At 50.5% G+C, this 139,270-nt stretch overlaps 5 protein-coding genes across 6 annotated transcripts; 3 read left to right on the top strand and 2 right to left on the bottom strand.

Annotated features, from left to right (window-relative positions):
- Positions 1-626: 626 nt before the first annotated feature.
- On the top strand, positions 627-36,585 carry MYO1H (myosin IH). Its single transcript, XM_056859115.1, has 32 exons — positions 627-779; positions 1,887-2,002; positions 2,495-2,693; positions 4,167-4,247; positions 4,547-4,726; positions 5,546-5,644; positions 6,969-7,082; positions 7,603-7,674; positions 7,773-7,892; positions 9,772-9,839; positions 10,786-10,891; positions 11,041-11,121; positions 12,892-12,983; positions 13,160-13,254; positions 13,656-13,702; positions 14,292-14,372; positions 14,563-14,668; positions 16,460-16,577; positions 16,798-16,911; positions 17,664-17,740; positions 17,886-17,954; positions 19,021-19,105; positions 19,769-19,928; positions 20,487-20,570; positions 21,307-21,400; positions 22,037-22,092; positions 22,251-22,386; positions 23,748-23,818; positions 30,712-30,806; positions 32,617-32,720; positions 35,229-35,327; positions 36,434-36,585. The coding sequence occupies exons 1-32, from the start codon at positions 654-656 to the stop codon at positions 36,583-36,585; spliced, it is 3,297 nt and encodes a 1,098-aa protein (XP_056715093.1). The 5' UTR covers positions 627-653.
- Positions 36,586-39,261: 2,676 nt separating this feature from the next.
- Positions 39,262-50,844, bottom strand: KCTD10 (potassium channel tetramerization domain containing 10). Of its 2 annotated transcripts, none has more exons than XM_056859182.1 (7): positions 50,823-50,844; positions 46,068-46,281; positions 43,004-43,173; positions 42,342-42,431; positions 42,041-42,093; positions 40,282-40,477; positions 39,262-39,634 (listed from the first exon to the last, which is right to left on the bottom strand). In XM_056859182.1, the coding sequence occupies exons 1-7, from the start codon at positions 50,823-50,825 to the stop codon at positions 39,416-39,418; spliced, it is 945 nt and encodes a 314-aa protein (XP_056715160.1). In that variant the 5' UTR covers positions 50,826-50,844; the 3' UTR covers positions 39,262-39,415. The 2 variants fall into 2 exon arrangements, with proteins under 2 accessions (XP_056715160.1, XP_056715161.1); XM_056859183.1 differs by having other exon boundaries at positions 39,264-39,634; positions 42,342-42,428.
- Positions 50,845-53,739: 2,895 nt separating this feature from the next.
- On the top strand, positions 53,740-77,042 carry UBE3B (ubiquitin protein ligase E3B). The gene is made up of 26 exons (XM_056859179.1): positions 53,740-53,906; positions 54,308-54,428; positions 55,385-55,444; positions 56,248-56,352; positions 56,447-56,543; positions 57,297-57,382; positions 58,797-58,879; positions 59,747-59,852; positions 60,645-60,765; positions 62,125-62,302; positions 64,666-64,835; positions 65,258-65,425; positions 67,198-67,369; positions 67,849-67,967; positions 68,537-68,651; positions 69,463-69,562; positions 70,283-70,402; positions 71,614-71,790; positions 71,897-72,007; positions 72,188-72,325; positions 72,991-73,056; positions 73,633-73,691; positions 74,127-74,309; positions 74,678-74,789; positions 75,356-75,448; positions 76,820-77,042. The coding sequence occupies exons 1-26, from the start codon at positions 53,746-53,748 to the stop codon at positions 77,009-77,011; spliced, it is 3,213 nt and encodes a 1,070-aa protein (XP_056715157.1). The 5' UTR covers positions 53,740-53,745; the 3' UTR covers positions 77,012-77,042.
- Positions 77,043-81,868: 4,826 nt separating this feature from the next.
- On the bottom strand, positions 81,869-86,579 carry MMAB (metabolism of cobalamin associated B). Its single transcript, XM_056859116.1, has 9 exons — positions 86,470-86,579; positions 85,842-85,906; positions 84,460-84,553; positions 84,182-84,239; positions 83,406-83,478; positions 83,090-83,187; positions 82,759-82,823; positions 82,248-82,307; positions 81,869-81,956 (listed from the first exon to the last, which is right to left on the bottom strand). The coding sequence occupies exons 1-9, from the start codon at positions 86,577-86,579 to the stop codon at positions 81,869-81,871; spliced, it is 711 nt and encodes a 236-aa protein (XP_056715094.1).
- A 1,993-nt stretch (positions 86,580-88,572) lies between these two features.
- MVK (mevalonate kinase) lies at positions 88,573-100,920 on the top strand. The gene is made up of 10 exons (XM_056859612.1): positions 88,573-88,650; positions 91,055-91,202; positions 92,390-92,537; positions 94,358-94,513; positions 94,651-94,754; positions 96,306-96,351; positions 97,036-97,126; positions 97,942-98,058; positions 99,566-99,719; positions 100,769-100,920. The coding sequence occupies exons 1-10, from the start codon at positions 88,573-88,575 to the stop codon at positions 100,918-100,920; spliced, it is 1,194 nt and encodes a 397-aa protein (XP_056715590.1).
- The last annotated feature ends 38,350 nt before the right edge of the window (positions 100,921-139,270 follow it).

The raw sequence follows: 139,270 nt of genomic DNA on the forward strand, positions 1-139,270 counted from the left end.
TTGCTGTTTGGTTTTCTTTGGGGCACAGCTGGTTCATGGTGTTTTGTCACCTCTGGCAAAGTATAGTTTACCCATTCCATCCTGTGCCTGCACTGTTGCCAACTGGGTTCAGGCCCTTTGGGCATTTCTTGGACTCTTCCGGCAGCGGCAGATGCCATAGAGGGGATGCCACTGTCCCTTGTGCTGCTTATGGGTGGGACTAGCCAAACCCCTACAGTGCAGTGTTGCTGTCTTCACTGGGCCACCCTCACTAGTCACTGGGGAGCTTTGGCCGGAGAAACAGGCTTGTTGCAAGTGGGGGGGGGAGAGAAGCTGCTCTTCGATCAATCTTGTTGGCAGGGAGCTGTTCCTGTTGGCAGCAGAGGATAGGACTCGCAGTGGTGGGTTTGAATTGCTGACGGAAAGGTACCGGCTGGATATTAGGAAAAAGTTTTTTACAGTAAGAGTTGTTTGACAGTGGAATCGGCTACCCAGGAAAGTGGTGAGCTCCCCCTCACTTGGCAGTCTTTAAGCAGAGGCTGGATGCTGTAAGCTGATCCAGCACTGATCCTGTATGGCCCCTTCCAACTCTGTGGTTCTATGATTAACCTGAAGCGGTTGATTTTTATGCCATGTAGAAGCAGGCGTCGTGGACGAAGCCGAACCAGTTGAACATGGAAGGGGCTCTGATAGCCCGGGACCGAGTTGGGGTTCAGGACTTTGTCCTTCTGGATTCCCACACGAGTGAGTCTGCATTCCTGGACAACCTTCGCAAGAGATACCGGGAGAACCTCATCTATGTAAGTGCAGATTGCAGTGCTTTTCTGTATTAGTGAGGGTACTGCTTGGGGTGTTTGGTTCTGGGGAAAGGGGGCTGGCAGGTGATAAACCATGAGAACAGCCATTAGGTTGGATTGGGACTCCTTGCGGGATAGGAGGAAAGCTGGAGCTAAAACTGGGGTGCTGGAAATGCTGCAGCATTCATGTGAACAGTCGCTTTGGAGCCCAGCAGACCTTGACATCCTCTGAGTAAGACCTTCTTTTCTGGTCTCCTATCTACTGCTTTTAGTGACAAGGTCATCTAATTTTTGCTATTCTTGTCATGGCTGTAGTTATTGCTCTTTAAATATTCTGTACAGCAAGTATTTTAAATAAATAATCCAGCTCCTGTTCTCACTGAACACATATCCTATAAACTTACATCAGTATCATATCAGTTTAAGCATTTCCCAAAAGAGGTATGGGAATTGTAGTTTTTATAGTGAGAATGCTGAGACTCCTGGCCCTCCTTCTCCCAGAGCTAAAATTCCTACTGAGGGTTGCCAACCTCCAGGTACTAGCTGGAGATCTCCAGCTAATACCAACTGATCTCCAGCTGATAGAGGTCAGTTCCCCTGGAGAAAATGGCTGCTTTGCCAATTGGACTCTATAGCATTGAGGTCCCTCCCCTCCCTAAACCCCACCCTCCTCAGGCTCCGCCCCAAAAGCCTCCCACTGGTTGTGAAGGGGGACCTGGCAACTCTAGTCCGACTACATTGCTTATTGAAGGTCCTTTCTGTAATGGCAAGAGGACAGCTGCTTCCTGTCTAGACAGCCTTGCAGATGAGAATTGTGGGACAACATTGTTCTCCATTGTAACCTATATGAGGGGGGAAAGGGAGAATGGACTCATGGCCTTATGCAGGTGTGAATGACGCAGAAATAAAGTACATCCTCCTTAATGTACCCCACTAGGAATATTTAACACTGTGTTTGGTGTGAATGCTGTTTCTGTGGGGGGTTTTCTCCTCCAAAAATGCCTATATTTGTTTTCATCACAAATTCTCATCTAGTGATATCTCCTATGAGCCCCTCCGGTTAGCCTGATTCTTAGTCTGGATGTTTTAACGGTTCTTGTTTTCCTCTAGACGTACATTGGCACCCTCTTAGTGTCTGTGAATCCGTACAAAGAACTGGACATCTACACGGTTAAGCAGATGGAACAATATAAAGGGGTCAACTTCTTTGAACTGCCACCACACATGTAAGTAGAACCTCCAACTTCCTTTCTATATTTTGTTGTCCTGCTGAGGGATCAGGCTGGGGGGACGTAGGTTTTTTCCCCCCTGAAGGAGGTTTAAAATAGAGGATCATTATGCATCCATGCTAAGTATTCTGCAGCTTGTTTGTAGCACAGAAGGTGCTCTCCATGTTGAAAATCAACTTCCCCAAACACATATTAAAAAAAAAGATGTAAACACAGCAATTAAAACTTTGGTCAGAAAGGAGGGATCACTGAGGGAATGCCAAGCAAAACAAAAAAGTCTTCACCTACTAGCAGAAGATGGCAACAGAAGAGGATAGGCAAATCTCCCTGGGGAGAGAGTTCTGGAGCTAGGTGGCATGACTGAGAAGGCCATGGGAAAAAATTGTAGCATGTGGTTTTCACCCCCAGGCAGATCATGTTAGTTCTGTCAGGTTATGAAGTTTTGGCATGGCTAAAATAATCTGTATGTTCCCATTGACTCTTCTGCAGTTATGCCATAGCTGACAATGCCTACCGGGTCATGTGCACTGAAAATAACAACCACTTCATTTTGATCTCTGGCGAGAGCGGAGCTGGGAAGACAGAGGCCTCCAAGAAGATTCTGCAGTATTTTGCGGTGACCTGCCCAACTACAGAGCAGCTGCAGATTGTCCGTGACCGTCTGCTTCTCTCTAATCCTGTGCTGGAGGTAAAGAAAAGAGCAACATGTAAAATGAGCGATGTTACAAAGGATTGCCAGTATTTTAATGTACTCAGGCTGCATCCACATGGGAGCATCATGCGCCCCATCATGACAGCAGCAGCAAGTGGTTTCAGAATGTGCATGAATGTTACACCCCCCCTCTACCTGTTACTGAGCTGCTAACTGCTGCTGCTATCTCACCCCTTGCTCTGTGGTTTGGCAGATGCTTTTTGACCCTTTGGGGGGCCCATGCTCAGTGGTAGAGCATCTGCTTGGCATGCAGAAGGTCCCAGGGTCAATGCCCAGCATCTCCAGAAAGAATCTGGCATAGGTGATGTGAAAAACCTCAGCCTGTGACCCTGGACAGCTGCTGCCAGTCTCAGTAGACAATACTGACCATGATAGTGAAAAGGAATCTTCTTCTTGTTCAAAGGTGCAGCAGCAGCTCTTCTAATGGAATTAGGGCTGTCGATTCGGTTAATCCCGAACTGGGAAAATCCTGAATCAACGCTGATCCGGCTTTCCCCAGTTCGGCATTAACTGAAGCAAAAAAAGGCGGGAGATTCTCGAAGCCGAACTTAGCCACTTCAGGGGAAAGCCGATTTAATTTGGCTTTCCCGGCTTTGGGAATCCCCCGCCTTCCTTTAAGGCACAGATCCATGCTGCCAAGCCTGGCAGTGTGGATCTAAACTAAGCCCCCCTCCCGCCCACCTCCCTGGGAGTCCCAGGGAGGTGGGCGGGGGGGGGGGTTGGTTTAGATCAACGCTGCCAGGCTTGGCAGCGTGGATCTGTGCTGAATTTTTTCGGTATTATTCGGCTCCGGGTTTATTGACCCGAATATTTTCAGAAAATCCAGGTTTTCCAGATTTCCTGAAAATTTTCTGGTTCAGTGAACCCGAAAAATACGGGTGGGGGGGATCGACAGCCCTAAATGGAATGGCTTTTCCATCTGTGGTGGGGAGGGGGGTTCCTCTCTTGCTACAGTCTCCCAATTTGTTCCCCATTCTGTTGCTTTGGGTACAATGACCCACGGGAGTACAATAAGGGGGGCACAGAGGGCTGCAGCATGTTTAGTGTGATCGCCCCTCTCAGGCTTCATAGGATCCAAGTTATGTGTATAGGTGGGGGGTTTATGTACCAACATGGGGAGGCTTTGGTTTCTGACCTCCTCTTAAAGGCCTGGACAGTGTCTGACTGGACACTGGGAAGCAGGGTACTGGACTGTATAATGGAGAGAGGGGTCAAAGGGCACAGGAAGCGAAGGAGCAGCCAGAGAGAAGCTCCCAGGTTAAGACAAAGAGAGTCATCTCATTCACTGAGAAGATCTTATATCTAGGGCAATGTAGCCCCCCCCCACCCCCCAGTGTCCAGGCATGCTGAGTTGCCTTACTCTAACAAATTCAACAAGACAAAAAACAACAACATAATTTCAAAAGGTAACCATGACGAAGATGAATGACGTTCATTTATTTTCCCCAGGCTTTTGGAAATGCGAAAACTCTGTGCAACGACAACTCAAGCAGGTTTGGAAAGTACATGGATATCCAGTTTGATTATAAGGTAAAAGAAATGTGGTGGTGGTGGTCTCTTGATAGTAAAAAAGTGCCACTTGGGAATACATGTCAAGTATTCCTTTATGTGAAGTTGCCTCTTTAGCCATTTGATACCTCTCCTGCTGCCCATTGCACTGGCAAAAGCAGGGTGGGCGGGAAACTGGAAGCTCCTTTCTCCTCCTTGCCGCCAGCCCTCACAGGGAAGAGTGAACGAGTGCCCAGACTGCTAGTCCCTCTGACTGTGAGTCCAGCTGTGATCCCACATGTGTTGAACATCCTCTTCTTTCAATTTTGCTCTGTTCTCAGGGAGCTCCGGTAGGAGGGCATATCCTCAGCTACCTGATTGAGAAATCCCGCGTAGTTCACCAAAATCCTGGAGAACGGAACTTCCATGTCTTCTACCAGTTGCTGGAAGGCGGGGAGGAGGATCTACTTCGTGGGCTTGGGTTGGAGCGTGATCCCCAGAAGTACCTTTACCTAATACAGGTTGTGCTGACCTTTCTGTACCTCTCGGTCTGTAGAGCTCTGGTCTGCAAGCCATGGCCCAGACTTCTGACGTTCCTGAGGCGCACGGTCTGTGCACGTAGCAAAATGAGGTGGTAAAGGTGCCTGACCCAGTACAGAGTGCAGCTAGGTGCATTACGTACATGAACGCTGCTCCCTTATGTGGAAAAGCCCTCCCTTATGTGTGTGGAAAAGCCCTGCAAATAAAATAGCACCAAACAAAGGAAAACAAGCCCAGCTTTTCCCTGTTGTACTAAATTTGCAGGAAGTTCTTAATGTAGTGGAGTATTTTAAAAAATGCAGTTCTGAAGGTAGTAGTGATACAGTCTGTTTTACCATCTCATTTTGTGACGTGTAGAACAGGTCACACTTTGCTGAATTAAAAAGTGAAGAGCTGCATCACCTGTCTAATCACAGCATTTAGAGTGGGAAAGAGACAACATTCCCTACCGTCAGACGAACACCCTTGTTCCTTCAAGAGTCACTTAGGGTTGCCAACTCTGGCCTGGGAAATGCCAAGAGATTTGAGGGTGGGGCCTGTAGGGGTGAGATTTGGGGAGGGGTTTCACCTAGAATACATGGTATGCCATAGAGTCCACCCTCCAAAATAGCCATTTCCTTCAGGGCAACTATTCTCTGTAGTAATTCTGAGAGAATTCCAGGCTCTACGTAAAGGTTGGCAATAATAGGTTTGGGCCTAAGGGGGGGTTGAATGCAGGGTTCCATGGACTCCCCATTCTGTAAACTCTACAGCAGTGGCTCAGTAAAAGATGCTTCCACCATCCCCACTTTGTCCTGCAGGGAACCTGTGCCAAAGTGTCATCCATCAACGACAGGAGCGACTGGCGAACTGTCCGCAAAGCTTTCACCGTCATTGATTTTGCGGAGAGAGATATCCAGGTACAAAGGAAACCAAACAGTGAAGGGGCAGAGAAAGGATTGTGCCTGTTGAGAGCCAGCGTGGTGTAGTGGTTAAGAGTGGGGGTTTGGAGCAATGGACCAGGTGTGATTCCCCACTCCTCCACAGGAGCGGCGGAGGCTGATCTGGTGAACTGGATTTGTTTCTCTTCTCCTACACACAAAGCCAGCTTGGGCAAGTTACAGCTCTGTTAGAGCTCTCTCAGCCCCACCTACCTCACAGGGTGTCTGTTTACAGCTCTGTTAGAGCTCTCTCAGCCCCACCTACCTCACAGGGTGTCTGTTGTAGGGAGGGGAGGGGAAGGGAAGGTGATTGTAAGCAGGTTTGAGTCTCCCTTAAGTGGTAGAGAAAGTTGGCATATAAAAACCAACTCATTATTATTACTATTATTTCGCTGTTTGCTGTTTTAATTATCCTAGATAGATAATTAACAGTGATGTCAAGACTGGGCTATTGTGATGCGCTGTACATTGGTCTCTCCTCAAAATCCACTTGAACTCCAGCTGGCCCAGAATGCCACGGCTCGGCTATTATCAGGAGCTCAGCAGAGCATGCTGTGACTCCCATGCTGCGGTCACTCCACTGACTGCCCATCAGTTACTGGGCTCAGTTTACAGTATTGGCTATCATGGCCTTGGTCCCTCATATCTGTCACATGCTGTCAGCTTAACCTACATTACAGGGCTGTTGTAAGGATAAAATGGAGGAGAGAATTATGTAATCCACCTTGAATCCCCATTGGGGAGAAAGGTGGGGTAGATATGAAGTAAATAAAACAAAATAAATAATTGGGCGTATGGAATGGTGTAATGTGCATTTTTAGGTTCTACTAAAGTTTTAATTGAGCTGTTATATATTAGTATTGCTATTACTATGTTATTGTTTTAAATGGATTGAATGTAGTGTAATTATTGTGATGTGAGCTAGGTTGTGCTCAGAGCAATAACTATAGCCATGACCAGATTTAAATCAAATAAATAAATAGAATAAATAAAATAAAGTTACAGGGCAAGTCTGCCCCTGCCTGAACTTGTCCCGATGCTTCCTCTCCTTCTCCCTTGAAGGGAGTTTTAGCAATTGGAATGTTTCCTTGCCTGGCCTCTTCTGTGGCTGGCAAGAGAAAAGTAAATGCTGTACGTTAAATCAAGGTGGAAAATATAGTCTTTTTCCCCCCGTGCACAATCTGCAGTCTTGTGGACTGTCTCGTATGCACAGAGTGGAGTGATACTTTTGGGCATCCGATGTGACCCGTTTCTTTCCTCAGCAACCACTGGTTTTACAGCTGTTGTGTCTCTTTGGCAACAGAACCTCTTTGGAATCATTGCAAGCGTCCTCCATCTGGGCAACATCCAGTTTGAGGAGGACAGCAATGGCCATGCCATCATCACCAACGGCGCTCAGATCAAGTGGATCTCCAAGGTGCCTCACCTTGAGGGGAGGTTGCTTTTGAGCTAATTTGGGGATGGGGTTAGTGCAACCCTCTGTGTTAGTCATTATGTTCAGCCTCTGTTCCATCCAATAGGTTGCATGAAAGCAGCTTTCCCACTCGATCTCTCACTGTATCCCCTGTCCGATGTGGCCTTTGCCCCTACAGGTCCCACAATCCCCAACATAGCCTTTTCCCTTCTTCCACCAGTGATATAGTTGGTAGGATCCAGCCCTGTGACTGTATTCCATGTGGAAGTGGTTGTCACACACAGAAATTATAAGGAAATGGGAATGGCTACTGTCACTGGAACAGATATATGGGATACAATCCATTGGCTGTGCTTGACCTTGGAGATCTTAATAGATGGAAGGGTGGGATAAGAATATTTAAGTTTACTGGGAACACATTACAGAATGTCCCATGTAATCCATGAAAACTTTCAACCTTGAGGAGACTTCTCTGCCATTCCTTGTTGCATTGTGACTGAAGGTATCTCTTCTCTCATTCTAGCTCTTGGGTGTCCACCTGTCCATTCTGCAAGAAGCTCTCACGAACAGAAAAATTGAGGCTCGCTTTGAGGAGGTACAACATGCTCTTTCCCGCTCAGCTGTAAAGACAGGACATTTCAAATTCAGAAATGTGTTTACATGTTGTGTTTTTTCTCTCCACCCTCCCTGGAGGTTTTGAGCCCACTGAATGTGGATCTGGCTTATTATGCTCGAGATGCCGTGGCAAAGGCGATATATGGACGGATGTTTACTTGGCTGGTTAACAAAATCAATGGATCTCTAGCAAATAAGGTTGGTTCTTGGTGTTTCCAGGACTGGCTGCATGCTGTTTGTTCCATTCTGTGCTGTTTCTGTAGTAGTTCGTTGTGTCGGAGGTTCTCTTCTGCATCGTCTAAGAATCCCCTGTAAATTTCCATTAACTTTGTGTGGATTAACATACAATACAGATATACTCCATATGTACTGTAACTTTCTTCTATAATAATTATCTAAATATAGATCCATATTAACATACCACACCCTCATTAGCACATTATCTTGATACTTACAGGACAATGATTAGCCCATTACCTTTGATACTTTTTGCAGGACAATGATTCAGCTCAAACCCACCCCTTTCTGACTATATATTACTCTTCCTACACACTTGACACTGAGAGACACTGTCCTTCAGTGTTACTCCTCTGAAGATGCCTGCCACAGCTGCTGGCGAAACATCAGGAAAGAAAATACCAAGACCATGGTCACACAGCCCGGATAACCTACAAGAACCAATGAACTCTAACCGTGAAAGCCTTCGACAAAATTTAGATCCAATGAAGTTACCACACTGCAAAATCGAGGGCTACTTCCACACCAGGGAGATTTTTTTAAAAATATTTTTTTTAATTTTTATTTAAATATGGGGTACAAAAAGGGGGAAAAAAGGAAAGGGGTAAGGTCAGTCCATCTGATGTAGACAAACACACAAAAATTCAAAAGCATTTTACATTTTCAGGGAGATTTTTTGTGGTAATTTGGTTGGTGATACTTTTCTGTGGGAAATCACTCTTGCAATGGAGATTTCAGACACCCAGGGTAATCAGTTTTCTCTAAATTTTAAGCGGGGTTTCCCTTTCACACTTGATGTGCATTGAAGCTCCCCCCCACCCCGTGTTCTCACATATGACTCTCAGGATTCTCTGCCAACTTTATTTTTAAATAATGCAATTCTTTAAAAAACTTTTTAAAAAAACCCTCCATGAGTTTGCAGACTCTCCCCTCCCCCTTCCCTAAAAGGCAGGATGAGCTGTGGGTGATTCTGTTCTTTCAAAAAAGAAAAGAAAAAGAGAACATGAGTAACAGTTGATAGGAATAACCTTTTAAAATACCTTTTAAAAACTTTCTCCTATTTGCAGAGCTTCCAACAATCCCCTTCCCCTCTGTCTAAAAGGCAGGTAATTCTCTTTTATTATGCTGATTGTTGCCAGGGACTGAACCCCTTTTAGTCATCAATAAATGAAAAGAGTAATTGACTCACTCTTCACCAAAGTTTTGCAATAACTCTGTTTCCTAGGCAGGCACAAGAAACTACTCCTGCCTTATATCATCCTGTTCAGGAAATAAAAATGTTAACAGGTTTGAAATAAAGCAGGGGGGTGGGGTGGAGGGATTGTGTGTGTGGAAAGAGTCCAGTAGCACCTTAAAGACTAACAAAATTTCTGGTATGAGCTTTTGTGAGTCACAGTTCACTTCTTCAGATACCTGTGACTCTTCAGAGCTGTGACTCGCGAAAGCTCATACCCAACAAAAATTTTGTTAGTCTTTAAGGTGCTTCTGGACTCTTAGTCTGTTCATAGCAGTAGAAATGAGCAACATGGCTACCCATCATGATCTATCTGTGGAAAGAACAGGCTATTAATGATCTATGTCTGAATAATGACATCCTGTGGAAAAATGGAAAAACCCACACCAGTTGGGCGCTGAAACCTGGGAAGTCCTTGGTGTGGAAGCCTTTCCAAAAGGAAATGGGTGCAGTTCTGTTCCACTTCTTCGTTGTGGGCTTGTCGGTATGCAGAATGACTGGCTTCTGCTTGGGGGGCCTGAAATTGACAACTTGTTTACCACCAGCAGAAGGATTGTAAAGAGTTGCTAGTAGACAGCCCAGTGCTGATTGTGCTTTGCTTGGCAGGATCCCACCAGGAAAACAGTGATTGGGCTGCTTGACATCTATGGCTTTGAAGTCTTTGAGACAAACAGGTGAGTAGTGTTAGAAACTAAACTTGTGCTGCAGTGGAGACTGTTTACTGGCCTGGGGCTGGCTGTTGGGTTGTCGTTGGCTTGGATTTAGTGTGATTTACGATGTGAAGGATTTTGTAGGGTCGGGAGGGTTAACACTTCATCCAAAATGGAGCCACTTCTGCAAAAGTGAAGAGACAGCAACACTTTGAAAAGTAGTTTGTACAAATGTTGGCTTCCTTCTCGCCTAGGGATGCCAGCAGCCTCCAGGTGGGACCTGGGGATCCCCTGGAATTACAGCTTATCTCCAGACTACCGAGATCAGTTCCCCTGGAGAAAATGGCTGCTTTGGATGGTGGACTCTATGGCATTATACCCTGCTAAGGCCCCTTGCCTCCCTAGGCTCCATCCCCAAATCCTTAGGCGTTTCCCAACCTTGGTCCAGCAACCCTACCCCCCCATCCCCTGCCGGTGACCGGGAGGGGGAGAGCCAGATGGGATGGACCTGGCAGCCCTATTCTTGCCATTTCTTCAGCTCTTCTGAAAAGAGAAATGGCTGATGGGATAGTCTGTGCTTTCTTTTTCTGCAAAATGAATATTGGATAAGGATTTGACTTCAGTTTTTGCAATACTGATTAGAGTGTATTTATTCTCACAGGAAGGTGGTTGACCTGTCGGGGCTGAAGCACCTCAGACAGCAAGTGGAGGCTGTGGAGCCTTCTTACAATCCCCACCCCCTGCGCTACGTAGAACATTAGTGTGCTAAAGAGGAGGCTGTGCTAAAACCTTTCACCCAGAAGTCCAGTTTCCTATATGCAGGGGCTTTTTTTATCTGTACAGAAGGGCCTCCATCGATATGAGCCTCCACCTGCCGTCTGAAATGGTACAGTCCAGACCTGCAGGGCAGCTGTTTTGGAGAATTTTCCCTGTCTTTCCACTGACTTTCTCCTGTTGACATTTTCACAAGCTTTGAGCAGTTCTGCATCAACTACTGCAACGAGAAGCTCCAGCAGCTGCTACTAGAGATGACTCTGAAGGCGGAGCAAGAGGAGTACAAACTGGAGGGCATAGAGGTAAACCCCCCCCCAAGTCAGGTTGATGGTCTTAGCCACCTTCATAAGAGAAGTCTTGTTGTGCTCAGATCAAAGGGGTGTCTGATTTTGCAATGAGTTCTATCTGTGTGCACTTTTTAAAATCCTCCATCTTGTGCTTCTAATTCCAGTGGGAGCCAATTCCGTATTTCAACAACAAGATAATTTGTGATCTAGTTGAAGAGAAACATAAAGGAATTATTTCCATACTGGTAAGAAATATATTAGATTAGTGTAATTCCGGGGGCCGTGGTTTTGGGTTGCCAACTCTGGGTTGGGGAGGCTCCTGCACAGTTAGCAGAATATGATCCTGTGATCCACCACATGATGGGGGCCGTGGCTGCTGATTATTAGAGAGATTTTTGAATGATGATTCTTGCCATTTCGAGCCAGAAATCCCCATTTTGCTTTTGCTGCTTGTGTGACTCAGACCTGTGAAACATAAAAGTTCACAATGACAATGTATGAAAATGAAAGAAAAATGGCAACTTCATACATCCCCTACTGCCAGTAATTCCTAATGACAGTAGCCTTGTGAGGTGACTGTTGAACTCCACATTTGAAGTGGTGGAGGGAGAAGGAAACATCAGGCATCCAGACGGATCGCGTTGAGTTACCAGGGAGATGCAGATTGGCAGCTGCCAGTCCCATATGGGTCCTGATTTGGGACTCAGCAAAGATGTTCTTAGAACAAAGACAGAGCTGTGGGGTATACCGTTGGGTAATGCTTAAACCTGTTCTAGGGTTGCACTCCACAATGGCAGAAACTGGTATTGGGCGCTGTGCGCACTGACCTGCTCAAGAAAGTGTTCCACACTAGACCTCCTTAACAGTCTGACTGTGAAAAGTCACTCGGGGAGAGCCAACAGGGGTTCTTCCATGAGCTGATAGTTAAGACATGCCTGTTCAGGTGAGTAACTCAAGAATGAACCCTGGAGTTGTGTGTGCCGCTGCCGAAACCCTCATCACCTGCTGACAGAGGACTGGCTCCAAATGATTAATACATGGGCAACCCGAGGCCGGAGTATCATGACCTGAAGTTATGTCAGGTTTTGCAGTGCAACCGTGTGCAGTTTCAAGCAAACTCACCTGTTGTGATTGTGGGATTTCTGTTTCATGCGTGTCTAAAGAGGATAATTTAACCAATGTGCTGTACTGTGCTGGCCTCTCTAGGCTTTAAAAGGAGATCGGTACTAGAATACAGCTTGAATTGTGTTATCTGTAAATTTTTGCTAATTTGCAGTAGGTTTTGCTTGCTTTATATAATTTATTCTGCCTCTGCTGGTTATGGGGGGTGGACGCATAGCACTGAAACCCAGACCCACCCCCTCCCAGCACAAGGAAATCCATGGCATGGCGGGAGGAGTATCTTCCTCCCCCCTCTTGCCATTTTGCCAAGCCACAACAGCCCTGAGGGAGTTATTTGCAGCCCTTTGGAGCAGGACATGCAGTATTCTGTGCATGCCCAGCCTCAAAATGGAGCAAATAACTCCCCACATCATATCATTTTGGTCCTTTAATTTATTATTGTCCTTTCCTGAGATTGTTAGCTTTATTGTGCCACCTGGTAAGAGATACATTTTAAAACATCCACAACTTCTAAACCCTCTTTGAAAGTCTGTGAACTTTCTTTAAAAACAAAACAAAAGCAAACTAAAATTCTCAGGATGATCAGTTCTTTGCCCGATACCAAATTCTGCCCTTGAGCAGCATGTTTGCTGAAATCCCAGAGCCACACAGCTACAATCATGGACCGTAACATTGAGAGAGCATTTAAGAAAGAAAATGGAGATCTTTCTTTCATGACTTACGGGATTGTGTGTGTGGCTGAATCACAGGTACTCATGGCCCTATGTCGTGCCTCTGAACCAGGGCATGATAAAAATGCTTGGGTCTTGGATGCCACCCATCAATCACTCTCTCAGGGGCAAAGCTTCAGTTGGATGACCAATTAATTGCCTTGTCCTTTTCCTCCTTTTAAGGATGAAGAATGCTTGCGGCCTGGGGAAGCAACTGACCTGAGTTTCCTGGAAAAGTTAGAGGAGAAAGTAGGACACCATGCCCACTTCCTGACGTATGCACCTGTGCTCTGTAACCTTTCCCAAGCCTCCTTGAAGACCCTGTCTTCCAAGCCCCAAGAGCCCCCCCCCCACTTGAACCATTTATGTTTTGACGTCATCTTAGATGCAAAGCTCCCCCAGCCACGGCAGCTGGATGAAAAGGTTCAGCTGTCTGCTTTTCTGTTTCTAGCCGAAAGCTTGCAAAGCAGAAGAGCCGAAAATCCATTGGCTGGGTTGATTTCCGCCTCCTTCACTACGCTGGAGAGGTGACCTACTGCACAGTAGGTGAGAGGAAGCCCCTTCTTCTGAGTGCTTGGGGAGGCTCCACACACACAGTCTCAGCATGAACATAAGAACTGAGTACTGAGGAATTGTTTTGGGACAGGTTGGAGGGGATGAGTCAGTACATAGTGTGAAATATGCCATGAGTCTTTATGGGGTTAGCCTGCTATTGTCCGTGTGTTGATCGGGTCTTCTGCAGAGAGCTAGACAAGACCCCATTAAGACAGGGAGCATGGGAAGTGTGCGCAGTCCATGTGTTAATTACCCTGATTTTCGGTGATCTGCACAGGGCTTAGAGGTCTAAACTCAATGTTCACAGCTTCATAAATAAGTTTGGCTTCTGTTTGGAAGAGTTCCCTTTTTTCTTTTTCAATGTGTTCTTTTGACTTCTATTCCCCTCTCAGGATTTCTGGAGAAAAATAATGATCTTCTCTACCGAAACCTTAAAGAGGTAAAAACCGCAGGGTGTTGATTTACTTGGGTTTAAACCCATTTTAGTTGGGAGCTGCTTTTTGCAATTTTTTCAGACACTTTACATGACAGTTGATGTTGTGCAGTGACCTGGGGGGACCTTGGCTCAGGTTGTACCGCTGCTAGATGCTCACTCGGTGGCCTTGGGCACGCCACTCTCTCAGCTGCACGCCGCCCCCCCCCCCCCCGGATATCACATTTGTTTTATTTAACATTATTTCCTTTGTGCCTTTATAATAATAATTAGAACAGCTTCAAATTTGGCAGCAAACGTATTTAGAAATCAAACTTGCTGTGTTCATTTGTGCCAAACGGAGGTCAACCAATCACTGAATTTGGGTTTGGCACCAAATTTTCCCAGCCAGACCCTGGACATCTCTAGCATCACAACACTGAGGGAAACCTCTTCTTGTGTTGTAATGACCCTGCCGTTGGAAAAAGCAGGAGTGGAGGTGGAAAGGGTGAAATGGGGGAACATTCTTGAAGGGGAGTTGAGGAAGGCAGGACATGCTTAATGTGATCTGTTGAATAGTCTCTGTTGGGGCTTTTTGCGTGTGATTTGTTCCAAGGTGCTGTGCAAATCCAAAAACGGTATTGTCCGGGAATGTTTCCACCTGTCAGAACTGGATAGCCGGAGGAGGCCTGAGACCGTGAGTTCTGCCCCCCAAAGTCTGAACCTCAGTGGAGGGCTGTTGCAAAGTACAGTGTGTCCAAATGAAACCTTTACAGCTTTGAATTAGAAGGGGAAGTTGCAAAAAAAGGGAAGAGAGATGCCTCTCCAGCCAGCTACACTTCTCAAGCATTGCTCGCTGGCTTCATCAAGGTCTTTTGTCTCTGCAGGTTGCAACTCAGTTCAAAAACAGCCTGGCGAGTCTGATAGAAATCCTCATGTCCAAAGAACCTTCCTATATCAGGTGCATTAAACCCAATGGCAACAAGGAGCCTGGTAAGGGTGCCACACAGGGCACTATGTGCAGGATTGCGAGTGGCTTCTCCTTGGCACTACGTGGGTTTTGAGGCAGCCTCTATAATCCTCAATCTCCAGGCTTGCTTTTATTAACCCCCCTAAATTTCCAGCCCTTGTGGAATAGCTAGAAACATGGGACGAAAATGTTTCCCCCCCCCAGGAATATGGTTTCTTTTCAAGTCTACTGAGCACAACTACATATTTGTGGACTTCCAGATCCATTTATTATTTGGTGGGAATCCAGTTAAGATGTTTTTCATGTGGTGGCTTTTTTCTGCTATGCTTTGCAATCCTGCATATGAGATTTTTGTCTTTTATTAAGATTAGACTGGTTTTGTATCTACAGTGCTGTGCAAATTCAAAATACTTCATTCCCCTGATATCTCTGGTGCCTTTCCCCCTTTGGGGCTGCAGTTCTTCTGAGATCCCCCTTTGACCCCCCCCAATTTGTTATGTCAGTACCTGCTTAGAGTTGTGGGGTTTCTGGGGAGCTACAGGACTACTTGAGGCTCCCCAGTCCTGACTTCCAAGGTATTCAGTTGCTCTTGCTGTATTGATTTTGCAGCCCCTAGCTGAATATGGGAGGCTGTTGGGACAAATGCCAAGGGGATTGGTCAGATCCTCTTAGCTGGAATTGAATCTGGGACATTCTCAATACCAAACTGTGGGGTTCAGACAGGGTCTCACCCCATGGCTGCTCGCCCCCCCCCAACTTACTCTTCCTTGTTCTTCCTGCTTTGCCATCCCGTTCCAAAAATTGCTCAGTCTAAATTAGTCAGATATAGTGGATACAGTTCATTTGTGGGATAATTCTGAATGCTTAACTGAGATTCGTCTCTGAAAAAAATAGATCCCTGAAAATAATATACAGGTTTTTTTTAGGCAGAAAGGTACAGGTGAGTGGGAAAAAAAGGGCTTCCTTAGTGTTAGGAGGGGCTGAGGCTCAGCAATAGAGCCCCCATGTCACATGCCAGGAATGGAACCTGGGGCCTTCTGCTTCATCATCTGGAGGCCCTCGGGTCATAGGTGTTGGAAAAGAGCTTTCTCTGCCCCATCACCCTGGAGAGGTGCTGCCATTATTGAGGCAGGTGGGAGCGGTGGCCTGACTCAGGCGGCTTCATGTGCTTTAGGTCAGGGTTTGCTTGCAAAAGATCCCCGGTTCCTTTCCTAGCACAGAAAGGTTTAGGATTCCAGGTATTAATCAAGGCCATTCTCTGTCTGAGGCCATGGAGAGCCACTGCCAGTTGGAAGAGACAAAGTTGAATTAAAGGGAGCAATCACCTGACTATGTGTAGCGTAGTTTCATTATGTACACCCTTGAGGGTAGAGCCCCTGCTTTGTATGTAGCCCCCAGAATCTCCAGTGAAGGGTCTCAGGTAGCAATTGATAGAAAAGGCCTTTCTCTGCTGGAGCCAGTTGGGATAGGTGATCCTGAGTCAGGTGGACCCGTGGCTGACTTGATTTAAGAGAGTTTTATCTGTCCCTAATGATATCCAGCCCCTTCTAAACTGCCTGCCCATGCCTTGAGACCATTGTCCATCTTCCTCCCAGGCTCCTATCTGGCTCTGAGCATGCAACCCTAGAATCATAGAGTTGGAAGGGACCACACGGGTCATCTAGTCCAACCCCCTGCATAATGCAGGAAAGTCACAACTACCTCCCCCCAAACCCCCAGTGACCCCTACTACATGCCCAGAAGATGGCCAAGATGAACCCTAACCTTGTTCAGTCAGTAGCAATCTTCAGAATGTGTGGCTTGTTTTTCTGCAGACAAATTCGATGACTCCTTGATCAGACACCAGGTGAAGTACTTGGGCCTGATGGAGCATCTGCGGGTCAGGCGAGCCGGCTTTGCTTACCGTCGGAAGTACGAGCACTTTCTACAAAGGTAAACTCATGGGAGGCTCTTCAGATGCTTCCGTGGCTCTGATGTCTCCATCTGGGGACCTGCAGAGAAAATCTGACTGGGAGACTTGGAAACCTGGCCTTTCGCAACCAGCTGGGGAAGCAGTTTGAGAACTTAGTCCTCCAAACATGTTTCAGTTGCAACTGTTGTGGGTCCCATTTGTTCTGGCCCCCTTTCTCTTGTTCCTCTGAATGTTTTTTAGGTACAAATCTCTGTGCCCAGAAACTTGGCCTCACTGGCGGGGTTCGGCAGCGAGTGGAGTGGAGAAGTTGGTCCAGCACCTCGGGTACAAGCCTGATGAGTATAAAATGGGGAAGTGAGTACCAGTGGTTAGGATATGGTGCCTGGTTATTTCACACCTCACATTTTCCTGCATTTATGGCCCTCCAGGTGGTTTGCAAACACCCAAATTACAAAGATTAATAAAACGAGGAATTGTAAAACACCAAAACGAAGAACTGGAAAACTTAAAGCCAGCAAAATCCTTTAACAGTGTGTGTGGGTGTTTGTGTTTGTGTGTGTATATACACATTTTAAAACTATGGATTAAAAGCAGCAAAAAATGCAAATGAGGGAGGTCACAGAAGTAACTTCTTCAACAGTGGCAGGGCAGAGTTAAAATCTCTGATAGCAAAGGGGGGAAGAAAGACCCACATGCTCATAAGCAGGGCACATAATGGGGGCATTCCATGGGGGGTGCCACAATTGAAAAGGCCTTTCTGTTGGTGCCTGCCTTGACGCAGGTGGTGATGTGGATCATCTGCATCTTCCCTTTGTGCTGTGTCAGAAAGATTCTGCGTGACATAATGAAGCATGGTCTGCACGTGCCCTGAAACAAGTCACTTTACTCCATCCACTTCAAAACAGTTTGGTTCCATTATCCTCCTTACTACTCTCCCACTCCCCAGCAAAAAACCTTGTGGATCATTGTTTTCTGGTGCACTTGAAAATGGACCTTTATCCTTTAGCAGCGGGGAGGGAAGGGCCTTAATTGATGGTAAATATTTTCTGCCTTAAATTCTACAGCATGCAGTATACTTGTTTCATAATACATTTTCTTCCCTTCAGGACCAAAATATTCATTCGTTTCCCAAGAACTCTGTTTGCCACTGAAGACGCCTTTGAGTACAGAAAACACCTACTAAGTAAGTACTCAGTTGCTTTTGCTCTTTCAAACTCTGGAATCCCAGCAAGTGGCTGGGATTAACACAGCCACTGGGTAGAATTGCTGCAGACCTGCGCTCCCACCAGAGACAATACATGGGGGTAATGCCCTTTTCCCCCTTTCAGTTTCCAGAGTGCAAGCTAAATACAAAGGCTGCTTGGGGAGGCGCGAGTACCAGAAGATGAAACAAGCTGGTGGGTTCTTCTTTGGGGCTATGGTGGGTTTTGCTTAGAGCTTAGCAACTCTGCTAAAAGCCAGAACTGTTTGGGGATCGGTAGGTGGGGCCTGGAGATCTCCCGGAATTACAACTGATCTCCAGGTGATAGAGATCAGTTCCCCTGGAGAAAATGGCTGCTATGGAGGGTGGACTCCATGCCATTACTACCTACCCTCCCCATGCCCAGATCTCTAGAAATTTCCCAACCCAGAGTTGCCGCTTTACTCAGGTTGGCAGCAGCTCTCCAAGGTCTCAGGCTGAGGTCCTTCACACCACCTTCTGCCTGATCCTTTCAACTGGAGATGCTATGGGTTGAGTGTGAGATCTCCTGTGTGCCAAGAAGATGCTTTACCACTGAGCCATGGCCCCTCCATAGAACCATAGAGTTGGAAGGGACCACCAGGGTCATCTAGTCCAACCCCCTGCACAATGCAGGAAATTCACAACTATCTCCCCCCACACCCCCACTGACCCCTACTCCATGCCCAGAAGATGGCCCAGATGCCCTCCCTCTCATGATCTGCCTTAGGTCATAGAATAAGCATTGCTGACAGATGGCCATCTAACCTCTTCTTAAAAACCTCCAGGGAAGGAGCACTTAACGCCTTCCGAGGAAGCCTGTTCCACTGAGGAACCCCTCTGTTAGAAAATTCTTCCTAATGTCTAGGTGGAAACTCTTTTGATTTAATTTCAACCTGTTGGTTTTGGTCCGACCTCCTGGGACCACAGAAAACAACTCGGCACCCTCCTCTATATGGCAGCCCTTTGAGTACTTCACATCCCCTCTCAGTCTTCTCTTCCCTATGAAGCTGGACTGGGCTTGTGTTTTGTGAGCGGGTTGGGTTTGGTCTGGACTGTGGAAGGTGGGGGCAGAGGCCGTCTTTGGCTGGGGGCCTCTGTTGGGCTGCCCTAGCTCCCTTTCTGTTGCTTAAGATAAGCATCCAGCCCAGGGAGTGTTGGTGCCTCCTCCATCTGGGTTGAGCCCTTAGCCCAGGGGTTGTCACATATATGTGTGTATGTGGCATCGGAATTCTCTCTTGCAGCCATCAAGCTGGAGGCCCGCTGGAGGGGAGTTCTGGCACGCAAAGAGGCCCAGAGGAGGGCGTGGGCAGCCCAGACCATCCGGAAGTGAGTGCGCCTCTTGCTTGGCCCTCCCGTACCGCTGACCCCTTGGCACAGCACTGGGGAGAGGACGGGACAGCTGCACTGGCGAGCAGGAGGACTGGGGGCTGGGCTCCTCTTGGACACTGGTGGTCTCATCCCTGTTCGTTCAGACTTGAGACGGTAGTAAAGAGAACAAAGTGGCTTGAAAGCCCTGCCTTCCACTGGCGTACACACGTCATTCCTTTGGCTCCCCACTGGCCAAGCGAGTGTTGCAGTCTTTTGAAACAATAACAAATCTGGCAAGTCATTCTGGCGGGGGGACAAAAATCAACTCATGGAGCTGCCTTATACTTAAGGCTGCCAGCCCCACTCCAATGGGGAAAGGGACCCCCCCCCATATTCCTGCCAGCTCAGCTGGCTGGTGGGGTGAAAATGGGGGGGGCGGCATCGGCAGCATCCCAAGGTGCTGGTGTCACTCCCCGTACACCCGGAAATGATGTCAGCATGATGTTGGGGAGGCTCTGGCATTTGTGCATAACTTACAGTTAAACCATAGAGTTTTGCTAAAATACAAGAGTGTCCCTGCATCACCAGCAATGTGCTGATGTCACTTCCAGTGCATGCCAAAAGTGATGTCACCGCTTGTGGGTAAGCCAGTCCTGAGTTGGGACACTTCCCTTTCTGCAGGTACATAAAAGGCTTTATGAACCGGAACCAACCCCTGAACCCTGAGAACGTGGACTACGTGAAGCTCACACGGTACACCTACATTATGAAGCTCAGGGACCATCTTCCAAAGACAGTCTTGGACCAAACCTGGCTTCAATCACCTGCGCTCTTGCAAGAGGTAAGAACTGAGGACCCTAATGAAGGGCTGGTGGGCTGTTGCTGTATCACACTGGCAATAGCGACATTACTTCAATCATGTGAACGTATCAATAAACCATCATATTTTTACAAGCTTTGGGTGAGGTGCCATGGCTCAGTGGTGGCTCTACTTTGCTTGCAGAAGGTTTTAGGAGAGATCTTGGCTGCCAGTCAGAAGAGATGGTGCTGAGCTAATGGAACAGTGGCTGCCCTGGTATAAGGCACCTTCACGTATTTAGGGAAAGGGCCATACCTGAGCAGCAGAGTGGCAGATTTGCATGCCAAAGGTCTTGAGTTCAGTTCCAGCATCTCCAGCTAAAAGGAGCCTGGAGCGCGGATGCCAGCCGGAGCCTGGAGAGCGCTGAACTTGGTGGGCCCAGAATCAGTTTCTGCAGAAGGCAGCTTTGTATGTTCACTCCATTTGGGGAAAGCTTTTTAATGGGAGTTGCCAGGGATTGAACTTGGGCCCGTCTGTATGCAAAGCCTTGGCCTCTGGCTGTTCTCATGTCAATTGACCACATTTCCCCCTTCTACAAAGACTTCTGAGCTTCTGAAGAAGCTCTGCAGGAGGACCCTCGTGCGGAAATACTGCCGCAGCATCACAGCAGAGAGGAAAGCACAAGTAAGTTCTGGGTTTGCAAATGCTCTGGGGGTTGAGGTGCATGCCTGCTCGGACTTCGTGCTACCTGGGACTGAGCCCGCTGCTTGGCCCAGAAGCCCATCAGGCATGCAGGAGCTGTTGGTGGCGTTACCAGTTGTGGTCTGGGAAATGCCTGGAGATTTGGGGGTGGAGCATGGGCAGGGTTTGGGGGGAATGGGAGCTCAACAGGGCACAATGCCATATAGGTCACCCTCCAAAGCAGCAATTTTCTCCAGGGGGACCAATCTCTGTTTGGGGATCAGTTGTCATTCCAGGCAATCTCTAAGCCCCACCTGCTTCAAGGAGGGACAATACGGGCCAGCACCAGGGCCACGGAACAGTTTTTTCTCTCTTCCCTCCCACCTGAGCCACATTGCCAATAGAAAATACTCCCATGGCCTGCTTTAAGCTGCCTGAAGAGAAAAAGCAGACACAGTACACATCTCTCCCCCCCACATTTAAGCAGACCAGGGTTGGGGGTGGGGGTTTCCCACTGGGGAAGCATCACCTGGTGTGTGTGTAAATATTAACCCCACCCCCCTGTTCCCCCAGTGCTGCATCCCCAATCCTCATTGGGTCCTTGTGGCTGTTTTTTGTAGCTGAAATGCTCATCTAGGGATTGAGTGACAGATCGCCAGGGTCACTTGTGGCTTTGGTCCCCAATTTTCCTGTGACAGAATATCAGACAGCATCCTGTCTCCTTTGATTCCCCAAACAGATGCAGCAGAAGGTGGTTGCGAGCAACATTTTCCGTGGGAAGAAAGAGGGCTACGCCAATAGCGTGCCCGAGCCGTTCCCTGACACCAGGATGAGTAAGTAACTGAGGGACAAAGAACAGCACTTGTGTAGAGTTTAGTCTCGGCAGAAGGGGTCTTTCGGGTGCCCTTGCTGGGATGCAAGATGCATGGAAAGGGGTTCTTGGGCACTCTGAGCGTGGGTGTGCCCCTGTATGTTTAGCCTGAAGAGGAGAAGACTGAGCGGTGATATGAGAACCATCTTTAAGTATTTGAAGGGCTATCATATAGAGGATGGTGCCGAGTTGTTTTCTGTTGCCCCAGAAGGTCGGACCAGAACCAACAGGTTGAAAGTAAATCAAAAGAGTTTCCGTCTAGACATTAGGAAGAAATTTCTAATAGTCAGAGTGGTTCCTCAGTGGAACAGGCTTCCTCGGGAGATGGTGAGCTTTCCTTCCTCGGAGGTTTTGAAGTAGAGGCTAGATGGCCTTTTGTCAGCAATGCAGATCCTATGCAGATCATGAGAGGGAGGGCACCTTGGTCATCTTCTGGGCATGGAGTAGGGGTCACTGGGTGTGGGGGGGGAGGTAGTTATGAATTTCCTGCATTGTGCAGGGGCTTGGATTAGATGACCCTGGTGGTCCCTTCCAACTCTATGATTTTATTATTCCCTTGTATGGGGACCTGTGATGCTCAATCTCATTTCTCTTTTAGAGGAGGATGAGCTACACTCCAAAGTCTTGCAGCTGATCCGCCATGAGAAGATTAAGGTGTGCATGGAAGACCGTGTGCGCATGGGGAGGGTGAGAGATGCTGACCCCTGGCTCTCTCTCTCGGGGGGTGCCAGGCTGCCGTGGGCTGCCTCGTTTGGTGGTGTCGGGAAGCATCTTCCATGGTTGCCAAGGGGTCTGCCTGTGGTGGTTTTCAGTACGTGGCCCCCGTGGTGAAGTTTGACCAAAAAGGCTTCAAACCCAGAGATCGGCTGCTTGTCCTGACCAGGGTTTCCTCTTACTTGGTGGAGGCGGCCAAGATCAAGGAGAAGGTGGAGTACCCAATGATCAAAGGTAAAACGGGCAGGGGTCATCAACCATCCTGTGGCTTTTGGTGGAGTGGTTCCTCAACTTGTTACGTGGTCAGTGCCAGGCTGGTGTCAGCCTACCCTCAAGTGGGGCAGATGCCAGGGTCCAGGGTTTCTGGCAGGGCGCACTGTTGCTGGCACCCCCTGCCCACTCACTTTCTGGCCCTGCTCCACTACCCATGCTGCCTGTGGCACACACTGCCCAGTGCCATTGGGGAGAGGGCTGGCGGCAGCTGTGGGCCTGGGCACTGGGAGGGCTAGTGAGCAGACAAGGGAAGAAGAGTGGGAGTGCCTGGTGGTGGGTGCATGAGGGGGAGGGACCCAGGGGACAGTCTGCCCGAGGCCCACAGAAACCTGGAACCAGCCATGGGTGAGGGACTGTGCCTCGGAGCACATTAATTGCTTGCAGAGGTCCCCTCATCTTGTCCCTGGTGTTCCTGGGTAGCAGGTGCTGGGAAATAGCTTTCAGCATAGACTGTAGTGAGCTGGGGATGGGATGGGGGTAATAAGTGGTCTGCCTTGGCACAAACAAGCTTTGCTTGTCCAAACTTTGTGGGGAGGTGCAGAGGTCCCATGGAAGTTTATCTTGGGTTCTTCAATGAGAAGTTCGACAATGACACACACAACCCCTTCAAAGGCAGCCACGCCTTCCTCAAAGTGTTTGCTTAGGGTCTCCTTTCATGGGGCAACTGGGAGACCCCACCACCCAGCAGGTGTCTCTGTGAACTGTACAGGCCCTAAAAAGCTCCCCAGAACCCTCTGTAATGTGCTTAAGCTCTGTGCCAGACTACTTGATATTAAGATTGTTTGGAAAACTGCCAGGGGTGTGCCTGTGTCAAGAATTAATCAGAGGCACCTGGATTCTTTCTCCTGCCCCGCATGTTGTGTGTGTGTATATTTTAATTACTACTTGCTGTTAAATTTCTGCAAACGTCTTAGACCATAAAAGAGTACACAACTCAAACAACAAAACCATAATGAAAATTACCCATAATTAAAACTGATAATGACTTAAATATGTACAACCATTTGAAAATCTGAAACAACCCAGCTAAAAATTCCATGCAGGGTAAGAAAGGTTATCTTGTATACCTGAATGAGCCAAAAACCTGGGTCTGAAGAATGTTGTGGGGGGGTGGGGTCCAAATCCATGCAGCCACTACAAATCTGGTGAGTCATGGGGGAGGGGCTGATCTCACTCAAAACACTGTGTGGGGAGGGAGAGACTTTGGCAAATCTCTCCCACCAGCATGATCTCTTGGTGGTATCCCAAAACAAAAAGACACTTTGCATTTGAGTAATAAGGACCTCATTTTGCCCTGAGAACTTTTGTGTCCCTCTTCCGAGGTTTTTCTGTCAGCGGCCTGAGTGACGGAATCTTAGTCGTCCACGTTTCGGAAGAATGTAAGCAGCAAAAGGTAACCAAATCCTGCCGAAGTTGCCTGTGGGTGTAGGAAATGCCAAGCCAAAAGTCAATATGCTGTTTGCGCTGAAACAGACAAGAACTCCTGTTTCTTGTCAGTTTACTTTGAATACTAACCTGTCCGCCAGGCTCGGCTTTGTAAGCTGTCTCTGTGCCAGGGCTCAGAATACATGATAAGCACCTCTCAGTGTGCGCGGAGTGCATTCCTCACTGTTGCATTACAGCCAGTTCTCCAGGATGGGGGCCAAAGGTAGCGATGTACAGTGGCAGCAAATTCTCTTGTTCAAATCTCCCTTCAGCCATGAATTGAAGCAACCTTTACTGCTAGCTTTGGCTCCATTGTGTGTGTAAAGTGCCGTCAAGTCGCAGTAGACTTATGGCGACCCCTTTTGGGGGGTTTTCATGGCAAGAGACTAACAGAGGTGGTTTGCCAGTGCCTTCCTCTGCACAGCAACCCTGGTATTCTTTGGTGGTCTCCATCCAAATACTAACCAGGGCCGACCCTGCTTAGCGTCTGAGATCTCACAAGATCAAGCTAGCCTGGGCCATCCAGGTCAGGGCAGCTCCTCCATTTGAATGTTGAAAATAATAGCAATGACCTACCCTACAGGGTGGTTTATGGATCACTTCAGTCATAATTTCATAAAAAGGTAAAGGTCCCCTGTGCAAGCACCGGGTCATTCCTGACCCATGGGGTGATGTCACATCCTGACGTTTACTAGGCAGACTTTGTTTACGGGCTGGTTTGCCAGTGCCTTCCCCAGTCATCTTCCCTTTACCCCCAGCAAGTTGGGTACTCGTTTTACTGACCTCGGAAGGGTGGAAGGCTGAGCCAACCTTGAGCCGGCTACCTGAAACCGACTTCCGTCGGGTTTGAACTCAGATTGTGAGCAGAACTTGGACTGCAGTACTGCAGCTTACTGCGCCACGGGGCTCTTCATACTTTCATAACTGACTATAAAAATGCTGGATAGCATTGTGTAGTTTCCTCACAATCTTGACCCATGGGCTCTCTGTTCTGATCAGATTCATTTTAACGTAGTGGTAAAGGGGGGGGGGGCACATCCCTGGAATGGTAAGTTCTCGCTCTGTGAGAGAAGGCCATCTTCAGCTCGGGTTCTTGTGTGTGCTTATCCGGGAGGCAGGAAACAAAACTGCAGATCTTCCCCTATCCTGCAGGAAGTAGCCTCTCCCATCTGTTGCAGCTCCAGTTTTGTTTCCTGCCTTGACGGGAGAGCAGCGTTCGTTTTTGTCTCCCTGCTTCAGATAAGGAAATATATCTAGTCTTGTGTCTCAACTGTCTCCTCCTGTCTTGTTGGTGTCCTTTTTTGTTCCCTATCGTGTCTGCGTGCAAAAAAAAAAAAAAAATTGGAATTGGTTTTCTACGCCTCAAGCTTCGGCTAGGCAATAAATTTTTCCCGCCCAAACAAGATGGCGGAGGCCCGGGGTGACGACTTCATTTCACCTCAGGATCTTGTACCGGGTTTACTTACCGCAGCTACTGGCAGCCTGGACGAGCCGTCCTGCAGCGGAGCTTCGCTTTCCCCTTCAGGGAAGAAGCGCAAAGCCTTAGATAAATCAGATAAGGTTTTAAAAAACAAAAAGGACACCACAGGCGCGGCTTCTAGCCAGGCGCACAAAAGGAGTAAGAGGCTTCAAAGCGAGGCTCCTAGCCTGACGCAGACAAAGACAAGAGGCGCTGCTTCTAGCCTTCTCATCAAAGCGCCCCAGGCTAGTGCATCGGCTTCGGCCGTTCAGCCCGCCCCGCCCCGCCAGGAGCCTTCAGTCTTAACTGCACCCCACAGCGTGCTTGAAATGCCGGCTAGCACTACAGCCCTCGATCAGGGGCTAATGGCGGCCGAGGTCCCAGAACGATTAGCGCTGTCGCCAGCAACAGCACATCGCGGGACGGAGACTGTAACAGGCGGAGACTGGACGGCGCCCGGTGAGGTACAGACTGGCGAGGCGGGTGGGGGCGAAAGTGGTCTTTTAGCCCTAAAAGCGGAGTTGGTTCAGCTGGTGAGGAGTGTTTTTGTTGAAGGGCTGCAGGCCCTGCAATCCCCTACTCCATCTTTGCAAAGGGACGGGGCTCCGGCCCTTACTCGCGAGGAGGCCCCAGTCCTTATTCGCGAGGAGGCCTTTTCTACTGAGGTTCAAGCTAACCCTCGGCACACCAGCAGGGAATTAACTCCCAGTACCACCAAAGCCGCCAGAAAAGCTCCGGCACCCCCCAACAATAATGTTTCTATGTCCCCTGACTCTTCTGATGTAGAATTAGAGGAGGGCGCGTTCTCTTCAGGTGAAGAAACCCCTCCGGTTGAAGAAAAACAACTCAGGCTCTTCCCCCAGGAAGAATTTCAATCTCTCCTCTCAAAATCCCTGGCAGCTCTGGATCTGGCGGAAGTTTCAGAACCTCTAGAGTCAGACAAACTCAGAGGAGCAAAAGAGTTCTTCCACAGACATAATGTCCCAGCAAAAACCATTCCTGTGCCAGATTATTTTTCCACTCTTATTAAGGCAGAGTGGGAGAAACCGCTGGCCTCCAAGCAGGCTACAGCAATTTCAAAAAAGTTTTATACTTTAGCTAAGCCCTCGACACAGTTACTCCAGATCCCCCTAGTGGAGGCTCCTGTAGTGGCACTTCACTCCTATGATGTGGTAGCCAGGGACAGTATGGGACCTATTAAAGATCCCTTGGATAGAAAAGCGGAATTGGCCATTAAGAGAGCGCATGAGGCATCTGCCATGGCCATTAGTGCCTCGGTCACCTCCGCCCTGATTTCTCGGGCCGCTATAGTCTGGACTAGAAAGCTCAACCAACTGATTCCTGAAAACAATAGAAAAGCTCTGGAAGGAGTATCCAGAGTACTCAAGGCGGTGACCTTTCTAGCAGACTATTCTCTGGACACTCTGTCCTTTTCTGCCAGGGCAATAGCCACTCAGACAGCCGCTAGGAGGGCTCTATGGCTCCGACCTTGGCAGGCGGATACCCATTCCAAAGCGGAACTGATGGGGTTCCCATACCAAGGGGACAAACTCTTTGGTGATCAGCTCGACACCATTCTTATAGAGACAAAGGATAAAAAGAAGGCCCTGCCCAAAAGTTTTCGCAGGGACAACAAAGGCTCCTCTGGTTTTTTCAGGTCCTCCCACACACTCCATAGATTTCGCACTGACCAAAGAAAGGGACAGTGGTCACAAGGTCGGGGCTTCTTTCGAAGGGGGGGGGCGTTATTCGCGGCCCACATTTTCACAGCCAAATTCTGATAGACAATCCTTCAATTCCCGCCAGGGAACTAAACAGTGACGCCAACTCTCTCCCAGTGGGGGGACGTCTCATGGAGTTTGCTACCCTTTGGTCGGACGTCCAATCGGACACATGGGTGATGCAGGTCATCAACCAGGGGTACCAAATAGAGTTTGCACGTTCTCCTCCAGACCGCGTAACATACCTTCATCGATCTCTTTCCAGGACAAAACGCCTGCGCACTGCGGAGGCGGTAAAGCATCTATTAGACATCCGGGCCATAGAGCCCGTAGGGCCATCAGAGCGCTCTTGCGGAATTTACTCTCACTTCTTCACAGTCCCCAAAAGGAACGGGGACTGGAGGGCCATCCTGGACCTCAAGTTTCTCAACAGGTATGTCATCAAGAGGCGGTTCAGTATGGAGACCCTAACTTCCATCAAAGAGGCCCTACGCCCCCGCTCTTTCCTTACATCCATAGATCTCACCGAAGCCTACTTACACATTCCGGTGCATCCATCCCACAGAAAATTTTTAAGGTTCTCCTTCCAGAACCTTTCTTTCCAGTTTCGGGCCATGCCATTCGGGCTTTCGTCCGCCCCAAGGGTGTTTTCCAAGGTATTAGTCACCCTGATAGCACTGGTGAGGGCTCAAGGGGTCCAGGTACACCCGTACCTGGACGACATTCTCATATGTGCTCCATCCAGAGATCTGAGCCTAAGACATACGACCTTGGTCTTACAGACGCTACAAGATCATGGGTTCCTGGTCAATCTGAAAGAGTCACCTGGAACCCACTCAGAGACTTTTACACCTAGGGGTATTGATAGACACTGCCCAGAATTCTCTATTCCTCCCCCTGGACAAGGCTCTCAAGATTGCAGCCATTGCCAAAAAGGTAATCAGGTCTCCCTCCTCCAAACTAATGACCCTCGCCAAACTGCAGGGACACATGGTCTCCTGCATTCCAGCAGTTCCCTGGGCGCGCTTCCACGCCAGGCCGCTTCAGTGGTTTCTTCTGCAGTTCCAACAAGACATTATGAGGAAGAGGGACAGGAACCTCATTATTCCCAATGCCACTCGTCTGACTCTAAATTGGTGGACTGTCACCAACAACCTGTGCAAGGGTCTTCCTTACATTCACGACCCTCCCGAACAGCTATTTACAGATGCCAGCCTGTCGGGATGGGGAGCCACATTCCGAGGCCAGCCGACTCAGGGCCTTTGGAATCAATCAGAACAGGGTCTGAGTATCAATCCCCTCGAACTAAAAGCAGTCTGGAGGGCACTTCTACATTTTGCCCCTCAGATAGAGATGACACATCTACTAATAAGAACAGACAATGTGGCCACGAAGGCCCACCTCAACAAACAGGGGGGGTCTCGTTCATCCACCCTTCACAAACAAGCCTCGCTGATTCTTACCTGGGCAGAACATCATCTACGGTCATTGACAGCGGAACACATTCGGGGTGTCTTAAACGTGCAGGCCGATTGGCTCAGTCGTCAAAAAATCAACGAAGCGGAGTGGGAGCTCAACCCGACTGTGTTCCTCCAACTTACCCAGAAGTTTGGAGATCCATTAGTGGATCTCTTTGCATCCAACACGAATCGCAAAATCCCAAGATTTTTCACACAGTACAAACACCCAGCAGCAGAAGCGACGGATGCCCTGTTGGCACCATGGCCATCGGGACTCCTCTACGCCTTCCCCCCCGCCCCTAATCCCGAGAGTAATACGCCGCATACGTCTTCTGAAGGCTACAGTACTGTTGGTAGCTCCGGATTGGCCGAGACGCCCTTGGTATCCGGCTCTCCGGGAAATGTCCTTCAGGGAACCATGGAGGCTACCAGTCCAACACGACCTCCTTCTACAGGGCCCAGTATGTCATCCGGATCCTCAGTGGTTCAGAATGACCGTATGGCCATTGAAAGGAGGAGGCTCTTAGCCTTGGGTTACACTCCAGACATCGTAAATACTATTCTGGCATCGCGGCGCCCATCCACTGTTCGCATTTATAACGCCACATGGAAGGTCTTCCATTCTTGGTGTAAGAAAAGTTCCGTGGATCCACTTAAACCTAAGATCTCAGGGATCCTAGCCTTTCTTGAGGAAGGCCGCAAGATCAGTCTAAAGTGTGCCACCTTGAGAAGGCAACTGGCGGCTATAGCTACTCTGGTACCTCAGGTATCCGGATACCCGCTTCTCAACCATCCTCACATAAAAGCCTTTCTTAAGGGGGTTAAATCTACCTCCCCTCCAGTGGCTCACAGATTTCCGACCTGGAAGATACATACGGTACTTACGGCTCTTACTAAACCACCATTCGAGCCTCTCAGGACAGTGGACCTGATGTGGCTTAGATTCAAAGTACTTTTCTTAACAGCCATAACATCGGCCCGCAGGGTGTCTGAGCTGGGGGCATTGTCCATTGCCCCTCATCTTTGCATCTTCCATAATAACAGGGTGGTTCTTCGTCCTGATCCTTCCTTCATCCCGAAGGTAAACACCAGGTTCCACAGAGAACAAGATATTGTCCTCCCTACCTTCCATCCAGATCCGTCCTCTCCTAGGGAAAAATCTTGGCACTCCCTAGATCTCAGGAGGGCGTTACGAATTTACATTAAACGTACCCATCACATTAGACTCACGGATTCTTTATTTGTCACTCTAACGGCTCCAAATAAGGGAAGGGCGATGTCCAGGGCTGCCATCAGCAGCAATATTAGGCAGTGCATTGTTCACGCCTACAAGGCCTCTGGCTTACCGGTACCAGTGAACATCACAGCTCATTCTGTCAGGAGTGCGGCTACCTCGGCCGCCTTTGCCAGAAATGTCTCAGTAGAGGAAATTTGTAGAGCGGCCACATGGTCGTCTACTTCTACTTTTATTCGGCACTACAAATTGGATTTGATTTCCTCCGCTGAGGCTACCTTTGGGAAAAAGGTGTTACAGGGTGTGGAGGAGTCTTAATTACACCCACCCAGATTCCTAAGCTCTTGTACGTCCCGAACTGAAGATGGCCTTCTCTCACAGAGCGAGAACGAGCCTTGGGTACTTACCAGTGAAGGCTCCTTCTGCTCTGGGAGATGAAGGCCATCTTCCCCTCCCAATTAAGATCATTAAGACTCTTCCACCTTCATATTTTCCTTACCCTTTTTCCAGTACCTGTTCACAAGCAAACAAATGATAATATTTATAAATTATTGAGACGCAGAGATCGTAGACGTTCTACCGTTTGGTATATTTCGTTGTACAGTTGGCGTTTTTCTGCCTTGTTATTTGTTGTTTGCTCCTCCTGGCATTTTTGTACAATTTTCATGTTTGTTTAAAAAAAGAAAAAAGAAAGAAGGAATTTATTGCAGGGAGATTACAGTCAAGCTCTAAAAATACTGGAGCTGCAGCAGATGGGAGGGGCTACTTCCTGCAGGATAGGGGAAGATCTGCAGTTTTGTTTCCTGCCTCCCGGATAAGCACACACAAGAACCCAAGCTGAAGATGGCCTTCGTCTCCCAGAGCAGAAGGAGCCTTCACTGGTAAGTACCCAAGGCTCGTTCTGCCAGAGCCCCTTTCTGTAGCTGCAGCTTTTTCATCTTTTGACTGTGCTGAGCCTAATGGGGGGGACTCTCCTCTTGCTTCCAGGGAGATATAATTCTGAAGTGTGAAAAGCTGTTTGAGACGGCCACTAAAATCTGCATGATGGCCAACAAGGAGGACATTGCGATTGCCCAGGGGAGGTGAGCATCCCCACTGCTGTTCTGCACTGGCCAGGCAACACACCTCTTGTGTGTAGGGGTGGGGTTTTTTTTTGCCGTCAAGTAGCAGCCAACTTATGGTTGACCCCTCGGGGGGTTTTCAAGGCAAGAGATGTTCACAGGTGGCTTGCCATTGCCTGCCTCTGCATAGCGACCCTGGACTTCCTGGATGGTCTCCCATCCAATACTAACCTGGGCTGACCCTTCTTAGCTTCCGAGATCTGATGAGGCCGGGCTAGCCTGGGCCCTCCTGGTCAGGGCATTTTTCCCCCTCCAGTATAAATCTGTTGTCCAAAGAAACAGAACTGCTTAGCCGGCTTGAGGGTTGAATTTCATGCCCAGTGATTCACATGTTACAATGTCCATGAAGACTTTCAGTTAGAGATGTTCTGGGATTTCCACACTTCCCAGGTGTGCATAGGCCTGATCCAGCTCAGGACCATTACACATGGGGAGAACGGGTGTCAGCCTCCCTCCCTGCACCGTCTTATTCCCAGCCCTGGGAGCTGCTGGGTAAATCTGCATGTAGCCAGCAGCACTTGTAAGACTCTGCCGTGGAGCAAATAGCAGTGCAGGCGGACGTCTGAAGCCCCTTCTCCTTGTATGTCGTGGTCCTGATCCAAATCAGGCCTTTGTATGCCTGGGAAGCATGGAATTCCCAACGCATGTCTGATCAAAAGCCTTATGGTGGCTGCAATAAGGACTTTATAACATGTGAAACAGTTGAAGGTTTATGAAACCAGTAAGCCGGTATTAAAACCCAGGCACCTACTTTCCATTAAGTCTAATTTCTATTCTCCCCCCACCCTCTCCCGGCTGCCTCCTAGGCTTGTGAGTCCTTCCCAGATCTCGCTTTACTCAAATCCCTCCCAAAAGCCATTTCTGCCACAAATAGTTTCTGTTAACTCCCTAATTCCATTCAGGGAGCACTTGAAAGGAAGCACTTGTGATTTTCCCCCCCTTTCAAAGCTTTTGTGAATTTAAAGCATGCAAACCCCGTTTACAAGAGAGCAGTGCCTCTGGATCTCCCAACTTAAAAAAAAAAGCCAAAACTGAAATGGGGTGGGGCTTTGTATGAGGCAGTGGCTGGGGGAAGAGGTGTTGACCTCCCCACCCCCCGTTGTTGTCTCCATTTTCCCAGTGACAAAATGCAGTGGGGCAGGTTAGGTTAAAAGTTATTGGCTCCATCTGCCCATCTTGTTGATAGCTCCCTCTCCTCCGTATTAGCTTACCTCTGTTAAAACGCAAACATGTCAGGCGATCCAACCTTGATCTCCCATTAAACATGAAGCTTGGTCCTTGGGAGCAGCCTAACACTGAAACACAGCACTGGAAGCTTTTCCAGGCATGGTAACGATCCTGCTAAATGTCCTGCTACCAGGCCAGTGGGAAAGGGGCAGCAGCCATACCAGAGGAAAAGCTGAGTGAAGGGTTTGGGCCTGTCCTCCATCCCTTGTTCCCTTTCCCTCTGCCTAGCTTTAGGGTAGTATCTTCCTTGGGGCAGGGGCCCTTCTCTTCTGCTTGTTTTCTTTCACCCTACTGACTCCCAGCAGGCCTGGAGTGCATGTTTGGCATTCTGGGCATGTGGGTACAGGGGGTACCGTACCGGTCAGGGCTATGGCTGCTCCATGCTTGCACTGCACAAGTGCCCAGTGATGGGTAGAAGCAACCCGAGAATTTTAGCTTTAGTTCATAAACAAGCAAGTTCTATGGCCTTAAGAGGCCATGTTAGGTTTGACGCTGCACTGCGGAAAGCCTGACGCGGTCTCTGGGGTATGTGTCTATTTTGTAGCCTCCTGTACAGTTTGGGGTCTGGGAAAGAATCCACCATCATTTTCACCACTGCACACGAGTCTCGGATCTACAAGGCCAAAAGTGGACAACTGACTGTGGTGAGTCCTTCAGTTTCTCTCCAATGGAGACTCAGAGGGGCTTACACCTCCTCTCTTCCATTTTCTCCTTACAACAACCCTGACAGGCCCAAGGTCACCCAGCGAGCTTCCATGGTAGAGTGGGGATTCAAAACTGGGTCTCCCAGATCCTAGTCCGACACTCTAACCACTATACCACGCTGGCTCTCTCAAGTCCCCATGCCTTCTGCCAGATGTGGATGGGAAGGGAACTGATCTACCAGTAAAAAGTGGGTTTTGGGGGAAGAATTTCTGCTTGGGGGCTGCTGAAGTCAGCCAGTCTTGCCTGTAACTAGCTTCAGGGGAAAGTTTTTCTCAGCTTCGTAAGCCAGTGGTGATGTCCAGCCTGTGGGCAGGGTGGTGGCGGCGGCAGCCGAAGCAGACTTTGCTGTTTTGAAGAAAGTATCTTGTCAAAGAAGATGACCCGAAGCTGCCTTCTCCTGGGTCCTGCTGTAGGTCTGGGCAAGCAGGGAGGGGCCTTTCCTAGCCCTGCTCTCGGAGATTCAGCTTCTATTGGAGATTCTGCCCAGGACCTCCAGCACTGAACCTTCAGTCTCTCCCACTTGAAAAGGATTGGAGTTTTTATTGATCCAGCGTCTGGAGGGGAGGGGCTGTGGCTCAGTAGCGGAGCATCTGCCTGGCATGCAGAAGGTCCCAGCATCTCCAGTTCAAAGGACCAGGCAGTAGGTGATGCAAAAGACCCCTGCCTGAGACCCTGGAGAGCCGCTGCTGGTCTGAGTAGACAGTACTGACTTTGATGGACCAAGGGTCTCGTTTGGTATAAGGCAGCTTCATGTGCTCATGTGTGTTCATCTGCCTGGCATGCAGGAGGTCCCAGGTTCAGTCCCCGGCATCTCCAGTTCAAAGGACCAGGCGGTAGATGATGCGAAAGATCTCTGCCTGAGACCCTGGAGAGACCCTGTCAGTCAGAGTAGACAATACTGACCGTGATGGACCAAGGTTCATCTGATTCAGCATAAGGCAGCTTCATGTGTTCATGTGATCTGATATTAGATGGCATCTTAAACTGCAGGAGAGGGAGTCCCTCCTTCTTTGTTTGCTTTGTCCAGGCTTATTTGTTGCAAACATCAGGCTCTTTCCTCTTGGCAAGCGCTTGTCTATTGCTCAGAGGATGCAGGAGTGGCTAGCATACGTTGAGATTATTTTTCAGTCAAAGGTGCTGCCTTTGAGAGTGGTTCTTCTTTTCAAGAGAGCCCAGAACATCACAGATGCTGGGAGTCAGAGTTAGGCCGCTGGTCTGCCTTGCTCATTCAAGCCAGTGATTTTCCAGGGGCTCGGGCAGAAAAAGGATGTTCCCGTAGCTTGCCCCCTTGTGCACGTGTCACTGAGCCACAACCCCTCCCATGTAGCACCATCAAGATAATCTAGTCTGGTATTCTCTTCCAATAGTGGTCATTCTGATGCTTCCAGGAAACCTATTTGTGCGTGTAAAGTGCTGTCAAGTCACAGCTGACTTCTGGTAACCCCGTAGAGTTTTCAAGGCAAGAGATGTTAAGAGGTTTTGCCATCGCCTGCCACTGTGTAGCATCCCTGGACTTCCTTGGTGGTCTCCCAATCCAAGTACTAACCAGAGCTGAACCCCACTTAGCTTCTGAGATCTGAGGGGATAGGGCTGAAACCTACCAGCACCTAAAGAGGCTCGACTTTCCCGTTGTTGCTTCCAGGACCCTGATAATCAGAGGTTCCATTCTCTCTCACATGGATTGTCAAATGATGTTTCATCCTTTAAAATGTTTTTTTTTTAAACCCATCTAGCTCAGCTGCCACCTCCTCATCTTCTTGTTTGAGTGAAGATGCCTTCCACTTGCTGGGAATACTAAATGAGAAGGGAATTTGTCTCCTCTTTACATCTGAAAACTGCCTGTTTATGTTTAAATCCAAAAGGTATCGCCCAAAGCGAAAAAACCCTGATGGGAACGAGTTCCAGGTTTTGCCTGTTACCACGGCTGCTGGGAACAGAAAGTTATCTCAGACATCACCCTGTACGGAGAAGAGCCGCGTCCTTGAGAGTTCTGATGCCATAGGACTGCTGCAGATGCACCTCCCTTGTGTCTCACCTTTTTAAAAAAGCAATATCATAGTATACATATTTAATATATACAGCTCTTAGTTACATAACCCACCATTACTCTTACATGTCCCAACAATTGATGTTAACACTGCTAGAGCTCTAGTTTTGTGACTTTCTCTATAATCCAAGTTCCGAGTTCCAAATAATTTATGTCTAACTGCACTTAATGGCTCTAACTGCACTAAGCCTTTTTAAAGCAAAGCAACTCTGCTACCAGAAGAAGAGGGGCTCCAGCCATGGCTTCCGGGGTGGGCTTAAGCTGCTTACAAAAGAAGAGAAACAGCAGAGGGTAAAAGCTCGATGACCCTCCAGCTGGGAAGAAGTCTGGCCTCCTTCATTCAAGACCAAGCCGCTGGCAGGCAACTTGAGGCTGTGAGCAGCCCTGGATTTTGCCACCCGCAGCTGCCGAGCGGACGTTCCGGACCCAGCCTGTAGCTTTCGCCAGTTGCCGTGTTGCCTGCTGCTGGAATTGTGCCTCGCTCTGCGTCAGCGAGACAGAAGGTACTGTAAATGGTGATGCAAATAAAGAGATGGAGAGAAAGTTACAGAGCTTGAAACTGATCTGTGTGTCCATATTTAAGTCGCCATCTGGTTGGGTCTGTAAAGAAAGTGAGGTTTGTTCTGGGCAGCCCTCATCCTTCTCACTGGGAAGTCATTCCCCAGGAGACCAGCTTGGTTGATCTTCCCCTGCTGTCCACAACCATAGGCAGGGCTGGCTGTGTGCATGCTCAGTTCAGGCAAGGCATGTGAGTCACAGGGGCCTCTAGCCAGGCTTGTTGGACCCAAGTATGTTCTTCAGGTCATGTGCTCAAGTCCTCTACAATCTGCAGAATTTCTTAGCTGCAAAAATCACATAAGGCTAAAAGTTGTTCTGGCGGATCCTACAGCTGTGGAGGAAAGAGGGCAGGGTGTTTTCTTCTTGTGACTCAGACTGGGGCACCAAAGCAAGATTTGCATGTGCAGATGAGGCTGTGCATCCGGCTTCATCCTCCGCAAAGCATTTCCCCCTTGCATTCTCTTCGTACCCTGAATTTGGAGCTGGTTGCAGGTGCTCTCCACTGGTCAAAAAGCTGAAAGGCCTGCTCTGGATTAAATACGACACACCGTTCTGCCTCCTGCAAGTAATGAGCCCTTGGCCTCAGCAGCTGAAACAATTCAGGAGAAAGCAATAGGGAGCTACTTTCAAGGAAGCTCAGAGGCACATTTAAATAGGAAACGTTTCTGATTTATTTTGCATCTTCCCAGATGAGTGTAAAACACAGAACACGCACACTGACATAATAAGAAGCCGTCATTTGTTCTATGCAAGAGTTGGTAATTACTGCCGAGGTAACCTTGTGCAACTGGAATGATGCACCCCCCCTAGGGGTGTGACCTGCCGCTTGTTCCAGACAGCTGCAAGCATGGGGTGCTCCCCTGGGCAATGCATTTGCCAGAACGCTGTGGACTTGAATCTTGGAGGCCACTAAATCAATGCTCACAAACACCCCCTGCCCTGCTCTCCATTTCTACTGTGCACTCTACCAACACTAGGAATGCACTGAAAGAAGAAAACATGTTAAGGTCCTCAGAGAATTCCTCCCTGCTGACCTCTGTTCTGGCTGCAGTGGCCGAGAGGCAGAAGGTGCAGAGCAGGGTCTCCCGTCGCGGCTACAGATTTCCTCAGTCATTGGTGGGCCACCCGCTGCACCTACCGGTTCCCAAACATCTGGGCTCCGACCAAAAGCTTCTGGGAGATTTTCTGCAGCTGCCTTTGTGAGTGGGAGTGGAGGCCGGCTGGGGCCTTCTGCAACGGCCACCCTCAAATGCTTTGCAACAACAGAACGGCCCTCCTGTTGTGGCCCTGACCGAGGAGAGAACAACCTTGGAGGGGCCCCCCGCAACAGAGGGCAGGGTTCATGCAGGCAGTGCTGCATTTCCTTTTTCACCAGCGGAATGAAGCAACCCTGCCTTGTAACTTCGTTTGTTCATACCAAACCATTATAAATGTCCCCCTTTTCCTTACTGGGTGAAGAAGGAGAAGCGAGAGAACCTACACTAGCTTCACACCTGTTTCCACACTCTGCCTCCCCCTTCTTGTTGATGCTGGTCCTACACTCTTCACAATTCTCTCTGGCACGGCTTCTGTCCTCCGCAGCTAGAAGCTGTGCTTCCTTTAGGCACGTTCGTTTTTAACCCTGAGCGAACAGCCCCTCCCTTCCCTGCCCGTTTCCCATGAGACCACATTCCCAGCAGAACACAGCCAGGAAGACGAGGGCCCTCCACCCCTTCCTCTAGCCCTGGAAGCCTTCAACTGCCGCCTCGTTTCTTCTTTAAAAATTCTGGAGTGGAAATACAAGTAGCCTAGCCAAGAGGGTGGGCAATTCTATACACTGACAGAATTGGTTAGCTGCAGATCTGGGGGGAGAGACTATTGCCTCACCTTCAGGAGAAGCCCCTGCCTGGCTCTGAGCACCCCACACTGGAAATCCCAGCCTGTCCTCTACCACTGGCTACATGATCCTGAAACTGGGCAGACTCACGCCGGCCAACTTCTGGACTCTCTTGCAAAGAGGACTGCGTTGATAGCACAAAGAGGATGCTGTGGCGGTCTCCTACCTGGGTCTTTTCAAACCGCCATGGCTGTAGCTAAGTGCCCCCCAACAGTTTTCTTCCTTCCTCTACCACTTATGCCTTTCCTCTTGCACAAAACCCATCATGACATCATTAGAAAAATTCTGCCTTCTCTAATAGTCAATACCACTTCAAGAAAGAGGCAAAGCTGGTGGAGATGCTCGGCCTGAGACAGACGAAGCAGGCTTTTGGGGAAGGAGGGAGAGGACAGAGGTGGCTGCTTGGAGCTCCCACTGAAACAGCTGGAGGCGGCCAAGAACGAGGCCAGGTGGCAGAGGGCAGAACAGCGGCTAAACACTGTCAGGGAAACTCGGGGGCATTTAGAGAGCCCCGCCTCCACGGGAGGGTGTTGCAGACAGAACTGCACAGCACACGTGACACACTTTTGTCCTTCTGTCTGCCCATCAGAGGCTTCAACAGTTTAAGGTGTCCAAGAAACAGGTATAACAAAGGGGCAACAGAAAAGTTACCCCCCCCCCAAGTTTGGTGCTCAGCAAACCAGTGGATAGATGGCTGAGACGGGGAGGGAAAATGGCAAATGTTGCCTTTTAGTAAGCAGCGCATCCAATGCTTCAGAGTGGACGCTTCTCCTTTAGATTATCTTTACTCCATCAGCTCTCATCTTAATCCTTGGGGGTGCCTGCGAATTATGCCCTGAACAATACACAAGACTATCTCTGCATTGAGTCACTCTGCTCTGAGAGGTAGATTAAGCAATGGCCTCCCAAAATCTCTCGCCCCCTCCCAAGACTCCTTGACATTCTGCTCAGTCCCCAATATCTTCTATCACTGCTGCTATGTATTGAAGTAGGTAGAGCCTACGTGAGCTAGGAAAGGGGGATTTGGGCCCAGCAGGCCCCAAACAGAATGTACCCCACACAGGACTTAGAGGCAGAACAGCGGGACTTAGAGGCAGAACAGGCACCTTCTGCAAACTGGCTCTCCCAAAGGCTTTGGCTACAAGAGAGGAAATGAGGATTTCCCCCCTCCATCGGCTACAGAGCATCAACACAATCCCAGACTTCTGAAAGATGAGGCTCTTGCACAAAGGCCGAGGGCAGCTCCTATATGAATCTGCATCAAGACAACATTGCTGCCACCAAAACCAACAGGGCTTGTCTGACTGCAATTGCACATGGAAAATTGGATAATTTTACATCAGCCTAAAATAGGATACAACATCCCTTGGACGGACAAGGACAGACACACAAACTCACAGCAGGAAAGAGCTGACTGACAGTTAGTGGGGGGGGGGGAGGGAGGCTTAAGGCATTGTGGTGGGTGCCACGAGGGGACTCCCCCAAACTGGGACATAGGAGGAAAAAGAGAAGCGAGGAAAGCCAAGAGCTGGGCAGAGCTGTCGTGCTGTGGCTTCAAGCCATTGTGGCTAAGCCCACTGACGTTTCCTGCGTAAAGAAACTCCTACAGCTCCCAGCCTCCTATTCCTCCTATTAGAAGAAATCCAGAACCCTCAAGAACGACGGGACTGGGTAGGAGTCCAAGAAAAGGGCAACGTGGCTCTCAGGTCAAGCAAAGTAACCAGATTCTGCTGCAGATTTCATCACAGTGCATCCTTTAAGATGCAGCTCCTTTCTTGTGTGAAACCTTTTCAGAGGACAGGGTGGCAGAGGTCTGCTAGCACAGTGGCCCCCTCCTTGAATACTGGATTTCTGGGTGAATGACAGCAGTAAAACACAGCTGTTAAACACCCAGACAGGGAAGTCTTCTTCCTTCGAGGCGAAGCAAGCTGGATTTTAAAAAGTGCTGGAAAAGCTGAGACAGCCTCTGAAGCGTCGACTGAATCCTCAGGTCTGCAGTAAAGTCAGACACCTCCTGGACTTTAGCGACAGAACTACTTTGTCCAGTACCCTCAAATACTCTTAATTCACTTTTTAAAATACACTTGATAGATCTCACAGGATATAAATTAGGATGCTGGACGGAGATTTCCGAAACGGGGGCCAAGCGGGCCGCCTTCACTGGTGGAGGTGAGCCCGATCGTCCGGGCGCTTGATGTGAATCCTCCGGACCCGCTCAATGCGTTCTCGCTCCTCGTCCTCCTCCAGGTGGTGGGAGCGGCCAGCTGCCCCTCCGGTGGCCTCCAGCAGGGCGTTGTCTGGCCCTCGCCCATCCTGCGCTTCGTACAGCAGGATGTTCAATGTCTCCTCGTAAATCCGGGCTTCTGGAAACTCAACCTGGACACCACAAAGCAATGGAGGTTAGAGGATGTCCCCTACTCTGCTTTCCACCTTCAGCCTCATCAGTCTCTTAAATCTCTCTCTCACACACACATACGCAAAGCTGCCTCCTCGAATCATAGAGTAGGAAAGGACCACCAGGGTCATCTCGTCCAACCCCCGGCACAATACAGGTAATTCACAACTACCTAACCCCCCCCCACTGACCCCTACTCCATGCCCAGAAGATGGCCAAGGTGCCCTCCCTCTCATGAACTGCCTAAATTCATAGAATCAGCATTGCTGACAGATGGCCATCTAGCCTCTGCTTAAAAACCTCCAAGGAAGGAGAGCCCACCACCTCCCGAGGAAGCCTGTTCCACTGAGGAACCGCTCTAACTGATAGATCTTCCTAATGTCTAGACAGAAACTCTTTTGATCTAATTTCAACCTGTTGGTTCTGGCCTGACCTTCTGGGGCCACAGAAAACAACTCGGCACCATCTTCTATATGACAGCCCTTTAAGTACTTGAAGATGGTTGTCGTATCCCCTCTCAGTCTTCTCCTCTTTAGGCTAAACATACCCAGCTCCTTCAACCTTTTCAGCTGCCGCACAGAGCAGGTGGGTGCCACGAGGCGGCGGGGGAACCAGCCAGAAAACTCACCTTGGTCTGTTTCTTCTCAGTAGCGTATACGATGGACGTGCAGCAGACTTCTGCGATCTTGCGCCCTTGCCCGTAGAAAGACCAGCAGCAGATCTCGTCCCCGATGACATCCTTGATGAAGAGGACGCGCCCGTTGAACCGCAGCGACAGCTTGTCAAAGAGCTCGATGTTTTTCAGCATGTTGTCATCAGAATTGCTGAAAGGAGCAGACAGGGAATGGTTATGCCATCCAACGGGACGCTTGGAGGGTGCTTCCAGCCATGATCCCACCCAAAGACAACTGCCATGGCCTTCTTCAACTGGGGGCAGTGCCAAGTCTTTTCAGCGAAGGGCACAAGGCCTCCAACACCTCTGTTCAAAGCCCTTTGGCCAGCAACTGGAGAGTTGCAGCTGTCTGATCTCACTTGGCTGCAGCCCTTGGATTGTAGTTCTAACACACCCTCCTCCAGGTCCCTCAAGAGAACAGTTAGATTTGAGTCCAGTAATACCTTAGAGACCAACAAGGTTTTTGGGTATAAGCTTTCAAGAATCTGATGAAAGGGAGCTTTGACTCTCGAAAGCTTACACCCTAAAAATCTTGCCGGTCTCTACGATGCTCCTGGACTTTAATCTGGCTGTACTACTGCAGACCAACACAGCTACCCTGTGAAACCACCCTCAAGAGAAGGGAGACCTCACTGTTCCCTGCAGGCTCCTACTTCCCAGACAGGCACCCACAGGATTCCACGCCAGCCCCACTGCCAGAAAAACAGCGTCTGAGCACAACATCCCATTTAAAGCTCGGGCAAGGAGCTCAACAAGTCTGTAGGCTTCTAAGTGCCACCCTCAACTACTTCACCCCTTTCCCTGCCAGCAGTTTTTATCCAGGCAAAACCCCCTTGCCCCTTCTTTTCACCAAGTTACGTCATTTTTATGCTAACCTTCTTCTAAGGAGCTTAGGGTGGCATACGTGGAGGTTCCCCACGCGCATACACTTTCTGCACAAAAAAACTTATGAAGTAGACTAGTAGAGATTAAAGAAGCAACAGCAGCATTGGTTTTTATATGGTGACTTTCTCTACCACTTAAGGAAGAATCAAACCGGCTTACAATCACCTTCCCTTCCCCTCCCCACAACAGACACCCTATGAGGGAGGTGGGGCTGAGAGAGCTCTATCAGAGTTGTGACTAGCCCAAGGTCACCCAGCTGGCTTCATATGGGGCAGGGAAACAAATCTAGTTCACCAGATTACCCTCGCCATTCATGTGGAGGAGTGGGGAATCAAACCCGGTTCTCCAGATCAGAGTCAATTGCTCCAAACCACCGCTCTTAACCACTACACCACACTAGCTGGCTCAAGGCTTCACGGTTGACTGAGGATGTGAACCTGGGTCTGCCAGATCTTAGTGTTTCATGAGGATTTCAACCTGGTTAACTGAGGATTTGAACCTGGGTCTGCCAGATCTTAGTGTGATGCTTTAACTACTACATCTCAGTGGCTCCACGTAACTCATTTACACGTCAAAGGGGTCGATTTCTCGATGTTGAACAAAAAAAGCTTTTTGGTTCTTGTAGGTTATCCGGGCTGTGTGACCGTGGTCTTGGTATTTTGTTTCCTGACGTTTCGCCAGCAGCTGTGGCAGGCATCTTCAGATGCTGCCACAGCTGCTGGCGAAACGTCAGGAAACAAAATACCAAGACCACGGTCACACAGCCCGGATAACCTACAAGAACCAATGAACTCTGACCGTGAAAGCCTTCGACAAAAAAAGCTTTTACCTGGTGTAGGAATACTTGTTGTTGCTTCTGTTGTACAGCAACTTGACTGCCGGCTGCAAGGAAACAGGTCGGTTCAGTGCTCGGACCAACAGCCCAGCTGGACAGCCAGCCCTCCCTGAGTATCAGGGTAAGTCCCAAGCCACAGGGGAGGGGGGGGCAGTTCTCCAGCTTAGGCAGGCACAGTGAGAAGAAGCCCCAACGAAGGGTGAAGGGGAAAGGCTGAAGGGAGAGGCGCTGGGGCAGCTCTCAAGCTGACATCAGCGACCCTGTACGAAGCCTGCCAGGTGGAAGACTGGTTTACCTTGTTCGACGTAGCGATTAGTTTTTGTTCTTCTTTGGGGGATGTAATGATGGGCACTTTGCAGAAGGGCTCATAGACATCTTTATTCTGCTGAAAGGAGAGCACCGGTCAGAAGTGGGAAAGTGGGCTACAGTTGCCAGTTGGTAGATTCCTGGAAATTTGGGGGGTAGAGACTGGGGAGAGTGGGATTTGGGGAGGGAGCTCAGCAGGGTATAAGAGTTCAACCCTCCCTCCAAAAGCAGCCTTTTCTCCAGGGGAACTGATCGCTGTAGTCTGGAAATCAGTCATAATTCTAGGAGAATTCCAGGCCTCACCTGGAGGTTGGTAATTCAATCCAAAGCAGAGCATGTGGCTGCTTTTTGACAACCAATGAAACCGCAACTTATTCCCTTGATGTGCCACTGGAGGGGGGCAGGAACCTTCCTCTAGTGTGCATGTAAATACAGGACCCCCCCTCCCCACATCAGCAGCTGGAGGCTCAGGTCCTTCTCTCCTGCCCTATCAGCAAACTTGGGGCCAAGTAGGACCCCAAAGACTTGTGACTCATCCTGATGGTGTGCGGGGGCGGGGCGGAGGAGGCTCTAAACTCTCCGCTCAGAACCAGAGGGTCAGGCCCAGCCTGTTACATTGATGCCTCAGTGGGGGACCCGTCGTATGCCCACCTGGAGGGCGGCCTGGCACTCATCCACCAGGCCCTGCACCAGGTAATACTTTGCCTCTGCCAACAGCTCTTCGATCTCCCGCCGGCTCTCCGGAAGTGGCACGGCACCATCGCGCAGGTAGTTCAAGATGGTTCCAAAGTGCTTGCCACAGCGGTCTATCAAAATCCAGCCTGGAAAGGGGCAGAGCCAAGACAGAAGCAGAAGGGGCTCATTGTGGGAAGAGAAAGAAGGGGACGAATGCCAACGGGCACAGCTGCTGCCCAAAGCAAGGGCAGCTCTCTGACTGGCATGTTCAGCCCCAGGGTTCCAAGACACTTTGTTGGTGCCAGGTTGGGAGTTGAACAAGGAAGACGCACAAACTTTGCGACTGGAGATGCAAGACTCAACTTGGGAAATGCAATCATGTGCAGACTATCTGGACACCTGGGCCAAGTGGGGAATCTCCTCCAGGTGAGCAGGCAGGGAAGCAAACAAACAGAGGTGGAGCACCTTCCAGGCATACAGTTGTTGACCTAGTTCTCTGACAAAGGAAGCTCTACGGATGAATACAACATGAAATTAATATAATTAATAATGGGGTGATGTCAAGTTGCAACCACCTCACAGCAACTGTGGGACCACGGGGTTCTCAAGGCAAGGGACTAACAGGTGGTTTGCCATTGCCTGCCTCTGCATAGCAACCCTGCATTACCTCGGTGGTCTCTCATCCAAGTACTAACCAGGGCTGACCCTGCTTAGCTTTTGAGATCTGATGAGATCGGGCTAGCCTGCTGTACTAGAATTCATTAACAAATTCAAAGTTGATTCATTTGAAATGTGGTGTTGGAGGAGAGTTTTATGAATACCGTGGACTGCCAAAAAGGTAAATAAGTGGGTTCTTGATCATATCAAGTCTATCCCTAGAAGCTAAAATGACCAAACTGAGGCCATTATACTTTGATCACATTATGAGAAGACAAGACTCACTGGAAAAAGACAATAATGATAAGAAAAGTTGAAGGCAGCAGGAAAAGAGGAAGCCCCAACATAAGATGGACTCAATCAAGGAAGCCACGGCCCCCAGTTTGCAAGACCTGAGCAAGGCTGTTAACTCGAACGTTTTGGAGGTCATTAATTCATAGGGTCACCCTAAGTCAGAACTGACTTGACGGCACTTAACACATGTGGACAACCAATACAAGACAATGTCCCCTTAGGTCTTAATAGGGACTTGGGATTCCTAACTCACTATAGGTGCCCAAGTTGTTACAGATCCTGCACCTTTCCGATGTTAATTACTTCAGCTACACTTTTGTAGCTTCCTATTGTATCTGTTTATTGCATTCCATCTGCCCCAGGTTTTACATTTTGCCTACCTGTCGCTATCTGGGAGTCTCTCACACCCATGCTGAGGAAAGCAATTACTCTATAGATGGCCTGGTGTTTTGAACTGGCCTCTCTTATAACAACCCCTTTCTGTTGTGCATTCAAAGTGGTGCACGGGATTTATACTCCAGTGCCTCTGAGGAAGTGAGCTGGAATATGATGCTGGAATAAATGTTGTTAGTCTTTAGAATGCCACTGGGACTCCTCCCACTCCTTTTTAAAAGCAGCAGGAATATCGGAGCCGGCAGACCCATAACTTTCGCAAACTTTTTGGCCTGCTCCCAACTCACTGACTTGTTAGATCTATCCCCTCATTTGACCAGAGTCCTGGCTCTGGCAAACAAGCCTGCAGAGCTTGCTTTCTCTAATGAGTTGCATTTTAAAAAATGCAAAAGAGATGACTGACTGTTGAATGGTGTTTGGGGCTAGTGTCTTCCACAGGAAGTCTCCTGCGAGCTGGCACAGCAGCCCATGAGTTACTGAGAAGAGACTGGGGGAAAAAGAAAAGTGCAACGTCTCGTTTCTGAACCAGGATGCCAGCAGCCATCTCCCGCGGGCTGAAGGAGCTGCTCTGAAGAGGTCGTCTTGCACAACAGCGGGAGGAGCCCGTTTCCATAAACTACGCAAAGGCCAGTTTGACAGGCGGAGATACAAGAATGCACTCTGGGGGAAGGGGGAGAAAGAGCAAAGCTCTGGCAGGCCTTTTTTCTTTTGGACAAATAAGGCCAAAGAATGCACAGGGGGCCTCCCTTTCATGGCATCACAGTTGCTCTGCGCTCCAGGCTGCGTGTGTGCGTTACAGCTGGGCCAAAGCAGGATGTGTCACAAGCCCCCTGCAGCTCTGCTACAGTGTTTGCATGCAGACGGCTTCCTTCCACCTTGGGAGCCCGGCTGGAAGTCTCACAGTTTTGAGAATTTAGATGGGGTAAATGTGCATCTAGAGTGGAAAATCCAAGGCAAAACCTCCCATGCATAAATGTAGACTTGCCACACACATCATGATTAACACAGCAGGGCTTCCAGTTGGAGAGTGTGGCAGAATTCCACCCCAGTACATTTATTTTTCTGATTAACTAACTACTGTTTGTTTCCCTGGTGTTTTGTGTGCAGTTCTGGAGGCCTCACTTCAAAAAGGATATGGACAGAATGGAGGGGGGCAGAGGAGAGCAACAAGGATGATCAGGGGCCTGGAGACCAAGCCCTACGAGGAAAGGTTGAGGGACTTGGGAATGTTCAGTCTGGAGAAGAGGGGGGACATGATTGATCCCTTTAAGTATTTGAAGGGCTGTCACTTAGGAGAACAGGGAGCTGTTCCTGTTGGCAGCAGAAGATAGGACTCGCGATAATGGGTTTAAATTGCGGGCGGATAGGTACCGGCTGGATATTAGGAAAACTTTTTTACAGTAAGAGTTGTTCGACAGTGAAATCAGCTACCTAGGGAGGCGGTGAGCTTCCCCTCACTGGCAGTCTTTAAGCAGAGGCTGGAAAAACACTTGTCAGGGATGCTCTAGGCTAATCCTGCATTGAGTAGGGGGTTGAACTAGATGGCCTGCATGGCCCCTTCCAATTCTAGGATTCTCTGAGATGCCAGGGATTGAACCTGGGACCTTCCGCATGCCAGGCAGATGCTTTGCCGCCGAGCTACAGTCCCTCCCCTGTCCCGCTCTTAACTATACAGCCCCAACAGGGCGAAGTTTACCTTCGCTGTCCGTGAGAACCTCCATCCGACCACTGAACATGGCCTTCAGCATGGTGTCCTGCTTAGTCAGCGTCTGCATGGTGGTGTAGTAAAGCGCCCCACCGATGTTCAGCTTCACATACTTGGAGCTCGGACTGGCGCCTTTGAAGGAGGTGGTGCGAGTGGAAGCTGCCGGCACTGCTGTGCTCACCACCGTCTCTCCGGACATCTCTTCCTGCCAAGGAAAGGGAGCTTCCGTCAGGGCCTCAGGACCCCTTTGGCGACGTGGGGAGGCTAAGCCACAATAGACCACATAAAAACCCCTCCCCTTTGGGCTTCGGAGGTCTCGTAGGCAAGGCAGTGGGGCGTGTGTGTGTCCGTGCGTGCTGCTGGTGCATTCTCAGTACAGCCTGTCAGTTTCTAAAGGCAGTTTCTGTCTCCTTTGGTTCTGGACACCCGACAGTCTTGCTGCAGGATCCACCATGAGCTGCCATCACTGCCGGAGAGGCGGCTGCCTCTCTTCATATAACAGGTCAAGAAAACGTAGGCAGAGGCCAAGTCTTTCGGCCCCAGCTCTCACAAGCAACAGAGCTGGTTGGCCTGCGACTGGGCTGCGCAACTGCAGAATGGAGGTGAGGGAATCACATGATGGAATGCTGTTGCACACACATAGAAGATTGGTCTGTAAAGGAGGAATCTCTGTGATAACCCCCTTCTCTCTGACATATGCGGGTGGGGAGAAGACTCATTCTAACCCTAACTCTCACCTTTTCAGCAGTGGTAAAGATCCTAGGATACCCTCTGGGACCGTCATACCTTAGGGTCCACCTCTCCCTATATGTCCCCCCAAGTAGGCTGCATTCTTCTTCCTGAGGTCTACTGGTGATGTAGTTTGCTGGGTGCCAACTGATGATGTTTTAGTTTGATGTCTGCTAGAATATTATTTTACTATCTCGTATTTTAAAGATTTTGTATGTTTTCTCGCTGTTGAATGTGTTTATTGAACTGCTGTGAGCCGCCCCCAAGCCCTGTGACCCAGGGGAGGGGTGGGGTATAAGTCTAAAAGAAAGTAAAGACAAGGTCTCTGACATGAGGGATGGGCGTCAAGCTGCCCCCTTCAGCATCTCGCTGAAACACAGCAGGCAGAGCTGGGGAAAGGAGCCTTCGACTGGGAGGAGCCCATGGGCTCTGGCTCCTCTCCCTCGCCCCTTCCAGGTAAAGAAATGCAAAGGTGGGTGGGGAGAGAATGGGCCTCAAGACTTTGGGGGCAAAGAAGCACCCTGCAGCCACACTGCCAGCTCCAACGGCCTTAGGAAACCGTTTCCCAATTCGGATCCATCAGATATTTGGCTACTAGTAGCTACACTTTCAAGAAGCCATGGTGCCTAGAAGAAGCTTATTGCAATCCTATTCCATGGGCCCTCCTGAGCCATGGAGGTTTACTTCCCAAGGAGCCCTCAACATACCACACTCGGCATATCTTTCCAGATTTTTACACCATTGCGTCATGAGCACCACAATGCCTGCCAACCTCGCCTGTTGTCAATTTCAGCCCTCTTGAAATAGTTTTCAGAGCCCAGAGAGTGACTCTGCTGTCTGCCTGCGGAGAAGCCTCTTGGAAGGGTTTTACAACCCAGAGAACTGCAAAAGGGGGATGAGTAATTTCAGCCTGTGGGAGAGGTCTTGGGCGGTGCGCCCCCCCCCCCCAAGAGGCTTCCTCTGTCTAGAGAAACACATTCACCTCTAGTCCCACTCCTGAGCCGACAAGGAGGCCTTTCTTGGTCGCCTGCGGACTGTTTGTTTTTCAATTTGGTCTGGCCTGGGAATTCCAGAGCAAACCCCACCCCCCAGCACAGGGTTTTGACCCAAGAAAGGAATCAAGCAACGACTTAGTGAGTCAGATTTTCCAGACGGCTAAAAACAATGGGAGAAGCTTTCTGCTTGCCCCTCTCTGCCACCTTTCCCCACAAACATCAGCTAATTAATTCTGCCCTCCTAAAAGCAGGTGGCAATTCCTTCCTACCTTCCTGAAACGAAAACTATCAAAACAGTTCAGCTTGCAGGAGGGCAAAACTGGAAGCTTCCTTCCTCCCATACAATATTCTGTAGTAACTTATGCCAGGGGTGGGGATGCATACCAGTCAGCCTTGGTCAATTTTCTGCCCACCTGGTCACTACACAGATGCTGAGTTGCATCCGTCCATGCAGGGCTCACCTCTATCCTACTAGTCTGTTTCCCAACTTAAGAATTTTGGGATAGCTTCATTCTTCAGACAAACCAGGAAAAGTAGGATGAACCCTTCATCTATGGTCCAAGAACAACTAACATGAACCAGTGCAGCAGAGAGGCAAGGGGAGGAGCTGCCAGTTCAAATTCCGAGAGGGCCTTAGGTGAGCTGTCCCTGTCTTAGTATGGAGGCTCAAAGTAATGGCCCTCCTCCAAGGGCTCTTGTAAGGATTACTGAAAAGATGCAAAGAAGAGTAACACTGAAGGACAGTGTCTCTCAGTGTCACATGACACTGAGAGACACTGTCCTTCAGTGTTACTCCTCTGAAGATGCCGGCCACAGCTGCTGGCGAAACGTCAGGAAAGAAAATACCAAGACCACGGTTACACAGCCCGGATAACCTACGAGAACCAATGAACTCTGACCGTGAAAGCCTTCGACAATATAAGATGCAAAGAATTTGAACATGCAGTATTTTAACAGCAACTGAACCATGGTTGTAAAGAATGAAGACCATCCCTAATGCAATGTGGCTTTTCTAACATCTTACTGGAGGAATAGGTTTCCAGCTCAGTCAAGTGGCCCTGGCTGCCAGGGGCACTCAGCAAGGAATGACCACAACTGGAAACCTTCTGGCCCAGTTGTTTTCAAATGTTTCAGCTTCCCCGACACTTGTCAAAGATAACTTGCTTGCCCAGAATCCCCTTAACATTGCAGAAAAGTCTGGGGTAGTTTTCCAGGCTGGGGGCCTGTGCTGGGTTCACAGGAACTCGGAGTTCTGCAGGACCTCACTATTGCACTATATCCAACGAGGGGGGTTCCTAAGGACACCCCCCAACCCCGTGGTTGATCTTGTAGGGGAAGGGGTAGACCTTTGGAGGATCTGGCCTGCCTTTATTAAGTCTGCTAATGACCACAGCATTTACTACATTTATACCCCGTTTTTCTCCCTAATGGGGACCCAAAGCAGTTTACGACGTTCTCCTCTCTTTCATTTTATCCTTACAACAACTCTGTGAGGCTGAGCGTGTATGACTGGCCCAAGGTCACCCAGCAAGCTTCCATGGCAGAGCAGGGATTTGAACCCGGGTCTCCCAAGTGTAGATCAACAGTCTTAACTGCTACACCTCACTGGCAGTAAGGTGTAATGATTCGAAAGCCTCAGTTTGGCAGCGCTTCACACAACCCAACAACACTGGTTCCAAGGCTCCTGTTTTTTGCTGCAACCAACCACCTGGCTCTCTTTCTGCGATGGATGAAGCAACCTGAGATACCAGCGGAAAAAGCAGCTCTTTTCAGAGCGCCTCCCTTGGCTGAAGAGATCCATCAGGAATCCAACGCCCAGAGCTCTGCGCCGGCGTCCCTTATCAGGCCACAAGCAGGGCCCAACAGGCAGTTAAGAACAATACAAAGACTGCAGCCGTAAACTGGGACCCTCCCTTAAGCTTGAGAGGCGACCTGACCTTCAAGGCAGGGTCTGCAGATGCTTCGTGAGCCTCCAAGGGGCAAGAGGGAATCCATCAATAATGCCATTCAGGCAGCGAGGCTGGAACCTTCCACCCAGGATCTGTCAGCAGCAGCGGAAGGGAGCTCCGGTTACCAGGCCGTCTTAGGGGTGCATTTGAAAACGGGCCAGGGTTGAAGAAAACGTTTATCCCTTCTCCACGCAAATGCTGCTAACAGGCCTTGCCGGAATATTCCTGCTTGCCCCCAAAGCAGCAGCGACAGCAGCCCGGGCAGAGACGGAGGATCAGCCGTGCTTGCCCCAAGGGTGAATTATTCCCTTCATTTTAAAAGTTGCCCCCTGCTTTCCAGCCTCTCCTCTCACCTGGTGCTGCTGGCAACCCCAAAAGGTCTCCCTGGGCTCTCAGGCACGCCCTGCCAGGGGCCCTCTAGAGTCTCTAGGCCATTCCCTCTCTCCCCCCCACCCCGGCATCAAAAGGTGGGGGCCGAGGAGGGCAGCAAAAGCGTAGCCAAGGAAGGGAGCTGGTCTTTGGCTGCAGAGCGGGGCTGCAGAAGCGCTGGAGAGATTGGGGGGGGGGGCTGAAGGGGGGGGCGCGATCCCACCCAAGCGAAGGCTGAGCGTTGAGCAGGGAGGAAGCCCCGCTGCATTGGGGGGGGGGGGCGCATTCCGTCAGAGGGGCCACTAAAGCTGCTGCTGGACTGACAGCCCGGGGGTGGGGTGGGTGGGGGGCCCGGGGGCGGCTGGGGGCACCCCAAAGTGTGGGGGGGGGGCCGGCGGCGACTCTTTGGGGTGCCCCCAGCCGCCCCACTTGAAGCAAACAGGGCAGGAGTCTTCAGCTCTGGCTGGATCGGGCCCTTGAGGAGAAGAAGCGGGGCTTTCTTTCTAAAGGGAGGGAGGGAGGGAGGGCGGGACGGGGACCCCCCCCTCCACTGGGACCCCCCCCCCTCCACTGAGCCCCCCCCATCCTTCACAACATTCCCCCCCCCCCCGAGCAACTTAGCCACTTTCCGTAACTGGGTCTTTCTCCTCCCTCCCTCAGGGGTCTTCTGTCTCTCTCATCCCCCCCCCCTCGCAAGTGCTCACCATGAAAAGCCCGCGCGAGGCCTCCCCCCTCAGCGAAGGATCCGACTAGGAAGGGCGCGGGAGGGAGGAGGAAGAGAGCGAGGCATGACGAGGGAGGGGGGCGGGGACGGAGAGGCGTCCCCCCCCCTCAAGCGCCGCCCCACTTCCTCGCCCCCCTTTGCCTTTCCGGCCGGAACAGAAAGGAAGCGGAACCCGAAACGACCCGGCGTTTCCGGCCGGAGCGCTATGAACGAAGGACGCTCCGTCGTCCACAGGCGCAGTGGGACCGGGCATGTTAAAGGGAGCGCTCTCAATTGCATTTTTGACAGTAAAGATAAAGCTGTGTCTTTTTTAAAAAAAAAATTTTTTGCCTCTGTATAGTTGGCGGACCGCTCCTCAGCTACCATAGTAAGCGACTTCCGGTGTGTTGTCGGAGAGCGGAAGTGCCTCTCTTTCCCCTTGACTCTATGCCTCCTGAGCGCCGCCGGGGAAGGCAGGCGGGCGGGCCGACGGTTGTGGCTGTTGAGGCAAGTGGGGGAGGGGTGGGGTGGGAGGATGGGGGGAGGGTCTCCGGCCCTTGCCCCTGTTGAGCGCCTGCGAGCGGCCCACAGGTGCCCCGCACGCCTGGCCCCTAGCAACAGCCCCGCGAGGTCGGCCAGTCTCCATAGCCCCACGGGACAGAGAGGGAGGAGGAGAGCCTCTTGGCCCCCAGGCCTCCCCAACCCAACCCCCGTGCAAAGCGCGACTGGGGAGGCTGGCCGGGCAGAGCCGAACGGGCGGAGGAGGCGCGCCTGTGCCGCCCAAGGTCAGCTGCTTGCCCCGGCCGAAATCCCCTCTCCCCCGGGGTTCTTCAAGGCTCCCCGAGGTGTGCTTTGGCCTGCGAGGGAGAGCCCGCTCCGGCGGCCGGCTGCCCACTGAGACCCTCCAGGGCAGCTGGCTGGAGCATCCCCTTCCCCCCCCCCCCAAAGGAGCATTCTTTGGTGCCTGTGAGCTGCGTGGAGAGCCATGTTTTTGGATGAAACGCAGGAGAAAACATCAGGCACTTAGCGTAGAATGTTTCTAAACAAAGGGGGAGGTGGTGGGGCGGCCGGCCGGTTCCTGGGGGCCGGGCTCCTTCTGGCTGCTGGGATCCTTGCCCAGGAGGCTGCCCTGGGAGGCCCTGGGGAGATGACCGCTCAGGATTCCACCGCGCACCCTAGTTGGGCCGGGCCACATTACGTGCGCGCTCCCGCCTCGTACAAGTTGCAAACCTATTCCTGGATCACAGGAGCTCCAGGAGAGAAACAAGTAGACCATGCAAGGCTGAAGTCAATCCAGATAAGACAAGGCAGATGACGCAGTGGTCTAGGTTTACCAGAAACAGCTGGGTGGGGGTTGTTGTTTGGTTTTTGTCATACCTGGTGAATTGTCCCAATTTTGGTTTTTGGGGGATGCCTTAACTTATTTTTTGGGTTAATGAGAATTGATAGAGTTCATGCTCCTCCAGTTACTGCTTGCTCCCCCCACCCCCAATCCTCTTCTCTCGGGACCCTGACGTCTGCTCGTTGTGGCCCTCCCAGGGTTGGGAACAAGCTTCTTTGTGTCTGGAATCCAGTTGCTGCCCTCTTTCCAGCTCTGAGCAGGGGAGCGATTGGGCAGCGCTTGGGCCAAGGGCGTGATTTGGTGTTCTTGCACTGCATTTCTGAGCTCTTCTGCTCCTCATCCTTTCTCATTTACTATCTGCTGCATCTTTGGGTCAGTGCGTACAGCTTAGAAAAGGAGCAGCCTGGAAAGCCATTAAGGAGTGCAGCCTCAGGCCCCTGGCAATTAATTTGGTTCTCTTTCTGCAGTGAGAAAAGGAGGCATTTGTAGAAGGTGAATTCAGAGTGAGGGCGAACCATGTTTGTCTGCAGGTGACCACTGGGTCCTTCCACTGTAAAAAGCACATCCTTGGGGTGAGTAGTTTTTAAAAAAACGAGAATACAGGATTTGATGTAGCTTTTCCTTTTGAAGATTTCCTTACATCAGATAGTGGAGTACCACATGGTTGTCATCCTGGCTTAGCCTTGCACAGAATTCTACAAAGTTATTATGGCCCGCATAAATGCTTCAGAGCCCCCCTCTCCATGTGCATATCAGTTTGTGCATGTCATCACCTGGAGGGAATTCTTGCTCTCCACTGGTGAGTGTGCAGGCGCCTTCCAGTTTGCGGGAGAACCACTGGGGGTGGGGGCATGGCTCAGTGGTAGAGCCTCTGCTTGGCATGCAGAAGGTCCCAAGTTCAATCCCCAGCATCTCCAGTTAAAGGGACTAGGCAAGTAGGTGATGTGAAAGACCTCTGCCTGAGACCCCAGAGAGCTGCTGCCGGTCTGAGTAGATAGTACTGACTTTGATGGACCAAGGGTCTGATTCAGCATAAGGCAGCTTCATGTGTTCATGTGTATTAAGCCATCTGTGTGGACTGAAGGGGTCCCAGATCCATGTCAGGGTGCTCCTCCCCATACAACAAGCATTCAAGTGATCGGGGAACTCTGCTGGCTTCCTGAATGCTGTGGGCTTGAGTCTCTCATGGCCTGCTGCCAGATGGCCTTACCTGGTCCATCCAGATTGTCTAGAGCAGTCTAATGCAATTGGCAGCAGTCCTGGTTCTTCTGGCACATGTTATTTTCTTTAATCCGCTCTTCTTTAAAAATGCATAGCTGAAAGTGAATGGGGTCCCAGCTCCAATAGAAGCATGAAAGGGAAGGGGCTGGGAGGGATCCAGGAAGGAAAGGAGAGCAGTTCAATTTATTTAAAAGAAGGGCTGTATTGTGGCTTGCTGGAAGACGGGCAGCGGAAGAGGCTGTCGAGCAGATTTGGAGGGTTCCCTTTCCACACTGTAGTTTTCCTGGAGTGTCTCCCACCCCTTAGTGACCTCTTTTCCCTCCCCCTTATTGTATTGTTCCATTGACAGAAGTCTGCAAACATGTTCAGCGCCTCCCAGTTATCCAAGGCTCAGTTCCTCGATAAAGCACGCCAGGCTCGTGAGGAGCGGCGTGAGATGAAGGAGCGGGACCAGGCTGCTGTGCAGATCCAGGCCCTGGTCCGGAGGTTTCTGTGCCGCTGCCGGCTGCAGCGGGAGATCAGGTATGGGATGATGATAAGCATGTGGTGGCAGTGTGGATGGGTGGCTGCTCAGTGGAACTGAGGCCCTCTGGCCAGTGGGTTGGCTCTGGGATTTTGGGGGTGCAGACCCAAGGCCCTCCTTAACGAGGTCAGTTTAAGCAGGCTGTCCTCTTGGGCTGCCATGGGCCTCCTTGGCTGATGTGTGGAGGATGAGAATGGCAGGTGCTGTTGGGGCACTGGTCCCTGGGCGCATCTTGGGACTAGAGCTGTGTCGGGCCAGGAAATGGAAGGGACTTTTTTTCACTTTTCTCCCTGGGCATTCACTTCTCTTCTTGAGGTTCTGGAAAATTCCCAGCCTTGCTACCCTCTGGTGCCAGCTGGGAATCTTGAGCCAGCTTTTTGTGATTTCCTTCCTTCTCCAGGAGAGAGGTGGATAATTTCTTGGAAGCCAATGGCCCTGGGCCTGGCAAAAGAACAGCCCTCTCCATCTTCAGGACTTCCCGGAAGCTGCTCTTTGTGTTCACCTTCCAAAACGACAAAGAGGTATGGCTCTTTCTAAGCTGCCTGATCACGTGCTGCATTTTCTCTTGTCGTCTGTGCTTGAGCAGCGTCTCCGGGAGGGTGACAGAGGCCCTGGACCCAGGAGTGGGGAGCTGAGCAGAGGCAAGAGGAGGAGCAGTTGCAGTTGTAAATAAACTCCCCAGCCTGTGTGCAGGAGCATACGTGTATTCCCTGAGGGAGCTGTTAGATTGCTGTGAGGAATCAACTGAACCCTGTAGCTACATCCACCGAGGAGCCTGCCATGGCATCTCTGTGCAAGGCGCTGCTCCCAGTGTTGTCAGTTGACGGCCGTCCTTCTTTGGGAGCAATGGCCAGTTCTATTTGGGAGGGTTGAGAGAGGGCAGCAGAATTGTCCATCCTTGTAAGGGGACTCCCTGTTGCATCTCTGATGGAATCACTGTCCTGGGTTTGTCTGTTGTTGGGAGGTATGCCCGGATCACTGACTCATGCAGACACAAAAGAAGAAGAGGAGTTGGTTTTTATATGCCGACTTTCTCTACCACTTAAGGCAGAATCAAACTGGCTTACAATCACCTTCCCCTCCCCACAACAGACATCATGTGAGGTAGGTGGGGCTGAGAGAGCTGTGACTAGCTCAAGGTCACCCAGCTGGCTTCATGTGGTGGGGTGGGGAAACCAACCCGGTTCACCAGATTCGCTTCCGCCGCTCATGTGGAGGAGTGGGGAATCAAACCCGCTCCTCCAGATTAAGAGTCCACCGCTCCAAATCACCACTCTTAACCACTGAACTACGCTGGAGGTAGAATCCTCTTCAAGAGAGTAAGAGCACAGTGTGCCTCCTATTCTAATGCAGGTACACCATGTTCTTGGCTTCCAGAAGCTTGGAGCACACGGCTTGACTTGATGCCCTGGGGTCAGGGTGACAAAGTTATAGCCATTCCATCATGGATTCTCCCCCCCCCCCCCTTTTGTTGCAGAGATTTGAAAAGCTGTGTCGATGTATACTGAACAGTATGGATGCTGAGAATGAGGCTAAGGTGAGCCAACTGGTTTGCACAGTGGAAGTGTGAACTGAGGTTTGTGTGTGAGCTTTTATATAAGTTGCATTCTTCCCTTGACAGAAGACCAGAGGAGGTGGCGAAACGCTTATATCCCACAAGGATGCGTTTAAGTATTATATGCTGTCATAGTGAAAAACTCAGCTGTAGGGCATAAACCCCAGAAAATGATATGGTTGTGTGCAGACTCCATGAGAGCCAAGGTGGCAGGACGGGGAGAGGGTTACCTGGGAGTTGGGATGGGGTAAAAATGCAACCATGGCCTGGGCTTTTACCGAGAAGATGCAAAGTGGATTTTAGAATAGCAGCTTGACCTTTTGCAGCCCAGGTTCAGCATCTCGTGTTGGTCGGGTTGCCGGATCGCCCTGCTGCAGTGGCCCCACCCCCCACTGCCTTGGCTGCCAGTTCCCACAGCGCTTCTCAGAAGTCCCTGCTTGATCCCCCTGCATTTCATGTGGGTGTAGCATTTCGCCCCTTTCCCTGCAGCCGCCCACCTCTGGAGCCTCTCTGCCCTTGCTCTGGTGAACTTTCCATTCCTTAGCTTGATCCTGCATGGTTCTGCCTTCCAAAGGGAGGAGCAGTGAGGTTCAAACCCTGTTGATCCCTCTGCCTCCTTCCGGAAGCTGGGCTGTGACTGTCTGGCTGCTCTCTGCTTTGCTGCCTGAGAAGGTGAATGGCCCACAGACATTCCACTGGCTTGTCCCATCTGAGCTGTGATGAAGGGGGAGCTCCACCCCCCCCCCAGCAGTTCTCACCATCTCCTCCTGGTTTTTGGCCCCCAGGTGTGGTATGTGTCGCTAGCACTTTCGAAGGAGCTCACCCTCTTGTGGATCAAGCAGGTCAAGGATATTCTGTGGCTTTGCTGTGAATATCTCAAGCAGCTCAAGGTAAAAGGGATTAGTTTCTCCCCTCTTTGTGTATGCTTTTCTGGGACTTGGTTTCCACCTTTCATTCCATATCACTGGTGGTTTTTTCCCCCAGCCTGACATCTTGCAAGATTCCAAGCTGGTGAACTTGCACCTCACAATGTTGGTGACCTTTACAGACACCTCCACGTGGAAGATCCTGCGGGGGAAAGGTGTGTGGGTGAGGGTCCTATCTAGAAGCTTCCATTTTCTAGCAGTTGTTTCAAGGCCCTCTTGCCCATTTCTCCAGGGAAAGTGAGGCTTCCGTGTACCCTTGCCTCCTAGAGAAAGCTGTTCCTCAGTCTGTACTGCATGCGTAAAACATCAAAAATGCAACCATGTAGTGCCTTTTGTTAGGTTGACTGTTGTATTTGTAATTTTCCTGCAGCAAAGCATGCCTTGCTATCCTTTCTGGAGAGAATCTGCAGCATGTAGCCATATCTGCCTGCCGCCCCCCCCCCCATATTATTGTACTCTCTTTCGACGTTGCTCAGGGAGATGCCGAGAGAGGGGCAGGTCCTGCTTCACCCAGTTACCTTCATGGTGGGCTTTGGATCAAAGTCTGCAGTCCTGTGTTTTAGCCCCTCTGTTGTTCTGGCTGTCACTGCCTTTACTTGAGAGAAAACATGCATAGGGTAGGGCTGTAAGCGAGTTGCAGGAGGTGAAGTGCAGCAACCAGAGTGACTGTTTATGTGACTCCAGGATGCAGAGGTTGGCACGTGGACGGCATACTTGGGGGTGGGACTGATGTGGATTGTGGTGGAGCAGAAGAGCTGATGCCTTTGCTTTGTATGGACCAGGTGGGGGGAGGGGCCAGGCCAGGCCTTGGGATGTTCTCCTCATTTCTAGGTCCAAGAGCTGAGCCATAGAAGAGCTTTGTCCCGGTATCATGTGATCAGTTCCCTTCCCCCCCATGGCTGTTGCAGGAGAAGCTTTGCGGCCGGCCATGAACCACATCTGCGCAAATATCATGGGACATCTCAATCAAAAAGGCTTTTATTCTGTGCTCCAGGTAGGTTTGCGTTTCTGGCTACCAATTTTGGGGGTTTTTAATTGTGGAAAATTTCAGTTTTATGTAAAAAACGTGTCACGTGTGTACTCCCAAGTCACTGTAAAGTTCATTCTGCTTGTGAGGTTGTCATACTCATGCTTTGTAATAGGAATAAATAAAAAAGAAAAGCACACGTGTGTGTATACAGAGGCCAGGCTGGATCCTGGTAGCATCCTGCTAATGATGGCACACACCTTTTCCCTGTTGTAAGACAAAGGCACTTTGAGCCTTTTGGAGCCCTCCTGCCAGGGGCAGGTGCCACTTCAGAACAGAACAGATCCACAGGATCCAAGACCTTGATAGTCTTTAGAGGGGGTCCCTTCCCCCTCGCACCCTGCCAGGCAGGGTTTTTTTTTGTATTTCCCACTCCCTGAAAGCTTGGATGGATTGATAGATTTGCCTGTTCTAAAAGTGGTTCTTGAGTTCTGAAGAGGGCTGGGGCCAGGGACAGAACCTGCTGTGCCATTGGGCAAATGAGCTGGTGGAGAGCATCCAGCCTGTGGGCTCCCTTCCTCTCCTCTCTCCCTACACGCAGGACCATTGTAGCAAGCCATCATGTGTGTGTGTGTGGGGGGGGGGTGGTCGACTGAATTACAAGCTAGGCTGTGTTCACTTCCCTCCAAGTCAGGATTGCAAACTGCAGTTTAATCCTGGTTTATGTGGATAACTGTGGCTTGACTTCAGACCATTTTAAGTTTTGAGCCATGCACGGAGAGAGAGAGGGCGGGGTGAGCCTGAGGACACCTCCTAGGGTCATCTCAACCATGCCAGGTTTTGTGCATCCCACCCTGGTGCTTCCTTCACAGGGCTCTCCTGTGTTCAGCAGCAAACTTGCAGTTCGTGATTGGTGTCTTTGCAAGGTGGGAATAGAATGGATTCCACCACCACCCCCGGCCATAGGCGTGTATTGTTACACAGATGGGCTACTGAAAAGATTTGTGGGCTAATTGACTCAGCTGCTTCATGAAGGGCCTTTGAGATCACCTGAGAAAATGGCTGGTGAAATTCCCTGGTGCAATTCTAAGCGGTTGTTTTTCTACTGCAGCCTTGTCCCAGTTGAGCTGAACTTGCTGGGTGTGGGTTTTTTTCCTGCAAGATGGCCTCTTTTTAAAAACTGAAGGTCCAGGAGAGGCAATCTGGATATGCTGTCTGCATGGTGCAGCTGCTGTAGCTGTTATGGTGTTAAGAATGACAGAAAATGATTGTTGTCTCAGAACTGCTAGAAACCCTGCCAGAGAGACTGCCCAAGACTTGACTTGGAGCAGGGTTGTAACACTTTGGTGGTTGACCCACCCCTAGGGAGGTTGTGACAGCCAGCACCAATAATTTCTACCCCCTGCCCCTGTGTCCTTTCAATGCCTGACTTTCTTTTCAGATTCTGCTAACAAATGGATTGGCGCGATCCAGACCTTCCCTCTCCAAAGGCACTCTGACAGCAGTGTTTTCTCTCGCCTTGCGGTAAGACCATACAAAAGCCCTATAAGGTAGGGCCAGCTAGCTTCAAGTCCCATAGCACCTTAGAGATCTATAAGATTTTTGGGGTATGAACCTCCGAGAGTCAAAGATCCCTGAGTCCTTATATCCCAGTCTGAAGGTGGGAGGGGTGTCGCACAGAAGGAACTCAGGAGGCCTTCTGGGTGGCACATGTTGTTCATGAGGGTGGTTGCTGTGGCCTCAAGCCCCCCCCCCCATCCTTCTGCCCATGGAGAATGCATCTGAAAATGCTTCCGGGGCATCCTAGGAGGAGACAGTGAACATCAGAGAGCCCTTCTGGATTGGGCCAAACGTCTGTCTAGTCCAGCCTCCTGTTCCTCACAGTGGTTGACCACGTTCTTCTGGGAAGCCCACAAGCCAGATGTTTAAAGCCACAGCTGGTCTCAGCAGCTGGTGCTCAGTGGCACATTGCCTCTGAGCTCGGAGGCACCATTGAATCGTCGAGGCTCGCAGCTGTTGATAGACCAGGTCTAGTTTCTCACTTAAGCCGGTGACCATCGCTACATTTTGCCATGGTCTTGGTGGACAAACTGACTTTGAGGGAGGGAGCTTGTTGATGAGGAACCTCCAGTAAGATTCCCAGGAGCAGCAGGGCTCCTCGGGGGATAGGTTGGAAACCTCCCTTTGTGTGGGAGGGTCTCCGGACCGGGCTGCTGCTCCCACTTGCTCTGCAACAGGACTGCACGAATGAAGCACAGACTTCTCCCCTTCTGGCCACAGGAGTTCCTTCTCGTTCTGCCCTGCAGATTTCTTTGGAGTAGAATTGCTAACTTCTTGTCTGAGTGCTCCAGAGGGTTGCATCTTTCTCTTGTTTTCTTTTCCCCTCCTCAGTCCTGTGGTTGCTGCTCAGTTTTCCGACAACCTCCTGCGATCCTTCTTGATCCACATCATGTCTGTGCCTGCCATAGTGACCCATCTTGCCACGCTGACTCCAGAGGTAGGCGGGCCCTCCTGTGACAAACCCAAGAGTCTTTTGGGGGGGATTCTTGGCAATGCTTTGGCTTGGAGGGCAGTTCTCTAGGACAGCGGCTCTCTGCAACGGCCCCTGGCCTTTGGTGGTCTGGCAGAGGAGCCCAAAAATATTACCAGCCTGTTAACAAAATGTCCCTTGGCCTCTCCGCTTCATGTTCCTCTTTGTTGTGGAGATGGGGTGAAAATTTAAATCATGTCTTTTAGCAGTCCAAAACACTGTGTATCAATACTGCAGGGTCCTCTGCCTTTTTGAGCCAGTGGGCACAATTGGAATTCTGTTATAGCACAGTGTGCGCAGCCGCAAAATGGCTGCCGAAGGAGGCGGAGCCAGCCACAAAATGGCTACCGCAGCTTACCTTCAGTCATACAGTGAAGATCCTTGTGCAGTAGTGGTAGCTGCTGCCAAGACAACATAATTAAAAATCTGCATAGCCAGTTAAATCTCCAGTGGCCAATCAGAAGCCTTGCTGGAGAGGAGCCTCCACCTGGCCCCTCCCACTTTCTGAAAACAGTTCCTGGGCACCAGGAAAGGTGTCTGTGGGCACCATGTTGGAGACCCCTGAAAGAGTCTTTCATGCACTCTGTCAGGCTGGCCAGTATTATAATTGTCTTCCTGTTATTGATGGAGGGGCAAAGGGACCCCCGGCTGGTCTCTGGCCGCTTCATGACCTTGAGGCCGAAGTGAGGCTTGAACTGGCGATTTCCTGGCTTGCGCTGATGTTTGACGGCATACTGTAAAACCCTGCTTTGCTTTCAGCGCCTGGCGGTGATCGACTCGCACGACCTCTTGCACAAATTCCTCCTGTTCCTGAGCCATGAGGAACAGTGCCAAGATGTCTGTGTGTGCCTTGAAGGAAGCCACACGCTCTGCCTGCTGGGTGAGTAAGTGAGGGAGGCTGGGAAAGGGCTCCGGGTGTTGCTGTGCTCCTGGCTTCGGGGGCCTGCAGGTCACTTTTCTTCGGCTCTCCGGAAGGATGTGGGTGTTGCCTTTGGAATGCCACCCTCCCTGGAGGTTCGCCTGGCTGCCTACCTTCTCGTCCTTTTAGTGCCAGACCAAAACAAGTCTCCGTACCTAGACTTGTAATTGATGGTTTTAAAGTTGTTGTTGTGGGTCTCCTTTCATGCTCCTTAAATGTTGTTTTTATGGCTTTTTTTAATATTGAGAATTTTATAGTGGTGGCTTTTATGTTTTTTAATGGTGATGGGCTGCAGCTCCATCAAGGATTCTGTCTTTTTTCCTGGACTGTTTTCCAGCTCTTAAGGTGGTCAAGATGTGTGTGAGCCTGGAGAACCCTCAGAAGCTCGAGATGGGGTGGAGGCAGCTTGGTTAGACTTCCGGATGTTTGCATGTGTTTGGGGGGTTGTGCCCAGAATAACGTCTTGCTTTTCTTTGGTATGAGCAGAAGCAAAATAAGTCATGCACAGTAATTAATTGCAGACTCCTAGACGTTATTCAGGTAGGTTTGATTTATGTAGGACTTGGCCCTTCTCAGCTCACAACTGGGTTCACCGTGGTGCAAATTTGATTGCTTTCATTGTGAGTACACAGGGATCAATTGATCTAGCTAGCCAGCGATCGTTGTTTGTTTATTTGTTTCTTTTAACTGAAAATCCTGGGTGGCTGCATCACATAGTTCTCTGTAGCTTTTTGGTTTTCTAGAAAAGAGCACATTTTTTGTGGCATAAACTTGGGGAGGGGTGATGGTCAGTGAAGTCCCACGGGGAGCAGCAGTGCCTTCGTGGCAAAGCACGTGGTATATGCAGTCAGTCCCCAGTTCAATCCCTGGTATCACCCATTGAACAGGGGGTCTCTGGGAGTGGGCGTGGCAAAAGATGGTTCTCCGTCTGAGGCACCCTGGAGAGCCTCTACCAGCCAGAACAGAGAGCCTCATGCTGGATGGCAGCTTCATGTGCTCTGAAGCGAACAAGAGTGAAGAGGTCCGGTTGGCTCAAGTCAGTGAGCCAGACTTTGTCCCACAGAGGAAGACCAAAAGCCAACTCCAGCCAGAATCACATCTGTTACCCAGGCAGCAGCACTTCCCAGTCACATAGTTGACCTCACGGGCAATTGTTGCCATGAACTGTGGCATTCAGTTACAAGCAGATGTGATTTTAACATCAACTAGTATGGCAGAGTTGACTTCTGGTCACAAGATCTGGCCTTTGTTAAGTGCTCTGTGTGGGATTTTATTCCCTGTTCCCTCTTTGACGGCTGTTGCCCTTCTTGTGCTTCCCAGGTAACCTCATCTATCTGAGCTCGCTGAACGACAAGGTGCTGGAGGAGGAGACTGCACGCTTTGTGAGCATCCTCATCCAGATGCTCTCGTACTGCCAAAAGTACGTCTCGCAAAAGAAGTCCAACCTCACGCACTGGCACCCCGTTCTCGGCTGGTTCTCCCAGACGGTGGATTATGGGTGAGCACCATGTGATGCATTGTGGGGTCCGAATTACGCCCCAGTGGTGGGCTGGTCAGATCATTTGCTTGATATTGCAACTTTTCAGTCGCATCTTTTGTATGAGTCTTCTTTGTTTCTGCCCGAAATCCTAGTGCGTTGTAAATTGCACACTTTGGTTAAAAATTCCAACCAGGTGAGAAAACCTGAAATGAAAAAAGATATAGTGCTGGAAGATGAGACCCCCAGGTCGGGTGGCACTCAATCAGCTACTGGGGAAGAGCGGAGGACAAGTACAAGTAGTGCTATTCTTAATAATGCAATTGGACTAAAGCCAAAGGACCTTCAGCGGTTGACGCGAACGGATGCGAAAGGAAAGTCCAAAGCTGTTCGATGCATACCTGAGCAAGGCTGTTAAAGATTGGTTGTTTTGGAGGACATAGATTCATAGGTCGCCATGAGTCGGAGGCGACTTGACGGCACTTAACACACAATACAGCAGCTGTGTCAGGCTGTGTCAGTGCAACTGGAAGGAGGGGCTTGTGGCACCTTCAAGACTAACAGATTAATTGCAGTGTTTGCCTGTGTGGCCTGGAGCGCTCTTCGTCAGATGCATGAGGCATATTCTTGAGCTGCTGCTGACCTGTCGGTGACATTGGGGTGTTATTTGATGCTTTTCAGTATGTTTTTATTCCACCCTTTCTTGTAAGAGCTCAGGGCAGTGTGCAGGGTTTTCTCCTCCATTTTTTCCTCTGTGCGGTAGATAAGGCAGAGAGAAAACGACTGGCCTGAAGTTTCCCAGTAAACTTTAGTAGCTCCGTGTGGATTTTGGTTTCTGCTTTCCTACACCAACATTCTAGCCACTACTGAAATGATGACCACTCTCTATATCTGAGCCAGATTTGAGTCCAGTGGCACCTTAGAAATTGGCAGGGCTTTTAGGATATAAGCTTTTGTCTGACAAAGGGAGCTTTGACTCCCGAAAGCTTATAGCCCGAAAATCTCATTGGTCTCTAAGGTGCTCCTGGACTCCAGTCTAGTTCATCTGCTGCAGACCAACTCAGAAACCCTCCTGAGCCTTTCTGCATCTGTGGAAGTTTCTTCAAGAAATTGATTTCTACATCATATGGATAAATATTGCATGGAAACAGTACAAGCTCTCTCTTGCATTTTTCAGCCTTGGAACCCACCGTTCACGTTTTTTCTTGCTTTCTCTGTGTGTGTTATGTAATCTGATGACCAAGAAATCGCTTCATGCATCTGAAGAAATGGGCCCTAGCCCACAAACCATTAAGATATCCCTGACGGCCCTTCCTATCCCTTCCTGTTATAAAGGGGGTGGCTTGTATGGGAGGGGAAATACAAAACGCTACTCTGAACTCTGGAACTCAAAAAAGCACCACACTAATAATAGATCATGAGTTCCAACAGATTGCTTTTGCAACCTGAAAGCCTCTAAATCCATTTTAAGATCGTTCTGTAAGTGCATGTGTATTTATCTAGAAAATGTTTGTGGTGCCTCTCGAGGGAACCTGATCATATACTTGTTGTTTGAGTGGGGCTGGTCTTGAGTCACGCAGGGCTGCTGGTGGAGAGCGGGTGTTTGCACGGAGCTGTGCCCTAAGAAAAGAGAGCGGGTTGTCAGCACCCTCCTGACTTGGAGTACAGGAGCACGCCGGTTCTGGGCTTACTGCAGTTGGTTTCCGGACAGTGGAATGATGGGACCCTTGCTTAAAACGTGTGCAGCCTTTTAAAGAGGGGTGTGACACGTTCCATGATGCTTCCTGCTGAGAATGGATTGTGCTGTTATCTGCGACGATCAGCAGGGGGAGCACTTTTGCTCTGCTTTAATATTTAAAACCTGACCTGAATGGCCCAGGCCAGCCTGATCTCGTCAGATCTCAGAAGCTAAGCAGGAATGACCCCAGTTAGTACTTGGATGGGAGACCACCAAGGAAGTCCAGGGTTGCTATGCAGAGGCAGGCAACGGCCAACCACCTCTGTATGCCTTTTGCCCTGACCTGGATGGCCCAGACCTGCCCCATCTCATTAGATTTTGGAAGTTAAGCAGGGCCGGACCTGGTTAGTATTTAGATGGGAGACCACCAAAGAAGTCCAGGGTCGCTATGCAGAGGCAGGCAATGGCAAACCACTTATTTTGGTCTCTTGCCTTGAAAATCCTACTGGGTTGCCATAAGTTGGCTGCAACCCTTTCCGCTGCCACCAGTGGAAGCAGGAACTGCTCCTGCGGGGTTGCCCTCCTCCCAGCTGGAGCCTTTCAGGCTTCTTTTTATGTTTCATCATGTCCAGCCTAGTTTTCTTCTCCAGCGTTCAGCCAGCAGGGGTCTTTGGGTCCCTCATCCGCCTCGCTTCCCTTCTCCTAGCTTGAACGAGTCGATGCCCCTCCTCACCAAGCAGCTGCAGCACCTCTGGGGCATCCACCTGATCCGCATGCTCTTCAGTGACGTCCTCAGCAAGAAGCTCCTGGAGAACCCGGAGGCATCTCACGCGGCAGTACCGTCCACCTCACCGCAGAACAGCCTGCCCATGAAAAGTCAGTCTGCTGGCTCCACTTTCAGGCTGTGTTTCTTGGCCCTCCCTGGCTATTCTCTGACTCTTAGGCTGGGGTTAAAAGGGCTTCTGGTCTTGGGGAGGCCTGGCACCAGCTTGTGGCTGTACCTGGAGGCCGTTTGCAGGTCCATCGGCAGACTTGGCCTCCCTGATTTATCTCTAGGACCAGCAAAAGGCCCCTGGGAAGTGCGTGAAGGGGAAGTGTTTGCATGCTGCAGGGCCCACCATCTGGGCCACAAGTCCCCGTGCAGAGTCCCTGTCTGGGTGGGGCTGGGACTTGAAGCCTGAGGGGTGGAAGGAGCACACATGCGCACACACGCTACTGTCATGCTGGTTCTTAAACAGTCCTGCACTGGGCGATCCTCTCCAGAAAACGCCTGACCCTCCTTTGCTGTTTCCCGCCAGGCCTCTTTAAGCGCGCCTTCCAGAAATCTGCATCCGTCCGCAATATCCTGAAACCCGTTGGAGGCAAGAGGGTGGATTCCGCAGAGGTGCAGAAAGTCTGCAGCGTCTGCGTCCTTTACCAGATGGCCCTCACCACTCTGACGCAGATCCGGTTGCAGATACTCACTGGTGGGTTGGGGGGAGAGGGAAGTGTGTGTGTGGGAGGGAGGAGGGCAGGAAGAGGATGGCCGTGCTAAAGCTGAGACCTTTGCAGCTTTGGGAGGGCAAATTCCGGAAGGGGAGCAAAGCAGCGTCTCAGGGACAAATGTGATGGTACCGACAAAGCATTTGGTGGGCAGCAACCAGGACAGAAAGAGACATATGTGGAACTCCCTGCCCCAGGATGTGGTGATGGCTGCCAACTCAGAAGGCTTCAAGAGGGGAGTGGACATGTTCATGGAGGAGAGGGCTATCCATGGCTACTAGTAAAAATGGATACTGATGCATACTTGTTCTCTCCAGGATCAGAGGGGCATGCCGAATATATTAGGTGCTGTGGAACACAGGCAGGATGCTGCTGCTGCAGTCGTCTTGTTTGGCGGCTTCCTAGAGGCCCCTGGTTGGCCCCTGTGTGAACAGACTGCTGGACTTGATGGGCCTTCTTGGTCTGATCCAGCATGGCCTTTCTTATGTTCTTATGTAAATGCTCAGCTCCTGCCTCTGTGTTCAGACGTTCGCCCCCCCCCCCAATTCCTCCTACTGATTTTGTACAGAGTGCCTTGAAGACTTGAGACTTGTGTTCATTTCTGTAAAAGTTGAGGTTCTTGGGTTGCTGGAATCTGCTCGGTGCCTGTTTCTGTGTTTTCATGGAGCAAGTGCTGTTTACACACCGCACAAGCCAGGGCTAGAGGGGCTGAGGCCGTTGGGGCAGGGGAGGAAACAGCACAGCCCCCCCTCCAGCCGAGGATCCCTTCCACATTGTTAAAAGGTAAAGATCCCTGTGCAAGCACCGGGTCATTACTGACCCATGGGGTGATGTCACATACCGACGTTTATTAGGCAGACTTTGTTTACGGGGTGGTTTGCCAGTGCCTTCCCCAGTCATCTTCCCTTTACCCTCAGCAAGCTGGGTACTCATTTTACTGACCTCGGAAAGATGGAAGGCTGAGTCAACCTTGAGCCGGCTACCTAAAACCGACTTCTGTCGGGATCGAACTCAGGTCGTGAGCAGAGCTTGGACTGCAGCTTACCACTCTGCGCCACGGGGCTCCTTAAATAATTAAAAACGGAATGCTAATTAACCATTAGATGGTCTTTGTTGTTGCCTGCAGCAGCTCCCACCCCAGGGAGCCCCAGACCTTTCTGTCTGCCCTGGGTGTGTACTTCGCGTTGGTCCAGTCAAAGCTGTTTGTTGATCTTCTCAGAACGCCAGCTCCCGCTTGGAATGTATCTCTGAAAAACAGTTTCTGTTGCTTGCTTCTGAAACTTAGACTCTCCAGAATATCAGTTTTAAACAAGGGTGCCTTTTTTGGTTGTTGGGTTTGCATCTGTTGGTACTTTTGAGCAGTTCAGGCCTATCAATCTGTTATCTTTTGCCAGGGTGGAAAACGTTGTTGTATGGGACAGGAGTAACTTCTTGTTGAGGGTGTGGGGAGTACTCTGGCTTTACAGATACCCTTCAGTTTGAGGGTGAGATTCATTCATCCTTCTTGCGATTGTCAAAAAGGGCAAGAGTCCAGTAGCACCTTAAAGACTAACAAAAATATTTTCTGGTAGGGTATGAGCTTTCTGAAGAAGTGAGCTGTGGCTCACGAAAGCTCATACCCTACCAGAAAATATTTTTGTTAGTCTTTAAGGTGCTACTGGACTCTTGCGCTTTTTGACTACTGCAAACAGACTAACACGGCTACCCACTGTGAATTATCTTCTTGCGATTGGTGTCTTCTGTTCTCCCTCGTAAGGCCTGACATACCTGGATGACCTCTTGCCCAAACTATGGGCATTCATCTGTGAATTGGGGCCCCAGGGAGGCCTCAAGCTCTTCTTGGAGTGCTTGAACAACGACACGGAAGAATCCAAGAGGCTTCTGGCTATGCTGATGCTCTTCTGCGACTGCTCCCGTCATCTCATCACGTAAGTGGCTGGCAAGTGAGAGAATCAGGCCTTTCTGGTGCTGGCTCCTAAACTTGGATCAGGGGAAGCTTAGAGCCGGGGGACTGGCCAGCCTGCCTCTGTGCGAAGGAGCCTCCCCAGGAGGTCAGATTAGTAGCTGATGCCCTGCTGTGCATGCCCTTGGGGGAGGGGGGAGAACCAAGGCTGGCACAGATGGGGAACTGGGCTTCCTCAGTGGTGGCTCCCACAAGAGGAGGGAGGGAGATACTGCAAGCTTCCCTCAGGCATCATATGTGATGCCAAAGGGATCCCTGAGTTTGCTTTGTGGCCATCCCCTCTGCCTTGTGCCAGCTCCTGCCAGGGGTGCACGTGTGGGGAGAATTGTGATGGAGGGAGGGGGAGGCTTTGGGTTTTGGTCCCCCTTCTCAGTTTGCAGTGTGGTGTTGCTGTCCTCTTCCCTCCTGGGGCTCAGAAGCCTGGTCCTTCCCTCTCCCCCCTAGGATTCTTGACGACATCGAAGTCTATGAAGAGCAGGTCTCCTTCAAGCTGGAAGAGCTTGTTACCATTTCGTCTTTCCTGAATTCCTTTGTGTTTAAGATGATCTGGGATGGGATTGTGGGTAAGCGCTTTGTATTTATACAGGCATGCATAACCTGCTTTTCTCCCCAACAGCAACCCAAAGCAGCTTACAACGTTGTTTCCCCTTCTTTCCGTTTTTATCTTCACAACAACCCTGTGTGGTAGGTTAGCCTGAGAGAATGCCTGGCCCGACATCACCCAGCAAGCGTCTATTGCTTAGTGGAGATGTTATTGTTTTATTTTATTCACTTATACCCTGCCTTTCTCCCCAATGGGGTCACAAAGCAGCTTACATCATTCTCCTTGGCTCCATGTAATCTTCACAACAACCCCGTGAGGTAGGTTAGGCTGAGAGGGTGTGACTGGCCCAAGGCCACCCAGCAAGCTTCCATGGCAGAGTGGGGATTCGAACCTGGGTCTCCTGAATCCTAGTCCACCATGCCATACTGGCATGAGTTAAGGCTGGACCTAAAGATGCAGGTGCTGCCACTTCCTCCCGCGCTGTATCCTGCTTGTCAGCACAGGGGGGAGTGACTCTTCTGGGGGGGGGGAGTTCCCTGCAGGCAGCAACTCCGCTTGCGTCACCCTCTTTTCCTCCCTCTGCCCCAGAGAACGCCAAAGGAGAGACGCTGGAGCTGTTCCACTCCGTTCACGGCTGGCTGATGGTCTTGTACGAGAGGGACTGCCGCCGGCGTTTTGCTCCGCAGGACCACTGGCTGCGCAAGTGAGCATCAGGGTCTCGTACCGAGGCCTGTGAAGCGCGTCTCCTCTGGGGCCAGGCAGGTGGCAGCAATGGGGGCTGGTCCAGGCAACGGCATGCCCATCCTCTGCGGGGCCTGTGCCGCTGCTGGCTCGGTCCAGCCCAGTAGTGCTGCAGGAGCGTGGCTTGGGCCCATCTCTTGGCAGGGCAAGACCAGCAGGGGAAGCTGGTCCCTTCCTATGGCAAGCTTGTCGGGGAGGGAGCTGAGCCTTGGGGGGCATTGGCTGTAGAACCAAGGTAGAAAGGGCCATTGAACACATGAAGCTTCCTTATATTAAACCAGACCTTTGGTCCATCAAAGTCAGTATTGTCTATTCAAACCAGCAGCGGCTCTCCAGGGTCTCAGGCTGAGGTCTTTCGCATCACCTCCTTGCCTGGTCCTTTTAACTGGAGATGCCGAAATTGAACCTGGGACCTTCTGCATGCCAAGCAGATGCTCTGCCACTGAGCAACAGCCCCTCCCCATTTTTTCTTGTCACCCTGCTGTCTTCCAAAGGTCAGTCCTTTTTAGCCTCCTCACCTTCACAGCTAAAGCATAGGTCACAATTCTTCCAGTGTTTCAGATGGGGAGAAGATGAGGCTGGGGGGCAAGTTAACATGTCCCAGGCAAGCGGGTGAGTCGTTGGCAGAGATGAGGCAGCCCTGCACCATCCGTGGAGGGCCTCGCTGTGCCTGAAGCCTCCTTCCTCAGATTCCCTGGCAGCGGCCCAGTTCCTGATGGACTCTGGGCGCTTCTCACGGGGGTCTGGAATCACCTCCCCTGTTCTTGTTCTAGGGACCTCAAACCAAGCTTGCTCTTCCAGGAACTTGATAAAGACCGGAAACGAGCCCAGCTGGTTCTGCAGTACATCCCTCACGTCATCCCCCACAAAAATGTAAGTGGGATGGGGGGGACGTGCAGGAGGCCAAAATGAGGGAAGCGGGCAAATGCCAGATCGGAATTGGGAACTGACCGTTTTATAATTAGGTATAGTCATGGGAATTGCAGTTTTTCAAAATTCTGTACGTATAATCGGAAAACTTCCCAGTTTCCCTGCTCCATGTCTGCCTTTAGCAGAGGGCCACATGCATCTTTAGTGATGTGCTTGTCAACATATGTCTAAGTTTAGCTAGTCTGCAGTTTGTTAGATAGATCATACTGATCAGATTGACAGCTGAGTCATGTGATTATGCTGGTCTGAGCTAGTTTGTGCAGCCAGAAATGGGGATTTCCAGAATGACTCATCTCAGGTGAAATGTGATTGGTCATGAATGTATATATAAGTCTGCATTGAATGTAAGACTGTCCTGTTAGGAACGCTGGTGGTAGGCGAAGCACTTTGATAGTCTAAGCAGTGAATGTTGACTGCTAAAAGACTCTGTGTATATATTGTAAATAAACTGTACATAGCAGAACTGTGTGGTGTGAAGTTGCTACCAGGTGAACTCCTGAAGTCCAGACACGCTGTGCACGACAGTGCTCAGGCAAACACTCTGGATGCCCTCCAGGGAAGCTGGGTCCATCCACATGAAGCAGCCGTTGAAAATATGTCTTGACGTGAACATTGTGCTTAGATGATGGTATTGCTTCCCTCTCTCTGTCTTGGCAACTGCAGAGGGTGCTGCTCTTCCGGAACATGGTGACCAAAGAGAAGGAGAAGCTCGGGCTGGTGGAGACCAGCTCTGCCTCGCCGCACGTCACTCACATCACCATCCGCCGGTCGCGCATGCTAGAGGTAAGGGGGGGGCGGAGCTGCTTCCCAAAGGGCGGGGGGGGGGGGACAGAAACCAGTTCTTCCTTGTGCTGTGCCAACTTTTCACTGCAGTATCTTGACTTGAAACTCACTAAGTGTAGAGGGGAGACGGCCCCAGACAAATGGAGGCAGGGACAGGTGATATTGTTTTTTCAACAGAAAAACTAGAAATTTCTGGGAGCCCTCTGAGATATTTTTCTCTTCCAGAGTGATAAGGACAAAGTTTAAGTCAAAACAGGAGCCCCGTGGCGCAGAGCGTTAAGCTGCAGTACTGCAGTCAAAAGCTCTGCTCACGACCTGAGTTTGATCCCGACGGAAGTCGGTTTCAGGTAGCCGGCTCAAGGTTGACTCAGCCTTCCATCCTTCCGAGGTCGGTGAAATGAGTACCCAGCTTGCTGGGGGTAAAGGGAAGATGACTGGGGAAGGCACTGGCAAACCACCCCGCAAACAAAGTCTGCCTTGGAAACGTCGGGATGTGATGTCACCCCAAGGGTCAGGAATGACCCGGTGCTTGCACAGGGGACCTTTACCTTTTTAAAGTCAAAATATGTAGTATAAAGATTTAATTAAAACAAACTACAGCATTAGACAATTTCCATGCATACTGTAGTCATATACCACCTATTTTCAGGGATATATTGTTTGTTTAGATGTCATTAATTTTGCCCATAATTAATTTGCTGTAATGGGTATGATGAGGGTGTACTATTGAAGAGTTCAGTGGCAGCAGCTTCCATCCAAATAATGAGGCTTCTTTTCATTTACAGCAAGAGCTGACTGGCCTCACTCTTTCACATGAAGCCATCTGGGTGATCTTGGGCTAGTCACAGCTCTCTTAGAGCTCTCTCAGCCCTACTTGCCTCACAGGGTGTCTGTTGTGAGGAGGGAAAGGGAAGGTGATTGTAAGCCGGTTTGATTCTGCCTTAAGTGGTAGAGAAAGTCAGCATATAAAAACCAACTTTTCTTCTTCCCGCCTGCCCACACATACCCACTGTAGACATTCGTGGTTTTGTAAAGATTCCCTCCCTGGTCTCCTGCTGGGGATCCGTACTCGCCATAGATAACTAAGTGAGAAGGCCGCTGAAGCCTGCATTGGGACAAATCTGTAATCTTGGCAGAGTTCACAAATGAGCAGTTCTGTTTCTCTGTTCTTCTTGGTCTGGTGACATTTTACCGCCCTTTCCCCATCCTAGGATGGGTACGAACAGCTGCGGCAGCTCTCTCAGAATGCCATGAAGGGGGTCATCCGGGTGAAGTTTGTGAACGATCTGGGGGTGGATGAGGCCGGCATTGACCAAGACGGCGTCTTCAAGGAGTTTCTCGAGGAGATCATCAAGAAGGTGTTTGACCCTGCTCTCAACCTTTTTAAGGTACTGGCTGTGCAAAACAGAAATGCTCCGTATGTCTCCTGCCATTCCTACACAGTGACTGGCATTTGTTGCTGTCTCCTCACTCCCTCTTGCTTCATTTGCGCAGACCACCAGTGGCGATGAGAGGCTGTACCCCTCCCCAACATCCTACATCCACGAGAACTACCTCCAGCTCTTTGAGTTTGTCGGGAAGATGCTTGGGAAAGCTGTTTACGAGGTCAGATGGGGCCACCGAGTGTGGGTTTTGGGTGTGGTCCCCACAGTCAGGCGTGGCTAGGGCAAACGCGGTCCCTCTGCAACGGCCGGGCCTCCCAATTCCTAGGGCATGATCCCCATGATCCTTCATGGCTGCAGCAAATGCAATCCCTACTAAACAGCTGTCTCTCCCACTTCCTAGGGGATCGTTGTGGACGTCCCTTTTGCATCTTTCTTCCTGAGCCAGCTGCTCGGCCACCACCACAGCATCTTTTACAGTTCGGTGGATGAACTTCCCTCGCTGGACTCCGAGTTCTATAAAAACCTCACCTCCATCAAGGTTCGGTTGCAGCTGTTTGTGGTTTGGCTGGGTCTGCAGGCCAGCCTCTCCGGAGGGGCCCCTGGCGGCTCCCTGCCTGCTGTAGTTTCCGTAGCGAGGAGTGTTGTGTGCAGCCCCTTCAAGGCTCTTGCGTGTGTATGGTCCCTTCCACGCTCCCATCCTCCTGTGGATGGACTGGAATTAGGAATATTTCAGAACAGGGTCGATAACCTTAAGCAAATGAATCTGGCAAAGTGCGATTTGTACTTCAATGTGATTGGTCCCAGGAAAGCAAAAGTAGTTGCAACGCCAACAGTGTCTCACTGTGCAAATGTACCAGAGGAATTCATGTTGGGTATAAAGTTCAGACTCCAGAGAATCTCAGCACTCTTGTTTCTGGCCCTTAAGAGCCGGCTGGGTGGGCAAAGTCTGGTGGTACCGCCCCGGAAGCTGGCGGAGGCGCTGAGTGAGATTTCCAAGGGGGGGGGGAGGCTAGTACAGAGCAAATGCCTTGCAAGACCAGCCGATGTTCCAGCCAGCCTCTGTCCTTGCACCTGTTGGCAAATTCAGCTTTTCCTTGGCGTGGATTTTCAGGGGCTTTTGGCACCAAAGCCCATGCAGCCCTGGTGCATTGAGGACGAACTGCAGAGGCTGCAGGAGACTGACCTCTCCTCTCCCCCTCTCAGCGTTACGATGGAGACACCAGCGATTTGGGTCTGACACTCTCCTATGATGAAGACGTGATGGGCCAGGTAGGCCTCCCCCTTTCTTTGGGTCTCTTGTTTTCCATCCTTGTCTTTTGAGGTTCCAAGGGCAGCAGTGTGCCGTCAGATTCCAAATGGTCCTTCTTGGCCGGGTCGTTGGTGAGAGGGAAGTGGGCCAGCCTAGAGGGCAGGGCGAGGTGAATGTTTTGTCTCCTGCCGAGCATCTTGTGCTGCCACCATCTCTGTTGTTAACAGGGAGCTGTCTTTTAAAAACGGCCACTCCTTACATCTTGCCATAAATCTGCTTTGATTTCTCCCCCTCCCGCTCATTCCTGCGAGAAAAAGTATGTTCCATTTGTACACTCACAGACTCCTCCCTCAAGGGTTTGTACTTCAAACCTGCAAAGCAGGTGTGCCTGTGACCATGTGCAAAGTGCATCTCCTACTGCCTACCCCCACAAACTGGGTAAACCTGCACTAAAGCATCTGGGATTGGGAGGGGGGTGTTAGGCTGTGTGAGTACTGGCAACTAAAAGGAAAAATAGCTCCTGTCTAGCACCCCAGGGCAGGATCTTCCACACAAGTGATACCCAGTCTGTCTGTCTTCTTGTTCCCTTTCTTCAGCTTGTTTGCCATGAACTTGTTCCTGGAGGGAAAACCATGCCCGTTACCAATGAAAACAAGTAAGGAGCAACCAGAAACCCCTGGGTGCTTGTCCTCCAACTCCCCTTCAGGGCTGCCTGGCTCACGGCTGAGGGGCTTATCTGACTCTGAGCTTCCCGCTGACCCAAAGACTGGAGCACTCTGAGATCCACTCAGGTTTGGAATGGCCTGAAAATAGGACCGGCATGCCTTCATCTCTCTCAGATGAAAGCGTGCTCCAGCATGAATCACTTTGGATTCGTTTGTGCAAAAAAAGCCATAGAGGAATATTTTGTCAAGTAAATGAATAAAGCCAGAGTAAAGCGCACTGCTCCTGTCCACGTAGAACTCGCCCAGAATGGCTTGGTCTTAGGAGAGGCTGCAGTGTGGCTCTGCAGCGTGGGGGTGGGGTTTTGCACCCCCAGGGGCTTTGTGTGATGGATTCCTCTGCCTGACTGTTCTGCCCTCAAACCCAGGATCAGCTACATCCACCTCATGGCCCACTTCCGGATGCACACCCAGATCAAAAACCAAATGGCAGCTTTCATTAGTGGTTTCCGCTCCATCATCAAGCCGGAATGGATTCGCATGTTCTCTGCGCCGGAGCTTCAGCGTCTGATATCCGGTGACAATGCCGAGATGGACCTGGAAGACCTGAAGTAAGGATGTGTGAATTGAACGGCAGATGGTGCGCGGGGGGCCCTCCTGGCATGATGGCAGGGCGTATCGAGCCCCGGGGGTGGTAGAGCGAGATGCCACAGGGTTCGGCCAGCCTCGGTCTGCTCTGGGCAAAGGGGTCCCCGTCCCAGCCCAGTTAGATGGGCGTGGTCCGTTTCCAATTGAAGGTAGCTGATGCTGGGCTAGGAAGATCAGCTAAGCCCCCTGGAGGGGTACAGTGGCTCCCCTCGTCCGTGTCATGGTCCTGCCGCCCAGCTTGCAGCTTGCTGCATGTTGCTCTGGGCTTCCCCTGGATCCAGGACTTGAGTGGCCATCGTGCCCTTTTGGCTTCCCCTCTGTTCTTTCTCAGGAAACACACGGTGTACTACGGGGGCTTCCACGGCAGCCACAGAGTCATCATTTGGCTGTGGGACATCCTCGCCAATGACTTCAGCCCCGATGAAAGAGCCATGTTTCTCAAGGTAAAATCAGTGGCAGAGAAGGAATGTGCGTGTATCATGTCTTAATATTTTGGGTACAAGTTTTGTAACGGTGGAGTCTGATCTGGAGAACCGGGTTTGATTCCCTGCTCCTCCACATGAGTGGTGGACTCTAATCTGGTGCACTGGATTTGTCTTCCCACTCCTACACACATAGCCGTTAAGTTCTGTTAAGAACTGTCAACCCCACCTACCTCACAGAGTGTCTGTTGTGGGAGGGGAAGGGAAGGCGATTGCAAGCCGGGTTGAGTCTCCCTTAAGTGGTAGAGAAAGTCGGCATATAAAAACCAGCTCTTCTTTCCAGAGGCAGTGAGGGTTCTCCCTTAGCAAAGTCAGTGCTTTGCTTGTGTTCCCTGTTCTCCAGCAAAGGGGGGATAGAGAGGAGGATCTGTGGAGCGCATGAAGCTGCCTCCTACCAAGTCCGATCTTTGGTCTGTCGAGGCAGCAGCTCTTGGGGTCTCAGCTTAGAGGTCTTTCCCAACCCCCGATCCCTGGTTCTAGTCCCTGGGCCTCTCTTGATCACCTTCTCTTTTTGTCGGCTGCTCCAGTTTGTCACCAGCTGCTCCCGGCCGCCACTCTTGGGCTTCGCCTACCTCAAGCCTCCCTTCTCCATCCGTTGCGTGGAGGTCTCGGATGACCAGGTACGTGGCTGGGGATGGCGGTGAAGGATGATGGTCCTGACCCACTAGGGTTGCCAGCTCTGGGTTGGGAAATACTTGGAGATTTTTGTGGTGGAGCCTGAGGAGGGGGGGTTGGAGAGGGGAAGACCTTCAGTGCCATAGAGTCTAATTGCCAAAACAGCCATTTTCTCCAGGGGAACTGATCCCTATTGGCTGGAGATCAGTTGTGTAATAGCAGATTTCATGGAGGTTGGCAACCCTACGACCCATGCTTTGGCCTTTGTGAGCTGAGAGCCTTCCTTCCATCCTTCTTGTAAATCGCAATAGCTCTTGGCATGTTTGGGGGAGACCTGAGGCTGGGATTGGCTGGGGGTGGTTGTGGAGGGGAAGGGCCTGCTTCTCTGCCCCTTGAGAGGAAGGATGCATGGGAGGGGGGACAGTCGCTCCCAGTAGGGTGTCCCAAGTTCAGGATGTGAAGTCCTTCCTATTTAAGGAAGTGACATTGGGGAAGTGGTGGGTCAGGGAGGGCCAGTGCTGGAGAAATCCCAGGCCAGAATGATCAGGGCTAGGGTGGTGTCCTCTAGGCAGGAAGGGAGCTGGGCGAGATGCTGGGCAACCAAAGTGCTTCTAGTAACGCCTGCTGGCATCCCTCTTCCCAGTTGTGATGCTCTCTGTTCCCTCCCCCTTTCATACCTCCTGGGGAAGGGCGTTTTAAAGGTGGAAGCCAACTTGGTGTAGTGGTTAAGAGCAGTGGTTTGGAGTAGTGGACTCTGATCTGGAGAACCGGGTTTGATTCCCCACTCCTCCACATGAGCGGGGGAGGCTATTCTGGTGGACTGGGTTGGTTTCCCCACTCCTACACACGAAGCCAGCTGAGTGACCTTGGACTAGTCACAGCTCTCTCAGTCCCGCCTACCTCACAGGGTGTCTGTTGTGGGGAGGGGAAAGGGAAGGTGATTGTAAGCCGCTTTGATTGTTCCTTAAGTGGTAGAGAAAGTCGGCATATAAAAACCAACCTTCTTTTCTCCTGGAGACTTCAATTCTTATGTTTCCTTCTGCTGGCTTGAGATTCTATGACCTTAGGCAGATCGTGAGAGGGAGAGCATCTTGACCATCTGGGCATAGAGATCATTGTGGCGGGGGGGGGAGGTTAATTTCCTGCATTGTGCGGGGGGATGGACTAGATGGCCCTAGTGGTCCCTTCCAACTCTATGATTCTTCAGCCTTGCTGGAGCTGGCCTCAGCAAGACCCACACTGTTGTGGGGGGTTATTGTTGAGGTTGCCAGCATGGGAGATCGGCCTCCCAGTTCCACGCCAGATATGGGGCTCAGTGGGGGAAAGGGGCAGGCGCGGCCTCTGCAGTAATAACACGGCAGCCTTTCTTGCCGCAGGACACGGGGGACACCCTAGGCAGCGTCCTGCGGGGCTTCTTCACCATCCGGAAGAAGGAGCCGGGCGGGCGCCTGCCCACCTCCTCGACCTGCTTCAACCTCCTCAAGCTGCCCAACTACAGCAAGAAGAGTGTCTTGCGGGAGAAGCTGCGCTACGCCATCAGCATGAATACCGGCTTCGAGCTCTCGTAGCTGTCAGGATCTTTCCAGAGCCGCTGGCAGGGGCCGGGTGCGCCACATCAGGTCTTTCCGGGCAGGGGGTGCAGCAGTTCTTCTCTGCCCTGCGTGGGCTTGGCATTGAGTGTGGCGGCCCCAAAGGGGAAAGGGCCGGCTACGGTTCCAACAGCTTTTGACTTGCCACGATCTGAAGGCAGCTGGCCTATTAAAAGCAGCTTTGAGCTCAAAGCCTGTGGAGTTGCGGAGCGGGACAAGTCCTGATGCCGGGGCTTCCTACTTCTGACTCAGGACATGCGGCAGGTATGGATCATCGGAGAGCTGCCTGGAAACTCTGCCTGCTCCTTCGGCTCGGCTGACGCCTCTGTGTGTGTTCCAGACACACTGTTGGATTTGGGAGTGTGCAGGATGGGCCTGGGTGGGGTTGCCCTGGAACAGAGGCACGCAAGGAATGGGGGGGCCCATCTTCTCTCTGTCCCGCTTATGAAAGTTGGGGGAGGCCAGTTGGAATCCGGCCCCCAGTGCACACCAAACCCCTGTCCTTTACAGCACTCTGAAACGACAGCAACGTAACTCAAAGACGACATTTTGCCCGGGAGTCGCAGCTGGTTCTGCCAAAAGCCTCGTCTCATCTTGTCCACAGAGCCTCGCACATTTCTTTGTTCAGTCTTTTCCCCCAAACGGAATCTCTCACTTTGGCCTGTTTTGCCACCTTAGACTTGTTCACTTGGTCCCGCAGCAAACATTTGCTAGTCGATTTCTTTCTTTTGGTCTTAACTTATTTTATGAGACTTTCAGCAGCCTGGTGGTCCGGGAAGCTGTAACACGGAGCATTGGCCAACCATGTTTGCGATGTTGTTGTTTTCTCCCTGGTGGACCCTTTCCAGTGGCAAGTTTGCAAACCCTCAGCAGCCGGGCCTTGTATAGGGGGCAGTGGACTGGGAGCACAGGCGAGCCTCCCGCACGAGCACAGAGGCAAAGGGCGCTTTAACCCCCTCCTCTCCTGAGGCTCTGGCCCGCCTGTGTCCTTCTGCTGCACCTGAGCTGGCTCTCATCTAGGTCCAGGAGTGAGGGCCCCCCAGAGGACTCTCCTAGAGTCTTGCTTGTTGCTCACGCTGAGGAGGAAGGGCTGAAGAGCCCTCGGCCTGTAAGCGGAGCCAGCGCTTCTGGCACTGGCCGGACCCTGTGACAAATGCCCCTCGGAGATTGTGTAGCTTTAGAGCCCCGAGCCATTCTGGACACCAAATTCTCAGGGACTCGTTTCTGTGGAATGTGTTTCTCTCTCTTCTGGAAACCGCCAGCAACTATGGAGTACAAACTCCTGCAAAGCTCAGCTCTTGCAAGTGAGTTTTGGCTGAAGCGGTGAGTTGTTCACTCCATGTATTCGTGTGGGTTGGTTTTCCTGTTTCTGTCTGCTCACCTCCCTCTCCATGTTCTGAAAATCTGGGTGTACGTCCTTGGGGTGGTACTGTCCCCCATAAACAGGTTGCGGCTGTTCATTCTGACTAAATGTGCCTCTTTGTCTCGAAGGATCTGGCAAACCCTAGGCGGTGATAGTAGAGGAGGGCCTGTTTTGGAGAACTGCCACCTTGCCATAACTCTTTCCCCCATAAAATGGACTGGTTGTGCCCCTTCTCAGGGTATGGCAGTAGCAACTCCTGATCTTTTCCCCCAAAGGCTGCTGCTGTTCTCAGTGTTCAGGGATTGAAACTCGGGCGATCTGCAAGGTTGGCCCTTCCCACCGGCTGGGGGCTGACTCTGCTACCCTGCCGGGGTGGGGGGAAAACCCACGCCCCTGTGGAAATTCTGGGAAGGAAGTGCCCAGACAGAGGGTAGCTGCAACTGTAAATACTGTATAATTTTTTTCAAGGAAGTTGCATGTGCCGTTTTATTAATCTTTTTTTTGCAGAAGAAGCCCTGTTGGCACTTCCTGTTTTGAGGGTTCCGCCACTGCTGACCTGCAACAGTGTAGCTTGAAGATGTAAAATAGTGTTTTGTTTTTTTAAAAAAAAATTCTTTTGATGGGCAGGGCCCAGATGAGCTTACAAGCATGAAATGATTAACACTAAATCTCTTTCTCTGTGTCTCTTCCTGCCCTCACTCCCACTTCACTGACTTTTAAACGTTGCTAGAGAATGAAAAGTTCTCGAACCTTCTGCAGTCTGGAGGTCAGTGGTCTTCTCCGGGCAACTGAAAACAGTGCATTGTAGCCGACGTGGGATGCACTGTAGGGGGAGTGGTGCAAAGAGCAACAGGAATTGTGGGGTGGGGGTAGACTGGATTACCACTCCATGGCTCTCTGCCTTAATTTCACTGCAGGAGAAAGCCACGTCCTCCTCTGCCCAGGGTGCAGTGCGTCTCCCCTCCCCATGTGCAAACTGTGACTGTGATAACCTAGAAGCAGTTTGGCAGCCAGCGGTCGCCTCTGTCTCGCATACCTTCTCTCACTTGGACTCTGCTTCTGCAGGAAGGGGTGTGCCCTCGACCCCTTTGCCCTGCATGCCCACTCCGTGGCCAGGAGGGAAGTCTTTGCCACAGGAGATGAAAAAACTCTGCTCTCCTTCCACCTCCCCCCCCTCCAATTGCAGTTTGGGTTTATAATCCTGGTGCATTCTGTGACAGAAATTCAGGAATATAGGAAATAAAACTATTGGTTGAACATAGTTGTTGGCTTTAGGTTTTCTCTCTCTCTCTCTCCACGGGATTGTTTGAGAAACTTGCTGGATGCTGTATCGGACTGTAGGGAGAGAGGTGGTCCTGCAAATAAGAGGGGCCAAGGCCATCAAAGGGCTTTGCATGTGATAACCGATACCTTAAACTGAGCCTGTTATCAGATGGGCAGCCGATGGAGCATTTGCAGAATGAGACTGGTCTAGTCTCAATGTTACTGTTAACTTTCCTTTTAAAAAAGCAATGGAAAAAGCTTTTAAAGGGCAAATGAATGACAAGGCTTAAAGCAGGGGTCGGAAAACTCATTAGTCAAAAGAGCCAAATATCAACAGTACAACGATTGAGATTTCTTACGAGCGGGCATGAGAGCAGGGGCTCCGAACCAAGTTCGGAGAGCCACACTCAACGGGCCAAAGAGCCGCACCAAGGCTTAAAGCCCTTCTGCCCAAGAGCTGAAAGCCCTTCACCAATACATTTTGTTGCCTTCTTCATGACAGCCCTGTAAGGTGGGTCAGTATTGTGGTACCCACATTGGAGCAGGGAGGTGGAGGGAGTGGTTACAGGGCCCAGGTGCAGCACATTGTGACAACTAAACCATCTCCAAGCTGGGGGCCATGTATTTCCACAACCCGGAAGCTGGGGCTGGGCGGGGGCTTCCTAGCTGGCAGCGGCTGTTAATTGGGGACAGGATCCCTTGGCTCCCTCTTCCCCTTGCTGGTGCCCCTTCATGACTGCAGAAGCCTCTACAAACTGGTAGAAAATGCTACCATTAGGTGAAAGGCCCTGTCCCCCAGAGCTCCCTGCCTGCACTTTGTATATATGCTAGTCTCAAGGCAAATTATATTTCCACCCATGAAAAGGAGACATGGGCTTAAAACACCCCTTCACCACTCTTTGGCTCAGGGCCTTCACTGCCCCCACCCTGCCTAATCTCAAAATTCTGTTTTTAAAAGTCTTTTGAAATGGGGGTAAACATCAGGTTCCAGCTGCGGTCGCTCGGATGCAGCTGTGTTCATTTGCATCGGATACACTCACATTGATGAGCATGCATGACAATCACTGGTACGCTGTGTGTGTCTGGCGTTGCTGTGAGTATCCACTCACGGTGCTTTCTGCCAAGAGCTTTTTTTCCTAGTGTGGGTTTTCCCATCAAATGCTCAGTGGGTGGGGTCCAGCAGGTGTATTCCACTAAGGGTGGTGTTTTTCGCAAGTACAAAAAGTCTTACCTGCGGGAAATGCCCCACCCCCCGCAGAACAGATCTGTCTGAACAATGAACAAGAGGCTGTCGAACACTTCCCTCTCGAACTGGCCTGCAAACTCTGCATGCTTCTGCGCACCTGGGACTACCAAAGCTCTTCAGCCTTTTGTCCATGAGTGAGAATTTTATTTCCTGTAAATCAGGGGCCCGGTCTCCCATCTGCATGCCCATTGCGGGAGTACCGGCTTTGAACATTTCAATCCACTGAAAAAAGGTTTCCTGATGGGAAGTGAAAACAAATGGCTAAAATCATAGAAAGGATGTGAGAAGATGGGATGGACTCTTTTCCTCTCCCTTCCCATTCTGCTGTGGCTCTTGAGTTCCCCCACCCAGATGGAAAGAGTTTCCATGTCTTCTTGCAGCTGTTACTTAACATCATCTCATTCACCCCCCCTTCTCCACTTCACTGTTCATAGCTGCTTGCTTTAAACAAAGAAAGACAAACACACAAGATCCTCTGGCTGCTGACTTTGCACGCTGCATTTAACACACAGAATATTACCCACCCCCAGACCCTGTGTTTCACAGCCACAGCCTTTGAATTTCTGCAACATCTGTCGGGTATCAGAGCACTGAGTGCAGTTGGAGTCTAGGAACAAGCATTGGTCTGAGCCAAATAAGGCTGGGCTTGCTGCATTGCCAACTAAGTGCCGGCAGCACCTGAACACAAGCATGCGATGTCTCAGCCAGAGCTTTGCAAATCAGCTGCCTCTTTCCTCCACAACACCTGCTGGCATGCCCCAATGCTTCTGATTCATCCCAATCCCTCTGATTTCCCTTAATCATGCTGGAGTCAAGTGGAAAGTGGCTAACAGTTGCTGCTGGCGCACCATTCCTCACAACAGATTCTTCAGAGCTGCAAGGTTTCAGGATGGTGTCCTTTGCACTTTAATCCTGGTCTTATCAAGTCCCCACTGGCTGCAGCTTGTGACGGCCAGCCTTGGGATTACGGCTCCATTCTGGTGTAGACTTTTTCTTCCTTCCCTTCCTTCCTTGCAGCGTAGCGGGCCAAGACAAACAGGTAGTCGCTAAGCCTGGAGATTGGGGTGAGGAGGAGGGAATTAATGCATAATTCACAGAAAAAACGGTGGCACTAGAAATGCCACTTTATCCTACAGGGCAGGGGAAGGGCAGAGACTCATTCACAGAGCATTTACTTGGCTTGCAGATGCCATGCTCAATCCCCAATGTTTTCAGCATTGTCCTGCCTGTGCTCACCCCGCTGTGGTTTGGGGATACCACGGACGGCACCTGTGACACTGTCCTGCAGACTGGTTGCCCAGGAGGAAGTGAGGACAGCGTGATGCGCCTAAGGCTTAAGTTACCTGTTCAAGTACTTGGCCACGTTTGCATCCACTTCTCCAGATTTCACTAGAGGAACGACGCTACAGAGCATTTAAAAAGAGAGTGATATTTAAACTGATAATTAAAAACTGGTTTTGGTGCCCCACACAACATCATAATTTTTCTTCATGCAACCACTCCCTAAGTCACCTGCAACATCAGCATCCCGGGCTTACCACTAATTTCAAAGGAACGTGCTAAACTGCGCAATTTACTCAAAGGCTGCAACAGTTTCGGCAAAACTATTACCCACATCGCCCCCACACCGCTCACTGGTTAAACCAGCAGCCTGTGGTGTGGGAGCGATGCTGGTAATAGTTTTGCAGTTCAACAGTTTGCTCCTAATCAACACCCCGAAGTCTTGCCCAAAACACGACGGCCCAGTTCTGACAGGCACAAAACAGTCTGACGGAGCAGAGGGCTCCTTCAGCCAACCAACCCCCTTCCATTTTCAAGGCTCTCAGAGGTTCGATGCTCACTGAAGTCACTTACCACCTCTCAGCCCTGCGACAGACGGCTCTGGAGAGATGGAGAGCAGCACTGCTCCTGCCCCCGGACTGAAACGACAGTAAATGCAAAAAGGCAGGGAAGAGTCTTCTGCCTCTGAGGCAGCAGTTTGCAAACCCCCTCCCCATCCCCCGAATAAAAGCAAACATCAAGGGAAAATGTGCCATGGGGTAAGCTCTGTGAATGGGGCTGAGAGAGAAATTATTTGCCCACGGTTCTTCTGAAGAGTCCGTAGCTGAGGGGGGACTAGCTGCTGAACCACGTGGGGGGTAGCACTTCTACTACCCCAACCTTAAAAATCATGCAAAATAGCTACCGGCAAAATGAAAGCTGTCAGAGGTGGAAGCTGGTCCGAGTATCGATCGATCCAGGTCTCAAGTTCCAGGACGGGCTTTTCACTAAAGGACGTTCGTTCTATAGAGGAGAGGAGGATGTGAGTGAAGAAAAGAACCGTCCCCCGCCCCCCGCAGACACGCCAAGTTGCCCCCTGCGCTTTATCACTTAACCCAGCTCTGATGCCATTTGCACACTGTAAAACCTACACCGGGGAACAAGAGCATGCCGATAGGAGGAAACCAGCTGAAAAGTGCAGGGTTTGTATTTAAAAAGGGGTTTTCCCCTTCTCTAATTACTTAAGTGAGACTCTCTGGCAGAGGAGATCGGAGTTGCCACGTTGGAGCCAGCGTCTTGCAGCATACACTGCACCTGCAGGAAGAAAGCAGGCGGAAAAAGGGCATTTGAGAAATAGTTTTGGAAAAGATGGTGCTTTTAGCATGTCATGCAGACTTCAAAGGCAACAGCATGATCCCAACCCCCTTTTGAAAAAGGACTGCACAAACGATTTGGAGAATGATCTGTCATGGCTGGCTGCAACAGGGAAAAGCGAAGCCTTCATATATTGAACCAGCACCACTCCCAATTACCAAAGAGCTGGGGGAAACCAGCGGGGCGGCTGGCCACCTCCGCCGTGCCCTCTTTGGCACCTCTTCTAGGGCATGTAACTGACACTCTTGTCTTCCAGCAAACACTTCACTTCAGTGAACAGTTCCAGGTGGTGTTTACAGTAAACATATGCATCTTTCCCCCTTGTACTTTTCTCTAGCTATCAAGAGCATTTTGATCCCACCACGTCTCCAAGGAGCTCAGAGCAGTGTGTGTGTGAATCTTCATTCCCCGTTTCTATCCTCCCTGTGAAGTAAGTTAGGCTGAGTGTGTAAAAATGGCCCAACATTTCCCTTCTTGGCAGTGTGAGATTTTGAACCCGGGTCCCTTGGACCCTAGTTCAACAATGTAGCCATCATTGCACACTGGCAGCAACATGCCGGATTATAAGGATTTGGGGTCTGTCCTTTGCCCCGAGCAATGAATTTGTGTACCAGATTGACTGATCCAATAGTTTCCCCCTCACCTTGTGAAGTTCTTCCACAAAGGAGTGACCATGTTCACGGCCAAATTCAGCACACAACCTGCAGCACAGGAGAACAGTATTAATCGCAAGCCCTCCACCTGATCCACACAAGAATTTGGTTTTCCACAAGAATTCTCTCTGAGCATGTCTGGGTTATCCAAGACAGACACCACCTCAGTAGTAGCCAGAGAGATTTTTCACTGGCACTGAACTGATTCATTGCTTCTCTGAAACATCCAAGCAGGCAGCAAATGCATATCAGCTCTTCCATCACTTACCCTAGGGTGGAACTTAATTCATCCAGTGTCCCCAAGGCGTCAAAGATCTGGTCATCTTTTGCTCTCCTCTCCCCAGTGAATGTGCTGGAAAATCCTTTTGAAACATGCAGGATGACAAGAGTGAGAAAAGGTTCAAACTGCTCAAAGTCAGATCCCACATGCAAGTACGTGAGTACAGTTCTTTAAGAACAGAAGAAGAGCCCTGCTGGATCAGACCCAGGCCCATCAAGTCCAGCAGACTGTTCACACAGTGGCCAACCAGGTGCCTCTAGGAAGCCTACAAACAAGACAACTGCAGCAGCATTATCCTGCCTGTGTTCCACTGCACCTAATATATTCAGCATGCTCTTTATGCATGATTACGGCCCACTCAGTGAGTGGCAGCCGAATGTGTGAACCAGCCCCATCAAAAGCATCATGGGGGTTAAGGCAAATCTACATGTGCAAGTTGTCACTTGATGTTGCAAGTATCACAATATGATTCTTAACATCCTATTATAATCTTGTATTAAAATAAGCACACTGTCACAGTTACACTCCAAGTTCTTTCTTCTTTTTAAAGGACCAGAGCTGGTGCAAGAGTCTACATTTGTTTCCCTTTGTAAATTAGAATCTGAAGGTGAGGCATGAAGAAGATCCAGTTAAAGCAGTGGTTCCCAACCTTTTTTTGACCAGGGACCACTAGGACTTTTTTGTTCGGTGCAAGAACCCCAAGGTTCAAAATAAAAATTCCGAGAATTTGAAAATAAACTTTAATCATAACTGTTAGTTAAACATTAAACTTAGAATAATATTTGAATATATATTTTTATAATAGATAACTTTTAATTGAAAATATTAATTTATTATGGGTTTATAACTTTGTTTCGCGGACCTTAATTTAGTTCTCGCGGACCCCTGGGGGTCCACAGACCCCCGGTTGGGAACCAGTGAGTTAAAGGATCTCCAGTGGTGGGCTCTGGAAAAGGCATTCCTAGGACTTTGGAGAATTTCAGGAAACAATCCTGAGTAAGATGGACCAGCACCTGTTCTGCATGCAGAAGGCCCCAGGTTCAATTCCAGGCATTTAAGGATCTCGGGTGCTGGGAGAGATATTTCTCAAGACTCCTTGAGAGCCACTCTTAGAGACAGGAGCCTTGTGGCGATTTAAAGACTGACCGCATTATTATTCCAGCATAAACATTCACAGGCTAGACCCCACTTCTTCACATGCAACAAGCAGATCTTTGCTATGCACTTATTTAATACTGGAGATATGAGGCTCCTACCCCAGCAAAAACAGATGATTGACAGGCTAGAAAATCCCAAAATGGGCTGGTTTGGCATAAGGCGGCTTCAGAGGGCAGGTGCCCTTAACATCAGCCTTGGCTGACAGTTGCTACCTTTGTCGCCGGTCTTCGTGTAGATCTTTGGGACTTGGCTTGTCTTCTTGGGTTTGGCATCTAGACTAGTGGGAAAATCAAAAGAAAAATTAACTAGCTCTAAATATTAAGGTGCATGAGGTTTGAAACTGGTCCAACTGGTGCAGTGTGAACACCTTTTAAACCGGTTTAGGTGATTTGTGTCAACCTGGACCAGCCAGAAAGTAAAATAGCTAAGAAATGACGAGTAATAAAACATTGGTAAGTGGTGGGCTCTCCATCCCTGGAGGTTTTTAAGCAGAGGCCTGATGGCCATTGTTAGCAATGCTGATTCTATGACCTTAGGCAGTTCACGAGAGGGAGGGCATCTTCTGGGCATGGAGCAGGGGTCACTGGGGGTGTGAGGGAGGTAGCTGTGAGTTTCCTGCATTGTGCAGGGGGTCGGACTAGATGACCCTGGTGGTCCCTTCCAATTCTATTATTTATTTCCCAAATTTCGAGGTTCTTCCCTTCCCCTGATGATGCATTTTGCATTCTCCGTGCTTATTTAAACTCCGGGCATGCAAGTCAGGGCCCCATTTGCCTGGCTGCGCGTGTCCAGGTTTCCGGCACGCGCCATGAATTGCCCGCCGAGCCCGCGGCCGCTCACCTGGGCGGCTCCCCCTGCTGCTGCCGGCTCAGCGCCCGCTCGAAGCCCCGCCGGACGGCCACCGCCCCTCGGCTCAGGCAGCGCCGGCAGCCCGGCCCCGCACTCGCCATGCCTGCCCGGGGGGCGCGGCCGGCCGAAGCGTGTCCCTTCCCGGCTGCCGTCGCAGCCGCCTGACCGGCACGCCACCTCCTCCCGCGGGCGCCTGATTGGACAGACAGAGAGGCCTTGCTCCCGCCTCCAGCTCCGCCCCTGAGGCGGCGCCGGCCACGCCCCGCTTCCTCGAGTGACCTATGAGATAGAGCAACCTGGACGCGCCCACGCGGCGGTGATTGGCCAGGGATGGGACGGGTGGGCCACGCCCCTTCAGCTCTCTTTCATTCGCCCGGGAGTGGCGCCGGCGGTGGGAGTCGGGACAGGTGAGTCGGCGCAGGTGGGCTCTGGGGATGCTCGAGGGGGCGGCCGGGGCTTGCTGCGGGCGGGCAGGGGCCGCTGCTGGGGGCCAGGGGCGGGGGGCTCTGCGGCTGCTCCCTGGCACTTGGGAATTAATAGAGAAGGGCAAAGAGTGCAGTAGCCCCTTCAAGACTCACAAGAGTATTTCCTGGTTCCATTCTGTACGGCTAAATGTGGTGCCTGCCATGGAGATCATTCCCAGTGGGTGGCCGTGTGAGTGTGTCTGCAGTAGCAGAAAAGGAGCAAGAGTCCAGCAGCACCTTAAAGACGAACAAGAATATTTTCTGGCAGGGTGTGAGCTTTTGTGAGCCACAGCTCACTTCTTCAGATACCTTCAGCACCTTAAAGACGAACAAGAATATTTTCTGGCAGGGTGTGAGCTTTCGTGAGCCACAGCTCACTTCTTCAGATACCTTCAGCACCTTAAAGACTAACAAGAATATTTTCTGGTAGGGTATGAGCTTTCGTGAGCCACAGCTCACGTGAGCTGTGGCTCACGAAAGCTCATACCCTACCAGAAAATATTCTTGTTAGTCTTTAAGGTGCTGCTGGACTCTGCCCTTTTCTACTACTGCAGACAGACTAACATGGCTACCCACTAGTCAAAAAGGGCAAGAGTCCAGTAGCACCTTAAAGACTAACAAGAATATTTTCTGGTAGGGACAATATTTTTGTTAGTCTTTAAGGTGCTACTGGACTCTTGCCCTTTTTGACTACTGCAAACAGACTAACACGGCTACCCACTATGGCTGCCCACTGTGAATTAACTTTGGAATTAAGTCTCCCCGAGTGCAAGGAGGTGGGTTGAACACATGAAGCTGCTTTCTGCTGAACCGGACCCCCCTTGTTCTACTCAGACCCGCAGCGGCTGTGCAGGGTCTCAGGCAGAAAAGGGTCTTGCACATCACCTACTTGCCTGGTTCCTTTAACTGGAGATGCCGGGGATTGAACCTGGGACCTTCTGCATGCCAAGCAGAGGCTCTACCACTGAGCCATGGCCCCTCCCCTAGTTTTTCTCTAGCAGGGGCTGTTGGTGGGTAGGTGGGAGGGCGTGAATGAGCTCCGGTTGGGAGGGGGGCCCCCAAGTGTTTTTTGCAAGCAGTATGGGGGTGCTCCAGCGTAGGCATCCCTCCGGCGTCCCCATCAGCAGAAAATGAGTGAAGACAAGTGACCTGTCGGGCGTTTAAGCTTCTGAGCAGGTGGAGCTGGGAGGGGGGATTCTGAGAAATGCAGGGTTGCGTAAACTGTGTGCTGTAGTGTAGCTTCAGATTTCTGCCGCTGAGGTCACCGGGATTCTAATCCAGTAGCACCTTGGAGACCCAGAAGATCAGCTTCCAAGGGTCAGAGCTTCCTTCATCGGGTATCTCAAAAACCCATACCTTGAGAATCTTGTTGTCTCTGAGGTGTTGCTGGACTAGAATCTCAGTGTTCTCCTGCAGTCCAATACTGAAGTCACCTCAGCACAGTGATGAGAAGAGGCGCTGAGTTTTGCAAAGGAAGCAGGTGATCGTGCTGCTGTGAGCTGCGGGGGTGGGTGCTGGGAGTGCTGAAGCAGGTTTGGGAGGTGGCTGGTTTTTTAAAAAACAAGTCTCTGTGTGCCTTTGTATGGGCATGCAGGGGTGTAAGTGCGTGCCTGTTTTTGCAGAGGGAGAGATGCTGGCCAGGACTCTGTTTGTGTCTGCCCCAGGGAAAGTTATACTTCATGGTGAGCATGCTGTGGTCCACGGCAAGGTAGGTGTGTCGGTTTCCATCTCCTGAACTGCTTTGCTTGTGGCTGAGGGACTCAGCTTTCTTGGATAAATGAGCTAGAGAGTGTCTCTCTGTGTGTGATCTATATATGTGCAAATGCAAAAATGGGTTGAGGTGTCGGGTGCACGATTGCACCTGTGGTCCCCCTGACCTCATACGCCAGGGCTGGTCAGACCCTAAAGCAGGTCTCTGGGCTTGAACACATGAAGCTTCCTTACACTGAATCAAACCATTGGTCCATCAAAGTTAACTGGGGGGAGGGGATCTGTTGGATTTTAATTTGCCCAGACTCAGAACTTCAATTCACATGAACACATGACGCTGCCTTCTACTGAATCTGACCCTCGGTCCATCAAAGTCAGTATTGTCTTCTCAGATGGGCAGCAGCTCTCCAGGGTCTCAGGCTGAGGTCTTTCACATCACCTACCTGCCTAGTCCCTTTAACGAGATGCTGGGGATTGAACCTGAGACCTTCTGCATGCCAAGCAGAGGCTCTACCACTGAGCCGCAGCCCCAACTTGTGGGTTTCATATCCAGCAATGAGCAGACGGTGAGTCCTGAGCATGGATCCTTTAAATGAAATCTTTCACAAAAATCACACAAGGTTGGAAGAGACCACAAGGGCCATCCAGTCCAACTCCCTGCCATGCAAGATCCCACAATCAAAGTGCTCCCGACAGATGACCATCCAACCTCTGCTTAAAGAGCTCCAAGGACGGGGACTCCACGCCTTCCCCCCGAGGCAGGGCATTTCACCGTCGAACCGCCCTCACTGTCAGAAAGTTCTTCCTAATGTTTAGGTGGAATTGCTTTTCTCTTAGTTTAAATCCATTACTCTGTACTCTAGTCTCTGAAGCAACAGAGAACAAGCTAGTTCCCTCATTAACATGGCATCCCTTCAAATATTTAAACATGGCTATCATGTCACCCCTTAACCTTCTCTTCTCCAGACTAAACAAACCCAACTCCTTAAGTCTCTCCTCATAGGGCATAGATTCCAGGCCTTTGACCATTCTGGTCGCTCTCCTCTGGCCCCGCTCCAGCTTGTCAACATCCTTCTTAAATTGTGGAGCCCAAAACTGCACACAGTATTCCAAGTGAGGTCTGACCAATGCAGAATACAGTGGTAGTATTACTTCCCTTGATCTAGGCACAATACTTTTTTTGATGCAGCCCAGAATTGCATTGGCCTTCTTAGCCACCATACCACACTGTTGACTCATATTCAGCTTTATTCAACACAACCTCAATCACACTCACCCCAAAGTTGTCCAAACCTTGTTGCATTCAAGGACTGTCTGAGTAGGAGAGCTTTGTTGATGATAGAAAGTAGAATTCTGCCCTGGCATGTCTCAGCCCCATCCTTTGTAGGGCAGATGACCCCACAGGGTCTCTGTCCCTTCTCTGCTTTTTCTTCACCTCATTTGCTCCTCCCCTCAGTCCCCAAATGCAGGTGCCTCCAATTCATGTTCATGTGCCAGAGGTTCCCTGCTAACATCTTTGTTGCTGAATATGTTGGGTGCTGTGGAACACGGGCGGGGTGGTGCTGCTGCAGTTGTCTTGTTTGGGGGCTTCCTAGAGGCACCTGGTTGGCCACTGTGTGAACAGACTGCTGGACTTGATGGGCCTTGGCTTGATTCAGCAGGGCCTTTCTTATATTTTTATATTCTCTTCAGGCTCCAACTGTCCCTGCTGTTTTGGGGATTCTTCCCCTTATCTCGCAATATTGGCTGGGTGGGGGAGGCTGACTACATGGAGAAGTTCTGGCACTTATCATATGTTTTAGGTTGGCAAAGAACCATGTTCAGAGTCAGAGTGGGGGGCAGCCTTTGTCTTCAGCATTTGCAACACATCTGCTTTTCCCATGCAGGCTCGCAACACTCACAGTTTCTGAACTAACACGTGTAAAACTCTGAGCTAGATTTGCTGAAAGCACAGGGTATTTCAGGGCCAGTTGCAGTTTGCAAAGTAGCTGTTTCTCGGTCCTGCTGACTTAGAAGCAAAATAATCATTTAATAAAACAAACTCCATTAGCAGCCAGTGTTACGCATAGAGTCTGTATTCCATTTCTCCCATGCAGGCCCTCCAAACAGCCGTTAAAGCCTAACAGAGGCCCGAGGTGACCTCCATGATATTACACAGTATAAAATCTGTTTCCCATGATCCTGTCAACTGGCATGTCAAATGGTACATCTGTGAAAACATTCTTGCCTCCCCCTCATAATTTCTTGTAAAAAATGTCTCTGGGAATATTTTGCGGGTCTCTTTTTAGCTTGCATGAAATGTCACACTTCTCACTAGTGGAAGGAAGGCATTTGGGCATCCCTGTGGCTGCAGGACCCAGATCTGTAGCTTGGTGTGTTTATCAGCCTTTTCTCACACATAGGCTGCTTTGGCTGTGGCGGTGAACTTGAGAACCTTCCTTAAGATGACCCCTCGGAATGACGGCAAAGTCTCGGTAGAGCTGCCAAATATCGGGACCAGGCTATGCTGGGAAACCTCGGAACTCCAGCCACTGTTAGTGGCGTTCCCTGGTAAGCAGTAGGGGTGTTATGGCAGACCGGGGCATTCCCTGATCCGTCTCCCGCCTCTGATGCACCAGGATCCCTGGCTGCTTGGGAAGATCCAGTCTGCTGAAGTTCATGTTTGGGAGGGTTGGTTTTGCTTGTTGTTGGTGCCCTGGGATCTGGTTGGGGCGAAAGGACTGGATATTCCTTGCTGAGCTGATGAGCCTCCTGCAAGGGCCGTGACCCTCCTTGCCTTTCTGCCTGGACACCCCAATGGATCCATGCCCCTGGCTCCTCTGGCTCTGCTGCCCAGAGCTCTTCACTCTGCCGTTTCCTCGGGCCTAGAAACCTCTCTTCCAGTTGTCTATGTGAGACCTCTTACCTTTCCAGCCCCTTCTCAGTCTCTCTTCTGCCGTGAAATTGGCATTGCTCAAGACCTCAGTCAGTGCAGAAACTCAGACCATCTGGATGTAACAGCGTTCAAATGTATTCATCTCCTGTTGCCTTTGGAGCGGTGGACTCTGATCTGGAGAACCGGGTTTGATTCCCCACTCCTCCACATGAGCGGTGGAGGCTGATCTGGTGAACCGGATTTGTTTCCCTACTCCTCCACATGAAGCCAGCTGGGTGACCTTTGGCGAGTCACAGCTCTCTTAGAGCTCTCTCAGCCCCACCTACCACACAGGGCGCCTGTATGGGGAGGGGAAGGTAAGGCGGTTGTAAGCCGGTTTGATTCTGCCCTAAGTGGTAGAGAAAGTCAGCATATAAAAACCAATTCTTCTTCTTTGCTGCTGTGTTCTTTTTCTTTCATTCTTTATCAAAATCTAGATGCAACTGCCTCAGGGTTCTTTGTTATGTTCCCCTATAAAGCGCCATGGATGATAAATAGAGCAGAAAGGGCTGATCAAATTGGCATGTAGATTTCTCGAGCTTGGGGAGGGGGATCCCTTGCCTAGACTTCCCTTTGGCTGCATCTGTGGACGGAGCTGCGTTGCCTCTCCACAGGGAAGTTTGGCAGCCTGTTAAACTGCAGCCAGGGTCGTACAAGTTGAAAAAAATGTGCCAAATTCTGTATCGAGAAGAGCTGAGTGGAGATTTGTAGTCTTTATAATCACGTTATTGTATGTAATTTGTTCACATTGGGGGATGGGGGAGAGTCCTGCCTGTTGAGAATAGTATCTCATTGTCCTGTCTGTGGTTTCCTCCCCCCTCAGCTGACCAGACTGAATGTCAGCCCCCCAGCCCAGGACAAGTAGAGAAGTTGAAAGAGTTTGCCGGACTCACCAACACAGCTTCAGCCACGCAAAGCCTGGCCACCCTCGCGTTTCTGTACTTATACCTGTCCATTGCATCCAAATGTGGGTAAGGATATGCTCAACATCTGTTGGGTCATTAAGAGCTGTCAGATTTCTCCCTTGAGCCGAGCTGAAGCACTGGGGAGCCCCGTGGCTTGCCAATCTGCTCATTGTGGTCCAGCGGGAGGCAGTAACTCTTCTTTTGGGCACACAAACAGCCTACCTTATCCTAGAGATTCAGAGCAGATTACAGGAAGTCCATGGAGATTCCTCTTTGCTCCCAAAGGCTTTGCTGTTTCTACTTATGAATGGGTCAGTGAGAACGCTTTTCATGCAGAAGGTCCCAGGTTCAGCCCCAGGCATTCCCAGTTAAAAGGATCAGGGGGTAGGTGATGTGGAAGACCCCCGCTTGAGACTGGTGAGCTGCAGCTGGTCAGAGATTGATAGATGGGCTGACTTGGTATAAAGTCAGTTTCGTACATGAACACATGAAGCTGCTTTATACTGAATCAGACCCTTGGTCCAACTAAGTCTATTGTCTACTCAGACCAGCAGTGGCTGTCCAGAGGTCTTTCCCATCACCTACTTGCCTAATCCCTTTAACTGGAGATTCCGGGGACTGAACCTGGGACCTTCTGCGTGCCAAGCAGAGGCTCTACCACTGAACCACAGCCTCTCCTCGATGCATGGGGCAATATGTAATCGGAATATATTTTTAAAAGTGAAAGTCCCTGTATATTTTCCGCTACATCCTCCCTTATGCACAGTACTTCAAGTGTTCTCCAAAGCCAGATGCATTGGGGATGCATTCAGATGTCCTAAACAAACCTTGAATTATCTGTGGTATAAACAGGCCTTAAGTCCTTGGGCTCATGTGGTCCCTCCCCTTATGCCAAGATCGAGGACTTCTTGGTTTAGGACACCATAACTTTTTATGATGGTTGAATCAGGTGCCTTAACAAACCAGGGTTTGTTTCTTATCCACAAACTGGGCTTCTCTTCATTCGGAGTGGAAAAGCCTGAGGGCTTCCCTCCTGTTCACACCATAAACAAATTGTGGCTTGCTTCTGGCATCTGAGGGCAGCCATTGATTCCCCAGCGGAATGCTTCCTGCCATGGTTCTCTGCATTCTGTTGCCTGCAGCAGGCCCCCCAACCCTCCCCATTTTCTCCTGTCTGTTCTGATAACTCTTCCAACAGAGAATGTAGGGAAGATACTCGGGGTTGGACTCTGTGGAAGAGGTGATAGGAAGAGTTGATGGAAAGGATCTTTCCTCACCTTCCCAACCTGTTTGTCCCGAAACTGGGAGAGTCCTGCTAGGAAAATGTGCTCCAGAATTGGGTGCTGTAGTGACGATGAGCAATTGGATAAAATTGCTTGCCAGTCCCTCCTTTGCTGATGAAAGAAGAAGTGGTTTGATGTGATTCCCTGCTATTGCGGTGCATCTCCATCCTGTGGTGTGCTTTGCTGGCCAGCCACTCCCGAATGGCAGGCTGCTGAGGAAAGGGGGGAGGCAGGGGGAGATTTGCTCCCTTGACTCCTCCTGTGAGCTTTCTCGATGAAGCATCCCTCTTTTTAGAAGCCAGGGATCTCTTGCTGAGGTCTTTTCCCAGGCCGGTTATGTGTTTTCACCCTGCCCGGGGGCCTGTTTTCTGGCCTGGAGATCTGTTCTGTGCCTCAAAAATAGGGCATGGTCCTCTGCCATGTAGTGTATCTATCAGTGGAGATATATACCCCCCCCATCTCACTGACTGTGCTCTGGTTGGTTCCATAATTGGCTTCCAAATGAACCATCATGCTCCAAGATGTGCATTTGGAACCACTTTTCTCTTGGCACCAGTTAGTGAGGTGACTGCAGTGGGTTTTGTGTATCCTTACCTACCCCAGGTTCCTGCCGAGTGTGGACATCCTGGTGTGGTCTGAGCTGCCCACGGGGGCTGGGTTAGGCTCCAGTGCTGCGTATTCGGTCTGCCTGGCAGGAGCCTTGCTTTCTGGCAGCGGAGTCATTGGCTACCCTCTGGAGGAGGGCCAGTCTGTGGGCAGGTAAGGTTCCAGGGGAGCCTGCGGTCATGATGGGGGGCTTGGAAGGTCACGGGTCTTACTGGGAAGCTGGGCGGGGAGGCAGGGGCAGCGTGTTGTGCCAGCCGGAATAAGAAGGGTTTCCTGCTCTTCACTTCCAGGTGGCCCCAAGAGGAGGTGGCCGTGATCAACAGTTGGGCCTTCCGAGGAGAGCAGGTGATCCACGGGAACCCATCAGGGGTGGACAATGCAGTAGGCACCAGGGGTAGGGTGTGCTGTTCTATTATTTTATTTGTTTGTTTTACAAAATTTATAATCTTGCCTTTCTGCTCTCAGAAGATAGCTAGCAAATTAAAACGTTTGTGATAAAATCACATTTTAAAGCTATTAAAATCAACCCAGCCCCCACAAAACCCATGCGTCATTAAAGCAATTTAAAACAGAGCTAAAATACAGACGAAGACATAAAAAGAGCAGTTTGGTCAGGAAGGAAGGATCACTGAGGGAATGTCAAACAAAACCAAAAAGTCTTCATCCACCCGCAGAAGATGGTCACAGAATGGGGGGGGGGAGTTGTGATCCAGACCTTTGGGTGCCATGACTGAGAAGGCCCTTATTCCGGTCACTGTCCACATAATCTCAGACCTACCATTTTGTATTTTCTCTGAGAAAGTCTGTTCATTTTGAAATGACAAATGTAAGGGAGCTGTGTCGGGGAGGCTGCCTTGTGATCCCGCCTGGACTCAACAGCGTCTCAGCTCAAGATGGCCCAGGTGGGATCGGCTTGAAGCACTTCCTTGCCTGTGCCAGACATCCTGGTTCCTCCTGGCAGAGCTAAGAAGGGCTGTTGCCTTATTGAACCTTCCCTTTGGCTGGCAGCCTCAAGGGCAGCCCTTGGCCAGGTGTCCCCATCTTTGGCGGTTAGGCAGGGGGCTACTGGAGACAGGGCCTGTTCAGTGGCTGCCCCCCCCCCAGGTGTGGGACTCCCTCCCTAGGACAAAGCCTGCGCTTTAGGTGGTGAATAAATTCTGTTCTGACTGGATTGGCTGTGCCTTTTTCTACAGCTGTAGAAAAATAATCATAGAATCATATAGTTGGAAGGGGCCATACAGGCCATCTAGTCCAACCCCCTGCTCAATGCAGGATCAGCCTAGAGCTTCCCTGACAAGTGCTTGTCCAGCCTCTGCTTGAAGACTGCCAGTGAGGGGGAGCTCACCACCTCTCTAGGGAGCTGATTCCACTGTTGAACAACTCTTACTGTAAAAAAAATTCCCCTAAATGTCTAGCGGGTACCTTTCCGCCTGCAATTTAAACCCATTATTGTGTGTCCTATGATCCTCTGCTGCCAACAGGAACAGCTCCCTGCCCTCCTCTTAAGTGGCAGCCTTTCAGATACTTCAAGAGAGCAATCATGTCCCCCCCCCCTCAACCTCCTCTTCTCCAGACTGAACATTCCCAAGTCCCTCAGCCTTTCCTTGCAGGGCTTGGTCTCCAGGCCTCTGATCATCCTCGTCGCTCATCTTGATTGGTTCATTCTGCTGCATAGCTGGTTTTCTACTTTGCCCCAAAAGCCTCATCCAATGGAACTAATGTCTAGAAATTAAATGAATGGGGTGAGCAGTTGGCCCAACATGCCATCCCTCTCCCTTTGGGCAATCTCGGACAACAATCCTAACAACCAGCTTTCCCCTGGCATGCATCCCAAAGGCCTCTCTTCGTCATGCCATTTGTTCATGTGTGATTTAGTTCCTCGGGCCAGGTCAAAAAGGCCAACGTGTCCTGCTGAGTAATGCAACTCCTTCCTCCAAATGTTTAGGTGGAGCTCTGCGGTACCAGTCGGGGAAGATCTGCTCATTAAAAAGGTAACGTTCTTTCAGGCCGCTGCAATTTGTGCCATAGAAAGCTGTGGTTGGTCTTGGAGATGGCGAATGAGAATAATACATTTCAGTCGTTGTGGGCATCTGTATCTTTGATCCTTGTGTCTTCTGAAGCCACTTTGGATCTGGTGTGTTAATATGGGGAATGTAGAACATGTCAAAAGCTGATGAAAAAGGAATATTTAAATTTGGCCTGTGTTGGAGTTAGTTGTTAGCATGCATCGCATGTAAGTATCTCCTGCCTCTGGGGTTCTGAAAAGCACCTATTTGATGGGTGGGGGAAGCGGAATTGATATATAAATATCAAGTGATTTTTTTTTTACTGCTCTTTTATCCTTTTTGAGGAGGGGCTCTTTCTGGCTGCTTAGAGTGGGGTTGGGGGAACCGGATGTCCTCCTGCTGTCTGGCAAGTGATAATTGCTCAATTTATTGGATCAGTATTACTTTTAGGACCAGTGGGGGTGCCATGACTCCTTGACAGTGAGTGGGGTTTCAATAAAATCCAGAGGGTAGTATTCCAAAGACAGCCAGTTAATGATTGAAGCCAGTGATTTAGGAGTCAAGGAAGGATTATGAAGTAAAAAACTAACTGAAATGATTTCCATGGGCTGTGCTGGGATGGAGACTAAATTTTGTGTCTCTTCTTTCTCGCCCCTCCCCCTGCCCCAGTGTTCCCACATTAAGGATTTTACTGACCAACACGCGGGTTCCTCGGAGCACCAAGGTGCTGGTGGCAGGCGTCAGAGACAAGATTATGAAGGTATCTCTCTTCCCTGCCTTCCCGTTCATTTGGACAAGGTGCAGTTTATCAAAGCTGCAATTTCACCGTAGTTGTTTATGCCCCTGGCTTCTCCCTTCTGTTCATCATGAGGTGAAACGGGAAGAGGAATGGATCTAGGTGCGCACGCCGGCAGGATGTTTGCACATTTGTGTTTAACTGAATGCAGCCTAAGATGCAAGCTGGAATTAATTGTGGGAGAGAAGGTGGCTGCCCCCCCCCCCACAGTTCCTGTGCCTCCTTCCTTGCCACTTCCCAAGGGCCCCCACTTATTCAATATGTAAGAAATTAATTGCTTGATACAAAATCACGTTGCTTTTTTCATGGTGCAAGAACAGCGGTGATGCCCTCATAACCTTGCAGATGACTGGTGTTGGGATGGGGTCTCCTCCTGGTGGTGTTTGGGGTCTCCCCAACACACAAGACTGCAGGTGGGGGCCCAAGAGAGATCAGGGGCCACGGGGAAGCTACCGGGCCACGGCCACATTGGCAATTGATGCCCTTATAGGTCTACTGGGTTACAAAGACTTCACTTGGAGCGTCCTGTACCATTCTTTGCAGCTGGTATCTCTCTAAAAAGGTGCTGCTGCTGATTCTCCCAGTTGGCAGAGAATGTTTTCCTTTATAGGGAAGGCCATGCCCTCTCATGACATCACTTCCTGGAAGACAAAGCTGGCTGGTTTTGTGCCCACCCCACCACTGAGACGCTTGCCAGGCTCTCTTGCGAAGTGCCCAAAAGGGTGAAAATGAGGAAGAGAACTGTTGATTGGGATTTCTCTTCCCCTTCCCTTCTGTAGTTTCCTGCTATAATGGAGCCAGTTCTCACATCGGTAGATGCCATTTCTCAGGAGTGCGAAGCTGTTCTCGAAGAGATGGCTGAACATCCATCACTGGAGCACTACCCTGTTCTAGAGGTGAGGGAGTCCGGCATTTCTTCTCTTCAGAAGTCAACAGGTGCCATGAGGGCTGGAACCTTGTTTTTAAAATGCAGGCGCAATTTGCTAAATTCTGTTCTGGGCATCAGATTCCAAACAGTGCTTCCAGATGTGTCATGTTGGGAGGGGCCACAGATGAGGACAGAAATGCATGAGTTTCCATAAAGAATGCCCTGGCTTCTGTCTCCATTTAAAAGGTCTCTAGTAATAAGTAAAGATGTAAAATTTCTGGAAATGTTGAAAATGTGGGAAATGCTTTTTCTGGAAAAGCAGACGTTCTTTTTTTAAAAAGCAATGTTTTTGTCAATCCTAAAGTGTTTTTACTGCTTTAGCATGAAATATAAAGTTATACGGTTTAGAACTGAGCATATAAAATTTGCACTATTTGGCATATTTATGGAATTAAAAAATACAGATGCCTTAGTTTTCTGCAAGCAAACGAGAGAGTACTTGAGAGGAATTGTGTTGACTTGGATGGGTATCAATTTTTGCCACCTGAGATTTTTTTAAAAAGGCTGAAAATAGAAAGTGTCTTTTTGTAATAATCAAAAGGGAACATCAGCATCGACAGGAATGCTCTCATACAGCATATTTGGGTATCCAGTTGAACTTTAGAGCATTGAAAACATTTGGCTGTTAAGTCATGTGCTGCCGAACACGTCGCATACATGTTATGTCTACTGCATGCAGAGGAATTGTAATTGCTTGTTGCTGCAGGTTGTTTGACGGGGGCAAAGTTCCCCACCACGCATTTTGTGTGAGCAAAACCTCTTCTTCGAAGTATTTCACTCGTTCTGGAAGAAAGCCTTTCATTGGAGTTTTCTTTCTTTTTTTTAAAAAAAAAATTAATTGCTTTTTTAATAAGGGGTACAGAAAAGAAAAAAAGAGGAAAGACAAATAGGGGAAATCTTACAATTTGTAGTTTTGCCCGTGCCCAAGTTAACTCAAGCCTTTACCATAACCCCCTAATTCTAAAATTAAGTAATTTAACTAATGTTCCAAAAACTGTTAATAATTGCCATTTTATCTAGTTACGTAGAGCTTAATAAAATATTTTGAATATGAACCTGGACCTATATTTTCACTATATAAAATATCAATTACATACCAACTACTATTAACACTGATCCGCATGGATTTTAAGGTATTAGTCTTATCTACTGTCTCACATTATTATCTAAAATTGTTAAGTCACCCATATCTATCGAAGAATGGCTGCCACTTCTGCTTGCATAGGAGTTTTCTTCAGTGCTCCCCAACATTTCTCAGTTTTCCTAATTGGAAGAACTGGGAGGTCCTCAGGGGGGAAAAAAAGTTGGTCTCTTTTTCCGGGCCTTCACATTTCTAGTGACGGGGCTAAGGAAGCCCTCCAGGCCAGGGGCTACAGGAGATGCAGGACTTAATAGAAGTGTGTTTCAACCCAGAGCCCTGAGGGTGGTTCTCTGCGGCTCCTTCCTGCAACTGAACAGGGTCTCCTTTTTGACAGGAGCTGATGGACATAAACCAGCACCACCTGAATGTGATGGGCGTGGGCCATTCCTCCCTGGACAAAGTCTGCCAGGTCACCGCCTCACATGGCCTGCACAGCAAACTGACGGGGGCCGGCGGAGGAGGCTGTGCCATCACCTTGCTGCGGCCAGGTCAGGAATCTGTACAGTCTTGCGCTCAATGGATACTGTTTGTCTATCTTGTGTGTTTGCTGGAGCAACTGGAAAGGGACCGTTGTCCCTATGGAATTGCATGGTGGGTAAGGGACCAAGGAGCAAGCCTGAAGCAGCCTGGTTCGAATTTCACCTCTGTCTTGACTTTTCCAACTGGCTTTTGGTGAACCACCAGGTTCTCAGCCTCTGTCTGCCCGTCTGGGGTGGTATAATGGGTAAGTGTGTCAGAGTAGGATCTGGGAGAGCCAGGTTCGAATCCCCATTCCGCCATGGAAGCTTGCTGGGCGACCTTGGGCCAGTGGCACACTCCCAGCCTAGCCTACCTCATAGGATTGTTGTGAGGATAAAATGGAGTAGAGCCATACTGGCCTCCCTTACAAGGAGGGTCTTAGATTGAACCCTCAGTGTACACAACACTTCCTGGCATAGGAGAAGCACAATCAGGACGAAGAAGAGTAGGTTTTTATACCTAATTTCTCGACCTTAAGGTGTCTCAAAGTGGCTTACAATAGCCTTCCCTCTCCCCCCCTCCCCCACAACAGACACCTTGTGAGACAGGTAAAGGTGAGAGAGTTTGGAGAGAACTGTGACTGGCCCAGGATCACCTAGCAGGCTTCATGTGGAGGAGTGGGGAATCGAACCCGGTTCTCCAGTTTACAGTCCACCGCTCTTAACCCCTACACCATAGCTGGACGTGAAGTGCTTCGAATGCTTAGGAAAATCCGCCTGACTTCGATCCAGTGGGTCAGTCTGGCTGCGTATGATGCTTCCCCCAGAATAAGGAGGCGTCTTCTGACCCAGAGGCTCTTTGCTCTGGGGAAAAGCCCCACCCTTGAGGTTGAGCCCTCTAGATCCAGTCTGCTATGGAAGTGTGAAATGCGGCTCTTTGTCGGCTTCCGCTCGTATGTGTGTAACTCTTGAGTTCCCACTGCAGCACAGTGGTGGTGAGAGAACAGCCGCTTTGGGGGGCAGAGTCTGTAGTGGTTTGAGCATTCCACTCGCGAACAGTAACCTTCCTTTCTTGGCAGACACGGCCCCTTCGGTGGTGGAGGCTGCTACGCGAGACCTCAGCGACTGTGGCTTCGAGTGCTGGGAGACGGACATCGGGGCCCCCGGAATATGTGCACATTCAGCGCAGTCCCTCAAAGCAGAAGTACTGCAGGCTTTCAGCGGGATGTAGAGGTGGCCAGGAAAGAGTACTTGTGCGGATTGCTTCGGGGTCCTAGCTTGGAGTGGATGTCTGATGCCCTCTGGGACTGAGTGCAGAATGATGGGATCTTTTCGGAGGTTTTCAGCTGGGTTTGTTTGGACTGTGATCCAACTTGAGACTTGGTGCAGTAACCCAAATGGGCCCAGCTGGTGGAAGCGCCGAGGCTGCCCTCCTGTGCGGCACACCATTTGTGCAGCTTGAAGAGCTGAGGCTGTGGGCTGGCGTCGGGTGAGACCTGCTGCCAGTGACGGCCTCTTCTGCCGCAAAGTCCTTCTTTTCAGTGCTGTTTATATGTTTCTGACTTCTCAGAGATTTGGCTGCGGTTCCAACTCTCCTTCACCTCTCTGTCGCAAAGACCCCCTGTCCTCAGGGTTGCCAGTCTGAACTAACTGAAAGGACCCTGGTGAGGCCAAAAATCCTGCCGCAATGTTGCATGGAAGCGCAGTATGGCAGGTGACTCATGCATGTTGGGAGGGGGGAAGGGCGCTTAAACCCTGGGCTGCTATCCTTCCTCCCCCCACCCCCTGCAACGGTCACAGCAAGAACATCATGTCAGGCACTTCGAAAGCAGTGTGTAAATTTTGAATGTTGGGCTTCTTGCCCATGAGTGCCATGGTGCCTTCTGATACCCTTTATAGTACCCGCCAGGTGTCTTTAGGAAGTGGGCAGGGCCAGGTAGGGCATTTGCCCAGCAGGGCTTCTGATTGACTATTGGAGATTTTATAAAACATTGCTTCAGTGGCAGCAGCGACCACAGCGCAGGGGTCTTCACTGTGTAACTGAAGCTGAACTGTGGCAATAATTTGGTAGCTGGCTTTGCCTCCTGTGGCAGCCATTTGTTTCTGCACCCACCACCCCATGTCAAAATTCCAAGGGTTCCCACAGGTTCAAATTTTGGGGACTGGAGCTCTTGGTGCTTTTTGTTGCTTTAGCCATAGCTGGTAGCTGCTGAACACCAGGTGGCAGCAGAGGTCCATCTTTCCAAAAAGGACCTCTTAAAGTGAGAGCCAGTGTGGTGTAGTGGTTAAGAGCATTGGTTTGGAGTGGTGGAGTCTGATCTGGAGAACTGGGTTTGATTCCCCACTCCTCCACATGAGCGGTGGAGGCTAATCGGGTGAACCGGATTGGTTTCCCCACTCCTCCATGTGAAGCCATCTGGGTGACCTTGGGCTAGTCACACACTCTCAGCCCCACCTGCCTCACAGGGTGTTTGTTGTGGGGAGGGGAAGGGAATGAGATTGTAAGCCGGTTTGGTTCTCCTTAAAAGGTAGAGAAAGTCAGCATATAAAACCCAACTCCTCTTCTTAATTCTTCAGAGGCCGAGAACTTCTCCCCCCTCCCTCAGAGATACTTCCTTAGCGTTAAAAATGAAGCAAGACCCAGCAGCACGGCCCCTTCCCCCACCATTTTTAAAAATATTTTCGAGTTTTTGCATTTTTGCCTGTGTAGCTCATCAATGCAGCTGGCACTCTACAGACTCAAAGCAGCAAGAAAGGTCCCTGCCCCAACGGGTTCACAGGGAAGGAGGAAGAAAGGCTGCGGCAAGGATTGCTAGGACACCAGAAAGAGCACAAGATGAACCGGGCCAAACTCCTCAGCGAGCCCAACCTACCTCACAGGGTGGTTGCAGTAAATAAGCTCTATGTGTGTGTATAGACATAAATGTATTATGCAGCTAAAATGTGTCAAGCAAAATTTTGAGGGGGGGGGGGGGCATCAACCTTTGAAGAGGTCCCATGTTTTCCAGAGCAGTACTTTCTTCTGCTGATCCCCGCAGCAGTCAAAGGGGCCAGGTGGTGTTGGGTAGCCCCTGTTGGGTGAGGGAGGGGGCAGAGTCTGGCTTCTGGGTCAGTGGGGAGCTGCCGCCTGTCTTTTTTCTACAATATTCTTAATATTTCCAAAGTATACATTAAAATAAAGATGAAGTTTTATACTTGCAAAAAAGGGGGGTTTGACAGCTATGAACATACTTGAGTTGCATAAACTCACATTTTCTATAGCTTACATAATTTTGCCTTGGGGGGGGGGCAAGTAGTGCTGCACTTGGTCATACACTTCTTCCCTTCCCCCCCATCAACACCCACTATTTTCTGAGGTGTCAGCTAGGCGTGGCTGTGCACAATCAAGCATCCTGGTCTCAGCCCCCAGGACTTTGGGGGGGAAAATATGTCTCTGAGCGTGGGGAGGATTTGCACCTGGGGCTGCCCTCCCGGTCTTCACTACTGGAGCATTGTGGTGTGCTCTGGCCAAGACTAGAGTGCGCACACTTTACACATAATACACCCCATGACTAGGGCTTCATGTGTCGCATGGAATTCTGTCTTCTCCACAGGGCCCCCCTTCCGTGTTTAATCCTAAATTTTGCAACTTGTGCTGAACCCGGGCAGCTTTGTTTGGGGTTCTCTGGAAGGGCCGCAGAGAACCGGTGGGGCTCGGAAGGAAGGCAGGCCACGTGTCCTCTTCCCAAGAGAAGATGCTTGCCCGTTGCCCTCACTGCTGGCATCTCCCTTGGCTCGCCTGGTCCCCCTCCAAAGCAGCTGCCCGACTGTTGCTGGGCCCCTCCACTTCGCCTTTTCAACACTTTCCTCAGCTTTTGCGGTTCATAGAATCAGAGAAGGGACCACCAGGGTCATCTAGTCCAACCCCCTGCACAATGCAGGAAATTCACATCTACCTCCCCACCGCCACCCCCAGTGACCCCCCCCACTCCATGCCCAGAAGATGGCCAAGATGGCCTCCCTTTCATGAACTGCCTAAGGTCATAGAATCAGTGTGACTGACAGATGGCCATCTACCATCTGCTTAAAAACCTCCAGGGAAGGAGCACATACCACCTCCCGAGGAAGCCTATTCCATTGAGGAACCACTCTAACTTTTTCATTTTTAGGGAGGGGGGGCGATAGAAGAAGAAGAGTTGGTTTTTATATGCCAACTTTCTCTACCACTTAAGGGAGAATCAAACCAGCTTACAACCACTTTCCCCTCCCCACAACAGACACCCTGTGAGTTGGGTGGGGCTGAGAGAGCTCTAAGAGAGCTATCCTAAGGTCACCCAGCTGGCTTCAAGTGGAGGAGTGGGGAAACCAACCCTGTTCTCCAGATTAGCATCAGCTGCTCATGTGGAGGAGTGGGGAATCCAACCGGGTTCTCCAGATCAGAGTCCACCACTCTTAACCGCTATACCACGCTGGCTCTCTGGAGGTGCTGCTTTCTGCTGAAAGGCTGGTAATTTGGCTAATTTTTCTTATGCTTCATTTTTCATTGCGCGGCGAAGACTAACGAGCTTCCGCCTGGCCTCCTCATGACTGGAGCAGCCCAGCAAGGTGGGGGAGAGACAGCCAGACTTCAGCGAAGGTTTGGGGAGGCAAAGAACCGGTGGAGCCTCCAACTGAGCCCTGTGTCAGGTTCGCTTGCAGTAATTTGCAGCAGGTGGCGTGATTTGCGGTGGCAGGAACCCCAAATAGAGCTCGTAGGTGGCAGAAGCTCCCCCACCCCCTGCCAAGTTCTCGGGCAAGCCTGATTCTCGACCTGGGAATGGAGGAGAGCCTCTCTTGGCCAAGGAGGGGCCGGAGACCAAGCAGGGTGCCCGTAAATGGCATCAGGAAATGCATTTTCAGCCAAGTAGCTCCAGGTGGGGACCGATTTAAGTGCTCTGTTTTTCACTGCGGTCTAAAGAAAAATGCATTTCCATCCTGCATCAGCGTAACTTGAACCGAGCATCGTAAAACCCCTTGTGGTTTTAAAAATAAAAATGCTCCAATATCCTGATTTCTCCACACAAAGAGGTGCATTCCAAGGGAAGGGTGCCACAACGTGAAGTGTCTTTAGCCCGTTATGCAGGTGACAGTGACTCAAAATGGGGGGGGGATACCCAATTGCCAAGCCTGCTCGCAGAGTGGAGAAGAGGTGGTCTTTCAGCTCTGTGGGTCCCCGGTCATGAAGGGCTCTGAAGGTGAGCGTCTGTACCCTGTGTAGATCATGGCAGCCGGTGAAACGGGTGTCCGAGAGAAAAGACATCCTGTCCATAGCTCCAGGCCTCTGAATTTGCCATTTGCCGTCGGCTTGTTCGCATGAGAGAGAATCCCCCAAACTTAAACGTTGTTGGGTTTTTCCCTCCTCAAGCTTAGCAGACTAGTTAAAAGTGAGCTAGAAATTTGCATGGGGGGGGGCTTTTTTCCAGGTTATTAGCAGGTGAGGGTGGGGAACCCTGGGGGGGGCAGCAGAGTGTATATTATGGACCTGTAATTTAAAATTCACCCAGCTGTTTTCCTGGGACTGATTTGTGGGCAGATTCGCTTGAGGGCGGTTGGCATTGAATCCGTGGCTATGGGATAGCTGCAGGTTGGGCCCTCCCAGTATAAAATTGACAAGGCTGTGGCTCAGTGGTAGAGCATCTGCTTGGCATGCAGAAGGTCCCAGGTTCGATCCTCGGCATCTCCGGTTAAAGGGACCAGGCAAGTAGGTGATATGAAAGACCTCTCTGCCTGAGACCCTGGAGAGCTGCTGCCAGTCTGAGTAGACAATACTGACCTTGATGGACTGAGGGTCTGATTCATTATTAGGCAGCTTTGTGTGTGTGTGTGTGTGTGTGTGTGTGTGTGTAGGGAGGGGTGGTGGCTCTGTGGTAGAGCATCTGCTTGGCATGCAGAAGGTCCCAGATTCAATCCCCGGTATCTCCAGTTAAAGGGACTAGGCAGGTAGGTGATGCAAAAGACCTCTCTGTGCCTGAGACCCTGGAGAGCCATGGAGAGAGGCCGTGGCTCAGTGATAGAGCATCTGTTTGCAGAAGGTCCCAGGTTCAATCCCCAGCATCTCCAGTTAAAGGGACTAGGCAAGTAGGTGATGTGAAAGACCTCAGCCTGAGACCCTGGAGAGCCATGGAGAGAGGCTGTGGCGCAGTGATAGAGCATCTGTTTGGTATGCAGAAGGTCCCAGATTCAATCCCCGGTATCTCCAGTTAAAGGGACTAGGCAGGTAGGTGATGCAAAAGACCTCTCTCTGCCTGAGACCCTGGAGAGCTACTGCCGGTCTGGGTAGACTACTGACTTTGATGGACCGAGGGTCTGTTTCAGAATAGGGCAGTTTCATGTGTTCAACCCAGAAGGTCTGGCTTCTTTTGTGGGTGCCGGCCCTGTCAGGTACAATCCTGACTTTGGTTCCTAAATATCTGTGCCTGTGCTTCCTCCCTGTTTCCCATCGGGTAAATGCATTTCTGTGTGGGTACTTGAAGCTACATATCAGCTGGTCAAATGAACAAGAGATTGGAGGCCAGCCCGTGAATCTGGGCCACTAATTGTGGTGCTTTCCGGTGGGAAAAGGAACCTTCTGACCCTCGCACGGCCCCGTGCCAGAGGAAAATGCCCCCCTAGCAGAGCGGGTCCGTGAGCTCTGGCCCTGCGTGGCTGCCTCCCCCAGGCCGAAGATCTGCCAGATGCTCGACGAGGAATGAGTCAATCCCTCCTCGCTGCCCAGATCTAGGAAAGGTGAATAGATTCTGCCGTGCGTTGCGACTTGCGCCCCAGCGCCGCCGCTTTTGTGCTGTTAACCTTGATAAGAACTTTTTAATTCCTCTTTTGCTTTCCTATGGAAATGGCAGGTGCGGGGAGAGATGGGGGGCTGCGATAAGCAGGCGGGGGCGCCGGCTCTTTCCCTGTGAGGCACAGATGGCATTTTTTTTTTTATAATCAATGTCAGCAGTGGCTTCTTTCTGCTCTGATGAATAGATTCTAAAGAGGCAGTGACATTATTTGAGATAAGAGAGAAGAGAAAAAGGGTCAGTGATAGAAAATGTCAGAGCGCAAAGATAAAAGGCGGTGGGGTGTGGGGGGCTGAGCCCCGCTCTCCGTTGTTTCGGGGGTGAGGACGGGTGGGAGTGAGACGTGGCGCTCATTGTCTGCTCAGAGGCGCTCCCGCAGACGACTGCCAGGCCCTTGAGAGGGAGAAGAGGCAGTCGAGCAGCTTGAAATTCGGATGGAGTGGGGGAGCCAGCTTGTGGGAAGAGACCCCCCCGCCCCGGGAATCCCTAGCGCTTCCTTTGGTCTGCTACAGATCTTCCATTCAGCCTGCCAAAGGGTTTGCACTGTAGCCTTTCTCCTTCGCGAGGCAATATAGTTTGTACAGTGAGCAACATGCACAGGCTTGGTCTACCAGTAGGGCTGCCAACCTCCAGGTGGGACCTGGAGATCTCCCACTTTTGCAGCTGATCTTCAGACTATAGAGATCAGATCCACTGGAGAAAATGGCTGCTTTGGAGGGTGGACTCTTTGGCATTGTGCCATGCTGAGGTCCCTCCCCCTTTTAAAAGATACCAGCCCCTGAAAAGCCGTAGCAGACAGGCAGGCCTTGCAGCACCTCCTAAAGATCTCCAAGGAGGGGGCCCTCCTCACCTTTTCAGGCAGCCCGTTCCACAGAGCTGGAGCCACGACGGAGAAGGCTACTCTGCCTGCATGTCGGCCACGGGTGAACTATTCTGGCTTCCTCGCCGATTGCCTGTGCCCGTGTCTGTCTCTCCCCCAGCCCCACCCTGCTTCTGGCAGCTCATGGGATTGTCCTCCCAGGGCGGAGTCTGCTCGTTCAATTCAATGTCAGTCTCATCCTGGTTCATCTTGGCAGATGCGCCAAAGGACCCCCTGCAGGGCACTTGTGCTGGGTTCTGGATGTGACAGGGCAATTCACAGGCTGGCAGGCAAGTGGAGGCAAGACAGCCAAGATGCCTCTTTGGCCAGGCAAGAAGGGAGAGGATGGGGGGGGGAATGGGGATGGGGGGAGAGAAAGAGTGATGCTGGATATGACAGGCAGAAGAGGTATTCCACATTGACACAAAACTTTCTCAAAGTTTAATTAAAAAAACAAAAACTAAACGGTGTATTTTTCACTCTTTAAGTAGCTTCCCTGCAGATGAGTGCCGTTACCCCACACTAGTCCAATGTAGGCCCCCTTCACTCCTCTGGGTTCCACGTCCTCCGTGTTTTCGATGGCATTGTGTGTGGCCCTGCTCGCAACATTAGTGCACCAGGAATCTGTGGTCCCAGAAATGCAGGTCACCGGGGTGCTTCTATTGCACATGCATGAGCTAGTGACCTGATTGACATGTGCTGTTGATTGCATGGATCTTAAATAAAACCACAGTTTCACTTTTCTACCTAGCCAATGTGGCAAAGTCCTCAGCGGGAAACACGGCCTGGAGGCAATAGCATGAAACCCATGTGATAATTGCCTCTGAGGCTTCACTGTGCTGACAAGCAGCAGAGTGTGTTTCTGGAATGCAAGTGCTTCCCACGGAAGGATCCCACCATGGCTGCTGTGGCTTTTAGCAGGGTCGCCAACCTCCAGGTAGTAGCTGGAGATCTCCTGCTATTACAACTGATCTCTAGCCAATAGAGATCAGTTCACCTGGAGAAAATGGCCACTGTGGCCATTGGACTCTATGGCATTGAAGTCCCTCCCCTCCCAAATCCCTCCCTCCTTAGGCTCCGCCCAAAAAACCTCCCGTCAGTGGGGAAGAGGGACCTAGCAGCCCTAGATGTTAGTTGTGCGCCTGTCTGCCAACCGCAGCTGGGACCTTTTCCTTTGGCCAAGGTCTTATTTGTGGAGGTGTTTCTGATGTGATAGAGTCCTCATACAGGGACTGTACCACCTCCGTTCAACATGGAGATTTGCCTTGGCTGAAGATCAAGGAAGTTGCTGTGCTGGAAAATAAGGTACTGCTAAAAGCCCAAGGCTTGCCTTGTTGGATTGGACCAAAGTGTGATTCGTGCAATATTCAGCAGCCACGTAGGGTTCTCTGGGGAGCCTGAAAGCAACAATCACCCCCTTCATTTCTCTCCCACAAAGGTATAGTACTTCTGTATATGGGAGCTCCATTGAGCCAGCACATCTCAGAGTTGTTGAGGCCCCAGGTCTAAACCTTTCCCCAGGTCATCTGTGTGAGATGGCAGTTCTCTTCCCATCGGGGTTGGCTCATGGGCAAGCCCCCCACAACAATTGCTTGAGGCAGCGCTGAGGGACGATGGGGGCTTGAGAAGCTCCCAGGGGGCAAGGGGGTAATGGGCATGAACACGCTAAGCCGGCTTCTACCGAATCAGACCCTCGGTCCATCAAATGCAGCATTGTCTATTCAGACTGGCGGCGGCTCTCCAGGGCCTCAGGTGGGAGTCTTTCCCATCACCTACTGCCTAGTCCTAAGTGGAGATGCTGGGAATTGCACCTGGGACCCTCTGCATGCCAAGCAGATCCTTGACCACTGAGCTACAGCCCCTGCCTTCCTGGGCCTAGTGCGGACTGGGCCAGTGGAGAGGTGGGCCCATAGGGTTGCCAGGTCTCTCTTTGCCACCAGTGGGAGGTTTTTGGGGCGGAGCCTGAGTAGGGTGAGGTTTGGAGAGGGGAGGGATTTTCGTGCCATAGAGTCCAATGGCCAAAGTGGCCTTTTTCTCCAGGTGAACTGATCTCTATGCCTGGAGATCAGTTGTAATAGCAGGAGATCCCCTGCTGCCACCACCTGGAGGCTGACAATCCTATGGGCCCAGGAGGGGGCAGGTATACCTCACTTGGGGGGACAAAAGACCCAGCGCCCACTCTGCGCCCCTTCTTTGGACCAGCGTGAAATGGGCAGAACCAGCCTCACGCAGCAGGAGAAATTGGGGTCGCGCCTGCCTGCTCTGTGCTCATTGACGGGTTTGAGGAGTGAGGTTTTTTCCCCCTTCTCTCCCGGCGCACGGAAGGTTTGAAAGTTAAGTATTACTGCCGGCTTTTGTTGTTGCCTAACTGCGACAGACGAATTGAGAACTAGTTGTCAAAATGTCACTGCACAACAAATCAACATTCGAAATGAGTCTCGGTGCAGTGTGGTGTATAATTAAAAAAAATCCTTTTTAGAAATTTCAGCTAGCATTGGCTCAGCTTTATATTTGTCTGTGTGATTAATAAAGGCAGCTAATTTTCAGACTTTAAAAACAGCTAGAAAATAGCTCCTAATTACAGATTAGGCTGCAAACGGCCCCCGCAGTGCTCGGCTGGTATTGGAGGGCCAGAAATTTTGGCAGGGGTTTAATTACATTCTGAGCTTCATCTAATTTTAGTTAAATGTAATGTAATCAGCGGCAGATGTCTTGAAATAAAATATGAATTATGAATATGATGAAATTTCTTTAAATAATTCTTTAAAAAATAATTTGGTTCCACGAAGTAGCACGGGGAGGCTCCTTCAAAACAGGTATGAGGCTCGTATTGGTCGAGGCGAAGTGAAACGTTCAGGAGAGAAAGAAAGCAAAAATGATGAATTGTGGAATTTCTCTAAATGGTGGCCAATTCAGCAATGTTTAACATACAGCGCTGGCCAGACGGAGTGGCATTTCCAGGTGATGAGATCGAGTGGCGCTTAAATGCATTTGCTCTACCATGTCAGCTGGATTTGGAAACTGGATATTATTAGGGTTGGATTTCCTTCACTAAAATGTGAATGCTGAGGTCTGCAGTATTGAACCACTCCACGCTCTGCCTCCATCCTCAGAATTACTGAGTCTTTAAACTGGGCGAGGGTGGGGTGGGGGGAACAGCAGCTGCATCCCTCAGGGACCACCTCCGTCTCTGTGACCCTCCACCCTTCACCTCCCTTATCCAGACTGGGTTTCATAGGAGAGACTTGTGCTGTGGATTATGTTTCCTGCGCGTGGGTGCTGACGTGGCAAACCATTTCATCCATTGTGCCTTTTCCTGCACGCTTAGAAATGTGAAGCCCACCCTGTTGTGCTGCGCCCGGCCTTTGGCTGGGGAGGAAGGGGTAGAAAGGTAATAAAATACATACATACATTTATTTAGGCTGGGAGAGGGCCATTCCTCCAAGGGAGCCCTTCCGTGCAGTTGTCACTTGACCTGCAACGGCCACTGACCGACTGGCCCGGGGCACCTTTCCCAGTTGCACGTCAGCCAGCCGGGTGGAGCAGGTCAAGTGTTGCTCTGAGTACAGGAAGTCCCAATCCCCAAATCTCTCTTTCCCCCCCTCCCAATCAAGTTCATTCAGGGTTGCTTAACCTCCAGGTGGGGCCTGGAGATCTCCTGGAATTGCATCGGATCTCCAGAAATCCCCCTGAAGAAAATGGCTGCTTCAGAGGGTGGAGTCTATGGCATTATGCCCCACTGAGGGCCCTCCCCTCCCCAAAGTCCACCCTCCTCAGGCTCCACCCCCAAACCTCCAGGAATTTCCCACCCTGGAGTTGGCAACCTGAAATTCATTGGGCCCTGGGCAAGTTGCAGCTGTACCAACATCCCAGGGTCGTAGTGAGGCTAAAATATGGTTGCCAGCTCCATTTTTGTTTAAAAATGGCCACCTCCCCACTCTGGCTTTCTTTGCCTGTGAATGGGTGCAAGACTCTCCCCCATTCTCATGCCTAGTTTGGCACTGGGTTGAATTAATTGGAAAGATTTGCCTGCCTTTTCCCCACCTGTGGCTAATAACAGCTAGAGCGGGGGGGGGGGGGTTACTGAGTAGACAGCATGAGGAAAGGGTGGTCTGGTCCCCCCAAATCACTCAGCCCAATAGCTGCTTCTGGAGAGCGACGTATTCTAGATCAGTGGTCTTCGACCCTTCCAGTGATGGTAAATCCTCTTCACTGAGTTCTTCTGGTGTCTTGTTTGGTTTAGCGCCACGTTTCTCAAGCTGCCGGTATAAACCATGCTTTGGAAAGGTTGATGCGGTCATGTTCAGTGCGCAACTCTGCTGACTGGAAAACATCCCTGTCAGTTGCAGCCCTGTTCTTCTCATTGGCCCTCCCTCTTCTGACGTTCTCCAGCCATAAGCCAGTATAATGCCGAGATCTGAGGATTTCTGCATATTTCCGTTAATGTTTTACTTCATGTTAGTTGTAATAATTATATAATTGAATAGGACATTGAAAGTTCAGGTTTTGATTAATATCTGGATGCACATCTTTAACACCCACTAGATGGGTGGAATTAAATCACTGCGTTTCTAAGGGCCATCCTAAGAACTAAATATTTTCTCTGTACCACAAAATCTCAGTAGAAACAACCGATAAAACATGCATGAGAAAATGGTTTAACTTTTTGTATAAATGGATCTTGAACAGGGCTGGATTCACGATTCTGTTAAATACTCTACAGAAGCGATTCTAGCACAGTTTGGCTCTCAGATGCATTATCTAAGCAACGTCCCCTGCAAAGGTGTTAGTGCTTTTGCTCCCGTAGATATTATGTGCCCTAGAACTGTGGCATCAGCCTGTGGGAACCACTCCTGGATTGTGAGCCCCTCCAGAGCCACCTTTTTGGTTTGTTTTTTGCCATCATTTGGAAGGACCTGCTGCCAGTGTGCATGTGCAGAGTGCAAGAGGGCCTTTCCTTTCCCCTCTCTTTGCAGGCATGTTAAGAGGAGCAGCAGCAGGGTAGTGAGGGGAGGTCCCTCAGAGGTGGAAAGTTCCTCCATGGCTCTGACCCTTAGCGATCAACCCCCACTTGAGGTGTTAGCTTGTTTCTTGTCTGCAGCTCTCCATGGGCCTAGCCTAGACACCCGTGGGGTCGTAAGCCTGGCTCCCCCCTGACGTGAGCATGATGCTATATGCTTGCAGATCAGTGGGTCCCAAGCTCAGGCAGTCCCAGGTCTGGAAGGGTTGAAGACCATTGATCTAGAATACGTAGCTCTTCAGAAGCAACTTGGTTGGATACTTACAATTGCACATTTCTGCTTAGAGGTCACAGGGGAGAAACGGCAAGGGGGTGGCTGTTGTATATTTGCCAGTGGTGCAGAAATGGAGGTCACAGAGGTATAGTGCCTCTGCACATGGGGGTTCTACTTCCAGAGATAGATCTGACCTCTATGGATCTTTCAGAACAGGCACACATTCTGCATTCAGACTCGCAACTGCACCTACAACGCACACAGTGCTTAATGCCTCCGTCTTCACATCAGAACCACCCTGGCAGGTGCATCTGCCTCTCTTGGCAACGGCCAGCCTGTGAACTTCACGGCTGAATGGAGGTTTGAATTTGGGCTTCCAGCAGCCAAACCTAATGCTTTCTTGTCTGCGCCATGCTCGAGGCAGATTGGGCCAGCTGAGGGGGACGGCCAGTGGCGGGAATAAGGGCTCTTGCCCCGCGGGGGCTTTCCCAGGGTGCGAACGGGCCAGCCTGTCCCTGCATAGGCTGACCTTTGGGGAAAACCACCCCCTTTAGTTGAGCTCCCTGCCTGGTCAACCTTTTCCCCTCCTTCTCTCCCCACCCTGACAGTGCTGTGTATTTTGCCTGGGCTCCCCCCGCAGCCACGCTTCTCCGCCTAGGTTAGCAGCCCTGGCTGTTCAATTCATCAAGGGATTGACAGCTAAAATTCATTTGAAGATGAAGAAAGTGCAGGCTAATCCTTTCTGGGAGACATTGATAGACTAGCAGCGGAGGGAGAATTGCACCGCAGTAATGAAATTAGGCTAAAAGTGCTGGCGGATAGCACATAATTGCCCTTGTCTGTCACTTGGAATAACATCTCCCCCAACCCAACACAATGATTGGGGAAAGTTGAAGGAATTGTATTTATTTAGCCTATTCCCCCCTCTTCTTTTCGAGGAAAGGAACCCCCCCTTTCTAAAGCAGGGATTAGTTTATGTGGCTCTCCTCCAGATTTTCAGCCCAATGAAGATTCTTCTTTGTGACACTTCTGATCCCATCATACAGAAGGAATTGGTTTTGAGATTAATCTAGCAAGCCCCAAGGTGAAGAGAGAAGGTTAGCTTATTCTCCCCCCCCCCCCAACACTTCCAAACAGGGCTTTTTCACCCAAAATGCAGGCGTGCGGACACGCTGAGCTGGGCACTCGATAGGCAGTTTTTGCTCTTCGTTCTTCACCAGCAAATGAAGAGCAGTTGCTGGTCTTCAAGTGTACTGCTGTTGAAATCCAAAGTCCTCATGGCTCAGAGAGACTGCTCCTGCCCAGTGTTTCTCTGTGGTGTCATGGACCTCTCATGTTTCCCTCGCCTACAAACAGCCATAATGCTGGTTACTGAAGGCCTCTGAGCAAGATAATACCTGTCTTTTTCACCTGCCACTTTGCAAACCTGCTTCATTATGGCATGCTTCAAAGACAGCATCACACAGCTGTTCTCACTAGACACATATATGCATTACCTGTCCTTGCGTGGCCACGCTAGATTCATCAGTAGTATTTTGCAACTTGAGGAGGAAGGCATCCCATTGGCCAGCAGCCCAAACAGGCCCCTGTGCACTTTCAGGCCTAGCTTCCAAGGTTGCCAACCTCTAGGTGGGGCCTGGAGATCTCCTAGAATGATAGCTAATCTCCAAATTACAAAGATCAGTTCCCCTGGAGAAAATGGCTGCTTTGGATGGTTGAGGAGGGACCATGGTTCAGTGGTAGAGCATCTGCTTGGCATGCAGAAGGTCCCCTGTTCAATCCCCAGTATCTCCAGTTAAAAGGGATCAGATACTAGGTGATTTGAAAGACCTCTGCCTTGGACTCTGGAGAGCCGCTGCCAGTCTGGGTAGACAAGACTGACCCTGATGGACCCAGGAGGGTCTGATTCAACATAAGGCAGTTCCTGCAGAATCTATGCCATTATACCCTGCTGAGGCACCTGCCCTCCCCAAACCCTGCCCAGATTCCACACCCAAATCTCCAGGAATTTCCCAACCTGGATTTGGCAACCCTACTAGATTGGAAAAGAGGGAGAGACTTGGCCGGAAAGGGCCATAGGAGGCATGTGGCGCATCCTGGAGCTCTCTGTCAGATGGCACAAGCAAGTGAATGCTGCCACGTGCCCCCCGCCCCAAGTCTGGTTTGAACAGTGAGTGGTGTAACCACAGGTTCTGACAGAGTCTGGACCTTTGCAGAGGAGCAAAAACCATTCTGTGTGTGCTGCCAGCCATCTTTCCTGGATCGCCTCTGCACATGCTTCAACTTGCCTGAATTACTAGAGGCAGCTCCTATTTCTCGGTCCCATCCCCCCTCTTCTTGCCGTTGGGAAATGTAATTACTGCACTTACTACAAAATCTTTTTTTGTGTGTCGTCAAGTTGAGCCGATTATGGTGACCCCTCATGGGGTGTTCAAGGCAAGAGATGTGGTTTTGCCCTTGCCTGCCTCTGCGTTGTGATCCTGGCATCCCTTGCTGGTCTCCCATCCAAATACTGACCAGGACCGACCCTGCTCAGCTTCCGAGATATGATGAGATCAGGCTACCCTAGGCCATCCAGGTCAGGACAAAGAAACCTTTACTGTTATATTCTATGTGGAGGGGTTATGGCCCAGCTTCTTCCTTGTCCGCACTGCTGCTTCTCACCCACCTCTCCATGTCTATGAAGCGCAGAGGTGAACTGATCCTCTTTTCTTTCCCTTTTAAAATACAGAACTCTGCAGATCAGCGGAACTTTTCTTTGGGTGAGTTTTGTTACATTTTAAGTATTGATTTCTTATTTGATTGTTTTTGAAGACTTGGCTTCATTCAAGTTTTATTGTTTATTGTCCCACAACAGACAGCTTATGAGATAGGTGAGGCTGAGAGAGCTCCAAGAGAGCTGTGACTAGCCCAAGGTCACCCAGCAGGCTTCATGTGGAGGAGTGGGGAATCAAACCCGGTTCTCCAGATCAGGCTCCACTGCTCTTAACCACTACACCAGGCTGGCCTGGTGGAAGAACGGCCCGTGCCTGCACACTCCTGCACAGGCGTGGCTGGCGATGCGCCTCGTGGCTTGGGCACTTTCACGCAGCCCAAATGATGCACTTTCAGTCCACTTTCAGTGTACCTTAACAATCGTTTGCAAGTGGATTTTGCCAGTTCACACAGTAGAATCCACCTTCAAAGTGCACTGAAAGGGGATTGAAAGTGCGTTATTTGGGCGGTGTGAACGTGCCCTTAAGAGCAGGGCGCCTCCTTGGCTTGCCACCCTCCGGGAGAGGAGCCAGGAGCAGCAGATATCAGTCCACCATTTTGGAGGGGGGGGGGCTCTGCGGGATCGCCCCCCTGCTGAGCTCCCTCCCCAAGCCTAACGTTGATGCCCACCCAAAAGTGGCAGGTTTGGCTCTGACAGAAGAATGTGCTCCTTTGCACAGGTTGGAGCCGAGGGGGCCCCTCTAAAGGGGACCTCAACACTAGCCATTTAGTCAGGAATCCAGTCTATTCCAGTGTTTTCCTCATCATCATCCTAACTTTTTAAAGACCTGATTTGGGTAGATGTTTTTTAAAGCACATGCAGCACCAGGTTTCCTATTGTGTGCAGTTTTATGAATACCTTGTGTGCGTGTAAAGTGCCGTCAAGTCACTGCCAATTTATGGCAACCCCAAGAGACTAACAGAAGTGGTTTGCTGTTGCATGCCTCTGCATAGCTACCCTGGAATTCCTTGGTGGTCTACCCCACCCAAATACTAACCAGGATCGACCCTGCTTAGCTTCTGAGATCTGACAAGATTGGGCTAGCCTGGGCCATCCAGGTGAAGGCAGCCAATACCGTGGACCACCAAAAAGACAAATCAGTGGGTTCTAGATCAAATCAAGCCTGAACTGTCCCTAGAAGCTAAAATGAACAAACTGAGGCCATCGTACTTTGGTCGCGTTATGAGAAGACAAGACTCACAGAAAAAGACAATATTGCTAAGAAAAGTTGAAGGCGGCAGGAAAAGAGGAAGGCCCCGACATGAAATGGATGGACTCAGTCAAGGAAGCCCCGGCCTTCCTCCGTTTGCAAGACCTGAGCAAAGCTGTTAATGATAGGATATTTTGGAGGCCGTTAATTCATAGGATCGCTATAAGTCAGAAGCGACTTGACAGGGCTTAACACACACACAGTCAGTGCGCTAAGGAGACTTCTTGGGGGCCCTTTAAATTTTAATCCTTTCCTTCTGCTTCCATCTTAATTACTTCCTGTCCTCTGGTGGCTGGCCAGGAAATTTATAAATCAGTGAAGTGGGTAATGGGGAGAAAGTGCTTCTGTGCCGCTTTTCACATTGCAGTCCGAGGCACTCTTGTTTCCTTAATTTATTTATGATCATTGCACTATTGCAAAATTGTAGCGAACGTAACATGAGCAGTGGCTTTGCAGAGTCAAAATGGAGCCTTAATCCCTTCTCTTCCAGACAAGAACGGATACTAATTGATTCACGAATGCTGTGGTGGCCACAGAGAGCAAGACGTAGTCAACAGAGGAACACAAAGAAGACCGCTGGGAAAAGTGGGGCCTTTGCTGAACTGATCTGACTTCTGAGTAAGCCTACAGTAGGCCTTGCTGGGTTTTTATGGTGCCTTTTGCACACTATTAACTGCTGCATGGAACCTCAGTTGCATTTCCTCACGCTGTCAGCTGCAGAAGAGGAATACTTCAGTTGTGCAGTGTGGATACACTCTGATTTACAGAATTCCCTGCCCCAAGGTATGGTGATGACTCCTCACTTGGTGGTGGTGGAACGGGCTGTCACGTCGCAACCAACTTATGGCAACCCCATAAGGTTTTCAAAGCAAGAGGCGGACAGAGGTGGTTTGCCATTGCCTGCCTCTGCGTAGCAGCCGTGGAGTTCCTTGGTGTTCTCCCATCCAAATAATAACCAGGGCTGGACCCTTCTTAGCTTCCCTGGGTCATCCAGGTCAGGGCTCCTCACTTAGAGGACTTAGAAAGGATTGTGTAAATTCATGGAGGACGAGAGGTTTGTCAGTGGCTGTTGGTTAAATGGAGCCTGCATGTTCAGAGGCAGTATATTTCTGAATAGCAGATGTTGGACTAAGCAAGTGGAGAGGTCTGTTGCCATCCTTGTAGATTTCCTGGTGGCATCTGGCCAGCTGTTACTGGAATCGGGAGGCTGGGGCTGGGCCAACTTTGATCCTCTCCTGCATGGCGGTTCTTTAGCTCTGAGGAGCTGACAGCTTGAATGGGTCCACCGAGCAACAGGCTTTGCAGAAGCAACCACAGGGGTCAATCCCGGAGGCCAGAAAGCGGTGGTGGGCAGTCACTACGATGAAGAGGTGAGGATGATCACCCAGAGATGCTTTGGGGACAGGACACAATTTCCCACCAGGCCAAACTGGCCAGGGATCCTGGAGGAGTTTTTCGGGGGTTTGTTTTGCCGTCTTCTGGGCATAGAGTAGGGGTGTCACTGGGGGTGGGGGTGGTAGTTGTGAATTTCCTGCATTGTCTAGGGGGTTGGACTAGATGACCCTGGTGGTCCCTTCCAACTCTATGATTCTGTGCCAGCTGCACCCAAGATCACTCCAAATGAGCGAGAGATTCTTAGACACTGGGTTGGATCTCACAGATCCATTCCACTAAGGGTGGTCCTTCCCCCCCAAGGAAGGTTTTTTTTTGCACCAGGGGAAAGTGCCACTACTAGCAGAATGTTTCTGCGGGTTACAACTTATGGTTTCATTTCTTACCTTTGACTTCTGTTTCTGCGGAACTGATGTGGTGCTGAGGCTGTTTGCTCTTTCTGAACACTAATTGTTGCATTGCAAGTCTGTTGAATCCTGCGAATTTTTGTGGGCGTGGTGGGTTCGCAATTGGAATCCACAAGAGCTGGAATCTTGCTTGGGTCCTTCCGCCGTGTCCGTGCAAACTGCTGCCCTCTGAATCCACCTGGCTCGACCGAGAACCGCAGGCGGCACCTTTTAATGACATTTAATCTGGCAGGGCGAGGTGCTCCATGGCATTTGGGAGGAAGACATGGGAAAGGGCAAAGAGCGCGAAAGGTCAGGAGAGGTCGGCGTAAAAGCCACGCTCTTTTCGCTTCTCTGCACTTCTCCCCCTAAGAGCTTCTGACAGCTTTTGGTGCGGCAAGCACATTAGCTAGTCCAGGGCACCCTGCTTGCGAGCGTATTAATAGCCAGCTGGTATTTCAGCTTCCAAGCTTCGCTCTGCTGAAATAGGAAATGCTCACGATCGCAGGGCCAGCAGCATAGCCTGTCCAGGAGGGCAGGATTGAAGGAGCTGGGGATGTTTAGCCTGCAGAGGAGAAGACTGAGAGGGGGTATGATGACCATCTTCAAGTACTTGAAGGGCTGTCATAGAGAGGAGGGCGCCAAGTTGTTTTCTGCTGCCCCAGAAGGTCGGACCAGAACCAACGGGTTGAAATTAAATCAAAAGAGTTTCCATCTAGATATTAGGAAGAATTTTCTAGCAGTTTGAGCGGTTCCTCAGTGGAACAGGCTTCCTCGGGAGGTGGCAAGGTCTCCTTCCCTGGAGGTTTTTAAGCAGAGGCTGGATGGCCATCTGTCAGCAATGCTGATTCTGTGACCTTAGGCAGATCATTAGAGGGAGGGCATCTTGGCCATCTTCTGGACATGGAGTAGGGGTCACTGGGTGTGTGTGTGGGGGGAGGTAGTTGTGAATTTCCTGCCTTGTGCAGGGGGTTGGGCTAGATGACCCTGGTCGTCCCTTCCAACTCTGTGATTCTATGATAGGGCAGAGGAACAAGGACTGCGGGCTTTAGTTGCCATCCCATCCAGTTGGGAATGCTTATGGTCCTGCTTGGGCAATAAAGAGTGTATTTGGGCAACTGCTTCCTTTAGAGCTCTGTCCCCATCTCGTTCCTTGCTGGCAAAGACCTAAGAATCGGGACACCCACCGTTTAGCTGCAATCGGTGACAAACGGCTGGGTTTTAATTATCTCCCACCTCTCAGATTTAATTTGACTCTGGGATGAGAAGGCACTGGGGACATCAACATAGATATAATAGATAAATTTGTTTATGCCACAGTCTTCAAGGACCGAAGTAAGGGCCTGGGCTCCAGGAGAGTTTGATCTCAGTTGGTTCTGTTTTGCTGAAGGAGGGAGTGACTGGGGAGGGGGGCGTTATAGGGAGTTCATGGTCATTTTTTTTTTTTTTTGCTTCAAAGAGACCAGAAATCAGGAGACTCCAGATGACAGAGATCAGTCCCTCTGGAGAAAATGGCTGCTTTGGAGGGTGGACTCTATGGCATTAGTCGGCAAGCAACCCTACTTGGGGTGTCCTGCTGACTACTAACAGAAGAGGATGTTTCTTTCTTTGATAGATCCTCCATGTGTTGATGCAGTGTATCTGGTGAACATCAGACGCTGGGGATGAACAGCAGGGGATAATTCTCGTATTTCAGCCCTGCAAAGGAGCTTTGCTAAGGCTTTCAGAGAAGGCCTTCGGTACTTCTTATGTCCTTACGATAAGGTCTGTGCAGGGGAGGTCCCACCGCAGTTCATTTACAGTTCCAAAATTGTAGGGATTAACCAGTAAAGAACGGAGGGAGCTTGTGCCCCTGCCTCCCATTTCCCCCTTTTGTTTATTTGACCAGGCAGGCATTCCAGCGCCTCAGTTGAGAGCAGAATCTGGGTTAATGCCAGCTGAAATGGCATATTTACCTGGACTGTCATTGTGATCAATTTACATTAGAACAGATGGATCTTAGTAGATTAGCAAAGAAATGTTATTTAGAAGAGATAAAAGACAGCGATATAAACAGCCGAGCTTTCTAAACGCAGCTGTGAAGGGGAGCCTTTGGGGTGGGGGCTCTGCAAAGCTGGAAGAGGTGGGATTGAAGATACACGCAGGAAACCATTAAAAGAAAACTAAGAGGTCATTTATATCTGGCAGAATCCCAGACCTTGGCCTCCCCTCTCTACCTCCCACATGCAAAAGAGGAACGCATTTTAAAAGGGGGTGTCCTTGTTTTAACTAAAGCTCTCTGAAAAATCTTTCCCGGTTGTAAGATTTCAGTCAGCGTGGTGTCGTGGTTAAGAGCGGTGGTTTGGAGTGGTGGAGTCTGATCTGGAGAACTGGATTTGTTTCCCCACTCCTACACATGAGCGGTGGACTCTAATCTGGTGAACTGGATTTGTTTCCCCACTCCTACACATGAAGCCAGCTGGGTGACCTTGGACTAGTCACAGCTCTCTTAGAGCTCTCTCAGCCCCACCTATCTCACAGGGTGTCTGTTGTGGGGAGGGGAAGGTGATTGTAAGCCAGTTTGAGTCTCCCTTAAGTGGTAGAGAAAGTCGGCATATAAAAACCAACTCTTCTTCTTTTTCAGTCTAGGCCAATGTAGTGCCTGAGAGGACGTTACCCAAAGACCCCCTGCGAAACAACGTTTATGGGGTGTAAGTGGTGAATGATCCGGGCCCCATGGACTGGGGAAGAGAAATGTGGTCAGTTGTGTGTGCAAGTGAGTCAGCACATTGGTTTCTCCAGATCATCCACGCCACCCCTGAGAGGCCGTGGCTCTCCAGAGCCTCGGGAATGGTTTTCACATCACCTGCTGTCTGATTCTTTAAACTGAAAATGCTGCTGCAGATTGAACCTGGGCCCTTCTGCATGCCTAGCCGATGTTCTGCCACTGAGCCGCGGCCCTTCCAAAATGAAGCTGCCTTCTGCTGAGACCCTTCATCTATCCGGGCCAGTCTTTTCTGCTCTGACTGGCAGCAGCTCTCCAGGGTCTCCAGTAAAGAAGCCTTCCCCATCACCTACGGCGTGATCCTTTTTGAAACTGGAGAAACCGGGAGTTGAACCTTCTACAGGACCTTCCATGTGCAGAGCAGATGCTCCCCCACTGAGCCACTGCCCCTCCGTCAAAAGACACCGATAATTCTGCACTCAGTTCTGTGCTGAGCTGCATAAGTTATGCAAGCTGAACACATTTGCTTACAGTTTCCTATTCTGGAAAATTGTTTTTGTTGTTTTGAACAGTTCATTCTGACTAGTCACGGGAGGGGCAACAAGAGAGTGATTGCAGGACCCACGTATGGACCAGTTTATTGGGTTAATTTCCTGGGTCCTGATATTTTGTCTGCGGCGACTTGTATATCTCTTTCCCACCATAAGGGCTAGAATATTCGGGTGTTTTATATGGGATAGAGCTGCTGTGCCCGCTCCTGCATACTGCTTGCCTCCTGGGATCCTGAGATTGCCTCAGTATTGAGGAAGAAGAAGAGGAGGAGGTTTTTATATGCTGACTTTCTCCACTACTTAAGGGAGAATCAAACCGGCTCACAATAACTTTCCATTCCCCTCTCCACAACAGACACCCTGTGAGATAGGTGGGGCTGAGAGAGCTCTAACAGAACTGGTCACCCAGCTGGCTTCATGTGGAGGAGTGGGGAAACCAACCCGGCTCACCAGATTAGCATCCGCCGCTCAGGTGGATGAGTGGGGAATGGAACCCAGTTCTCCAGATCAGACTCCACCACTCCAAACCACCGCTCTTAACCACTGCACCACGCTGGCTCTCAAATTGGCATCTGTTCTTGCAACAGGCTGCTGGCTTGATAGACACCCCCACCACCACCAGTGCTAACCCATCCAGCAGTGATGTCTTTGCGGGCAAAAACACATGGGAGGTTTTGCCTTGGATTTGCTGCTCTCTAAATGCACATTTCCCCCAGCCAAATTCTCAAAACTAAGCCCCCATATAGAGTTTTCGGAATTCAGGTGGGGAAAATGTGCATCTAGAGAGTGGCAAATCCAAGGCAAAACCTCCCATGTGTTTTCGCCCTGCCTTTCCTCCTGGCAAAGTCTGAGCATTCTGCCCTGGGGCAAACTGTGGCTCCACGGATCAGCTGCTCCCCCCCCATCCCCTTAATCCCTTGCCCCCCCCAGTGACTTTTTTTTACTTTGGGATTTGCCGACTGGGTTTCCACCATCGCCGGCCCTCTGCTCCTTGTCCCTGCCCTACCGAGTCTAGAGGACCATCCCGCACTGTGGCTATCAGACAATTCACACTCCAGCGGGCTCTTGGGCTGCTGGTGGGTTGCCACAGTGTGTCTCGGGGGAGGGGGGCGCGCATGGCCGCTGCGCTCCCTCTGAGATAAAGCCGCCTCTGTATCTGGGCCTGACACTTTGCTTCCCGAGACAAATGACGAGCCGGCTGCCACCGCCAAGCGTGTCCTTCCAAAACCAACAGATTGGATTTTTCATAAGCGAGTTTATTTTTCGCTGTGCTAAGCCAAGTGTGGCGGATTACAGAGTGTCAGGGAGCCAGGCGTGGAAGGAATGGTGTTGTACGGGGTCTTGTGCCGTCCCAGAATTCGAACGCAGGGCAACGGGAGCAGGGCACCCTGCGCTCTCTCAGACTGGCCTTGAATGCCGGCCATGTGAAAGCTGAACCCAAGCCCCCTGGCAGCATCTGTCCTACGTAGCCTGCAGGGTCCACCTTCTCTAGGAGCTAGGAGAGGCCCGCTGGTTAAGTCTACTATTACATATTAGGGGAGGGACTGTGGCTCAGTGGTAGAGCCTCTGCTTGGCATGCAGAAGGTCCCAGGTTCAATCCCCGGCATCTCCAGTTAAAGGGACCAGGCAAGTAGGCGATGTGAAAGACCCCTGCCTGAGACCCTGGAGAGCCGCTGCCGGTCTGAGTAGACAATACTGACTTTGATGGACCAAAGGGGGTCTGATTCAGTAGAAGGCAGCTTCATGTGTAGACTCAACATCAGAGGCCGGGCGCCTTTGGAATTTGGAGAAGAGGTGGTGGTGAGCAAAAAAAGAAGAGTTGGTTTTTATACCCCACTTTTTCTCTACCGAAAGGAGTCTCAAACCAGCTTACAATCACCTTCCCTTCCCCTACCCACTGCAAGCACCTTGTGAGGCAGATGGAGCTGAGAGAGTTCAGAGAGAACTGTGACTGGCCCAAGGTCACCCAGCAGGCTGCATGTGGAGGAGCGGGGAATCAAACCCGGCTCTCCAGATTAGAGTCCACCGGTCTTAACCACCACACCCCGCTCCTGATCCTCCGGTGGAAACCCCTTTCACATGAATGAGGGAAGTTAGTAACAAGCCCTGACTTACAATGGCCCCACCAACTTTCTGAAAAGCTCAACAGGCCCCATATGACACCCATGGATACCACGTCAGGGAACCCTGCTTTACGTAATGTAATGAGCAGGAACTTTTTTACTACATGGTCTCAGTAGGAGTTATAAAAATTGGCTTCCTGAGTCAAACCTGCTTCCAACAGTGCCCGCAAGTACCCTCACCAACAGAGCAGGAAGGTGACAGTTCCCCCCGTCAGACCTCCAGTCACCTGGTATTCGGAGGTATAGGGCCTTTGTACATGGAGGCTCCACTTAGCTATCCTGTCTAACAAGATCAAGGAATGGCACATCCAGGGGAGGAAAAAGAGCAGCTTCAACGTCTGTTTATGTGTTATTGGAAAAACCCCACGAAGCTCCCCCCCCCCCCACTGCTTAGGGACTGCCACAGGGAGATTGTGCCCCCACTCCCCACTCCAACTAGCGCTCCTGATTTGTATGGCAGTTGGTTATGTAATGGAAAACCCCTGTTAGCACTCCGTCGAACGTTGCAAACATGAGAGCCGAGCATTATGTAGTAGGTTGACAACTGAGCAGAGGAGGTGTGAAATATAATGTCCCTAATGTTGCAATTAGACAAGAACAACTATCACATTCCTTTTTAGCTCTCTCTTTCGGAGCCTTTAAAATTTTTTTTAGTGGTAACAACATGGAGGTGCGAAGCAAGAGTGAGAGCCGCTTGCAGTAGACAGAGTTTCTTTGTCTAGGGCCGGTGCCCTACCCACTGGGCCGTTCTCCCGTGCCAGCCCCACAGAAATGACTGGGAGCTACGCAAGGGGTTTTATCAGCTGCGTCCGTCTTCTGATTGGGTTGCCAACTGACCTGAAAAAAAATGCCCCTGGCGTGCTTCTGTGCCGTTGACAGCAAGCACCATCAGCAGGAGGAGCTGAGTCCACCAGGACTCTTTGTCTGGCTGGATGTTCCAATGTTTAAAAAGACAGAAGGCCAGGAAGTGGATCTCTCGGGCACAGGGCAAAGGTCTGCCCTTGACCACTGGCTGTGTCCACTGGCCCTCCGCTTAAGAAGAAGAGGAGTTGGTTTTGATATGCCGACTTTCTCTACCACTTAAGGGAGATTCAAACGGCTTACAATCACCTTCCCTTCCCCGCCCCCCCCCCCACAACAGACACCCTGTGAGGTAGGTGGGGCTGAGAGAGCTCTAAGAGAGCTGTGACTAGCCCAAGGTCACCCAGCTGGCTTCATCTGTAGGAGTGAGAAAACAAACCAGTCCACCGCTCATGTGGAGGAGTGGGGGAATCAAACCCGGTTCTCCAGATTAAGACTCTACCGCTCCAAACCACCGCTCTTAACTCTGTTGCTGTGGTGGAGGTTTACAGCATGTTCTCTGGGAATCTTTGTTCAGTCAATTCTAGGGTTGCCAACCTCCACGGGGTGGCTGGAGATCTCCCACTTTTACAACTGATCCACAGGCAACAGAGATCAGGTCATCTGGAGAAAAGGGCTGCTTTGGTGGACCCTGGCATTTATAGCCCTCTGAGGTCCCTCCCCAATCCCTGCCCTCCTCAGGCTCCACCCCCCAAATCTCCAGGTATTTCCGTACCTGGAGCTGGCAGTCAATTCCCATTCTTTCTTCTTCCACTGAAATAGGGGAACAATCCAAACTCCATCCAAATGATAGGGTTGCCAACCTCCAGGAATTACAGCTGGTCTCCAGTCTACGGAGATCAGTTCCCCTGAAGGAAGTGGCAGCTTTGGAGGGTGGACTCTCTGGCATCGCATCTCTGCTGGGGTCTCTCCCCAAATTCCACCCTCCCAGGCTCTGCCCCCAAATCTCCAGGAATTTCCCAGCTCAGAATTGGCAACCCTAAAAAACTGCTGCAGATAACCCCCCCCCACAGCATCCCCCCGTCCAGACTTCTTTCTGCACTTATGGAGCCGTACATGTTACAATTGTGTTGGGCCAGCCCTGAGTCCACAAAGGCTTTCGTTGTGGTGGGGATTTGGACTCTCTTCCAGGCTTCGCTTCGCTTTGCTGTCCTGGCCGTCTGCTCTTCGCAGGGCCCGGCTCTGGCTGTTCTTTCCCTCGCCCCCTTATTAAAAGGCTAATTGGCCCTCAAGCAAGCTCCTCTCCCAGGACGCTCCGGTAATAGAGGGAAACGTGTCGGGAGGTTTTTGGCGGGCGTCCACTCTCCTGTCTAATTGCAGTTTCCACCTTGCGGTTAGCCGGGGCGGGCTCACTCTTCTGTCCTCCTCTTCTCGCCGGCTGCCGTTAACAAAGATGGTAATTGCAACATGAAATCTTGCCGCTAAAAACACTCACTGGCAGGGCCTTTCCACTCAGGGCTGCTGCTACTGTATGCTGCAGTATCAGTGTGCGTGGATCCTGAAAGGGTATCTGCAAGACCGATGGGTCTCTCTCCCCAGTAGGGTTGCCAGATCCCCCCTGGCCACCGGTGAGGATGTGGGGGGGTAGGGTTGCCAGATCCAGGTTGGGAAACTCCGGGAGGTTTGGGGATGGAGCCTGGGGAGCCAGCGTGGTGTAGTGGTTTGGAGCGGTGGACTCTGATCTGCTGAACTGGGTTTGTTTCCCCACTCCTTTGCATTAAGCCAGCCGGGTGACCTTGGGCTAGTCACACTCTGTCTGCCCCACCTACCTCACAGGGTGTCTGTTGTGGAGAGGGGAAGGGAAGGTGATTGTAAGCTGGTTTGATTCTTCCTTAAGTGAAAGAGAAAGTCGGCATATAAAAACCAACTCTTCTTCTTCCTTCTGCCATTCAACCATAGATGACGGTTCCAGACTCCCCACTCCCTGCATTTTCCTCCCTGTGGGCACCGGCATCCCCCTCAGCCCCAGGTCTGACTTCAGCCCACCCCACCCACTTGTTTGCTCTCTTTGGCACAGCCGTTCTCTGCCCCGCCACGGAGGAGTTAGCTTCTTGTTTTTAACCCAGCTGCCTCTGGAGAATAATTGTGTTTTCTGAGGTGGAAAGAAGCACTTAAGTAAAATTAATATCGCCATTAATATTGATGCAAAGCACCGTAATTGTGAAGCCTCGGTGAGTTCGGAAGAGCAAATGACTTGGAAGAGAAATGCGGAGACGGTGCTTTAGTGAAAGTGGAGACCAGAGTGAAGAGGTGCTGGCGCTCCCGTCAGCCTGCAAAGCATCCCCTGTTACCCAGCAGCCAGAAGTGGTGGGGAGAAAAAGCCCTCTTGACGTGCTCAGTGGAGAAGATGAGCCTACAGCTGGCGACTGCCCTGCCGAGTGGGCCTTTGCAGATTGCCTAGCAGGTGAACTAGGCCAGAGAGAAGAAGGCCCCGCACTCCACTCTCAGCCTTGCTGAAAAAATGGTTTTTATTTTTCAGGTAAATTTCAGAAAGAGAAAAATCACAACACTACCAGCGATTCTAACAAATAAATAAAAGAGGGGGATTAAATGACAATGAAGAAAATATAAGAATAACATTTGTTTTGAGAGTCTAAAACCCCCGGTGCTGCAGAGAACACGCAAGAAAACCTGTTCTGCCCACTTAGGCTAATTACAAAGTAACGTAGACAAGCACAAAATGATTAAAAACTAGAGGAAGAAAAGAAGAATTGGTTTTTATACCTCACTTTTTCTCTACCTTTTAAGGAGTCTCAAGAGTATATAATAATGTCTATCTGATGACCCTCACCCACCCTTTAACGGGGCCTTTCTTCTCCTGGGTGGTTGTTGCTCACCCTACATAGGATTTAGGATTACTTTGCGGACCAGCATTCTCTCTGCCTCTGTCTATATCTGTGCTGAGAGTGGGAACACGCTCCCTTTTCTCGTTGATATTCTTTTTATTCAGTTACATCAGCAGTTCGCAGATCTTCAAAGCTCTTCCATCAGCAACATCTTAAGTGCTGAGAGATTGCATTATTTAAAACAGAAATGAGAAATTTAGAGAAGAAGAAAGAAGGGAATCCTTAATGAACATGCCTAAATGTGCTTTTTAACAAGTTAAAAGCAAAACAGGAATTAGGGGACCAGTTCTAATCACATGTCAGCATGTTTGACTGGAAGCTCTGCCTCTGGCTGAATTTTGTGTATTATTATTACTACAACTACTACTACTACAGGATGGTCACAGTTATTGTAATCTAGGGAAGAGAGTTGAGCGGTCTCCTCTGGTGTGGTTGTAAATGTTTACATTTTCTAATGCATTTCAACTTGTGACTATGACTAAGGGTGGCTTTATCAATTCAGCACTGATATCTAACAGGGAGCACTGGTTGTTTTTAAAAAACCTGAGGTACAAATCAGGTGGAAGAGGGCACTGTTGTTGAGAGAGCAGATGTGATGGAGAGAGAAGAGCTGAATGCCTGATCCAGAAGCAAGAGGGTCCCCCACGATGAATTCCCAAAAGGCCAGACGGACTGCTGGGAGTTCCAAGAAAACCACCTGGTGCTCTCCTCCAGCTTTTTGTGGCCCCTGGCGGCACTGTGTTTCTTCACTCAAGAGTCCATGAAAACACTAAAAACAAATAAAAGTCAACCAAGCAGAATAAAAACGAGCAGCATAAAAAAGCAAACAGATGCAGCAGTGAAAATTCAAAGCGGCGGTGAGACAGTAACCCCAGTTTTCATCCACTACAACAAAAACCAACAGAGAGCAGAGAACCAGGCAAGATATAAGGAGTCCAAACCCATGTTTTTGAAGCACTCTTCCAACAGAGAGCCCTCTCCACAGAGACATGTCTGCCGAGGAAACTCTGTCTGCTGGAGAGGATTCCAGGCTAACACCTCGGCTCCGGCCAGGTTTTCAAGACCATTGTAACTAAGAGGGTGACGTAGGACACACCAAAGCTTCTGGGTGGCTGCACGTTGTAGGAGATACGGGGTGGGTGGGCCTCGCCTCTTTTGTGGAAGCCTCTCTGCCATTATGGATCTGAGGAACCTTTGCAAAGCGCTGCTTTAACCAGAGTAACTGCGAGCAATATATGAAAACCCTCCCATTGGTGGGCCTTCAGACAACAACCAGGGTAAAAGGCCATGAATGGCGCCTCCTTCCAGTCGATGCAGGTCAAGGTAGAAGACTAGCAAGGGACATCCTTACCCCATGTATATTTGCAAGCTCTGGCAGCGGTGAGCACAGCAATTTGGGGTCCCCCGGTGGCGAAGAGAAACCTGGTAACCCTACAGAGACCTAGTTGACTGGCCACCCAAGTCTCCCCAGTTATAGTCGCACACTGATCAGTACACCACACTGACTCTTTGATGGTATCCAAGTTCTCATATCAAAAATATGGATTCCCTGAAAAGCACTGGTAGTGCTAAAGCAAAAGTAGAGCGATGCAGTTTGGGGCAGAGCTCAGATGGAGGCAGAGCATGGCCGAATTGGGAGGGGCCCTGGCTCTTCACACCCCACAGGACAAGACACAGGTTTCTGGTCAGATCAGCTGAAGCATGGGATGGCGGCCACTAGCAGTTTGGGTCTTGGGGATGACCCCTCCCAGCCACCCCTGACCCCAAGATCTTCCTTCGCCAGCTCCCCCTTCCCTCCGGCAGCAAGTCCACCGAGCTTCAGCCGCCCCTCCTGCCAGCCAGCCATGCTGCACACTAATAAAAACAAATTAACTTGTATAAGCATTAATTTTCCAGCTACACATACATCCTGGCCTCATTAGAGCCGGGATCCCAGGAGCCAGAGGTTTTGGCACATTGTAATGAGCGCGCACGCTGGAGGAAAATGTCCTTCTTAATAGGATTTATTTACTGCAATTGTGATTCAAGGCACACAATCATTATCCAGAGGCAAAAAAACGGCAGGGACCTGCAAGGAGGTATCCATTAAGCGATTTGCAAGCAGGCTTTCAGAAGAGGAGAACCAGGGACCTGGCTGCAGTCAAGAGATTGGGGGGGGGGGACGTGCCTTTTGGAAAGCACGGGCTTCTCTGACACAGACACACAAACACACCCTGCTCCTGGGCTTTTGAAGGTCAGCCTCACAGGCAGTGAGGATTTCCTTGGAAGTGATGGAAAGTGCAGTCAAGTTGCCGCCGACTTATAGTGAACCTTCATTAGGGTTGCCAGGTCCCCCTTTGCCACCAATGGGAGGTTTTTGGGGCGGAGCCTGAGGAGGGCAGGGTTTGGGAGGGGAGGGACTTCAATGCCATAGAGTCCAATTGCCAAAGCAGCCATTTTCTCCAGATAAACTGATCTCCATCGGCTGAGACCCACAATTCTCACTCTGAGCTCCTTGGAGGAAGCGTTTGGCTGTATAAAAATTGCAGTACAGAATATCGCCAGGGCCTGCTGTAAACCATGCTATGCAGCTGAATCCTGTTTTCAAAGAGAGGCTCAAAGCAATGTTATGATGCTGATGATAATGGCCTTTCCAAACATGTACAGAGTTTCTTCGTTTTACTTCTGACCACATTCCATCTTCAAACATCAGGCTGGGACTGCGAGGTCAGGAGATCAGGAGGCAAGTCCAACCACCCCCAAAGCAGTCTGAGCCCTAACGCCTTGAAAGGAAGCAAGCAAACTGCAGCCCCCCCACCTTCCTGAGCCAGATATCCCCCTGACCCCCGGAAACAGGCTCTCCACACCCCACTGCCCCCGCCTCCTTGCGGCTCCCCTGAAGATGACAGATTGTGGCACAAAGGCAGGTGACCCAAAAGGGAGAGGAGGTCGTCTTTCATTAATAAAGGCTAATTAGGAGGGAAACACATCAAAACAGAGCACTAAATAATTCAGAAAGGTGCTAAGATGCTAATTAACTCCTCGCAGTCCCAACCCGATGTGGGTTCTGAAGAGGCTTTGAGCCACATTAAAGTTCCCTTCGTGCCTCGCCTGTGAGTCTCCGAGAGGTCTCTGGCCGGCCCAGGTGGACCTTTGGTCTGATCTGATGAAGCTATTTTGATTACGCTAGTAACAAGGGATGCCCGGGGATCTAGACTCACTGGGGTGGGCATCCTTGAGTTTCTCACATCAGCAGAAAGCTCGTGGTGCCGCTATGAACAGAACGCATCGGTAGGGTTGCCAGGTCCCTCTTTGGCACTGGCAGGAGGTTTTTGGGGCAGAGACTAAGGAGGGCGAGGTTTGGGGAGGGGAGGGACTTCAGTGCCACAGAGTCCAATTGCCAAAGAGACCATTTCCTCAAGGTGAACTGATTTCTTTCCAGAATCAATTTCTCCCACTTCCAAATAACCATGACCACCATTCAACTGGGATGAGGGAGAAGAGTTTCTGGTCAGACCCGTGTATGGGATGGACGGACTCAATCAAGGAAGTCACAGCCCTCCGTTTGCAAGGCCCAGCACCGGTGCCAGTCATTTTTGCGCCCTCGGCTAGGCTAATTACTTGTGCCCCCCTCTCATTGCCAACCAATTTTCAAAAACTGATGTCTTGTAGAAAAAAGCACAAAACTTTGTATAAGACGTTATAATTAATTATATTCCATAGCACTGTTGTGGTACTTAAAGCAAATAATATAAATTGTCAGTTGCGTTTTTCCCCCCAAGAAACGAATCGGTTTAGAACTGTGCCCCTCAGGCCAGTTCTGCGCCCCTCTGAGGTCTGCGCCCATGGCGACCGCCTAGTTTGCTTAATGGTAGCACCGGCCCTGGCAAGACCTGAGCAAGGCTGTGTGAACACGAGGACGTTTTGGAGGACATTAATTCGTAGGGTTGCCATAAGCAACTTGACGGCACTCCACGCACGCACGCACATGGCTGGTGCACCTCTGCAGTGAACAGTGGGGCTGTGTGGGAATGGTCCTGGCTGGCCCTTGTTTCCTGCAGGCAGAGCTCATGCGCCGCCCGGCCCGGCTAACGAGGCGCTGATTGACTCCCCCTGGAACGCTAAACATTGCCGTGCGCGCCAGCCTCTCCAACGAGCCCCATTAAGCCTCTTCAGCATGATGGAGGGGGCATTTGCATGAGGGCCGCATTGTTCCGGCCCTCCAGGCACCGGAGCGCGCCTCGCTCTTCCAAGCTGTCACATTAATTCTGTCGGAGGTCTCCCTCACCTGTGATTTCATTAAAGGAAAGGTGAAAGGGGAGGGAGACCATTCAAACAAGATAATTAAAAAACGCAGATTAGCAATTACCCACAAGCCGGGCCCTCAAGCCTGCGGCCCTGATGGAGGCTGCGGCCCCCAAATGCCCTGCCTCCAGTCTGTGCACAGAGCGAGGGGGGAAGCGTCGGCCGCGCCAGGGAAGGACGGTGTGTCACCTCTTGTCCTTGCCACAAGTTAGTAGGTCTGAAACTTTCATTAACGGGCAATGTCACGCCCGCCCATTTGGTTTGATTAAATGATGTTTTATTAGCGCAACAATCTGGGCCCCTGTTGCCAAAAAATGGCCGCCACCCCCCACCCCCCGAAGCCTCTGGACATCTGGCAGAAGTAATGAGAGCTAGCGATTTCATGTTCACATATGGCCAGAAGAAGTGTTCTGTGCAACTCCGAAGCACGTGTGATTGTGTACGGCCTTACCCATTTGGCACTTCTGTTGCTCTGGCGGCCGTAGCAACAGCTGTCTTGTCTGTACCTCATAAGAGATAGTTGTGCGTGGCTGCAGGAAAAAAAATGCCCCCTGCCCCAAGATGCTTACAGCCTCCACAGTGGAGGTGGTTTCAAAAGGAGGAGGAGGAGATTACCCGGGCTGTTGGATGGCGAAAAGGATGAGGTGTGTCGTGGTGCAGGCGAGGAGCGAGGGCTGTAAGCTGTAAGCGTAGTCTGGGGAACAGTCCAAGGTCATTCACAGTGAAGGCAGAGTCCGAGATATCAGTACAGGCAAGGGAAGTCCAAGGTGTTAGTCAGAGCCAGTCCAAGAAGTCAGGATACCAGGAATCCAAAGGATAGCAGGGAAACAAGGCAGGTACTCAAGGAGGTTGGTGACAAGTTGCTTGCACAACAGCCCAGCCTAACTGATGGCTTAAATCCCTTCCCCTGCTGCTGTAGCAGAGCCAGCTGATGCTGATGAGGCTGAGTTCACAGGTGGTGCTTCAGCCCTGCTCTTCCTCATCACTGCTACTGGGGAGGTTCCTCTGTAAAGCCTTCAGTCTAGCACTCTGCCGTCTCTGCTGCATTGCCAGACGGACCTGTTTTCTTCTCTGCTCCAGTGGCCTTGGCGAGGCCTCTGGAGACCCTGCATGTTGCAAGGTGTCAGGTCCAACTGGAGTCCTTGAGCTGGCAGGCTGCAGGCATGGTGAGTCATCTCCTGACTTTGGCTGATCCTCTATTCTGGCAGGCTGTAGGCCCTGTGGTTGTTCCTGTGGGACATCTGCCTGAGGATGTCCCTCTGTTCTGGCTTCTAGTTCCTCTTCGTCAGAGGAGGTCTCTGCAGGCTGACTCATGACAAGGTGGGAGAGGGCAGGCGGGGTTGCCAGGTCCTTCTTCGCCACCGGTGGGAGGTTTTTGGGGTGGAGCCTGAGGAGGGTGGGGTTTGGAGAGGGGAGGGGCTTCAATGCCATAGAGTCCCATTGCCAAAGCGGCCGTTTTCTCCAGGTGAAGGGATCTCTATCGGCTGGAGATCAGTTGTAATAGCGGGAGATCTCCAGCTAGTACCTGGAGGTTGGCAACCCTAAGGGCAGGTCATGTCTCTCAGCCTCTCAATTTATGAAGTGAAAATGATAATGCTAGCCTAGCCTACTGAGATCATGTATATCAGCACTTTCACACTCTCCTCACATTCTACTTTTCTTTATTTATGTATGTTATACTTTCTCAAGTGCCGCCAACCCTACTTAAACCTCCTTTCAGGGTCAGACAAGGGGGTTCCAGAAACAGTGGCAAAATTCATCTCACGGGCACTAAAATACCGCAACCAATTTCTGAAACTACCCTGATCGATTGGCTTCAGAGGACTGATCTGATTCTGATAGTAGCTAGGGTTGCCAGCTCAGGGATGAGAAATACCGAGAGATTTGTGGGGTGGAGCCTGGGGAGGGACCTCAGCAGGGAATAATACCATAGAGCCCACCCTCCAGAGGAGCCATTTTCTCCAGGGGAGCTGATCTCTGTAGTCTGCAGTAATTCTGGGGGATCCCCTGGTCCCACCTGGAGACTGGCATCCCTAGGACATGCACAAGCACTGTATAAATGCCAGTGTGGTGTAGAGGTTAAGAGTGGTGGTTTGGAGCGGTGGACTCTGATCTGGATAACCGGGTTCGATTCCCCGCTCTTCCACATGAGCGGCGGAGGCTAATCTGGTGAACTGGATTTGTTTCCCCACTCCCACACACGTGAAGCCAGCTGGGTGACCTTGGGCTAGTCACAGCTCTCTTCGAGCTCTCTCAGCCTCACCTACCTCACAGGGTGTCTGTTGTGGGGAGGGGAAGGTGATTGTAAGCTGGTTTGAGTCTCCCTTAAGTGGTAGAGAAAGTCGGCATATAAAAACCAACTCTTCTTCTAAATATGATGATACAGATTAGTGGCACAAGAAGGGAGATGGGAACGAGCAGGAAAATCCAGATTATTTTTGACTTCCACTTGTTTTGGGGTCTTTTGCTCTGTGGACGGATCTGTGCTGCTGACGGCAATGTTCGCACTGAGCAAACGACCCCACCCCCTTGTCTTTTCCTTTTCTATAACTTTCCCCCCGTTTTTTTTTGTTATTCCTCTCCTCCACTCGCCTTCTTCATTAACGAAGACGCCGCATCTTCCCTCCTGTCTCCTGTTCTTCATCCTGAAAAGGCGAAATGATACACTGACACCTTAATTACACCCCATTGTCACAATGCAGCGTGGCAATTGCATGAGTGATATCAGAAGAAAGGGCCGTGGCGGGGGCCTCATCGGAGAGTTTGATTCACGCTGGCAGGCTGGAAGTGACACACATGGCAGAGCAGAGGAGTCCACGCCCCGGGTTGTCAGCGTGCGGGGCAGGGGGGGGGGCTGACAAAAAGGCAGCTGAGAACAGAGCAATGGCGGGGCCACTTGTTTGCAAAGGACGCCGAGAGACAGAGACGCAGCTTCTCCCAAGAACTGACTCTGGATGCCAGAATCAGTCTACACATTAGGAAGAATTTTCTAACCGTCAGAGCGGTTCCTCAGTGGAACAGGCTTCCTCGGGAGGTGGTGAGCTCTCCTTCCCTGGAGGTTTTTTAAGCAGAGGCTAGATGGCCATCTGTCAGCCATGCTGATTCTATGACCTTAGGCAGTTCATGAGAAGGAGGGCATCTTGGGCATCTTCTGGGCATGGAGTGGGGGGTCACTGGGGGTGGGGTGGGGAGGTAGTTTGGAATTTCTTGCATTGCGCAGGGAATTGGACTAGATGACCCTGGTGGTCCCTTCCAACTCTATGATTCTATGAATCCGTTGAGGGGAAAGATGCACAGGAGAACCACTGTGTAGCACGAAGAAAGCCAGCCGGGGTCCCTGTGTGGTGTGTGTAGGGTTGCCAGGTTGCTCTTCGCTACCGGCAGGAGGTTTTGGGGGTGGAGCCTGAGGAGGGGGGGTTTGGGGAGGGGAGGAGCTTCAATGCCATAGAGTTCAATTGCCAAAGTGGCCATTTTCTCCAGGGGAACTGATCTCTTTCGCCCATAGGTCAGTTGTAATAGCGGTGTGTGTGTCCAGTTAGTACCTGGAGGTTGGCAACCCTCTGTGTCTGGCCTTCAGGGCTATTTTGTCAGGGCCATGGGGGCCCTACTCAAGAAACAGAGGCTCTGCACCTGAGCGACAGAGCTTTCATTTCACTTCTTGTACATCCTTTATTTCTCCTCCGTGCTCTCAGCCTAGATGAAGGGGTACCTGCAAATCTCCTGGCTGTGTAGGGTCTTGATGCTAATCACTGCAAGCAGGCCGTGGGAGTAAACAGTGGGCAGGATATTAGAGTAGGCAACAGGGTGGCATTGCCAGTCACGCTCGGGCTGGAGGAGTTGAGGTCATGCGCCATCTCCCTTGCAAACAGTCGACTGGAAAGAGGAGCATGGTGTGTGGGTGCGCATCAAAATGCTAACAATGACTGCACCGTGCATTCTGCTTCGTCTCAAAGGCAACCTGTCACAAACCTCTGGAGAGCCCATGCTTTTCCCACTGTTACATTCTTGGTGTGTGCGCCGCTGTGTGAATGGAAACATGATTCTGTTTCCATGTGAGTTGCAAGCTGGGTTAGAGTGGGGCTGAATCTGACTGAGATGCATGTCAGTTTTGCCCATCAGCCATTAATTAACACATGCAAAAGACACCCCCCCCCCAATGAATGGAAGGTGTGCTTTGGTGGAACGCAACATCCACACGTTTGTTTGCAAACTCCTGGCTTCATCTAATTGTGAAGGAAGATTTGAACACCTGAACACATGAAGCTGCCTTTGACTGAAACAGACCTTTGGTCCATCAAAGTCAGTATTGTCTATTCAGACTGGCAGCGGCTCTCCAGGGTCTCAGGCGGAGGTCTTTTACATCACCTAGCTGCCTAGTCCCTTTAACTGGAGATGCTGCCGGGGATAGAACCTGGGACCTTCTGCATGCCAAGCAGATGCTCTACCACTGAGCCATGACCCCCCTAAATTTGTGGGGGAGAAAGTACTGGTAAGATCTGGCTGTTCACAAGTTATGCGGAGAGCTTTGGGATGTGCTTTGGGAGAGAGGGCAGCATCATGCTGGCTGTCGCTGCAACCCTTGTGAACGTCGGGTAGGATCCTGCACATCCATTTTGCTATTGTGGTGCCTTTCTGATGCAAGAGGTTCTTAGGTCTCACTGCACCTTCCAGCCAACTAATGTCCTGGAACCCTGGCAATGCCCTAATCGCACTTACAGAGTCTGAGCATTTTGCACATGCACAGGAGCTATTCATAAGTTATGCCTAACATGCACGGGTGTAGGAATGGACTAGCAGGCATGATCTTACTCTGCTCCCCCCCCCCTCCGGGAATCCATCCTCCCCCAGAGCCTACATTGGGAGGTGGTCTTTTGCATAGTGCTCTGAGATCCAAGGTCCAAATTTCACCTCATTCGGGGCAGTGTAGCAAGTATAGATTTAAACTCTGGAAGTGCTTTATGGACACTCATTATTATGTGAACAACTCCCTGATTGTGAGCAGAAGCCTCATGTTTATAGCTACGCTGTTGCAGTCAGCAGCTTCAAGCCAGAAAAGAGCAAGGAGAATGTGGGATTTGGGTAGCAGGTCCTTAAAAAGGTAGCAGGGCCAACGTGGTGAGAACCAGCATTATGTAGTGGTTAAGAGTGGTGGACTCTGATCTGGAGAACCAGGTTTGATTCCCCACTCCTCCACATGAGCGGCGGAGGCTAATCTGGAGAACCGGATTTGATTCCCCGGTCCTCCACATGAAGCCAGCTGGGTGACCTTGGGCTAGTCACAGCTCTCTTAGAGCTCTCTCAGCACCACCTACCTCACAAGGCGTCTGTTGTGGGGAGAGGAAGGGAAGGCGATTGTGAACTGCTTTGATTCACCTTTTTAAAAAGGTAGAAGAAAATGGGGTATAAAAACCAACTCTTCTTCTGAGTAGTTTCCCGGAGAGGCAGCTTGTACGTCTTCTAAATAAAGCCACATTCTTTATTCCCTCTGGTGGTACGGACGAATTAGGGGGTCTGCCCAAGCATTAAAGTGAACCGCTACAGTCCCCGCCCTTGTGGGGTTTCCAGGCTCCCATGGGCAGTGGGGAGGGCTGAGGTAGATGCCAGAGTGGGGTGGGGGTGGAGACTTTCCTCCCCTCCCTCCTCCCCTCGGGGGTCTTTGGTGTGTGCAGGAGGGAGCTCTGCAGGTGCAGGCAGCTAGACCGGCCTGCTGCTCACTTATCCCTTGAAGGTTAATTGGCTGTTAACATTTCACCCTGGGAGGGAGAGTGGGCCCATTGATCTCAGGCCTGACCCTGCTTGCTGCAGCTGCATCCTAATTGGTGCGATGGAAAACTCCAGAGGGGAGCCACATCTGCAGGGGATGGGCCAGCACATTAAGAACATAAGAAAGGCCCTGCTGGATCAGACCAAGGCCCATCAAGTCCAGCAGTCTGCTCACACAGTGGCCAACCAGGGGCCTCTAGGAAGCCACTAACAAGACGACTGCAGCAGCACCATCCTGCCTGTGTTCCACAGCACCCAAAATAATAGGCATGCTCCTCTGATACTAGAGAGAATAGGTATGCAGCATGACTAGTATCCATTCTAACTAACAGCCATGAATACCCCTCTCCTCCATGAATATGTCCACTCCCCTCTTAAAGCCCTCCAAGCTGGCAGCCATCACCACATCCTGGGGCAGGGAGTTCCACAATTTAACTCTGCGTTGTGTGAAAAAATACTTCCTTTTATCTGTTTTGAATCTCTCATTGTTCCCACTCCGGAGCTTCCAGGACGGAGGGATGGAGCACAATGGCAGAGCCGGTGGCGGGAGGGCCCGGCATGGGGTGGGTCCCCTTGAGAGGAAAGCCTGGCGGCTGACTGAGGATGGAAGAGAGCGGCTCAGCCAAACGGGAAGCCCCGTGGAGAGCTCGGAGTGCAATGGGAGGTGGTTTCCTGTAGGGTTGCCAGCCTCCGGGTGGGACCGGGACACTTCCTGGAATGACAACTGATCTCCAGACTGCAGAGATCAGTTCCCCGGGAGAAAATGGTTGCTTTGGAGGGTGTACTGTATGCATATTATACTGCATTGAGGTCCCTCCCATCCCCAAACCCTGCCCTCCCCAGGCTCTACCCTTAAATCTCCAGGAATTTCACAACCTAGAGTTGGCAACCCTATGTGAGGTTTTTAGTTAGCTGCTTCTCTGATCTCCTGGTCTGAATCTCACCTTTGCCTTTGAGCTCTCTTGACGGCCTCAGGCAACACTGACCTAGGGTTGCCAACCTCCAGCTGCTGTGGATCTGAAACGGCCGTATCCATCGATGATTGTGGCTCTATATGAACTTTACACAAGGATTACAATATTAGCATTCATTTGGTACTCAGTTGAGACCTTTGGAACTTCCTCTATATATTTGTGGTACTCAGCTGAGACCTTTGGAAATTTCTCTACATTTTTTGTGTGAACTGTACATATTGTATATAATTGTGTTGTATATATGTCACGTATATGGTCTATGTTTCACCTCAGTAGCTTATAAATATTTGCACTTTGTGTATATACAGTTTCCTGTACTGTTTTTCTAAACCTTTTGGTACAAGTACAGAGGTGCCGTTTTTCTCTCCCCCCCCCCCAACCTCCAGGTACTAGCTGGAGATCTCCTGCTATTACAACGGATCTCCAGCTGATACAGATCAGTTCACCTGGAGAAAACGGCCGCTTTGGCAATTGGACTCTATGGCATTGAAGTCCCTCCCCTCCCCAAACCCCACCTTCCTCAGGCTCAGCCCCTAAAACCTCCCACTGGTTGCCTAGAGGGATCTGGCAACCCTACCCTGACCCCAGACGGCACTCCAGGGATCGAGCATGAGGCCGGCCTACCATGCAGGGCTGTTGCAAGCAGTCGGGAGGTTCTGGTCCTTCAAAGTGCGACTTAAATACCAATTGGTTCAGAAGAGAGGCGACAGCCGCTGTGGAGTAGGAATCATTACAGGCCGCTTTCCCACATAAAAAGATCAGCCAAAAGGCGCTTCCAAGGCAAATATCTGCTACAATTTTACATCCTAACAAAAGTAATAAAAATGCAATACATTTAACTA

This window comes from Euleptes europaea, chromosome 13, assembly GCF_029931775.1.
Source record: "Euleptes europaea isolate rEulEur1 chromosome 13, rEulEur1.hap1, whole genome shotgun sequence".
NCBI classification, from domain to species: Eukaryota; Metazoa; Chordata; class Lepidosauria; order Squamata; family Sphaerodactylidae; genus Euleptes; species Euleptes europaea.

Bases quoted from the DNA above. Each gene is read 5' to 3' on its own strand.
- MYO1H (XM_056859115.1), top strand. From the start codon at position 654: ATGGAAGGGGCTCTGATAGCCCGGGACCGAGTTGGGGTTCAGGACTTT. The intron at 7,675-7,772 runs GTACAACATGCT...CCCTCCCTGGAG, and splicing joins TTGAGGCTCGCTTTGAGGAG to GTTTTGAGCCCACTGAATGT. The intron at 32,721-35,228 runs GTCCTTCAGTTT...TGCCACCCGCAG, and splicing joins TGGACAACTGACTGTGGTGA to CTGCCGAGCGGACGTTCCGG.
- KCTD10 (XM_056859182.1), bottom strand. The intron at 42,432-43,003 runs GTGGGCATACGA...CTCTCCTTTCAG, and splicing joins AGTGCCAGGCCGCCCTCCAG to CAGAATAAAGATGTCTATGA. The intron at 39,635-40,281 runs GTGAGTTTTCTG...TGTGGTGTCCAG, and splicing joins CTGAGAAGAAACAGACCAAG to GTTGAGTTTCCAGAAGCCCG.
- UBE3B (XM_056859179.1), top strand. From the start codon at position 53,746: ATGTTCAGCGCCTCCCAGTTATCCAAGGCTCAGTTCCTCGATAAAGCA. The intron at 58,880-59,746 runs GTAAGACCATAC...TCCCCTCCTCAG, and splicing joins GTGTTTTCTCTCGCCTTGCG to TCCTGTGGTTGCTGCTCAGT. The intron at 62,303-64,665 runs GTGAGCACCATG...CCCTTCTCCTAG, and splicing joins TCCCAGACGGTGGATTATGG to CTTGAACGAGTCGATGCCCC.
- MMAB (XM_056859116.1), bottom strand. From the start codon at position 86,579: ATGGCGAGTGCGGGGCCGGGCTGCCGGCGCTGCCTGAGCCGAGGGGCG. The intron at 85,907-86,469 runs GTGAGCGGCCGC...TTTTCCCACTAG, and splicing joins CAGCAGGGGGAGCCGCCCAG to TCTAGATGCCAAACCCAAGA. The intron at 84,554-85,841 runs GTAGCAACTGTC...ATGTTTCAAAAG, and splicing joins CACGAAGACCGGCGACAAAG to GATTTTCCAGCACATTCACT.
- MVK (XM_056859612.1), top strand. From the start codon at position 88,573: ATGCTGGCCAGGACTCTGTTTGTGTCTGCCCCAGGGAAAGTTATACTT. The intron at 91,203-92,389 runs GTAAGCAGTAGG...CTCCCCCCTCAG, and splicing joins ACTGTTAGTGGCGTTCCCTG to CTGACCAGACTGAATGTCAG. The intron at 92,538-94,357 runs GTAAGGATATGC...TACCTACCCCAG, and splicing joins TCCATTGCATCCAAATGTGG to GTTCCTGCCGAGTGTGGACA.